The 140,004-nt window shown below is 45.1% G+C and overlaps 2 protein-coding genes across 2 annotated transcripts; both read left to right on the top strand.

Moving 5' to 3' along the window:
• Window positions 1-33,185: 33,185 nt before the first annotated feature.
• LOC122929093 lies at window positions 33,186-115,193 on the top strand. Its single transcript, XM_044282553.1, has 12 exons — window positions 33,186-33,242; window positions 99,134-99,189; window positions 100,379-100,432; window positions 100,884-101,092; window positions 101,786-101,839; window positions 102,246-102,299; window positions 102,779-103,018; window positions 104,760-104,804; window positions 105,455-105,712; window positions 106,983-107,063; window positions 107,312-107,391; window positions 111,623-115,193. Exons 2-12 carry the CDS (start codon window positions 99,149-99,151, stop codon window positions 111,623-111,625), a joined length of 1,119 nt encoding a protein of 372 aa, XP_044138488.1. The 5' UTR covers window positions 33,186-33,242; window positions 99,134-99,148; the 3' UTR covers window positions 111,626-115,193.
• On the top strand, window positions 39,958-66,568 carry LOC122929094. The gene is made up of 12 exons (XM_044282554.1): window positions 39,958-40,009; window positions 42,226-42,281; window positions 43,465-43,518; window positions 43,988-44,193; window positions 44,889-44,942; window positions 45,344-45,397; window positions 45,878-46,117; window positions 47,698-47,742; window positions 48,338-48,595; window positions 49,488-49,567; window positions 64,310-64,487; window positions 65,470-66,568. The coding sequence occupies exons 1-11, from the start codon at window positions 39,977-39,979 to the stop codon at window positions 64,316-64,318; spliced, it is 1,089 nt and encodes a 362-aa protein (XP_044138489.1). The 5' UTR covers window positions 39,958-39,976; the 3' UTR covers window positions 64,319-64,487; window positions 65,470-66,568.
• Window positions 115,194-140,004: the final 24,811 nt, after the last annotated feature.

The following is a 140,004-nucleotide window of genomic DNA, read 5'->3' as shown; positions in this document are numbered from 1 at the left end:
TGGAGCTCACGAGCGGACACCCGAACGCTAGTGTGAAAGTAGCCTAACCTGCTTATTCCCCCGTGTTAGAAATGGATCAGACCTCAAACATCAGATTGTCCTCCCATCCACCTTACCCAACATTTCTGACACTTGTCAAATGTGTATGGCCGGCTTTACTTTGGCCAAAGTGATCTCAAAATGATCCAGTGCATTCGAAACAAAAATTAAGAAACCTCTTTGGGAAAAAAAAGTGCATCATACACAACTTTACAGGGCGATCACAGAACTTGCGATTGTGGTTACATTCATCTGTACCCAGATCGAGCCTTCCGTCCAATTTGCTCATCTCTAGTGAAGGCCCGTTTTCTTCTGTACGTGTCTGACCCCGATCCTGTTGCACAATCGTCCTGTAAATCTTACTCTTGCACATGGCTGTATCACGGATCTGTGCTGCACTGACGCACAATGCGGTAGTTGTAGACGGCTGTGGGCCCATCCTCTACCTCCTCCACTCCAGTCTTAGGTTCTATATGGATACACATAAAGGATTTTTCTCACGGGATCCATGAGAAATATGGTAAACTCATGTAAGGCTACTTTCACACTTGCGTTGTTAATTCCGGTATCGAGACCCGGCAGAGGATACCGGAATTAAAGGGATCCGTTTTAATTTTGCACATCAGGATGCATCCGTTCTGTTAGGATTGGTTTGTGGAAAATCAAAATGGAAAAAAACGGATCCGTCACTAAATACATTAAAAGTCAATAGGCTCCTAAGAAAATGGATCAGTCACCCTTGACTAAGGGTCCATTCACACGTCCGTAGTGCGTTGTGGATCCGCAATACACCCGGCCGGCACCCCCATAGAAATGCCTATTCTTGTCCACATTTGCGGACAAGAATAGGACATGCTCTATTTTTTCCTGAGCTGTGGACCGGAAGATCGGGGAAATGCGGATGTGGAGAGCACATAGTGTGCTCGCCGCATTCCATTCAGTCCCCATAGAGAATGGATGCGGACCCATTCTACGGACGTGTGAATGGACCCATACATTGTTTTCACTGACGGATCCATTTTTATGACCGGACACAAAACAGCTGCAAGCGGTCACAAAATGAAATGCTGGCGGAACGGAAGACATCCGGAACAGATCCCTTTCCATTCAGAATGCACGAGGACTAATTGGAAAGATTCTTTCCCGGTATTGAGACCCTCTGCCGGATCTCAATCCCGGAAAACAACAACAACGCAAGTGTGAACGTAGCCTTACTGAAACCTCTAGAAACATATGGAAGCTTCACAAAGTCATAGAGAGTCTATACTATGTGTGCTGCCATACTGCTGTATACAGGAGCCCCGAAGGGAAGAAGAGACCCCAGATTCATTGATGGAGGTCTGTGGACTACCTATGGGGGGGGGGGGGGGGGGGGGATGGGGGTCTGTGGACAATCTAGCAGTCACTGGAGTCAGGCAGATATTTCTCAGACTACTGCCAGCTACAGGCTCTGTTCACACTTCTGGCAATCCACGTTAGGCTACTTTCACAGTGGCTTTTGGTTTCCGTTTGTGTGATCCGTTCATATCGCCACATCCCAAAAAGTGTGAGCTATTAAAATATAAAAAAATATTTCCGCTCGGTGAAGGCCGTAACAGAAAAAAAAAAAAAAACTCTAAACCACGCAATTCGCCATTTTTAGTCACCGTGTCCCCCAGAAGATGTCCCAGGATGTGAGAGCTATGTGGTTTTCTCCTATATGTAGTGCTGGCTCACTACTGTAACCTGCGTCTCATCTTCTCAAAGTCCTTTTTTTTTTAATTATATGCATTTTAAATTTGGCGACTAAAAAATGTAGTTTGGCTCCTAAATTTTTTAGTTTAGGAGCCAATGGCTCCTGGTCATTTTTTTTTGTCTGGAGCACTGGCACCTGAAGGATCCTATTGACGGGGTAGACGGGATTCAAAATCTCTGTCCTCTATGGTACGTTTTGATGCAGCTCTATTCTGTTCTTCATGTGCGACGGAATCTCCAGACAGCAGTGTGAACAGAGCCTAAGACGTCATGTGGAGTGGCGACTTTCCGAGAAAAGATATAGAAATTACACACATTTTTATTTTATTTTATTTAGATTCTAATCTGACCACGGGCCCCGACTATGTGTAGAGATTACACTGTGATTAGACTCAGGGACTAATGGGAGTGATTATAATCTGTGTACATCGCTGTGGCATAGGTTAGAGATATACCTGCCTGGGAAATAAATAATGCAGTCCGATTATAATAGTTTTTTTGTTGTTATTGGAAACTAATAAATGATAAAATCTAATAAATTATTGGACAGTCGTAGAAAAGTATAAAACCTGTACATCATGTAAGAACCTGCTCCTAATATCTGATTCTGTAACGCTCTAGTCTCACATTGATGAAGGTTCTGGACTATTAGATGCCGGATTAAATGGCATTTGATTTATTTGCAGACGTATTCACAGAAGTTCTATGTGCTGATCTTGGGCAGGGGTGGGGCCTGACATTGTATTGGCGCTCTCTGAATTCCTGCGGCATGCCCCGCCCCTGCAGAACCTGCACTGGATATAATACAAAGTATCAATTTCTCCTCAAAATTGAGGATTTCTGTGAATCTGCAGAACAAATGATTGAACAACTATGCGACACGCTGTGAATAACGCAGAGACGCTGATGTCAGAGCTCAGAGGCTCCGTATAATGTAGATTTTTTGTTGTTGGTATAAACGATCTAGTCTTTCCCGGTGGAGGGTCGGCAATGGTTTGCCGTCTTTATGGTAATCTCCTTACTACGATGCTGAGTGGTGTAATCCGGTGGAATTTATTATGTGTCATACATGAGCCGATTTGTTAAAAATGTGCTTTAAATAAAATTTACATAGAAAATCCTTGTGTTTCCCATACTTTCAATTGCCAAAACTCAGGCTATTTGTGCCCCATTCGGCAGTGTTCTTTTTACATAATTCGTCCCCCGCTCACCAGATGGGTTGGATCCTGTAATATTTTATTCAGCAGGTTGTTACGGACGCGGCTATACCTAATATGTCTTTTTTTTAAATATATGTTTGGTTTGAAACTATAAAAGCATTTTTGAAACAAATAAAATTATGTTTTAGTGTCTCCGTCTGTATTGGTAATATACAGGGTAATACACTGACAGTTTTCCTACGAGACTCAGCCTGGGAGCTGGGCCTCGTAGGCCTCTGGAGCTGCCTGGCCCCAAGGCCTTTGAAAGGCTTGGGGCTGCCATGGCAACCATTGGGTCCTGGTCACCGCAGTGCGGGGACCCGGTGCATGAAGAGCGGCAGCGTGAACCGTCCGTATGCCGCGGTCAGCGCTGACCGCGGCATATGAGGGGTTAATCCACCGGCATCTGTGTTATCACTGATGCTGGTGGATGCAGCATGTAACAGCAGGACGTAACAGCCGGGCTCATCACAACACCACGTCGGGCATTATAGTGAATGGGGCCAGAGCGGACTTCCGACAGCACAAGTGTATTGGCCCTAGTACGGATCCGACAGCCTGTTCCCCCATCGGAACAGCCTGCCAGACAATCCTAATGCTAATGTGAAAGAAGCCTAAAGCTGAGTTCACACGGGCGAGATTTCCGCGCGGGTGCAATGCGGGAGGTGAACGCATTGCACCCGCACTGAATCTGGACCCATTCATTTCTATGGGGCTGTGCACATGAGCGGTGATTTTCACGCATCACTTTTGCGTTACGTGAAAATTGTTCTATATTGTGCGTTTTTCACGCAACGCAGGCCCCATAGAAGTGAATGGGGCGGCGTTTAAAAAATCGCAAGCATCCGCAAGCAAGTACGGATGCGGTGCAATTTTTATGCACGGTTGCTAGGAGACGATCGGGATGGCGACCCTATCTTTATTATTTTCCCTTATAACATGGTTATAAGGGAAAATAATAGCATTCTGAATACATAATGCATAGTACAATAGGGCTGGAGGGGTTAAAAAATAAATAAAAATAATTAAACTCACTTTAATCCACTTGTTAGCGCAGCCGGCATCTCTTCTGTCTTCTTCTTTGAGGAATAGGACCTTTGATGACGTCACTACGCTCATCACATGGTCCATCACATGATCTTTTACCGTCGTGAAGGATCATGTGACAGACCATGTGATGAGCGTAGTGACGTCATCAAAGGTCCTATTCCTCAAAGAAGAAGACAGAAGAGATGCCGGCTGCGGGAACAAGTGGATTAAGGTGAGTTTAATTATTTGTATTTATTTTTTAACCCCTCCAGCCCTATTGTACTAAGCATTATGTATTCAGAATGCTATTATTTTCCCTTTTAACCATGTTATAAGGGGAAATAATACAATCTACACTACAACTAACCCAAACCTGAACTTCTGTGAAGAAGTTCGGGTCTGGGTACCAGATTCAGTTTTTTATCACGCGCGTGCAAAACACATTGCCGCGGGTTTGCTGCAACGCATCCAGACCTTATCCGGACACGCTTGTGTGAAAGAGGCCTAATAATTAGGCCCTGATCAGGTCCCGCAGCACCCCGATCATGGCAATATGGCCCCCAATGAATTTAATAAAGGGCAGGAGCCTCCCACCATTAAAAATAAATAAATGGCGCAGACATGCGCACTGGTCACTGTGCTGAAGATCTGCCTTCAGCACAGTAACCATCAGGGACCAATAATAATGGTCCCTGATCATAAACCTATCATGGAGATCGCATCCATTATATTTAAGTGTCGATCGTAAATATTCTAATGGCAAATTTTTATCTCAAATATTGTCACTTCGAGAATTTGCGATCATCTAGAATATAGTGCTATATCTTCGTAATCGCGAAATATTCTAGATTTTTTTCATCAGTACCCATGATTAGGGATGAGCGAACTCGAACTGTATAGTTCGGGTTCGTACCGAATTTTGGGGTGTCCGTGACACGGACCCGAACCCGGACATTTTCGTAAAAGTCCGGGTTCGGGTTCGGTGTTCGTCGCTTTCTTCGCGCTTTTGTGACGCTTTCTTGGCGCTTTTTGAAAGGCTGCAAAGCAGCCAATCAACAAGCGTCATACTACTTGCCCCAAGAGGCCATCACAGCCATGCCTACTATTGGCATGGCTGTGATTGGCCAGAGCACCATGTGACCCAGCCTCTATTTAAGCTGGAGTCACATAGCGCCGCCCGTCACTCTGCTCTGATTAGCGTAGGGAGAGGTTGCGGCTGCGACAGTAGGGCGAGATTAGGCAGATTAACTCCTCCAAAGGACTTGATTAACTGATCGATCTGCAGCTGTGGATCATTGAGCTGCTGATCCTCAATTGCTCACTGTTTTTAGGCTGCACAGACCGTTTGTCAGTCTCATTTTTCTGGGGTGATCGGCGGCCATTTTGTGTCTTGTGGTGCGCCAGCACAAGCTGCGACCAAGTGCATTTAACCCTCAATGGTGTGGTTGTTTTTTGGCTAAAGCCTACATCAGGGTGAAGCTGTCACACCAAGTGCATTTAACCAGCAATAGTCTGTTCATTTTTTGGCCATATACAAAATCAGGGGCAAGCTGCGCCTGTCACCAAGTGCATTTAACCCTCAATGGTGTGGTTGTTTTTTGGCTAAAGCCTACATCAGGGTGAAGCTGTCACACCAAGTGCATTTAACCAGCAATAGTCTGTTCATTTTTTGGCCATATACAAAATCAGGGGCAAGCTGCGCCTGTCACCAAGTGCATTTAACCCTCAATGGTGTGGTTGTTTTTTGGCTAAAGCCTACATCAGGGTGAAGCTGTCACACCAAGTGCATTTAACCAGCAATAGTCTGTTCATTTTTTGGCCATATACAAAATCAGGGGCAAGCTGCGCCTGTCACCAAGTGCATTTAACCCTCAATGGTGTGGTTGTTTTTTGGCTAAAGCCTACATCAGGGTGAAGCTGTCACACCAAGTGCATTTAACCAGCAATAGTCTGTTCATTTTTTGGCCATATCCCAGTCTAATTCTGTCACTAAATCCATACCGGTCACCCAGCGCCTAAATACTAGGCCTCAAATTTATATCCAGCTAAATCTGTCCCTAGTGCTGTAGCTGGGCGAGTTATTTAGTGTCCGTTCAAGCACATTTCTTGTTCTGGGTTGAAATACAATTCCCAATTTAGCAATTTCATAATTTAGTGGTTCCTGCTATATCAGAGCTATTTGAAATCTATCCCAAAAAGGGTATATAATATTGAAGGTGCACATTGGGTCATTCAGAATAACTTCACACACACCCGCTACTGTGTATTTCCAAGTCTAATTCTGTCACTAAACCCATACCTGTCACCCAGCGCCTAAATACTAGGCCTCAAATTTAAATCCCTCTAAATCTCTCGTTACCCACCGCTGTACTGTTGTTGCTGGGCAAGATATTTAGTGTCCGTCAAAGCACATTTTTTGTTCTGGGTTGAAGTACAATTCCCAATTTAGCAATTTCATAATTTAGTGGTTTCTGCTATATCAGAGCTATTTGAAATCTATCCCTAAAAGGGTATATAATATTGAAGGTGCACATAGGGTCATTCAGAATAACTTCACACACACCGCTTCTGTGCATTTCCAAGTCTAATTCTGTCACTAAATCCATACCGGTGACCCAGCGCCTAAATACTAGGCCTCAAATTTAAATCCCTCTAAATCTCTCGTTACCCACCACTGTACTGTTGTTGCTGGGCAAGATATTTAGTGTCCGTCAAAGCACATTTTTTGTTCTGGGTTGAAGTACAATTCCCAATTTAGCAATTTCATAATTTAGTGGTTTCTGCTATATCAGAGCTATTTGAAATCTATCCCTAAAAGGGTATATAATATTGAAGGTGCACATAGGGTCATTCAGAATAACTTCACACACACCGCTTCTGTGCATTTCCAAGTCTAATTCTGTCACTAAATCCATACCGGTGACCCAGCGCCTAAATACTAGGCCTCAAATTTAAATCCCTCTAAATCTCTCGTTACCCACCGCTGTACTGTTGTTGCTGGGCAAGATATTTAGTGTCCGTCAAAGCACATTTTTTGTTCTGGGTTGAAGTACAATTCCCAATTTAGCAATTTCATAATTTAGTGGTTTCTGCTATATCAGAGCTATTTGAAATCTATCCCTAAAAGGGTATATAATATTGAAGGTGCACATAGGGTCATTCAGAATAACTTCACACACACCGCTACTGTGTATTTCCAAGTCTAATTCTGTCACTAAATCCATACCGGTGACCCAGCGCCTAAATACTAGGCCTCAAATTTAAATCCCTCTAAATCTCTCGTTACCCACCGCTGTACTGTTGTTGCTGGGCAAGATATTTAGTGTCCGTCAAAGCACATTTTTTGTTCTGGGTTGAAGTACAATTCCCAATTTAGCAATTTCATAATTTAGTGGTTTCTGCTATATCAGAGCTATTTGAAATCTATCCCTAAAAGGGTATATAATATTGAAGGTGCACATAGGGTCATTCAGAATAACTTCACACACACCGCTTCTGTGCATTTCCAAGTCTAATTCTGTCACTAAATCCATACCGGTGACCCAGCGCCTAAATACTAGGCCTCAAATTTAAATCCCTCTAAATCTCTCGTTACCCACCGCTGTACTGTTGTTGCTGGGCAAGATATTTAGTGTCCGTCAAAGCACATTTTTTGTTCTGGGTTGAAGTACAATTCCCAATTTAGCAATTTCATAATTTAGTGGTTTCTGCTATATCAGAGCTATTTGAAATCTATCCCTAAAAGGGTATATAATATTGAAGGTGCACATAGGGTCATTCAGAATAACTTCACACACACGCTTCTGTGCATTTCCAAGTCTAATTCTGTCACTAAATCCATACCGGTGACCCAGCGCCTAAATACTAGGCCTCAAATTTAAATCCCTCTAAATCTCTCGTTACCCACCGCTGTACTGTTGTTGCTGGGCAAGATATTTAGTGTCCGTCAAAGCACATTTTTTGTTCTGGGTTGAAGTACAATTCCCAATTTAGCAATTTCATAATTTAGTGGTTTCTGCTATATCAGAGCTATTTGAAATCTATCCCTAAAAGGGTATATAATATTGAAGGTGCACATAGGGTCATTCAGAATAACTTCACACACACGCTTCTGTGCATTTCCAAGTCTAATTCTGTCACTAAATCCATACCGGTGACCCAGCGCCTAAATACTAGGCCTCAAATTTAAATCCCTCTAAATCTCTCGTTACCCACCGCTGTACTGTTGTTGCTGGGCAAGATATTTAGTGTCCGTCAAAGCACATTTTTTGTTCTGGGTTGAAGTACAATTCCCAATTTAGCAATTTCATAATTTAGTGGTTTCTGCTATATCAGAGCTATTTGAAATCTATCCCTAAAAGGGTATATAATATTGAAGGTGCACATAGGGTCATTCAGAATAACTTCACACACACGCTTCTGTGCATTTCCAAGTCTAATTCTGTCACTAAATCCATACCGGTGACCCAGCGCCTAAATACTAGGCCTCAAATTTAAATCCCTCTAAATCTCTCGTTACCCACCGCTGTACTGTTGTTGCTGGGCAAGATATTTAGTGTCCGTCAAAGCACATTTTTTGTTCTGGGTTGAAGTACAATTCCCAATTTAGCAATTTCATAATTTAGTGGTTTCTGCTATATCAGAGCTATTTGAAATCTATCCCTAAAAGGGTATATAATATTGAAGGTGCACATAGGGTCATTCAGAATAACTTCACACACACGCTTCTGTGCATTTCCAAGTCTAATTCTGTCACTAAATCCATACCGGTGACCCAGCGCCTAAATACTAGGCCTCAAATTTAAATCCCTCTAAATCTCTCGTTACCCACCGCTGTACTGTTGTTGCTGGGCAAGATATTTAGTGTCCGTCAAAGCACATTTTTTGTTCTGGGTTGAAGTACAATTCCCAATTTAGCAATTTCATAATTTAGTGGTTTCTGCTATATCAGAGCTATTTGAAATCTATCCCTAAAAGGGTATATAATATTGAAGGTGCACATAGGGTCATTCAGAATAACTTCACACACACCGCTTCTGTGCATTTCCAAGTCTAATTCTGTCACTAAATCCATACCGGTGACCCAGCGCCTAAATACTAGGCCTCAAATTTAAATCCCTCTAAATCTCTCGTTACCCACCGCTGTACTGTTGTTGCTGGGCAAGATATTTAGTGTCCGTCAAAGCACATTTTTTGTTCTGGGTTGAAGTACAATTCCCAATTTAGCAATTTCATAATTTAGTGGTTTCTGCTATATCAGAGCTATTTGAAATCTATCCCTAAAAGGGTATATAATATTGAAGGTGCACATAGGGTCATTCAGAATAACTTCACACACACGCTTCTGTGCATTTCCAAGTCTAATTCTGTCACTAAATCCATACCGGTGACCCAGCGCCTAAATACTAGGCCTCAAATTTAAATCCCTCTAAATCTCTCGTTACCCACCGCTGTACTGTTGTTGCTGGGCAAGATATTTAGTGTCCGTCAAAGCACATTTTTTGTTCTGGGTTGAAGTACAATTCCCAATTTAGCAATTTCATAATTTAGTGGTTCCTGCTATATCAGAGCTATTTGAAATCTATCCCAAAAAGGGTATATAATATTGAAGGTGCACATTGGGTCATTCAGAATAACTTCACACACACCCGCTACTGTGTATTTCCAAGTCTAATTCTGTCACTAAACCCATACCTGTCACCCAGCGCCTAAATACTAGGCCTCAAATTTAAATCCCTCTAAATCTCTCGTTACCGCTGTACTGTTGTAGCTGGGAAAGTTATTTAGTGCCCGTCAAAGCACATTTTTTGTTCTGGGTTGAAGTACAATTCCCAATTTAGCAATTTCATAATTTAGTGGTTCCTGCTATATCAGAGCTATTTGAAATCTATCCCAAAAAGGGTATATAATATTCAAGGTGCACATTGGGTCATTCAGAATAACTTCACACACACGCTTCTGTGCATTTCCAAGTCTAATTCTGTCACTAAATCCATACCGGTCACCCAGCGCCTAAATACTAGGCCTCAAATTTATATCCCGCTGAATTTGAATACAATACATTGGGCCAAATAATATATTTGTTGTTGTGGTGAACCATAACAATGAGAAAAACATCTAGTAAGGGACGCGGACGTGGACATGGTCGTGGTGGTGTTAGTGGACCCTCTGGTGCTGGGAGAGGACGTGGCCGTTCTGCCACATCCACACGTCCTAGTGTACCAACTACCTCAGGTCCCAGTAGCCGCCAGAATTTACAGCGATATATGGTGGGGCCCAATGCCGTTCTAAGGATGGTAAGGCCTGAGCAGGTACAGGCATTAGTCAATTGGGTGGCCGACAGTGGATCCAGCACGTTCACATTATCTCCCACCCAGTCTTCTGCAGAAAGCGCACAGATGGCGCCTGAAAACCAACCCCATCAGTCTGTCACATCACCCCCATGCATACCAGGGAAACTGTCTCAGCCTCAAGTTATGCAGCAGTCTCTTATGCTGTTTGAAGACTCCGCTGGCAGGGTTTCCCAAGGGCATCCACCTAGCCCTTCCCCAGCGGTGAAAGACATAGAATGCACTGACGCACAACCACTTATGTTTCCTGATGATGAGGACATGGGAATACCACCTCAGCATGTCTCTGATGATGACGAAACACAGGTGCCAACTGCTGCGTCTTTCTGCAGTGTGCAGACTGAACAGGAGGTCAGGGATCAAGACTGGGTGGAAGACGATGCAGGGGACGATGAGGTCCTAGACCCCACATGGAATGAAGGTCGTGCCACTGACTTTCACAGTTCGGAGGAAGAGGCAGTGGTGAGACCGAGCCAACAGCGTAGCAAAAGAGGGAGCAGTGGGCAAAAGCAGAACACCCGCCGCCAAGAGACTCCGCCTGCTACTGACCGCCGCCATCTGGGACCGAGCACCCCAAAGGCAGCTTCAAGGAGTTCCCTGGCATGGCACTTCTTCAAACAATGTGCTGACGACAAGACCCGAGTGGTTTGCACGCTGTGCCATCAGAGCCTGAAGCGAGGCATTAACGTTCTGAACCTGAGCACAACCTGCATGACCAGGCACCTGCATGCAAAGCATGAACTGCAGTGGAGTAAACACCTTAAAACCAAGGAAGTCACTCAGGCTCCCCCTGCTACCTCTTCTGCTGCTGCCGCCTCGGCCTATTCTGCTGCTGCCGCCTCGGCCTCTTCCTCCGCCTCTGGAGGAACGTTGGCACCTGCCGCCCAGCAAACAGGGGATGTACCACCAACACCACCACCACCACCTCCGTCACCAAGCGTCTCAACCATGTCACACGCCAGCGTTCAGCTCTCCATCTCACAAACATTTGATAGAAAGCGTAAATTCCCACCTAGCCACCCTCGATCCCTGGCCCTGAATGCCAGCATTTCTAAACTACTGGCCTATGAAATGCTGTCATTTAGGCTGGTGGACACAGACAGCTTCAAACAGCTCATGTCGCTTGCTGTCCCACAGTATGTTGTTCCCAGCCGGCACTACTTCTCCAAGAGAGCCGTGCCTTCCCTGCACAACCAAGTATCCGATAAAATCAAGTGTGCACTGCGCAACGCCATCTGTAGCAAGGTCCACCTAACCACAGATACGTGGACCAGTAAGCACGGCCAGGGACGCTATATCTCCCTAACTGCACACTGGGTAAATGTAGTGGCAGCTGGGCCCCAGGCGGAGAGCTGTTTGGCGCACGTCCTGCCGCCGCCAAGGATCGCAGGGCAACATTCTTTGCCTCCTGTTGCCACCTCCTCCTTCTCGGCTTCCTCCTCCTCTTCTTCCACCTGCTCATCCAGTCAGCCACACACCTTCACCACCAACTTCAGCACAGCCCGGGGTAAACGTCAGCAGGCCATTCTGAAACTCATATGTTTGGGGGACAGGCCCCACACCGCACAGGAGTTGTGGCGGGGTATTGAACAACAGACCGACGAGTGGTTGCTGCCGGTGAGCCTCAAGCCCGGCCTGGTGGTGTGTGATAATGGGCGAAATCTCGTTGCAGCTCTGGGACTAGCCAATTTGACGCACATCCCTTGCTTGGCGCATGTGCTGAATTTGGTGGTGCAGAAGTTCATTCACAACTACCCCGACATGTCAGAGCTGCTGCATAAAGTGCGGGCCGTCTGTTCGCGCTTCCGGCGTTCACATCCTGCCGCTGCTCGCCTGTCTGCGCTACAGCGTAACTTCGGCCTTCCCGCTCACCGCCTCATATGCGACGTGCCCACCAGGTGGAACTCCACCTTGCACATGCTGGACAGACTGTGCGAGCAGCAGCAGGCCATAGTGGAGTTTCAGCTGCAGCACGCACGGGTCAGTCGCACTACAGAACAGCACCACTTCACCACCAATGACTGGGCCTCCATGCGAGACCTGTGTGCCCTGTTGCGCTGTTTCGAGTACTCCACCAACATGGCCAGTGGCGATGACACCGTTATCAGCGTTACAATACCACTTCTATGTCTCCTTGAGAAAACACTTAGGGCGATGATGGAACAGGAGGTGGCCCAGGAGGAGGAGGAGGAGGATGAGGAAGAGGGGTCATTTTTAGCACTTTCAGGCCAGTCTCTTCGAAGTGACTCAGAGGGAGGTTTTTTGCAACAGCAGAGGCCAGGTACAAATGTGGCCAGCCAGGGCCCACTACTGGAGGACGAGGAGGACGAGGATGAGGAGGAGGTGGAGGAGGATGAGGATGAAGCATGGTCACAGCGGGGTGGCACCCAACGCAGCTCGGGTCCATCACTGGTGCGTGGCTGGGGGGAAAGGCAGGACGATGACGATACGCCTCCCACAGAGGACAGCTTGTCCTTACCCCTGGGCAGCCTGGCACACATGAGCGACTACATGCTGCAGTGCCTGCGCAACGACAGCAGAGTTGCCCACATTTTAACCTGTGCGGACTACTGGGTTGCCACCCTGCTGGATCCACGCTACAAAGACAATGTGCCCACCTTACTTCCTGCACTGGAGCGTGATAGGAAGATGCGCGAGTACAAGCGCACGTTGGTAGACGCGCTACTGAGAGCATTCCCAAATGTCACAGGGGAACAAGTGGAAGCCCAAGGCCAAGGCAGAGGAGGAGCAAGAGGTCGCCAAGGCAGCTGTGTCACGGCCAGCTCCTCTGAGGGCAGGGTTAGCATGGCAGAGATGTGGAAAACTTTTGTCAACACGCCACAGCTAACTGCACCACCACCTGATACGCAACGTGTTAGCAGGAGGCAACATTTCACTAACATGGTGGAACAGTACGTGTGCACACCCCTCCACGTACTGACTGATGGTTCGGCCCCATTCAACTTCTGGGTCTCTAAATTGTCCACGTGGCCAGAGCTAGCCTTTTATGCCTTGGAGGTGCTGGCCTGCCCGGCAGCCAGCGTTTTGTCTGAACGTGTATTCAGCACGGCAGGGGGCGTCATTACAGACAAACGCAGCCGCCTGTCTACAGCCAATGTGGACAAGCTGACGTTCATAAAAATGAACCAGGCATGGATCCCACAGGACCTGTCCGTCCCTTGTCCAGATTAGACATTAACTACCTCCCCATAACCATATATTATTGGACTCCAGGGCACTTCCTCATTCAATCCTATTTTTATTTTCATTTTACCATTATATTGCGATGCTACCCAAAGTTGAATGAACCTCTCCTCTGCCTGTGTGCTAGGCCTAAATATATGCCAATGGACTGTTGCAGTGGTGGCTGACATGAAGCCTGATTCTCTGCTATGACATGCAGACTAATTCTCTGCTGACATGAAGCCAGATTGTCTGTTACGGGACCTCTCTCCTCTGCCTGGGTGCTGGGCCTAAATTTATGACAATGGACTGTTGCAGTGGTGGCTGACGTGAAGCCTGATTCTCTGCTATGACATGCAGACTGATTCTCTGCTGACATGAAGCCAGATCGTCTGTTACGGGACCTCTCTGCTCTGCCTGTGTGCTAGGCCTAAATATATGCCAATGGACTGTTGCAGTGGTGGGTGACGTGAAGCCTCATTCTCTGCTATGACATGCAGACTGATTCTCTGCTGACATGAAGCCAGATTGTCTGTTACGGGACCTCTCTGCTCTGCCTGTGTGCTAGGCCTAAATATATGCCAATGGACTGTTGCAGTGGTGGGTGACGTGAAGCCTCATTCTCTGCTATGACATGCAGACTGATTCTCTGCTGTCATGAAGCCAGATTGTCTGTTACGGGACCTCTCTGCTCTGCCTGTGTGCTAGGCCTAAATATATGCCAATGGACTGTTGCAGTGGTGGGTGACGTGAAGCCTCATTCTCTGCTATGACATGCAGACTGATTCTCTGCTGACATGAAGCCAGATTGTCTGTTACGGGACCTCTCTGCTCTGCCTGTGTGCTAGGCCTAAATATATGCCAATGGACTGTTGCAGTGGTGGGTGACGTGAAGCCTCATTCTCTGCTATGACATGCAGACTGATTCTCTGCTGTCATGAAGCCAGATTGTCTGTTACGGGACCTCTCTGCTCTGCCTGTGTGCTAGGCCTAAATATATGCCAATGGACTGTTGCAGTGGTGGGTGACGTGAAGCCTCATTCTCTGCTATGACATGCAGACTAATTCTCTGCTGACATGAAGACAGATTCTCTGTTACGGGACCTCTCTCCTCTGCCTGTGTGTGTGCTGGGCCTAAATATATGCCAATGGACTGTTGCAGTGGTGGCTGACGTGAAGCCTCATTCTCTGCTATGACATGCAGACTGATTCTCTGCTGACATGAAGCCAGATTCTCTGTTACGGGACCTCTCTCCTCTGCCTGTGTGTGTGCTGGGCCTAAATATATGCCAATGGACTGTTGCAGTGGTGGCTGACGTGAAGCCTCATTCTCTGCTATGACATGCAGACTGATTCTCTGCTGACATGAAGCCAGATTCTCTGTTACGGGACCTCTCTCCTCTGCCTGTGTGCTAGGCCTAAATATATGCCAATGGACTGTTGCAGTGGTGGCTGACGTGAAGCCTCATTCTCTGCTATGACATGCAGACTAATTCTCTGCTGACATGAAGACAGATTCTCTGTTACGGGACCTCTCTCCTCTGCCTGGGTGCCGGGGCCTAAATATCTGAGAATGGACTGTTCCAGTGGTGGGTGACGGGAAGCCAGATTCTCTGCTATGGAACCTCTCTCCAATTGATTTTGGTTAATTTTTATTTATTTAATTTTTATTTTAATTAATTTCCCTATCCACATTTGTTTGCAGGGGATTTACCTACATGTTGCTGCCTTTTGCAGCCCTCTAGCCCTTTCCTGGGCTGTTTTACAGCCGTTTTAGTGCCGAAAAGTTCGGGTCCCCATTGACTTCAATGGGGTTCGGGTTCGGGACGAAGTTCGGATCGGGTTCGGATCCCGAACCCGAACATTTCCGGGATGTTCGGCCGAACTTCTCGAACCCGAACATCCAGGTGTTCGCTCAACTCTACCCATGATCCCTCCCTGCTTCATGCTTGTGGGCCAATGAGAAGCCTGCAATATCTTTGACTTTAGGAGTAGTGTTGATTGCAAATTTTCTTATTGCGAATTTTTAGTGCAAATTCCAATTTTTGCAATCAAGAATATAATGACGAGATCACGAATTCTCGAATTCGCAAATATATGACGAATATTCGCCCAAATATTTGCAAAATATTGCAAATTCGAATATTGCCCCTGCTGCTCATCACTGTCTGCTAACACAGCCAGGACCTGGGCCGTGCCCCTCTCTCCCCTCAGTGTAGAGGAGAGAGACCGACTGGTCGCGATTTGTGCCATACTGTGAAAAGAAAAACATCTAATTATAAACTGTCCGTCCGTAACTGGCGGTCAGCGGGTGTCCGTCATTAGACGTCTATAAGTGACGGTCAATTATTTTCATTAGGGACCCTGTGTCCGTCTGTTACTGGCGGTCAGTGGGTGTCCGTCATTAGGCGTCCGTCACTAGTCTATTAGGGGCGTCAGTTATTTTAATTTCTTTCTGAGCTTTTTATTTTAAAAAAACCCGTCTCAGAGCTTGTTCAGTGCGGAGCAGGCATATTAATCTGACACCGCTTCAGAGGCGGCAATATCTTCAGATAGCGGTGACGCTTCCATCCCCAGACCCCATAGCTCTAGTCGCCACCATAGTCGCCACCTCCTCTCATTCTCCACCCAGCGGTCTCGTCCCTTCTGCTACGTGGGTTTCTGCCACTTCATTCCCCCCCCCAAGTACCCCAATTTTTATCCACTCCCCAAACTAATGTGGAAGTCAACAATTTTACCCCTTATGCAAACACAGAAGGAGGAGGGACACCCGAATTTACTGCCCCAGTTGCCCATCACATCCAGGCCTCTGCAGTCACCCCGGTATTGAGACAAACCATACGGTTGCTAATTATAAATTTAATTTAATACCAAAAAGGGTCTTTTCAGTTTAGCTTGTGGGCTTTCCAGGGAGGGATCCTTCTCATTTTATTTCAGACATTGGAACAAATTTTACCTTTTCTGATTTGTTTCCTTAATTTTCCTAATTTCACTTTTTATGACAATGTCCTTGCGCACAACGCTGTTAGTTCCGTTCACATTACTGCATCATGATGTTTTTTTATTTGGAGGATCTCTAATGATTGAGTTGTTCCTCACCAGTTCACTAAGGGAAATCCTGACATTTTAGGAATTACTGATACATTACTGTTGCTACAGACGGTCCTGGACACTGTCCTTTTCTATATTCTGTAGGTGACGGGCTGATTGTGTGCATAGCGGTCTCTACCTTGCCGGGCAGGGGCCTGTTATGGCGCACCGCGTCACTTAGCACGTTCCTCTCTCATATAGGGATTGATGGGGCTAAAGAGACGTCGTCCGACCAGTCACTGTCCGTGAATGCCAGCTTGTCATTACAGCCCTAGCCGTGTTCTGGTATCTTGTGAACAAACTGGAATTTGCAACATAGTTGGAGACATTTTGCTCCGTTTTCTTGGACTCGTCGCCTTTCACTACAGTTCAGTTTTTTTCCCTTTTTTTTCAGTTTGGCGAGACGTAGTCACATGTACAGGCCTATGCCTTTTTAGAAACCTGCCTCCCTTATAAGAGCACAGCTTCGCTTCTCATCTGGACGCGCCACAAAGATAAGAATGTGGTGGATTTCTAAGACAGTAACAGGGTTAGGCCTCATGCACACGACCGGCAAAATGGGGTTCCGTTGTTCCTTGATCCGTGATCCGTTTTTGTTTCCGTGTGTCTTCCTTTATTTTTGGAGGATCTCCAGACATGAAGGAAAGTAAAAAAAAGTCTAAGTCAAGTTTACCATGCAAATGATAGGAAAAAAACGGACGCGGATGACAATCTTGTGTGCCTCCGCGTTTTTTTTTTACGGTCCCATTGACTTTAATGGGTCCGCAATATAATTTAATAGGAGAGGTTATATTTTTTTGACGGACTGGAACCACGGATCACGGACGCGGATGACAAACGGTGCATTAGCCGAGTTTTCAACTGACCCATTGAAAGTCAATGGGTCCGCAGAAAATCAAGAAAAACGGAACAACAGACACAGAATGAAACAACAGTCGTGTGCATGAGGCCTTACCCATCTAAATATAGTTTTTCTCCAATTTCCTGTGAAAATGTTATTAACAATTTGAATAAAACCATATAAACTCATTATTTCATCCTATAATATTTTGCGCTCGGCATGCTCGCACACCACTAGATGCTGCTTTAAGGGATCTAGTTTTTAAAATGGGGTCATTTATGGGGGTTTTCTATCATTTCGCAGCTCAACGCTATTACAAGTGTGCAATGGGGCCTGAACCATTTTCAGTTTACTATCTGAAAGCCCCTGGGTGCTCCTTTATGTTTGGGCCCTGCTGTTTGTCAAGACATAAGATTAGGGCCGCAATGGGGGTGTTTCAGAAGACAGGAGAAGTGGCGTGATACATTTTGGGGTGTACTTCTTCATTTCCATGTGCTCTGTGGAAAAAAAATCTGATATTTTTGTGTATAAAATGAAAAAAAAAAAAATAATTCCGCCTACTTAGCATTAATTTCTGCAAAAAACTAGGGGGTCTTAAAGCTCACTACACCCCTAGATGAATACCTTAGGGGGTCTCGTTTTCAAAATGGGGTCATTTATGGGGGGTTTCTATTGGTCTGGCAGCTCAACGCCATTACAAGTGTGCAATGGGGCCTAAAACATTTTCAAGCAAATTTTGTGTTCTGAAAGCCCCTGGGTGCTCCTTTATGTTTGGGCCCTGCCGTGTGTCAAGACATAGGATTAGGGCCACAATGGGGGTATTTCTGAAGACAGGAGAAACGGGGTGATGCATTTTGGGGTGTACTTCTTCATTTTCATGTGCTTTTGTAGAAAAAAAAAAGTTTAAATTTACACTTTTGTGTAAAAAATGAATTTTGTTTTAACCTTCTAAGCATTAATTTCTTAAAAAAAATATATGGAATATATGGAAATATATTTCTGATAAAAAATAGTAAATAGTATTTATGTATGTATGTGAAATATTGCAGTTGAAAATAGGAAAATATGGCAATTTTTACAAATTTTCATAGATTTTCATTTTTTTTTGTAAAGATACGCATATTTTATCGGTAACATTTTACCACCTAAGTAAAGTACAGTATGTGACGAGAAAACAATGTCCATATGTGTTTTGCGGACCGCACATCGCCGGCACTCTCTGCAATTGCGGACAGGAATAGGACATGTTCTATTTTTTTGCGAAACTGAAGTGCGGATCCGCAAATGCGGATGCGGACAGCACATTCCGGCTCCAATGAAAATGAATGGGTCCGCACCTGTTCCGCTAAATTGTGGAACGGATGTGGACCCATTTTGCGGACGTGTGAATGGACCTTAAATGCGTCGGCTAATGCGAAGCTACACCCCTTCCTCTAACCCCTCCCCCTTTTATCTGCACTTCTGAAAGGTGCTGAGAAGCTCAAAATGGCGTACATTATAGTGCTCACATGCCGCGTGCCAAAATGTGCGACTGTGGCGTATAGACCTTAATAAATGTCCCTCAGTGGCTTGTTTTTTGTTGCGTAAGTTGTATTTTTATATGACACCATTTTGGGGGACATCTATAACTTTATTCTTGGGGTCGGTGCGATTACGAAGATATCAGATTTATATTGTTTGCTTTTGGTGTTTCTTCTTTTGCGCTTTGTTTTTGTGTCGCTGCATTTAAAGACCCATAACGGTTTTTACTTTTTCATCCCCGGAGCTGCGCCATTTCGGGGTAGATCTGACTTTTTTCACCACTATTTTTATTTTACCATGTTTTCATATATATATTATTTTTTACAGCGTTTGGGGGGCAGGGTTGGATTCTCCTGGGAGGCCATACATTCTAACCACAGCTCTACCCTGGGACGTTAGGGGGGCCATACCATCTCTGCTAGGAGGGCAGCCGAATCCTCCTTCCCTCCGGATCCTCCTAAATAAACCATAGCAGACAGGCTGGGAGGCCGGACTGTCATCTCCTTCATTAGAACGGAGTGACAGGAGCGGTCTAATCCTCGCCTGTGACTGTAATCAGACTTTCTTCACCCCCCCTCCTCTGGGTGGAACAGTCCATCACACAGGAAGTGCTGTGTCACCGAGGCCTGAGCCATGCTGTTGCTATGCAACCAGTCGGATATATGAAGGCCGTAGTCAGATAAAAATGGCTTTTACAAACCGCATGATGCAATCAGAAAGCTCTGCCACATCCGATCACAGGTTGATCTGAGTATATATCATGAGCCGCCTAAAATCAGGGTCATTAATCTGACATTGCATCAATATCATTCCTTTACTAGCCGTATACAGCGTATAGTAGCCTTCTAAAGGTCGTGGAGCAAAACTGAGGCAGAAATGCAACAGATAAGATCTGCTGGACGTTGAAAAAAAGTGGAAGTCCGACTTTTTTCTGCAATCGGCGCCACCCCTGTTTACAGGTTGTGTGCGGTATTGCAGGTCAGCCGTATTCATTGCAATGGAACTGAGCTGCAATACCAGATACAACCCACGTAGAGGGGTGGCGCTGTTTCTGGAGGAAAGCCACCATGTTTTACTAATTCTTTAGAACCTGTCTGATTTATTTTTCTTACTGGTGAATTTAATGCAGTTTTTGATCACTTTGCCCTCTACTTAAAGGGATTCTCTGCTTATCCTCAGGATAGGCCATCAATATCAGATCGGCAGGGGCATAACTACCCGCACCCCCGACCATCAGCTTTATGAAGAACCCCTTTAATGTAATCAGCTCTCTCAATGAATTTGCGCTCATACACATCAGCCAATGTGAACAAACACAGTTGCAGTGTAAAGCATGGGGGATGGATAGAGCAGTGGATGGAGCCTCTGATGAGGCAGGAAGTGGATGTCAGACTACCTGATACTGCAGCAGACAGTACTGTAAAAGCTACAAGGAGTCTTTTCTGCAACTTTAGAAGGTGGATTTTGGATTACTTTAGACTGAAACGGTTAAATTGTGGATCTCGGCAGATCTGAAGACTTTTGTAATTGCAGGTCATTAAAAACTTAGCATAGCCATGAATTCTATCTGTACAGCGCCACCTGCTGTTTGCTCTTTTTCTTATTTTTTGGACCGTCTCACCGAGCTGGTTGAACGCGCATTCACGCAAATGTGGTTTGGTTCCGCATCCGAGCCACATTTTTTGCAGCTCGGATGCGGACCCATTCACTTCAACCTGTGCTGTCCGCATCCGTTGCTCCGTTCCGTGGCCCTGCAAAAAATTATAGGTCATGTCCTTCTTCATTTTGCGGACAAGAATAGGCATTTCTATAATGGGCCTCCCGTTCCTTTCCGCAATTTGCGGACCTCCAAACACAGCATGTTTGTGTGCATGAGCCCTAAATCTTTAACTCCCGCCATGGCGAGATCTCTGGACCCATGGGAGGTATTGTTACATTAATATTGGCAGAACCCCTTTAAGCACTTACCTCCATGGAAAGTAGAAGCCGAAGATGATGAAAGGGTTTATCCTAAGAGTTTTTTTTTTTTTTTCATAACAGCTACAAATTATGAGTAGTTTACTACTGTAACCCCCATCAGGATGCTGACGGCCATGGTGAAATGACGTCATATGCATGCAGTCACGTGATGCTGAATGTGACATCATCAGGACGGAGAGACATGTCATCAGCTCTTTATCAACAGCAGGGATGAGGACACGATCTCCATGGGAACGTATTGGTAAGGACTCATGCACAAAACCGTCGGATGTTTTGCGTTCTGCAGATTGCGGGTCCGCAAAACACGGATACCGGCCTCATGCATTCCACAGTTTGTGGAACAGAACTGCCGGCCCCTAATAGAACAGTCCTAGTCTTGTCGGTAATGCGCGTAATAATAGGACATACGGACATAAGGGATGCACATGAAGTCATTTCAGTTTTTTTGCAGCCCTATTGAAGTGAATGGGGCCAAAGAAAAGGGTACGGACACGGGGAAGAAAAACATTTGTGTGCTTGAGCCCTAAATCATATTTTTTATTATCTTTAGCTGCTTAAGATGAGTTTTTTTTTTTTTTGTAGGGAGTGGTTGTGTTTTGGAAAATTCCTTTAAGGTGGTCTCCACACATCGCAATTTCTTTTTTTTCCAAAGATCCAAGATGGCGGTGACAGGAGGTCTCTATATGTTGCAGGATGATTGGATTTAGAACTGGCATCTCCTGTGTGAGTGTTCGGCGTATTAAAGGGGTTGTCCTGTTTAGGAAGCCCTTTTTGTACACCCTATCAGGTAAGTCTGGGGGTTCATATAGGGGGGAGTCCTCTATTTAGATCCCCATCTCTTGACCAATGCACGTCTCTCGCTCTGGAGGACCTGTCCTGACCCGCACTGCACAGACAACCCACTGACGTGGACGGACACTGTGCAATGCTTCATTTCCCCTGTGGTGGCGCTGCAGGGAAATTAAACACTTACTGTACAGATCACAGATGATTGTGGGGGTCAGAGGGGGACATTTTGTAATCAAATTATTGTCAAGGGATCTTTCTAAAAAGTAGTAGTGTAGAAACCTCTTTGATAGCAGACGTATGTCCTCTGCTTGTCCACGGTACATCTCGCCACCACAGTTTACATCGGCCTGTTCATAAAAGACCCCTTGACCCGGCGCAGATCTACTACAACAGAAGGCCCTCCACTGGCTGAGGCCCATACAACGTGTGGATTGTGCTCCAGGATCATAGTTCAGGTGCTGGATTTACCGCACCATTGACTCTCTGAGTTCTCTATCATCTCCTGATCTGCACTTGTTGACACAGGCAATTAGGTTTATCACCGTAATTATTTACACAATAAATTCAAATTGGCCTTGTTGGCACGTCCAAGTAAAAGATTTAGCATTGCCAAAGCAAAAGAAATAATAGGTATTGTGGGGTTGATGTGGGAATTAAGGTGGGAGGATGTTGGGTTAAAGGGGCAGTATAGGGCATCATCAATCCCGAAGATTTACATCCTGAGCTACTCCAGACTGCAGCTCAATGTCAACCCTGCCAGCCTAAAGGCCTATTTACAAGGGCCAATGATCAGGGCAATCATCTGGAAGGAGCGCTCCTGGGAAGTTCATTCATCTGGTGAAGGCCACCACATCCCTGGGCGGTCATCTCGTCTCAATCATTACTTCTGGACAGCAGATTGTGCTGTTTAAACAGGGATCTGCAACCCAACAACGTCTGACGCAGAATGGGGGTCTGATAAAGATTAGGGCGTCTGATCTGCAGTCTGACGTCATATTTTTTTTAGATTTTCCTCCTCTAAAACCTAGGTGCGTCTTATAAAACGAAAAATTTTGTAATTTAGTTTTGCGGTTCAGAAATAGCTTTTTACCCTTTGCTGGAATAAAAAGCACCATAATTGCAGGTATAATGTTACAAAAAACACATTTTTTTTTTTTTTACCGCATCCAAAACATGACGTTCAGGTTTTTATGATGCAGTTTTGGAAGCTAAAACGAGGAGTGGATTGAAAAAATGTGGTGAAGATACATCTGCCCTTAATACTTTTAGGCTATGTTCACACCTGAGCGATTTACAGCGCGTACGAACGTGCTGTAAAACGCCCTACGCCCCAAGAAGTACAGGAGCTTCTTTGGGGCTTAATGTCGCGTGTAACACCTCTGTTTTTCATTGTACGCCTCTGTAGTCAATAGCAAGAACGAGCGTACGACGCGCGTTTCCAAAATACTAAAAACGCCCCAGAATACGCCTCAAAAACGCCCGATAAAAACGCCTGTAAACAGCGCTTATCGAATACGGTCAGGTGTGAACTTAGCCGTACTCTAGTTAAGCACACGTTGTCAATCTAAGCTACGGTCGCACAGCAACGATGCCGCCGCCAATGCCATAAACCAGACATAAGTAACTTGCAGATAAGCCATTTTACAGGGGTTTTCCAGTACTTAGATATTGATAGCCTATCCTCAGATAATTTCATCAATATCAGATCTGTAGGGGGTCCGACTCCCAGGGGTGCACCTAGCCTTTCTGCTGCCTAAGGCGAAAACTGAAACGGCGCTGCTCCTTCCCCGATGGCAATTTCTTAACCTAACCCCTTCCCTTCAGCCCATGGCCCTTTCGCTGCCCCCCCTCTTGCCCCCACCTGGTGCTGCCTGAGGAGATTGCCTCACCTGGCCTTATTGGTGGTGCGCCCCTGGTGGTTAACCAATGCTACAGCTGTATCTAGCTTCAACCGCTCATCTATCTTCACAGCACCATGGCTCTTTCTTTCTCATCAATGGAAGCCCTCACCATATTAATGGAGTACCGAAAGGAAAATCCAACATGGCTTGCTCCTGTTAACCCCTTTCAACACTGTAGCCTATTCTGCTCCATACAGATGCATATACTGTATACACACATACACTTACCACCATGTGCATGAACATACAGTATGTGCACACTGCGTTAAAGGGGTTGTCTATGTGTTTAACCTCCTCACGACCGCCGTACGCAGGATTGCGTCTTTGCGGCGGTCGTGCTGCTCTGGGTGGACGCGCCGGTGCATCCTCTCGCGAGACGCGAGATTTCCGGGTATGCCGGCCCGCGCATGCGCATCGCGGGCCGGCAAAATTCAAAGAAGAAGTTCGTCATCAACCTGCCGGCCACGATCATTGGCTGGCAGGTTGGTGATTTTCAAAAAATCCAATCAGCAGCCATTTAACCCCACATATTAGTAAATATGATGGGGTTATATGGCTGCTGTGCTCCTCTGCTCCTTCTTTTGGTCGGTTGGTTCCAGGAGAGGAGCAGAGGAGCACATCATCACTGTGAGTACCCACTACAGTACACTTAGCCCCCAGATCACCTCCCAGCACCCAATTAACCCTTTGATCACCCCTTCTTGCCCCTGTCAATCACTAGTGAAAAGGAAAAAAAGTGATCAGTGCAAACTGTCACTTTTTTTTTTTCCACTGGTATTGACCGTTAGGTTTTAGGATAGTTTAGGTCCCTTGGTTAGGTAGTTAGCGATCAGTTAGCGCCCAGCCCACCGCACCGCAGTCCGTTATTCGCTGATTAGCGTATCGCTAATCAGCATTTGTACTTTTATAGTATCTGAAAGTGATCAAAACTGATCACGGTCAGATCTATAATAGTACTAGTGTCACTTTAGTTCGCCCTCCACCCAAAACGCAGTGTTTGCCCGATTAGGCCTGATCGGTCGCCCACACGTGCGTTCGCCCACACCCGCCCCACCGCAGTGACAAAAAAAATTTTTTTTTTTGATCACTGCACATTCACTTTACACGCACTGCGGCGATAAAAAAATTAGTTTTGATATTTTTTATCAACCGCAGCGGCCTCCGGTACTTCGCTAGCCTCCCATTTGTAAGACAGGCTTGCTTTTTTTTTCTTGGGTAGTCTCAGGGAATACCCCTAAATTTTGTTGCCCACATGTCTAACAGGGGGTATTCTTCTGAAGAGGCCTACAGGCTTCTGACCCAGTCGGATGAGGAATGGGAACCCTCATCTGATGAATCTAGCGGGTCAGAATATGAACCTGTAGAAAGCAGTGGCAGTCTGACTCAAAGTTCGGACGAGGAGGCTGAGGTCCCTGATAGCACCAGGCGTACCCGGCCCCGTGTCGCTAGACCACAGGTTGCGCAGGATCCGCTTCAAGGGCAGCAGAGTGGGGCTGGCGCTGTCGGATTACGTGGTGAGGCATACACCAGCAGCGCAGCCCTCCCTGGACCTAGTACCAGCACTGCCGTACAACCTGGTGAAGTAGCGAGCACCAGAAGGGCAGTTGAAGCTGGTACGGTGGCACGTGCAGTAGTGACCCCGTCGCAGCCACCGCAGAGACGTGCCCGTAGAGCCCCTAGAATCCCAGAGGTGCTGGCAAACCCTGATTGGAAGTCCCCAACTTCCGCCGCACCCGTAGTTTTCCCTTTCACTGCCCAGTCTGGAGTTCGGGTTGAGACGGCTCAGATCGGTTCGGCCCTGGGATTTTTTGAGCTGTTCTTGACTGCGGAGCTTTTAGACTTAGTTGTGGCCGAAACAAACAGGTATGCCACACAATTTATAACCGCTAACCCGGGAAGCTCTTATGCCCAGTCTTTCCGGTGGAAACCAGTCCAAGTTTCCGAAATTTAAACTTTTCTGGGCCTCCTCCTCAACATGGGCCTGACAAAAAAGCATGAATTGCGGTCATATTGGTCCACGAACCCAATTCATCACATGCCCATGTTCTCTGCTGCTATGTCCAGGACACGATTTGAGACCATCCTGCGTTTCCTGCAGTTTAATGATAACACCGCTTCCCGTCCCAGAGGCCACCCTGCTTTTGACCGGCTCCACAAAATTCGGCCCCTCATAGACCATTTCAACCTGAAATTTGCAGATATTTATAAACATCTGCGTAGACGAGTCCCTGATACATTTTACCGGGCGCCTTGGCTTCAAACAATACATCCCAAGCAAGCGCGCCCGGTATGGGGTCAAATTGTATAAGCTCTGTGAAAGGGCCACAGGCTATACCCACAAATTTCGGATCTATGAGGGAAAAGATCAGACCCTGGAGCCGGTCGGTTGCCCTGACTACCTGGGGAGCAGTGGGAAGACAGTTTGGGACTTGGTGTCACCCTTATTCGGCAAGGGGTACCATCTTTATGTGGACAATTTTTACACAAGTGTGGCCCTCTTTAGGCATTTGTTTCTAGAACGGATTGGCGCCTGTGGTACCGCGCAAACTAGTCGCGCGGGCTTCCCCCAACGGCTCGTTAGCACCCGTCTTGCAAGGGGGCAGAGGGCCGCACTGTGTAACGAAGAACTGCTCGCGGTGAAATGGAGAGACAAGCGTGACGTTTACATGCTCTCCTCCATTCACGCAGACACGACAATCCAAATTGAGCGAGCAACCCGTGTCATTGAAAAGCCCCTCTCAGTCCACGACTATAACCTCCACATGGGAGGGGTCGACTTCAATGACCAGATGTTGTCTCCGTATTTAGTTTCCCGACGCACCAGACGCTGGTATAAGAAGGTGTCTGTATATTTAATTCAATTGGCTCTGTACAATAGTTTTGTTCTCTACAGTAAGGCTGGGAGAACTGGATCCTTCCTCAAATTTCAGGAAGAGATCATCGCGAACCTCCTGTATCCAGGAGGTTCCGTGGCCCCATCCACCAGTGTAGTTAGCCGTCTACACGAGCGACACTTCCCCAGTGTCGTTCCTGGTACCTCAAACCGACCGCCACCCCGAAAAAGATGTCGTGTCTGTAGCAGGAGTGGAATAAGGCGTGACACCCGCTATTTCTGTCCTGACTGTCCTGACCACCCTGCCCTATGCTTTGGAGAGTGTTTCCGGAAGTACCACTCACAGGTACACTATTAGCATAGGGATCATCTCACCAGGATAGGCACACAGGGCTATTAGGGCCCATTCACTCACAGCTGCTGCAAACGTCTCCTTTCACATGGGACAAAGTGCCTAACGCACTTCGCCACATCTTTGGGCGATTTGCGCTTTGCACATTGACCCATGGGGAAGGAGAGGTTTGATCTATAAAGGTAAAAAAACAAAAAAAAAAAAACACCAGTAAGCAAACACGTTAATGTTTAGTTCAAAAAGTTAAAGTTACATGTTCTGTTGCAAAGTTAATAAAATTATTGCGTTGCGGCCTGGTTTTTTCTTTTTTTTTTTTTTTCTTTTTTTACCTTCCAGGTGGACCAACCGATCGACTAGCTGCAGCACCGATGTGCATTCTGACAGAAGCATTGCGCTGCTGTCAGATTACACGCAAGTCGGTGTATGCGGCGCTGCAAGACGGGATTTTCTCCTCTGCAGTGACAGATACGTTTGCCGAGGCATACGAGCTGAGGAGGAGGCGGCGTTCCTATGCTTTGGCAAACACTTTGTATATATATTTAAAAAAATAAATAAAATCCCGGCAATGATTTATTCATCCACATCGATTGATGCGAATGGAGAAATCTGGTTTGCCAGGGCATACGAGCTAAGTGGGTATGGATGTAGGGCGGAGCTCCTATGTCCTGGCAGACGCCTTTCCCCTCCATTTTTTTTTTTTGGCAGAGATTTTTTCATCCACATTGATCGATGCGAATGAAGAAATCTGTGCCGTTCATTTTTTTCTTTCAGCCCAGAGGCTGAACGGAAAAAAATATCTCATTACCTGTATGCTCAATATAAGGAGAATAGCAGAAACTCCTAATGCTGGCCATACATGTAATGATTGTGGAGACCCTCAAATGCCAGGGCAGTACAAACACCCCACAAATGACCCCATTTTGGAAAGATGACACCCCAAGGTATTTGCTGAGGGGCATATTGAGTCCATGAAAGATTTAATTTTTTGTCCTAAGTTAGCGGAAAGTGAGACTTTGTGAGAAAAAACAAATAAAAATCAATTTCCGCTAACTTATGCGAATTTTTTTTTTTTTCTATGAACTTGCCAGGCCCCTCATTGGATACCTTGGGGTGTCTTCTTTCCAAAGTGGGGTCACATGTGGGGTAGTTATACTGCCCTGGCTTTTTAGGGGCCCTAAAGCGTGAGAAGAAGTCTGGGATCCAAATGTCTAAAAATGCCCTCCTAAAAGGAATTTGGGCACCTTTGCGCATCTAGGCTGCAAAAAAGTGTCACACATCTGGTATCGCCGTACTCAGGAGAAGTTGGGGAATGTGTTTTGGGGTGTCATTTTACATATACCCATGCTGGGTGAGAGAAATATCTTGGTCAAATGCCAACTTTGTGTAAAAAAAATGGGAAAAGTTGTCTTTTGCCAAGATATTTCTCTCACCCAGCATGGGTATATGTAAAATGACACCCCAAAACACATTCCCCAACTTCTCCTGAGTACGGCGATACCAGATGTGTGACACTTTTTTGATGCCAAGGTGGGCAAAGGGGCGCATATTCCAAAGTGCACCTTTCGGATTTCACCGGTTATTTTTTCCAGATTTTGATCGCAAAGTACTTCTCACACATATGGGCCCCTAAATTGCCAGGGCAGTATAACTACGCCACAAGTGACCCCATTTTGGAAAGAAGACACCCCAAGGTATTCCGTGAGGGGCATGGCGAGTTCCTAGAATTTTTTATTTTTTGTCGCAAGTTAGTGGAATATGAGACTTTGTAAGGAAAAAAGAGAAGAAAAAAAAAATCATAATTTTACGCTAACTTGTGACAAAAAAAAATAAATTCTAGGAACTCGCCATGCCCCTCACGGAATACCTTGGGGTGTCTTCTTTCCAAAATGGGGTCACTTGTGGCGTAGTTATGCTGCCCTGGCAATTTAGGGGCCCAAATGTGTGAGAAGTACTTTGCAATCAAAATGTGTAAAAAATGGCCTGCGAAACCCGAAAGGTGCACTTTGGAATATGTGCCCCTTTGACCACCTTGGCAGCAAAAAAGTGTGACACATCTGGTATCACCGTACTCAGGAGAAGTTGGGGAATGTGTTTTGGGGTGTCATTTTACATATACCCATGCTGGGTGAGATAAATATCTTGGTCAAATGCCAACTTTGTATAAAAAAATGGGAAAAGTTGTCTTTTGCCAAGATATTTCTCTCACCCAGCATGGGTATATGTAAAATGACACCCCAAAACACATTCCCCAACTTCTCCTGAGTACGGCGATACCAGATGTGTGACACTTTTTTGATGCCAAGGTGGGCAAAGGGGCACATATTCCAAAGTGCACCTTTCGGATTTCACCGGTCATTTTTTACACATTTTGATTGCAAAGTTCTTCTCACACATTTGGACCCCTAAATTGCCAGGGCAGTATAACTACCCCACAAGTTACCCCATTTTGGAAAGAAGACACCCCAAGGTATTCCGTGAGGGGCATGGCGAGTTCCTAGAATTTTTTATTTTTTGTCACAAGTTAGCGGAATATGAGACTTTGTAAGAAAAAAATAAAATAAAAAAATCATCATCATTTTCCGCTAACTTGTGACAAAAAATAAAAAGTTCTATGAACTCACTATGCCCATCAGCGAATACCTTAGGGTGTCTACTTTCCGAAATGGGGTCATTTGTGGGGTTTTTCTACTGTTTGGGCATTGTAGAACCTCAGGAATCATGACAGGTGCTCAGAAAGTCAGAGCTGCTTCAAAAAGCGGAAATTCACATTTTTGTACCATAGTTTGTAAACGCTATAACTTTTACCCAAACCATTTTTTTTTCCCCCAAACATTTTTTTTTTATCAAAGACATGTAGAACAATAAATTTGGCGAAAAATTTATATATGGATGTCGTTTTTTTTGCAAAATTTTACAGCTGAAAGTGAAAAATGTCATTTTTTTGCAAAAAAATCGTTACATTTTGATTAATAACAAAAAAAGTAAAAATGTCAGCAGCAATAAAATACCACCAAATGAAAGCTCCATTAGTGAGAAGAAAAGGAGGTAAAATTCATTTGGGTGGTAAGTTGCATGACCGAGCGATAAACGGTGAAAGGAGTGTAGTGCCGAAGTGTAAAAAGTGCTCTGGTCATGAAGGGGGTTTCACCTAGCGGGGCTGAAGTGGTTTATACCTGACCTATCCTCGGAATGGGTCATCAGTATCCGAATGATGGACGTCCAACTCCGGCCACCCCCGCTGATTAGCTGTTTGAAGAGACAGAGGCACTCTGTGAGCACCGTGGACACTTCCTAGAACAGTGCTGTCAAGTTCACGTGGCTTAGGCGCAGCTTAGACCCATTCAAGTGAGTGGAGCTGAGCTGCAATACCAAGCACAACCACTACACAATGGATGGCGCTGTGCTCAGTAAGCTGCAAGGAAGCTGCAATGCTCACTAGAGTGCCAGTGCCTTCTCAAGCAGCTGATCGCCAGGAGTCAGACCCCCACAGAATACCTATCCTGAGGATCTTCGGTATTTAACACTCAGAAACTCACTTTAATATAAAAATTACGGAATTCTACTCATGTTTCCCATCTCTAACCATATTTCTAATAATCTGATGTATTGCAGTTTTGACATCTCGTCGTGGAAAGGTTTGTTTCCGACAGGCTCATGAGAATCTGTAGTAACTTGAGGAACTTCAAGCCACTTAATGTCATCCTACAAAGCCCATGGCCAACCAGGCTGTACAATTGTCTACCTTTATATTCATGTGTACCTGTTACAGCACCAACCCTGAAGACCTCAGACCCAAAAGTCAAATAGGCAGAGAAGAAAGTCCTTAAACTCGTGTAGGTAAATGTTCCTAGAGGGCCTACAGATATGTAACTCCAAGTAGTGATCATGGGGGCATGGAACGTGGGGGCTTTTTGGAACAGTATACAGCAATGTGAAGGCACTGTAGCAAAAGTCAAAATGGCTCCCCTTGGTGGACCATGGTTCTGGCCAACCCTTTCAGTGACCATCAAGTCAACTGCCCAGCAACGTACTTCCTCTAGAGGGTTGTCATGCACAGGTTCACCACTCACTAGCAAAGGCGATGGGGCCAACAAGACCTTTTCTCTCCTCTCAACGATCCAATATATCGCCAAGAACTCTACAGTCAGTGAAACTGAGAGTTTAGTGTCTCGCTCATTGTCATTTTCATACAGAAATGTGAGATCCTAGAGGTGCGACTTTACTGGTGTCGAGCAGTCTTATTGCCACTGAGATTTCGCAGTCTTTATACAATCTTCTCACATGTGGTAAGTCAACCTACTGTACCGTGACCGATTCAGATTTATTTTCCATCTCTCAGTTGTACAGTGAAAACATTTGGTTTTGTATTTCGGTATCGCCCTCTACATATGAGAACTTGGCGCCACGTGTGAATGAAAATATTTTTTTTTCACTTTCTCATTATGATATGCTCCCAGTTATGATTTTACAGTTCAAGGTTTAAGATAAAAGTTGTGGTTTTGCTCTATTGACTTCAGTGGTGTTAGGATAATCCTACTACTCAGTAGGTGGTATGGCAAGTTAATGAAGACTATAGTATTGGGACCATCCTATATGGACCACGTCCAGCTCTACATGCTTGACATTTGATATTTGTGGTTGATCCTCTACACTAGGCCTTTGTTTTGCTCTAGATATCAGGTGTAAAGGAGAACACAATTTAGGCGACTTTCACACTGGCGTTTCTGGGTCCGCTTGTGAGATCCGTTTCAGGGCTCTCACAAGCGGACCAAAACGGATCAGTTCAGCCCCAATGCATTCTGAATGGATAAGGATCCGTTCAGAATGCATCAATTTGGCTGCGTTTGGTCTCCGTTGCATTTTTTAGACGGTCACTAAAACGCAGCTTGCAGCGGTTTGGTGACCGTCTAACTATGCGGAGCCTGACGGATCCGTCTAGACTTACAGTGTAAGTCAATGGGGACGGATCCGTTTTTCACTGACACAATATGGTGCAATTGAAAACATCCCCCATTGATTTTCAATGTAAGTCAAGACGGATCCGTTTTGACTTAGACTTTTTTTTTTAATGAATAATGCAAACGGATCCGTTATTAACGGATACAAGCGTTTGCATTATTCATGTGGATCCGTCTGTGCAGATACAAGACGGATCCGCACAAAATGCGAGTGTGAAAGTAGCCTTAGTGCAAAGGATACAACAACCTCAATAGTATTGATACATGAAATAGGAAGTTAAAATTAAAAAGTGCAGATGTTCCTGTATTTCATATTTTGGAAGTACTGTTGAAAAATGGTGAGGGGGTCTACTTTTTGTACTGCCCAGGGCTCCTGAAATCACCACTGTCCATTCTGAACTTATAGTTTTCTGGGGACTAAGACATTCTTTTAGACATTATTTGATTGTGGACCATACCACCGCTTCACCAGTCAACCCATAAATCCAACTATTAGGCCTTATGCACACGACCGTTGTTTTTGTCCGCATCTGAGCCGTAGTTTTTGCGGCTCGGATGCAGAACCATTCACTTCAATGGGGCTGCAAAAGATGCATCCGTTGCTCCGTTCCGTGGCCCCGCAAACAAAATATAACCTGTCCTATTCTTGTCCGTTTTGCGGACAAGAACAGGCAGTTATATTAATGGCTGTCCGTGCCGTTCCGCAAATTGCGGAATGCACACGGACGCCATCCGTGTTTTGCGGATCCGCAATTTGCGGACCGCAAAAATAGAACGGTCGCGTGCATGTAGCCTTAAAGTGACAATCCATAGAAAACCTTTCTCCATTTCTACGTCTTTAACATAAATTAATACTCACTACGTTTGCCAAGTCTTGTTACAAGCAGGCTTGAGGAGTCGCTTCTCGGTTTAGCCTAATGTCAAGTCCGGAGCTATCCAGGGGATTCACATTATCTCCACTACGGTTCGTGACAACGAGTTCCTGAACAAGTTAGCTATGATGGGACTGGACCACTGGAAAACCATTGAGATGCAAATTTGAGATGCATGTAAGGGTTTGCCTACAGGAGGTCTACTAGGCAAGTCTCATGGTCCATATAATCTAATAAATATACTGTCACAGCTCAAACCTGATTATTGCCTGATTACTCTGTGTAATGTATGTAATCATTCATACAGTGGCAACATGTTCCTCCAACTACTTAACGCGCCCTGAAAATTACTTTTGTGTGTGAAAATCTCAATGATTGCCTGAAGACAGGATTAGAGACATGTTTGATTTAATTACGGTAAAAATAGCTTGAAATGTCTTTTATATGGCTGCTGTTTCTTTAAAAAGAGGCGTGACAGGAACCAGGAAGAAAAATATGTATAAGAAAGGGGAAAACTACATTGTGCAGAGGAGACGGTGACAGTGGAGGTCGTAGAAGTCGGCTCCTGGGGGTAAGTCAACGACTCACCTGACATCTCGATTAATCTGTAAGACAAGGATGATTCTGACTTCTGCAGAAATTTAATACGAACGTAAAAGTCACTTTTGTGTTAAAGAGCTTAAAGGTGTTGTCATTGGTGAAATGGCACATAGTTGTATGGGCTTGTTGTATTGATGTTTTGTGGTGGAGGTTGCCTTCACACCCAGGCCATGGTAGACAATCTTGCACCTTTGACTCAAAAGTAAAATTGTAGTTGTCTGACCGTAGGATGGTGGAGTTCCTTTCTCCCCCAGGGTGGGACCGTTGCACCCTATGTGTTGTCTTATAGCCTTTGACTCTGTTTCTATGTCATGTTTCCTATATTGGATGTTGGGTTTCTAGACAAGGCCACCAGTTTGAGGACCATTTTTTTTACATATATCTGACTGTTTCCCGCAGAGCTGTTGCTATATTTGCTGTACATTATATTAGCTATCACATGGTGGTTTCCTCGGTTTTGGCTGTGTTTTGATTGCCCTCCTGTTCCATCTCAAAATGGCGATGATTAAAGATAGACCTTAGGCGCCATTACCGAGGGGAAGGGCCTCCTCTTCTCCTTATCAAAGATCTTTAGCTTTACTTGAGGTATAGGACACCACTCTCTGCTGCTCAATGAGACAAAGTGCAAGCGTGTTATGGTGTCAAGTGGTTGCTAGGCGTCACCCGTATGTGAAGAGCTCACCTGGTCACGTATGAAGGTACTGCTTCAGAGCACCAAAGAGAAAGTGCCAGGATTGGCTGTGCTAGGGGCCACAGCAGCTTAGTGGACCTGAAAGACAGAGGAAATGCCGTAAAAATGTGCAAGAAAGAGGCAATGGAGAGAGTGGCCCAAGCAAATGGACAGGATGACTTCTCCAGGCATTTTTAGAGTGACTTGAGGGAGAAGCCACCTCAGCCAGCTAGTGTATACAGTGGCTGCGAGTTGTGCTGATGAAGAACTTTGGCTTGGACCATTGGTGTTGCCGCACTGTAATTACAATACCTGTCCTGCGGGCTGCCGGCGTGCGGCGGCTAAGTTCACATAGGGGAACGGAGGCAGAGCCTTGCATGCAGGCGCACGCAGCCAGGAGAGGGAGTGATCAAAGTTGGAAGGAAGAGCCTGAAGCTACTGTGTGCCCAGCCCGCGCACCTGCTAGTGAGGTGAGGGTGGCGTGATAGTGTTCGTGCCCAGCTGCTCCCTTACAGGATACAAGAACACTGTCCTGGCTGAGACCCGTCTTTACCTCTGTATAATTAAGATAGATATATATATACACAGTATATAAGGCATATAAAGTATGTACCCTACCCTGCTACCTCTCCTCAGTTATATTACCCCCTGTATATAATGTACCCTCCCTGATACCCCTCAGTTATATAACTAAGGGGTATCAGGGTACATTATACAGGGGGTGATATAACTGAGGGGTATCAGGGTTATACAGTGAAGAAAAATCCCAGAAATAAGATAATAATGCACTTAGTAAAGTAGATGCAAGCATTATATATGGACAAAGTCCTCACTCTGATGTGATAAAATCTGAGACACTTAGCCAATATATCTTGTTCAAAACACATCTGTGCCCGCCTACCAAGCACCAAGGTGGTCTCAGGTCAGGCCGGTCCTACGCTGGACCTACCTAAGCCGTTGGGCTTCTATGTTCAGGAGTGCAGACCCCGCACATATGGTGTGCTGCTCCTAGACACCTCCATGTGCATCAATGGGAGGAGGAGCAGGCACACCTATATGTACCACCTAATCAAGGTGGTCTGTTTGGTAGGAAGGGCAAAAGTGCACAGGAATGCTACTCCCAAGATAAAATAGGAGCGCATTCACACTTGAAGGTGCAACAAAGATATAAACATCCTGCACGGAATGATAAATAAATGTGCGGATGTACCTGGCCACATTCATGAAGAAAAATCACAGAAATAAGGTAATAATGCACTTAATAATGTAGATGCAAGCATTATAGATGGACAAAGTGTTCACTCTGGTCTGCACTTCTGAACATAGAAGACCAATGGCTTAGTTAGGTCTAGCGTAGGACCTGTCTGACCTGAGACCACCTTGGCGCTTGGTAGGCGGGCACAGATGTGTTTTGATCAAAATATATTGGCTAAGTGTCTCAGATTTTATCACATCAGAGTGAGGACTTTGTCCTCATATACAGTTGTGTTCAAAATAATAGCAGTGTGTTTAAAAAAGTGAATAAAGCTTAAAATCCTTCTAATAGCTTTTATTTCCATCCACACAAATGCATTGGGAACACTACACATTCTATTCCAAATGAAAATATGAAGAAAACGTGATAAAAAAATATATCAAATTTAAGAAAAGTGAATATTAGACTGTTCAAACAAATAGCAGTGTTTGTATTCTTCTTTACAAACTCAAACATCCACTATATAAACTGAAAAATGTTTAAAGATTTTGCTTTCCTTTGAATCACTTCACTAATATTTAGTTGTATAACCACTGTTTCTGAGAACTGCTGGACGTCTGTGCTGCTCGGAGTCACCACCTTCTGCCCCTGTGAACAGGTATTCCAGCCTAGGATGATTGGACTACATTCCACAGTTCTTCTCTATTTCTTGGTTTTGCCTCAGAAACTGCATTTTTGATGTCGCCTCACAAGTTTTCTATTGGGTTAAGATCCAGGGATTGGGCTAGCCGCTTCATAGCGTCCATCTTGTTGGTCTGGAACCAAGATGTTGCACGTTTACTGGTGTGTTTGGGGTCATTGTCTTGTTGGAACACCCATTTCAAGGGCATTTCCTCTTCAGCATAAGGCAGCATGACCTCTTCCAGTATTCTGATGTATTCAAACTGATCCATGATCCCTGGTTTGCGATAAATAGGCCCCACACCGTAGTATGAGAAACATCCTCATATAATGATGCTTGTCCACCATGCTTTACTGTCTTCACAGTGTACTGTGGCTTGATTTCAGCGTATGACAAACTGTCTCCGGCCACTAGACCCAAAAAGAACAATCTTACTTTCATCAGTCCACAAAATGTCTCTTTAGGCCGTCAATGTGCTCTTTGGCAAATTGTAACCTCTCCAGCACATTTTTCTTGTCTTTTTTTCAGCAGTGGGACTTTGCGGGGGCTTCTTGCAGATAGCCTGGTTTCACATAGGCGTCTTCTAATTGTAACAGTACTCACAGGTAACTTTAGACCTTCTGTGATCTTCCTGGAGCTGATTGTTGGCTGAGTCCTTGCCATTTTGGCTATTCTTCTATCCATTCGAATGGTAGTTTTTCGCTTTCTTCCATGTCTTTCAGGTTTTGGTTGCCATTTCAAAGGATTGGCAATCATTTTAGCTGAGCAGCCTATCGTTTTCTGTACTTCTTTATATGTTTTCCCCTCTCCAATCAACTTTTAATCAAGGTACGCTGTTCTTCTGAACAATGTCTGGAACGACCCATTTTCATCAGAATTTCAGAGAGAAATGCACTGTAACCAGCATGTACAACATTTGCTGCCTTCCTTCCTTAAATAAAGGGAAATAATTGCCACCTGTTTTTCAAAGAATGAATTACCTCACTCATTGAACTCCACACTGCTATTATTTTGAACATGCCCCTTTCAATAACTGATTGGATTACAGAGAATCAGCAGCATGCATGTCATGACTGTTTGGCCTGTTGGATTTCTATTACTCTACTACACCTGCTAGTAAATTATTTGCCAGGTAGAAATATCATTTCTACCAAAAACAGTGATTGATCAGGTTAGTGATGTCTGACTGCTATTATTTTGAACACAATTTCAATGCTTGCATCTATTTTTATTAAGGGCATTATTAACTTATTTCTGTGATTTTTGTTCATGAATATGGCCAGGGACATCCGCACATTTATTTATCAAACAGTGCAGGATGTATTTATCTTAGTTTTTTCAGTGTTTTTTTTTTGGTTCATACATTATACAGTGGTAATATAACTGAGGAGGGCTATCATGGGACATTATACAGTGGTATACAGTGGAACCCTGATAGCACTCCTCAGTTATATTACCCCTGCATAATATACCCTGATACTCCTTAGTTATATTACCCCTGTATAATGTACCCTGATAGCACTCCTCAGTTATATTACCCCTGTATAATGTACCCTGATAGCACTCCTCAGTTATATTACCCCTGTATAATGTACCCTGATACTCCTTAGTTATAGACAGAGCATTTCTTCTGCTCACACTGTCACTGACAGCCTGACGGGGACATCGCTCTCTTTGTGCCTCGGGTGCCTGCGTGTGTGTGAGCGCCTGCAGCAGGGTGCTGTGTTGTCTCTGCGGTAAGGTGTGGGGGCCCTGTGTTGTCTCTGCGGTAAGGTGTGGGGGTCCTGTGTTGTCTCTGCGGTAAGGTGTTGGGGTCCTGTGTTGTCTCTGCGGTATGGTGTGGGGGTCCTGTGTTGTCTCTGCGGTAAGGTGTGGGGGTCCTGTGTTGTCTCTGTGGTAAGGTGTGGGGGTCCTGTGTTGTCTCTGCGGTAAGGTGTGGGGGTCCTGTGTTGTCTCTGCGGTGCGGGGGGAGGGCTGCGATCTGTCTCCTCAGCGCAGAGTGTGATCAGACTGGCCCTGAGCCGCCCGACCCCCAGGAAGACCTGCAGAAGACCAGTGTGTGTAACTGATCAGATCTGAGGGCCCCAATGAAAGCAAATCATTTACTGCCCCGTGTGGTCAAAGACCATTACCAGGGACTCTGTATACACAAAGGCGCACCGCCATCTCTATAGAAGACCGTACCAGTACTTCAGACAGTCTATTAGATTACGGTATATGTGTTAGAGCTGTAAGATAGGGTAAATAAAATAGTCTGTTCTATAAGCACCACATTATTTTCTGTCCCCCGCCACAAAACAATCTGGAAGTGCCCCTCCCGAGACCAGGCTGTGGATCCACCACTGGCTTGGACAATATGAAGGTCCTGACAGGTCTCCTTTAACACCATGGCCTCTCTCTACTGGAGACATTGGGAGGGAATTTACCATCTCCCTCTGCCTGGTTATTGGCGTTACAAAGCTGCGAAGCCCAGTTTTACATCTTTTTAAACACCATTGCCACTAAATCTGGCATTTTTACTCTACTCTTGCCAGTTTCCGGAAAGGGGGCACGGTAAGGTCCATGTATTGGTGGATGGTCCCGGCCCATTTGTAATCTTTTATGCCAGAAACCACCGTAAACGATGACTAAAGTCTACACCAGCTACGAGATTTCAGTCTGGAGGAGGAATTTATTTTATGAAAATCACAAATTTGATGCCTCCTCCGGCAACGCAGGGCCCATCAAGACCAGTGTAGCACAAGCTAGATTTTGATAAATGAGGGAGTGACTCTATCTGACCTTGTTGTGTTTTCCACCATCTACTAACTGACCTAAACCTGACATTTCCATATCCTGAAGACAGGACTGAGCATGCTCCACAGCTCCACGTGTCTTTATATAACACGGAGCATAATAACGGATGGAGTGCAATATCCCAAGTGAATAAATATATACATTAATGAAAATATAAATTTATAGGATGATGTGTGCAAGAATGAATTATTTACCATAAATGTGATCCTGGGTGCAAGGGACTAGGAGTCATGAAATACTAAGGTGCAATGCTGCATACTGCTGGATGAAAAGCGTTACTACAACCTATAACCCTCATCATTAGCCTTAAGTAAAGGGGTTCTGCCGTTCTTTTTTACTGATGATCTATCCTTTGGATAGATCATCAGCATCTGATCGGCAGGGGTCCGACACCGGGACCCTTGCAATCAGCTATTTGAGAAGGCAGCGGCACTCTATTAACTTAAATGGAGTTTAGCCGCGCCCAGGCCAGTGATACTAGTCGTGACGTGACTGGGCCTGCAGTAAACAGCAAGAAGTCCGCAGCATTCCTGGAGCACCGTTGCCTTCTCAAACAGCTGATCGGTGGGGTCCTGGACCCCGCCGATCAGATGCTGGTGAATGATGTATCCAGTAAAAAAAGAACGGCAGAACCCCTTTAACTAAATAACCACCCATATGTATACCTACATAAAATCTGCATTAAAACAACACAAAAAATGCACCTAAATCCACATTTATTGTGGTTTTGGTGTGTGTTTTTATGCATCTTTATGTTGTGGTGCATTTTTTTGGTGCAGATGCCCGCGCAAACAATTAACATGGTGGGGATTTTAAAATCCACACCTTCCGCACCTATGAAAAAAGCAAAGTGTGCATGAGATTTATCTATTATCTATCTGGTTAGAAGGAAAACTAAGAAGGAACACATATGGAACTAGAAAAGCTACAATTTCTGGGGAAATTGTGTGAAGTGTTCTTGCCTCCACCAGTAGTCTACAACTGGAGTGGGCGGAGTAACTGGGTGGAGTGGCTTGAGTACCTGTTGTGTAGTTGGAGTGGCTGGAGTAACTGTGGAAAGGTTGGACTGGGCAGAGTAACTTTATGAAGTGGGCAGAGTAACTGTTTGGAGTGAGTACAGATAGTAAACATTACACTAACCAATTGATTGATCAAATTTAAAAAGTGCACATGGCATTGTCACCGCCAGTTCTGTGAGAAGATCTGGCAGACGTTTTTCTCTACCTCTTGTATGATGTTCTTTGTTTTGTTTTTACTTTCTCATCTCCTTTCCTTCTGCCAGGTGTCACTTATTTCGACTAATCGTCTTCCTTTATAATCCCTCCCATACTGCCTCACTTTGCGGTTTATACTACTTCCTGGATGAGGTGTTCACTGCTGGAGGCTGCTTCTGCTGTTTGTACAGATAAGTCTTTTACTTTATTGTGTTTCCTTGCTGGCTTGATTCTAGGTGACCCTGACTCTGTCCGTATTAAGTGCAGGGAGCCGGTGGTCATGTCCCCTGACTATTATAGGGTTTTCAGGTGTCACACAGTATTAGGTACGCGGGCATGCAATAGTCTACCATACAGACCCTTGCATGTGCATAGCAGTCAGGGAGAGCTCTTAGGGTTTTATAGGGCTCACCTATAAGCTCCTTAGTTTGGGATCAAGCCAGTCGCTCGTTTATTTATATGTTTCAGCTATCTGCTAACTTCATCCGTGACAGGCATACTTGATAGAGTGAGAAATGCATTTCAACTTTTATTTATTTATATAGCACATTTAATTGCAATATTGTTGCCCAAAGTGCTTCACAGTTACATTAAAACATACTTTTATACAAACATTAGCAGCCAATTTGTGTAGGTGGGCTTGAAAATGAGGGAGTGGTGGCAGTTTAGAAACCATGTCCTGATTTTTCAGCTTACACTCTAGCTTTTGTCACTCTGCTGGCTGCTCACTTCACTGGCGGTTGCCATCTTAAAACGGTTGTAGTTTAAAAATGATAAATCCTATAGCAAAGAGCTTTATATTGTTAGAATCACAAGACCCAGACCTACATTTCTATGCATAGTATGTCTCTAAAATATAAAAAATGAAGGCACAGTTGCAGTTTAGAAATTGCCCTTCAAATTTGAGGTGTCTAGAGTGGAGTTTCAATGAATGTCAACGGGCAGTTACAAACAAATGTTCATATTGTGAAAACTATCAGGTCTATGGCTTAGCCGTGGACAATTTTAGTGGTAGCAGGGATAGCTGAACGTTTTGATATAAGATTTGTGTAGGTGGGCTTGAAAATAAGGGAGTGGTGGCAGTTTAAAAATCATGTCCTTATTTTTCAGCTCCCACTCTAGTTTTGAACATTCCGCCATTCATTCCTATGGGACCAATTTTGCCACAAAAACACTGATATTTCATGAACCATTTGGCGAAACGTTCCACAAAGTAATAGCACACCAATCGGGAACAATTCGGTATATTACTGTGTATGTCTATCTGTGGGAGGAGTTAGGGTGGTAAATTTGGCTATAATAATAATAATATATATGTGAGATAACAGTAAGTGGTCTTGCCATGCAAGAACACTTAATTAAAGGGCTTGGCACATCTGGGACTTCGATGACACATCACTAGAATATGGCATCAAAGTCAGATAAGGAAAGTGCACCGCGCATGCACAGCGTGCTCTCAGTTAATTTCTATGGGGGTTCAGAAAATACCTGCAGTGAGTGCGCTCGGGTATTTTCGATAGGCTCATAGTAATGAATAAAGAGCATGCTGCGCAAGCACGACCACTGCTCCATCAACTTCTATGGGAATGCTGGAGATAGCTGAGAGCTATTTTCGGCAGTCCCATAGAAATGAATGGAGGGAGGCCTGGCTGCTCTCCTCTCATATCAGGGGTCCTGTTCTGGAGGGGCAGGACCCTCACCTTTTGAACATTGGTAGCATTTTCTATCAATTCACCACCAATGTCTCAGATGAGACAAACCCTCAGCTTCATGAGGTAGTCACCTGGAATGTTTTTTTTAATTAACAGGTATGTCGAGAGTTAATTTGTAGAACTTCTTGCCTTCATGTGTCTGAGACAATCAGTTGTGTTGTACAGAGGTAGGATTGGCCGTAACTACCATAGCGTCAGACCATGCGACTGCTATGGGGCCCAGGGCTTAAGGGGGCCCAATTGGGATAATCCCCTCTTCTACTGGGGGTGAAAACTTGGTCAGGACTCTACCCTCTAAAGGAACAACTTTTAGCAAATGAGGCGGTGGAAAAAATGGCCCATGGGTCAACTAAAGGGGTTTAGGCAGAAACCCTTCTGTCCTGTGTGGGGGGCCTGGTTTGATCCTTGCTATGGGGCCCTTATTTCTCTACTTACGCCACTAACAGTTCCATACAGTATTAAGCCCTATTCTACTGGGAGATCAATATTCTACTCCTGGACAACCCCTTTAATGGCCTGTCCTAAGCATAGGGCATCAATACGCCGACCCCCTGCTTGATGCACTGCACTCTACTGCAGCCCATGGCAGGGAGTAGGTGAGGGACGTAGGTAATTGGGCAGTTCTAGGCCTCAGATTATGATAGATTTGGTATTAATATATTTTTATTTCTCTGTTTATCTCTAGAGTTATCCTGTAGACATGGCAGTGATCTCAGATGATTCTCCTGCCCATGAGAAAATGTAAGTGATCATAAAGGTGCGAGAAAAACTACTTGTGGACCGTGGAGATCACTATGGGACTGGAATGTACATAGACATCATAGAAAATTTTCATATAACCCCTTTCCCCCACCAACAGATGCTGCTCATTAAAAGGGGTTGTTCCATAAATGTCCACCTCTGGCATGCGCTCCTATCTGAAAAACAGGCTACCACCACACCACACATGTGCACCTTACTGTGCATTCACTTAAGGCCCTATTTTTTTTACATAGAAGCAGATCCCAGGGGCTCGGCTAATTTTTGCTGTGCCATAGAAGTGAATAGACAGTGGCAGTTTCCTCTCTATTCACTTCAGGGCTCCATTCTCCAGAAGTGGGACCTGTCCTTCACCTATGGGACACTTATGGTATATTCTATCAATTTGCCATAAATGTTCCAATTGGTAAAATCCTTTTAAAAGTGGTTGTCCAACCAACAAAGCAGTTTAACATGTGCTTCCCAATGTGCTTAGCATAAATAAAAAAAAGCCACTTATCTGTTCACCGATGCTCTATTCCAGTGCCGAGGGTCCAATCTCCAATGCTTCTGGTCCCCTGTGGACTAGAGGTTTACACCCTTACGTCATCATGTGCACTGCTGCGTCCATTCACTGGCCTCAGAAGTTTTGTGCCTCTTGAAGACACGTCACCGCTAAGGTCAGTGAATGGCTGCAGAGGTGATGATGGATGAGATGCTACACCTCTGGTCTTTAGGTCACCAGAAGCAGCAAAGAGAGGACCTTAAGTGCTATAATGGAGCACTGGTGAACAGGTAAGTGACTTTTTTGTCTTGAAGCTAAGCACTTTCGAGGGCAGAAGAAAAACAGCTTTAAGGGTCGGAAACCACTTTGATATTCTACTTTGAGGATGATGGTAGATGGGGTTCAGGTTATTGTCACAATGGCTATTGCTGTATATGGAGTCATTCCACCATGTACATACAGATGTGTCATTCATTACTTTTCCTCTTGGTCTAAGATATCCAGAAATTAGATGTCCAGAAATTTTTTCTGCTACTCCAAACGCCCCCAACAGAGTAATGCTAAAGTTGTATTTTTCAAGCTGGAGAATTCAAGCCATTCGTCTTCAGAAGATCTCAAGCCAACAGAAACTGTAAGGAAGGACACATCTGTATACTTACATCTATTGATTTTTCTCAACAGAACTCCTGTAGACAGCAATTTGATTGCCTATGGCACATCTATCGAGGAGGAGGGGTAAGTGAGTGAAAAGTCAGAGACTACCTAAACATATGAAGTTAACTATAATGTTCTAAGAGCTGTCTACACCTTGAACACATGCTGCTAGGTTGCCTAACTTCCCCAGAATCAGTTTATCATCTAGGGACCCATCCAGCCAAAATAAGTTTCTATGAGAAAGTAAGTTGTTGACTGAACCTAGGTGAGCTGTGAGTATCATATCATCATGATCTTGGTTGGAACATAACATAAGAAACTGGGACTAAGACAATACATGTGCAGGAGAAAAAAACTAGGGGTAGACTTATTGGAACATATACAAATTGGGTCACCATGGTAGTGAGTAGCATCGGGGTCAGTATTAAATACTTGGCTTAATCGTTCACACTGATAAAATCCAATAAGGGGGGGGGGGGGGGGGGTGACCTCTTCCAAAAGCATAATGTAGACAACAATAAATCTGTTTTGAATGTGTTATTTTTTTCAGATTTTCCATAAACAAAACAAGCAAAAAGTTCAATCAACCTTGCAAGATTGACCAGGATTCGGAAGAGAAGTCTCCACCTCCAGAAACTGCCACAGAATCACCCATTCCTCTACCGGCTCAAAAAATGAAGAAGAGGAGGCAGAGGAAACGGAAAAGAAAGAAGATAAAGGCAGTGGTAGTCATCAAGGGGCGACGTACTAAACCTGGCAAGTTTATGATGCCAAATTAATGTTTAAAAAAATGTGTAGAAGTCAATGTAGATAAAACTTGGATGAAGTTGAAGACATTCTTGAGAGGGTTAACACCTTTATCCATAAATGTCTATGGATGCCCATGTAAAGCCTCCAGCCCCCAACCCATCAACCACCATATACCACAATTCTAGAATCCAGTGCCCATCTCTCTATAGCATCATATAGCGCCCAATAATAACAAATGGTATATGATGTCCAACTTATCTATGGTTGAAGTTACCCCACATTCTCCTCCATCACTTCAGAGTTGTCCTCCTCTCTATCTGCTCAACAGTATGTCCCTATTAGAGTTAAATATGGGCCAGGAGAGGGTTTGGGGTGATAGAGGTGCAGTTCATTGGATTTGTTCCCTTGTAGTTATAGGAACCCCTGACTCTAGATGCCTGTGGATCCCTCTTATGGTAAAATTGGGACAATGGAGACAACTAAACAGTTGGAGCTCTGAGACAATTGCCCTTATTTGCCTCTTGGACAGTTAGACCCTGTATTTGGCGAACTTATGGCATGAGCTATGGATCGCTTCCTGATACCCCATTCAAAAGGTACCCCAACACTGTAAATCATATGCATGTATGAGTCTTTTACCACTACCTCTCTTCTTACACAGAATTGTGCTTGTTCACCTAATTGATATTTCTTTACTTTAGGTATTTTGTCTGGAAAATACCGCCTGAAGTTGCCTAAAACATTTACTGGAAATTGTAAGTCATCTGAAAAAATTCAGCTTTTTGATCCAAGTTCTATATGCCCCCATTTTTTTTTATTGCTTATCTAAATTTGTAGCTAGGTTTTTCGTCACCCAAGGAAACTATTTCATTCAGTGTCCTAGTCCTGTAGTTAAATGCCCTGGTCAAGACAGAATGACTTCATGTCACACCCCCCCCCTTGTCATCTAACACCTGGGCACATTACTGCTGACCATTATAACCAGGTCAATAAGCTTCTGTCTTCAGTAGCCATCGGTAGTGTTAAGGTAGATTTTACTATGCATTGATATGTACAGTGGCTAGAGTCAAGGTCATGTTTAATGAGTGACCTCAGTTCTAGATGAAGACCTAATCGGTTACAGCCATGGTTACTAAAGAGTATCCTTTATTTACAGGCCTTCCCCTTATTGCCCTCTGCTTGTTTTGCCAGTGCCATCTGGTTCACTCTGGTAGGTGTATGTGTGCCAGTAGAATACTACCTGATGTTCTAGTGTGGTCATCTTCACAATGACTGTGCTAGATCCACTATCTAGATCTTCTCCAATAGAACATATTTGGGTGGCTATTCCTCTTCGCTTTGCTTGTCTTGGGTACTGTCAATCTATACATGCTCTATAGGTGATATACTAAATAACATCCCTTTATTTTAAGACACCTTTCATATGTACTTTAAAATTTGAACTGGTACAGGTTAATTTCAACCACTATATCTCTCAAGCATTAGATTGGACTGATACCACAAGTATGACTACAATCTCAGCAGCTTCTTCTCTCCTAACAGCTCCTCCTCCACAAACAACTTCTCTCCCCTACTCTTCCCTTCTCTAAAAGCACTGGCCGAGAGTTTTATTTTTTTTGGGCTTTTATCAAACTGGTTGTTCCAATTTAGTAAATCACAATTGTATTTCTGTTCATATTCCCTCTATCAGGATTCCAGTGTGCAAATTCTTTTCAAGTATCAGATTTTCCGGTAACCCTCAGCAATAATGATCAGAACTTTTTCTTTGAAGAGTCCACATTCTGTCCAGAAAGAGTTTTAATTTTTAGGTCCTGCTTGGCTTGTTTTAGAGGGTTATCTCTGGAAATGAATTGCACCAATGCTATGGATATTCAGGTCAAATATGGGAAAGGAAATTTGGATGGCCCCCTCGTCCCAATTATTTGTAAAGGTAAAACTTTAATTTTGTGGGTATGATAGAAAGTAAAATACTGTAAGAGAACCATTAAATACATTGTGTGAAATCTGTGAAAATTAGGTGCCAGTCAACATGGCCACTAGTTTGTCTAGGTCTAAACCTAGGAAATTTGGATGGCCCCCTCGTCCCAATTATTTGTAAAGGTAAAACTTTCATTTCGTGGGTATGATAGAAAGTAAAATACTGTGAGAGAACCATTAAATACATTGTTTTGAAATCTGTGAAAATCAGGTGTCAGTCAACATGGCCACTAGTTTGTCTAGGTCTAAACCTAGGAAATTTGGTTGACAACCCCTGTTGTCTGCAATGGTGGTCATTCTGGTTACCACCAAGCTTCCAAATATACTTTAGTGATGATTCATTGTCTCCACTGTGAGATTCCTTGAAGGGGGTTTTCAGGGAGTTTTACATGACCTATCCTTTGGGGGTATCAGTATCTGATCGTTGGGGGCTAACATCTTTATATTATATAGATTCTAGTGTATTATACTGTGCCCGGTATTTCCCAGTAGAAAATGATCCTTGGGAAATACAGTCCTCATCCCTGACCACCAGGACCAGTTAGCACTCTGTCAGTACATGGCGGCCTCCCCTCTCCGCCATGTTGTGGCACTATTTTAGTACTTCTAGTAAGTTTTTGCTGGCTGCAAATATGAGCTGAAGGTTTTTCAGGTTCTCCTGCCAGTAAAGTGAATGGGGCCCACCGCAAACTTGCGGTTCGCGAACATTTGATCGCGTTCGCGCAATTGCGTTCGCGAACCGTCCCGGGTGATGTTCGTCCATCACTATCCAAGATTACAACACCATGGCTGCTTTCTTCTAGAAACTGCTCAAACACAAGTTGTGCAGAATTAGAAACCCATAAGTGCGGTCCATGGGTCATGTGTTCATAGGTGTTCTGATATTACAGTTTGGTGCAGTTGAAGTGATTGGTGTAAGCTGCAATGCCACACCCAAACTGTGGGGCTGTTTTTGAAAGAAACCCATCTTGTTTTTCTAAAAGTAAAGCCTACCATAGAAAGGGTATGGCCACATGGTCAGGTTTTTGGATGCAGTTTTAGAAGTCAAAACCAGAAGTTAATTCAGAGAGACTTTGTATTTATCCTGTATAGGTTCTATCTTTTTAAGATCCACTCCTGATTTTGGTTTCCAAAACTGCATACAGAATCCTGAACATGTGGTTGTACCCTACGTGATCCTATCACTAGGACATGCCATCACCACAAGTTGTACAATCTCCACAGGTTGAATGGAGTTCTCTTGCAATTCCCTGCCCAGTGGGTGCTCAGAGGACCAATGTGCTGGAGAACTGTTGGAATGGCCTTGGTTTCTTCATTATCAGGACTGCCCAGGGTGTCAGAGGTCAGACCCAAACTGATCATTATGTGATGGCATGTCCTAGTCAGTTGCTGTAACATTGCACATGGAACATCCCTTTAAGATTGTGAACGTAAGCACACACTTATTTTCACTATTCACCCTGCTCTAGAACTGTTTATGGGGCTTGATGCTTCTTATCTAATGCAATATTTTATATTTCATCCATTGACCAGTGAGTAAAACATCCGTGGAGGATGAAGATGAAGATGTTGATGTCGGTAAGGAGGGTCTGATGTTTCTAAATAGCTGCATAACCTAATATCTATCTATCTATCTATCTATTATCCATGTATCTAGCAATCAAATATCTATATATAATGTTGTGCTGCAAACACAGGAAGAATGGTTGCTTTAGTCCACATCCTGCCGAGTACGCCAAAACATCTGTCTCTATTGAACAACAATCTAATTGACACATAATAATGCAAAATCTTTAGATCAGTACTGAAGACACAAACATAGTGGTAGGGATTTTTCTGTTCTTCTTTTCACTTTCCTCATTGAAGAACTCTATAATTGGCTTCTCCAGAGGTCAACTTTTCAGATAACAGTGGTCAATAGATTAATCTTCATATTCATATGCAAAGATAGATAAGACTTTAGGCTAAGTGGTATTTTCACCATGGCAATCTATAGGAAAATAGCTATGTATATGTCACAACTGTCTAGGGCCAGAATACCAATTTTAGGTCTGCCTCATAATTAGAATGCTATGAGAATGTTTGAATAACAACATAAATGTTTTATATATACGGTATATATATATTTATATATATAATTTTAGCCTCCACTCTTCTGCTTTTCTCCTGACAGAGATCTCTGGCAGTGTTCCAGTAACAGATTTTCCAATCGTTATCAAACAATTTGACCAGAACAAAACTTTTCAGGAAAATGAAGTCATATTTTGCCCAAATAGAGTGGTCATACTCAAGAGCTGCTCTGCTTGCTTCACGAACAAGTCATTGCTGGAAATTTCCTGCAGAAAAAACGGGGGTGTAGAAAATAGACAATTGTTTGTTGAGCATGGGAAAGGACAAGGCATCACTGACTATGTGGAACTGAATTCTAAAGGTATGAGGTAGACATAGATGGGGTCATATAACAATGGTGTCCTTCACTATGCATCAGGGAGAGAAATTCATGGCCCCATAGATTTATTAAGGAACAGACACAGGGGAGGCAAAAAAAGAAGGGAGCTAATACTCAGTTCAGGACAGAAATACTCTTCCCTCTCACGATGTGGTGATTCCTGGCTAGTCATTCTAAAACTGTTATTAGGGCTCCAGGCCTCAGTACAAAAATTTGGATTTCATGCAATGTGCCATAGATCTTACTGGAGATTGAGTGGAGACTCTTGGTTGCAATGGATTTGATTTACAGCTAAACCTTTGATCAGAATGTAAGGCATTTCCAGATGTTCACCCTTTAATCACTGAACATGGATCTGGACTGCAAGGAAGCCCCAGGACCCAACCTTTTGGCCACAACTGACCTAAAACTGATCTAATGACCCCAAGACACATTACCACGTCAGCAGGCAGAAGTCATAATCAGGCATAATGTAGGGTCAGCAGTCAATGACATGCAGAGCTCCGTGAAGGTTGAGTACTCAGTGAGTACTTTCAGTTCGGTAACAAGGCAGAGGTCAGGGCAGGCAAAACCCATGGTTAAAAATAAGCCACTTTAATATCATATCCATAAGAACAACAGAATGCTTTGCACAATACAAGAACCTAAGAGGATATTGCTCAGGTTCAGGTCCATGGGGTAGGATCACATATGAAGCCCAGGGCAGCATGAAGGCACTAGAGTTTGGCAATACCAACTTAGCAGAGTTGAGAATGCCGAGGGGTCTAGAGTGCTCAGGGTCTAGAGAGTTTCTAGGAATCATTAATGCCCCTGCTGCCAAGAAGTCTCAAGAATATGTTCCAAATCTGGAATGAGAATTATTTTGTCATTGCAGAGTATAAAAAAACAAGACTGGTGGGAGGGAAAGACAAAGTGACTGGTCCAATGGTAAGACTTCTGCAGAAAAAAGTGAAGGTAAGGACATGACTAGATGGGATAGCTTGATGGGTTTACAGACTTGGCACAGCGGCGTTCTCCATTTTACCGATTATTTCGCATTGTTGTTCCATCAATGAAATACCAACGTGTACAGCCATCCATAAAAATTAATGGTCAACCGAAGATAGAGATAAGCTGCTGCCAGATGCTTGATTTATATACAACATGTTTAGAATTTGTCCATTGAATGTATTGTGACAGTCAGTTATTTAGCTCGCCCTTCCAGCGGTGAAAAGGTAGGGGGATTAGTCAGATTATTTCGCTGAAGGTGACCTCAGGAGACAGAAGTGCATTTCCACTGGCGTCCTGCCAGCTTTATTTCACAGGTTGCATTTAAAACACAAAACATAAACGGAACACCTAGCCTTATCCAGGCTCTAACTAAACAATAGGTCCCTCTCTAGGACGTGGATGAGCTATCCTCAGTCCACGCAAAATAAGCACGCTGTCTGTACAGCAACCTGTGATACTTGCAGTTTGCAGGCTCTGGACCTTCAGGGTCCCTCAGTGAGATGTGGCTTCTCTCACTCCCAGGGAGTTCTGAGCAAGTGTGTTGACAGCCCAGTTTTCTAGCGACTCCCCAGGTGCAGCTCATCAGGACCCAGGCTTAGGTTTTTCTTAACCCTTTCCTAAACAACTTTCTTCAGCATATGCTAAGAACCTGGGAGACACGTATATACCCTCAATTACTTCACCCTGTGAGACACCACATTTCCCCCCCTTTTGCACTAACCTATGGGTTGGGGCACCCTGGCTTGACAAACAGTAAGTACGAGACAAACCATCTACATTCCCCTGGAGGCTGCCTGCTCGGTGCTGTACTGTGAACCTAAAAGGCTGGAGGGACAGAAACCACCTGGTAACCTTACTATTCTTTTCCTTGTTATTCTGCATCCACTTTAGGGGAGCATGGTCTGTGATGAGGGTGAATTCTCTGCCCAGTAGGTAGTATTTGAGAGCGTCCAAGGCCCATTTAATGGCCAAAGCCTCTTTCTCTACAGTGAAATGCCTCTTTTCATGGTCATCCAGTTTCCGACTTATGTATAAGACAGGGTGTTCTTCCCCATCAATTATTTGTGATAACACTGCTCCTAACCCAGCCTCCGAAGCATCGGTTTGCAGGGAGAAGGGTTTATGAAAATCCGGACATACCAGTACCGGCTGGGAGCACAGGGCTTGTTTCAAGGATTGGAACGCCCTCTCGGCCTCTGGGGTCCATTTTATCATCACTGAATTTTTCCCTTTTGTAAGATCGGTTAAAGGGGTTGTCCGGGTTCAGAGCTGAACCCGGACATACCCTTATTTTCACCCCGGCAGCCCTCCTGAGCCTGGCATCGGAGCATCTCATGCTCCGATGCGCTCCCGTGCCCTGCGCTAGATCGCGCAGGGCACAGGCTCTTGTGTTTACAATAACACACTGCCGGGCGGTAACTTCCGCCCAGCAGTGTGTTCGGTGACGTCACCGGCTCTGAGGGGCGGGCTTTAGCTCTGCCCTAGCCGTTTTACTGGCTAGGGCAGAGCCAAATCCCGCCCATCAGTGCCGGTGACGTCACCGGGGTTCCTGTCAGCCCCATAGAGAGCCCCGGTACGTCACCGGAACTCAGAAAAATGCCTTTGCCCTGCGCGATTTAGCGCAGGGCAAAGGAGAGCATCGGAGCATGAACTGCTCCGATGCTCATGTCAGGGGAGCTGCCGGGGTGAAAATGGAGGGATGTCCAGGTTCAGCTCTGAACCTGGACAACCCCTTTAAGGGAACCGCCATAGATGCAAAATTAGGGATAAACCTTCTGTAATACCCTGCAATTCCCAAAAACGATCTCACTTGCTTCTTGTTTAGGGGTCTAGGCCAGTTTTGTATTGAGTCTATTTTGTTTAGCTGGGGTTTGATCAGACCTCGCCCAATGGTGTTTCCCAAATACTTGGCTTCTTCCAAGCCGATGGCACACTTTTTAGGGTTTGCGGTGAGACCCGCCTGTCTTAGTGAATCCACGACCGCCTGCACTTTTGGTAGGTGAGACTCCCAGTCGCTACTGTAAATTATTACATCATCCAGATATTCTGATGTATAACCAATATGTGGCCTTAGGATCCTATCCATCATACGCTGAAAAGTCGCCGGGGCCCCATGGAGGCCAAATGGCAACCTAGTGTATTGGAAATGACCACTGGGTGCAGAAAAAGCCGTCTTTTCCTTGGCCCTTTCAGTTAACGCCGCCCTCCACTGATCCCCCATATAACAGCGCCCTCCACAGATCCCCCATATAACAGCTCCCTCCACAGATCCCCCATATAACGGCGCCCTCCACAGATCCCCCATATAACGGCGCCCTCCACAGATCCCCCATATAACGGCGCCCTCCACAGATCCCCCATATAACGGCACCCTCCACAGATCCCCCATATAACGGCGCCCTCCACAGATCCCCCATATAACGGCGCCCTCCACAGATCTCCCATATAACGGCGCCCTCCACAGATCCCCCATATAACGGCGCCCTCCACTGATCCCCCATATAACAGCGCCCTCCACTGATCCCCCATATAACAGCGCCCTCCACTGATCCCCCATATAACAGCGCCCTCCACTGATCCCCCATATAACAGCGCCCCTCCACTGATCCCCCATATAATAGCGCCCTCCACTGATCCCCCATATAACAGCGCCCTCCACTGATCCCCCATATAACAGCGCCCTCCACTGATCCCCCATATAACAGCGCCCTCCACTGATCCCCATATAACAGCGCCCTCCCACTGATCCCCCATATAACAGCGCCCTCCACTGATCCCCCATATAACAGCGCCCTCCACTGATCCCCCATATAACAGCGCCCTCCACTGATCGCCCATATAACAGCGCCCTCCACTGATCGCCCATATAACAGCGCCCTCCACTGATCGCCCCATATAACAGCGCCCTCCACTGATCCCCCATATAACAGCGCCCTCCACTGATCCCCCATATAACAGCGCCCTCCACTGATCCCCTATATAACAGCGCCCTCCACTGATCCCCCATATAACAGCGCCCTCCACTAATCCCCCATATAACAGCGCCCTCCACTGATCCCCCATATAACAGCGTCCTCCACTAATCCCCCATATAACAGTGCCCTCCACTGATCCCCCATATAACAGCGCCCTCCACTGATCCCCCATATAACAGCGTCCTCCACTGATCCCCCATATAACAGCGTCCTCCACTGATCCCCCATATAACAGCGTCCTCCACTGATCCCCCATATAACAGCGTCCTCCACTGATCCCCCATATAACAGCGTCCTCCACAGATCCCCCATATAACAGCGTCCTCCACAGATCCCCCATATAACAGTGTCCTCCACAGATCCCCCATATAACAGCGTCCTCCACAGATCCCCCACAACACAGCGTCATCCACAGATCCCCCATATAACAGCGTCCTCCACTGATCCCCCATATAACAGCGTCCTCCACAGATCCCCCATATAACAGCACCCTCCACAGATCCCCCATATAACAGCGTCCTCCACTGATCCCCCATATAACAGCGTCCTCCACAGATCCCCCATATAACAACGTCCTCCACAGATCCCCCATATAACAGTGTCCTCCACAGATCCCCCATATAACAGCGTCCTCCACAGATCCCCCACAACACAGCGTCATCCACAGATCCCCCATATAACAGCGTCCTCCACTGATCCCCCATATAACAGCGTCCTCCACAGATCCCCATATAACAGCACCCTCCACAGATCCCCCATATAACAGCGTCCTCCACTGATCCCCCATATAATAGCACCCTCCACTGATCCCCCATATAACAGCGCCCTCCACTGATCCCCCATATAACAGCGCCCTCCACTGATCCCCCATATAACAGCGCCCTCCACTGATCCCCATATAACAGCGCCCTCCACTGATCCCCCATATAACAGCGCCCTCCACTGATCCCCCATATAACAGCGCCCTCCACTGATCGCCCATATAACAGCGCCCTCCACTGATCGCCCATATAACAGCGCCCTCCACTGATCCCCCATATAACAGCGCCCTCCACTGATCCCCCATATAACAGCGCCCTCCACTGATCCCCCATATAACAGCGCCCTCCACTGATCCCCCATATAACAGCGCCCTCCACTAATCCCCCATATAACAGCGCCCTCCACTGATCCCCCATATAACAGCGTCCTCCACTAATCCCCCATATAACAGTGCCCTCCACTGATCCCCCATATAACAGCGCCCTCCACTGATCCCCCATATAACAGCGTCCTCCACTGATCCCCCATATAACAGCGTCCTCCACTGATCCCCCATATAACAGCGTCCTCCACTGATCCCCCATATAACAGCGTCCTCCACTGATCCCCCATATAACAGCGTCCTCCACAGATCCCCCATATAACAGCGTCCTCCACAGATCCCCCATATAACAGTGTCCTCCACAGATCCCCCATATAACAGCGTCCTCCACAGATCCCCCACAACACAGCGTCATCCACAGATCCCCCATATAACAGCGTCCTCCACTGATCCCCCATATAACAGCGTCCTCCACAGATCCCCCATATAACAGCACCCTCCACAGATCCCCCATATAACAGCGTCCTCCACTGATCCCCCATATAACAGCGTCCTCCACAGATCCCCCATATAACAACGTCCTCCACAGATCCCCCATATAACAGTGTCCTCCACAGATCCCCCATATAACAGCGTCCTCCACAGATCCCCCACAACACAGCGTCATCCACAGATCCCCCATATAACAGCGTCCTCCACTGATCCCCCATATAACAGCGTCCTCCACAGATCCCCCATATAACAGCACCCTCCACAGATCCCCCATATAACAGCGTCCTCCACAGAACCCCCATATAACAGCGTCCTCCACAGATCCCCCATATAACAGCGTCCTCCACAGATCCCCCACAACACAGCGTCATCCACAGATCCCCCATATAACAGCGCCCTCCACAGATCCCCCATATAACAGCTTCCTCCACAGATCCCCCATATAACAGCATCCTCCACAGATCCCCCATATAACAGCGTCCTCCACAGATCCCCCACAACACAGCGTCATCCACAGATCCCCCATATAACAGCGCCCTCCACAGATCCCCCATATAACAGTATCCTCCACAGATCCCCCATATAACAGCGTCCTCCACAGATCCCCCATATAACAGAGTCCTCCACAGATCCCCCATATAACAGCGTCCTCCACAGATCCCCCATATAACAGCACCCTCCACAGATCCCCCATATAAAAGCGTCCTCCACAGATCCCCCATATAACAGCACCCTCCACAGATCCCCCATATAACAGCGTCCTCCACAGATCCCCCATATAACAGCATCCTCCACAGATCCCCATATAACAGCGTCCTCCACAGATCCCCCATATAACAGCATCCTCCACAGATCCCCCATATAACAGCATCCTCCACAGATCCCCCATATAACAGCGTCCTCCACAGATCCCCCATATAACAGCGTCCTCCACAGATCCCCCACAACACAGCGTCATCCACAGATCCCCCATATAACAGCATCATCCACAGATCCCCCATATAACAGCGCCCTCCACTGATCCCCCATATACAGTGGAGGAAATAATTATTTGACCCCTCACTGATTTTGTAAGTTTGTCCAATGACAAAGAAATGAAAAGTCTCAGAACAGTATCATTTCAATGGTAGGTTTATTGTAACAGTGGCAGATAGCACATCAAAAGGAAAATCGAAAAAATAACTTTAAATAAAAGATAGCAACTGATTTGCATTTCATTGAGTGAAATAAGTATTTGAACCCCTACCAACCATTAAGAGTTCTGGCTCCCACAGAGTGGTTAGACACTTCTACTCAATTAGTCACCCTCATTAAGGACACCTGTCTTAACTAGTCACCTGTATAAAAGACACCTGTCCACAGAATCAATCAATCAAGCAGACTCCAAACTCTCCAACATGGGAAAGACCAAAGAGCTGTCCAAGGATGTCAGAGACAAAATTGTAGACCTGCACAAGGCTGGAATGGGCTACAAAACCATTAGCAAGAAGCTGGGAGAGAAGGTGACAACTGTTGGTGCGATTGTTCGAAAATGGAAGGAGCACAAAATGACCATCAATCGACCTCGCTCTGGGGCTCCACGCAAGATCTCACCTCGTGGGGTGTCAATGGTTCTGAGAAAGGTGAAAAAGCATCCTAGAACTACACGGGAGGAGTTAGTTAATGACCTCAAATTAGCAGGGACCACAGTCACCAAGAAAACCATTGGAAACACATTACACCGCAATGGATTAAAATCCTGCAGGGCTCGCAAGGTCCCCCTGCTCAGGAAGGCACATGTGCAGGCCCGTCTGAAGTTTGCCAATGAACACCTGAATGATTCAGAGAGTGACTGGGAGAAGGTGCTGTGGTCTGATGAGACCAAAATAGAGCTCTTTGGCATTAACTCAACTCGCTGTGTTTGGAGGAAGAAAAATGCTGCCTATAACCCCCAAAACACCATCCCCACCGTCAAGCATGGGGGTGGAAACATTTTGCTTTGGGGGTGTTTTTCTGCTAAGGGCACAGGACAACTTATTCGCATAAACGGGAAAATGGACGGAGCCATGTATCGTGAAATCCTGAGCGACAACCTCCTTCCCTCTGCCAGGAAACTGAAAATGGGTCGTGGATGGGTGTTCCAGCACGACAATGACCCAAAACATACAGCAAAGGCAACAAAGGAGTGGCTCAAGAAGAAGCACATTAAGGTCATGGAGTGGCCTAGTCAGTCTCCGGACCTTAATCCAATCGAAAACCTATGGAGGGAGCTCAAGCTCAGAGTTGCACAGAGACAGCCTCGAAACCTTAGGGATTTAGAGATGATCTGCAAAGAGGAGTGGACCAACATTCCTCCTAAAATGTGCGCAAACTTGGTCATCAATTACAAGAAACGTTTGACCTCTGTGCTTGCAAACAAGGGTTTTTCCACCAAGTATTAAGTCTTTTTTTGTTAGAGGGTTCAAATACTTATTTCACTCAATGAAATGCAAATCAGTTGCTATCTTTTATTTAAAGTTATTTTTTCGATTTTCCTTTTGATGTGCTATCTGCCACTGTTACAATAAACCTACCATTGAAATGATACTGTTCTGAGACTTTTCATTTCTTTGTCATTGGACAAACTTACAAAATCAGTGAGGGGTCAAATAATTATTTCCTCCACTGTAACAGCGCCCTCCACTGATCCCACATATAACAGCGCCCTCCACTGATCCCCCATATAACAGCGCCCTCCACTGATCCCCCATATAACAGCGCCCTCCACTGATCCCCCATATAACAGCGCCCTCCACTGATCCCCCATATAACAGCGCCCTCCACTGATCCCCCATATAACAGCGCCCTCCACTGATCCCCCATATAACAGCGCCCTCCACTGATCCCCCATATAACAGCGCCCTCCACTGATCCCCCACATAACAGCACCCTCCACTGATCCCCCATATAACAACGTCCTCCACTGATCCCCCATATAACAGCGTCCTCCACTGATCCCCCATATAACAGCGTCCTCCACTGATCCCCCATATAACAGCGTCCTCCACTGATCCCCCATGTAACAGCGTCCTCCACTGATCCCCCATATAACAGCGTCCTCCACTGATCCCCCATATAACAGCGTCCTCCACTGATCCCCCATATAACAGCGTCCTCCACTGATCCCCCATATAACAGCGTCCTCCATTGATCCCCCATATAACAGCGTCCTCCACTGATCCCCCATATAACAGCATCCTCCACTGATCCCCCATATAACAGCGTCCTCCACAGATCCCCCATATAACAGCGTCCTCCACAGATCCCCCATATAACAGCACACTCCACAGATCCCCCATATAACAGCTTCCTCCACAGATCCCCCATATAACAGCATCCTCCACAGATCCCCCATATAACAGCGTCCTCCACAGTTCCCCCATATAACAGCGTCCTCCACAGATCCCCCACAACACAGCGTCCTCCACAGATCCCCCATATAACAGCGTCCTCCACAGATCCCCCATATAACAGCGCCCTCCACAGATCCCCCACATAACAGCGTCATCCACAGATCCCCCCATATAACAGCGCCCTCCACTGATCCCCCATATAACAGCGCCCTCCACTGATCCCCCATATAAAAGCGTCCTCCACTGATCCCCCATATAACAGCACCCTCCACAGATCCCCCATATAACAGCGTCCTCCACTGATCCCCCATATAACAGCACCCTCCACTGATCCCCCATATAACAGCGTCCTCCACTGATCCCCCATATAACAGCACCCTCCACAGATCCCCCATATAACAGCGTCCTCCACAGATCCCCCATATAACAGCGTCCTCCACAGATCCCCCATATAACAGCACCCTCCACAGATCCCCCATATAACAGCGTCCTCCACAGATCCCCCATATAACAGCACACTCCACAGATCCCCCATATAACAGAGTCCTCCACTGATCCCCCATATAACAGAACCCTCCACAGATCCCCCATATAACAGCGTCCTCCACAGATCCCCCATATAACAGCGCCCTCCACAGATCCCCCATATAACAGCGTCCTCCACAGATCCCCCATATAACAGCGTCCTCCACAGATCCCCCATATAACAGCATCCTCCACAGATGCCCCATATAACAGCGTCATCCACAGATCCCCCATATAACAGCATCATCCACAGATCCCCCATATAACAGCGCCCTCCACTGATCCCCCATATAACAGCGCCCTCCACTGATCCCCCATATAACAGCGCCCTCCACTGATCCCCCATATAACAGCGCCCTCCACTGATCCCCCATATAACAGCGCCCTCCACTGATCCCCCATATAACAGCGCCCTCCACTGATCCCCCACATAACAGCACCCTCCACTGATCCCCCACATAACAGCGTCCTCCACTGATCCCCCATATAACAGCGTCCTCCACTGATCCCCCATATAACAGCGTCCTCCACTGATCCCCCATATAACAGCGTCCTCCACTGATCCCCCATGTAACAGCGTCCTCCACTGATCCCCCATATAACAGCGTCCTCCACTGATCCCCCATATAACAGCGTCCTCCACTGATCCCCCATATAACAGCGTCCTCCACTGATCCCCCATATAACAGCGTCCTCCACTGATCCCCCATATAACAGCGTCCTCCACAGATCCCCCATATAACAGCGTCCTCCACAGATCCCCCATATAACAGCACACTCCACAGATCCCCCATATAACAGAGTCCTCCACTGATCCCCCATATAACAGAAACCTCCACAGATCCCCCATATAACAGCTTCCTCCACAGATCCCCCATATAACAGCATCCTCCAGAGATCCCCCATATAACAGCGTCCTCCACAGATCCCCCATATAACAGCGTCCTCCACAGATCCCCCACAACACAGCGTCCTCCACAGATCCCCCATATAACAGCGCCCTCCACAGATCCCCCATATAACAGCGTCCTCCACTGATCCCCCATATAACAGCGTCCTCCACAGATCCCCCATATAACAGCACACTCCACAGATCCCCCATATAACAGAGTCCTCCACTGATCCCCCATATAACAGAACCCTCCACAGATCCCCCATATAACAGCTTCCTCCACAGATCCCCCATATAACAGCATCCTCCACAGATCCCCCATATAACAGCGTCCTCCACAGATCCCCCATATAACAGCGTCCTCCACAGATCCCCCATATAACAGCATCCTCCACAGATCCCCCATATAACAGCGTCATCCACAGATCCCCCATATAACAGCGTCCTCCACAGATCCCCCATATAACAGCGCCCTCCACAGATCCCCCACATAACAGCGTCATCCACAGATCCCCCATATAACAGCGTCCTCCACAGATCCCCCATATAACAGCGTCCTCCACAGATCCCGCATATAACAGCACACTCCACAGATCCCCCATATAACAGAGTCCTCCACTGATCCCCCATATAACAGAACCCTCCACAGATCCCCCATATAACAGCGTCCTCCACAGATCCCCCATATAACAGCGCCCTCCACTGATCCCCCATATAACAGCGTCCTCCACAGATCCCCCATATAACAGCGTCCTCCACAGATCCCCCATATAACAGCATCCTCCACAGATCCCCCATATAACAGCGTCCTCCACAGATCCTCCACAACACAGCATCATCCACAGATCCCACATATAACAGCGTCCTCCACTGATCTCCCACATAACAGCGTCATCCACAGATCCCCCATATAACAGCGTCCTCCACAGATCCCCCACAACACAGCGTCATCCACAGATCCCCCATATAACAGCGTCCTCCACAGATCCCCCATATAACAGCGCCCTCCACAGATCCCCCATATAACAGCGCCCTCCACAGATCCCCCATATAACAGCGTCCTCCACAGATCCCCCATATAACAGCGTCCTCCACAGATCCCCCATATAACAGCGCCCTCCACAAATCCCCCATATAACAGCGCCCTCCACAGATCCCCCTTATAACAGCGTCCTCCACTGATCCCCCACATAACAGCGTCCTCCACAGATCCCCCATATAACAGCGTCCTCCACTGATCCCCCATATAACAGCGCCCTCCACAGATCCCCCATATAACAGCGCCCTCCACAGATCCCCCATATAACAGCGCCCTCCACAGACCCCCCATATAACAGCGTCCTCCACAGATCCCCCATATAACAGCGCCCTCCACAGATCCCCCATATAACAGCGCCCTCCACAGATCCCCCATATAACAGCGCCCTCCACAGATCCCCCATATAACAGCGTCCTCCACAGATCCCCCATATAACAGCGTCCTCCACAGATCCCCCATATAACAGCATCCTCCACAGATGCCCCATATAACAGCGTCCTCCACAGATCCCCCACAACACAGCGTCATCCACAGATCCCCCATATAACAGCGTCCTCCACTGATCCCCCATATAACAGCGCCCTCCACAGATCCCCCACATAACAGCGTCATCCACAGATCCCCCATATAACAGCGTCCTCCACTGATCCCCCATATAACAGCGCCCTCCACTGATCCCTCATATAACAGCGTCCTCCACTGATCCCCCATATAACAGCCACCTCCACAGATCCCCCATATAACAGCGTCCTCCACTGATCCCCCATATAACAGCACCCTCCACTGATCCCCCATATAACAGCGTCCTCCACTGATCCCCCCATATAACAGCACCCTCCACAGATCCCCCATATAACAGCGTCCTCCACTGATCCCCCATATAACAGCGCCCTCCACAGATCCCCCACAACACAGCGTCCTCCACAGATCCCCCACAACACAGCGTCATCCACAGATCCCCCATATAACAGCGTCCTCCACTGATCCCCCATATAACAGCGCCCTCCACTGATCCCCCATATAACAGCGTCCTCCACTGATCCCCCATATAACAGCGCCCTCCACTGATCCCCCATATAACAGCATCCTCCACTAATCCCCCATATAACAGCATCCTCCACAGATCCCCCATATAACAGCGTCCTCCACTGATCCCCCATATAACAGCGTCCTCCACTGATCCCCCATATAACAGCGTCCTCCATTGATCCCCCATATAACAGCGTCCTCCACTGATCCCCCATATAACAGCGTCCTCCACAGATCCCCCATATAACAGCACACTCCACAGATCCCCCATATAACAGAGTCCTCCACTGATCCCCCATATAACAGAACCCTCCACAGATCCCCCATATAACAGCTTCCTCCACAGATCCCCCATATAACAGCATCCTCCACAGATCCCCCATATAACAGCGTCCTTCACAGATCCCCCATATAACAGCGTCCTCCACAGATCCCCCATATAACAGCATCCTCCACAGATCCCCCATATAACAGCGTCATCCACAGATCCCCCATATAACAGCGTCCTCCACAGATCCCCCATATAACAGCGCCCTCCACAGATCCCCCACATAACAGCGTCATCCACAGATCCCCCATATAACAGCGTCCTCCACAGATCCCCCATATAACAGCGTCCTCCACAGATCCCCCATATAACAGCGTCCTCCACAGATCCCCCATATAACAGCACACTCCACAGATCCCCCATATAACAGAGTCCTCCACTGATCCCCCATATAACAGAACCCTCCACAGATCCCCCATATAACAGCGTCCTCCACAGATCCCCCATATAACAGCGTCCTCCACAGATCCCCCATATAACAGCGTCCTCCACAGATCCCCCATATAACAGCGTCCTCCACAGATCCCCCATATAACAGCATCCTCCACAGATCCCCCATATAACAGCGTCCTCCACAGATCCTCCACAACACAGCGTCATCCACAGATCCCACATATAACAGCGTCCTCCACTGATCCCCCACATAACAGCGTCATCCACAGATCCCCCATATAACAGCGTCCTCCACAGATCCCCCACAACACAGCGTCATCCACAGATCCCCCATATAACAGCGTCCTCCACAGATCCCCCATATAACAGCGCCCTCCACAGATCCCCCATATAACAGCGCCCTCCACAGATCCCCCATATAACAGCGTCCTCCACAGATCCCCCATATAACAGCGTCCTCCACAGATCCCCCATATAACAGCGCCCTCCACAAATCCCCCATATAACAGCGCCCTCCACAGATCCCCCATATAACAGCGTCCTCCACTGATCCCCCACATAACAGCGTCCTCCACAGATCCCCCATATAACAGCGTCCTCCACAGATCCCCCATATAACAGCGTCCTCCACAGATCCCCCATATAACAGCGTCCTCCACAGATCCCCCATATAACAGCGTCCTCCACAGATCCCCCATATAACAGCGCCCTCCACAGATCCCCCATATAACAGCGCCCTCCACAGATCCCCCATATAACAGCACACTCCACAGATCCCCCATATAACAGAGTCCTCCACTGATCCCCCATATAACAGCGCCCTCCACAGATCCCCCATATAACAGCGTCCTCCACAGATCCCCCATATAACAGCACACTCCACAGATCCCCCATATAACAGAGTCCTCCACTGATCCCCCATATAACAGAACCCTCCACAGATCCCCCATATAACAGCGTCCTCCACAGATCCCCCATATAACAGCGTCCTCCACAGATCCCCCATATAACAGCGTCCTCCACAGATCCCCCATATAACAGCGTCCTCCACAGATCCCCCATATAACAGCATCCTCCACAGATCCCCCATATAACAGCGTCCTCCACAGATCCTCCACAACACAGCGTCATCCACAGATCCCACATATAACAGCGTCCTCCACTGATCCCCCACATAACAGCGTCATCCACAGATCCCCCATATAACAGCGTCCTCCACAGATCCCCCACAACACAGCGTCATCCACAGATCCCCCATATAACAGCGTCCTCCACAGATCCCCCATATAACAGCGCCCTCCACAGATCCCCCATATAACAGCGCCCTCCACAGATCCCCCATATAACAGCGTCCTCCACAGATCCCCCATATAACAGCGTCCTCCACAGATCCCCCATATAACAGCGCCCTCCACAAATCCCCCATATAACAGCGCCCTCCACAGATCCCCCATATAACAGCGTCCTCCACAGATCCCCCATATAACAGCGTCCTCCACAGATCCCCCATATAACAGCGTCCTCCACAGATCCCCCATATAACAGCGTCCTCCACAGATCCCCCATATAACAGCGCCCTCCACAGATCCCCCATATAACAGCGCCCTCCACAGATCCCCCATATAACAGCGCCCTCCACAGATCCCCCATATAACAGCGCCCTCCACAGATCCCCCATATAACAGCGCCCTCCACAGATCCCCCATATAACAGCGCCCTCCACAGATCCCCCATATAACAGCACCCTCCACAGATCCCCCACAACACAGCGTCATCCACTGATCCCCCATAACTATGTCATACCCAGCCGCGTCAGCGGCTCATATGGGAAAATCCAAGCAAATAGACCTCTAGCACAATTCCTTTAAAATATCGCATCGCATATCGTTATCGCAATTTTTAGGGCCCTAATCTCAATCGCACAAAATTCCCATATCGTGCAGCCCTAATACCCAGTATGGGGGCTGGGCCTCACAGGCTTCCGTACATAGCAGACCCTGAGGCCTTTGCGTGGTTGCTATCACATTCATCTGCCCCCTGTCACTGAAGCAAGGGGGGGGGGGGGGGCGATGAAGAGGCAGAGGGAGCCCCCTCCCTCTGCCAACATCGTGTATTTGTTCCGGCATATAAAGGGTTAATCCGCCGGCATCGCCATTTACAGCAATGCTGGCGGATACAGCAGGGTCCCGGCTGTCAGTCACTGCTGGGCCCCTGCATTGACCGGCGTCTGCCCAATTATTCATGACGTACTACTATGTCCCGCTGAGACATAGCAGTATGCCAAATGTCAGGAAGGGGGTTAAACTCACAGAGTATTTGATGTGAATTAATAACAAGTGGAAGTTCACAGCAGCACAGAGCATCTCAGGAGAGGAGTGGGCTAATCTTGTGAGAGGTCACAGACTGAGGGTTACATAGTGGAAACAGCAGCACAGAGGATTTTATGAGACGTATGTGCTGATCCTTTGGGGGGAGAATGACCTGTCACCGGGGACGTGACTTCTCAAGTCTCTTGTAAATTTACTGTAATTTGCGGTCACTGTTATCACGAGATAAAATTCTAGTTTTATTTTTTCAGAAACGCTGAGTGAAAAATCAGTGCTGGAGAAAATCACTGAATACACAAAACCTGCTGACAGCTCTGCACAGGGGCGGTCTGCCGAAGACATCGTGAAGATTACGGCAGCCGTTGGAGTTCCTCTTCTTCTTATTATTACACTATCATTACTGTACGGACTCTGCCAAAAATTTAGGAGGTAACGTCTTCAATTTACATTTCATGACCTTTAGAGAGTAACTAAACCTTTGTTACGATGTCCCTAATAAACTATTTGTAATAGACTTTATTATTCCATTTTCTATTTTTTTTTTACACTTTTACATCCCTAAAGTGCACCATTCCCTGTGACAGCTCGGCGGTGTACGGAGTACATTTTATGAATGGGGCAGGGGCGCACATTGCTGCTCCTCGGACAATTACTTACTCCTGGCATAGCACATGAGTACCCTGTTACCCTGTACTATGCCAGGATTAGCTGAGCGGCGCGAGTTCCTGCTCCTGCCTGATCCGATAAGCCACGTGTTGACATGCAGTTCGCTTAGCGGAGCAGGCAGAAGCAGGAGCTCGCGCTGCTCAGCTAATCCTGGCATAGTACAGGGTAAGAGGGTACTCATGTGCTATGCCAGAAGTAAGTAGTTGTCCGAGGAGCACGGGCAGGAGCTGCAATGCGCGCTGCTGCTACCCATACATAAAATGTGCACTCCATACACCGCTCAGCGGATCCGTCATGGCTATTTTAGAGATAACGGATGCAGACGGTTGTATTATAATTACAGAAGCGTTTTTGACGGATCCAGCAAAAACAGAGATGTAAAAGTAGCCTTAGTTATCTGCTTATTTTTCTTAAATCTTCATTTTCTCTCATCTTGGATGACATTTTGGGGCTTTGGAACACATTATTCAAGTTACAATGATTTCAACATACAATGGTCGTCCTGGAAGCAATTATTATTGTAATGTGAGGGACTGCTGTACGCAGTACACCAATTCTTCCCTAGCACAGCGTGATGGTGTTCCTCTATCTAAGATGTATAAGATAAGGGGGTAACCCAACGGGGATGAGCATGGGACTCTGTATATGGTATAGTACATCACGGTCAGGACCAGAGTCACTTTTTCATTATATGTTTCTAACTTGGAACCATTTGACCGTATAAACTTTTTCATTACTTTCACAGCTGGGTCAATGAAGTTGTATGTCGTTGTGGAAGACGTCATACCAACAATGTCCCTCAAACTGGTGCTAACCTGGAATCCAACCCAAATGACATACCATTACTTCTGAAGACTTCTACAAATGGGACCACCAATGGAGGCCTTCAAAATGGGGAAAGTAAATCAGAAACCTTATCTGTCGGGCTGCTCGACACAGATCAAATGGAAACAGATACCACAACCCAAGCTGAAGACTCTGTGTAGTCTTCTCCTCGATGAATTCTAGAACTCCCTCCTTTATTACCGTCTTGAATTAATCATGTTTTATTGAGGCAAGAGCCCATCTTCTTTTAGTAAGCAGAGCTGTGTTAGGTGAAGTTCTTGTGAACTTTGATTTCAAGGGATGCCCAATGATGCCATGTGAAGATGAGAAAACCCCCATGAAGTCTTTGGACTGGTCATTGGCCATCAACCATTCGGCATTGGTCATTTTGCTTCTTTTCCACCTTGCGTAACTATGTATTGATTAGCAACATTAGCACCCGTTACGTTCCCAAGAGGAACCTACTATAGTACACAGTATTTTAGCAGATCATATAGCATTAACTAACTTTTTGTATTGCTCCTAAACTCGAAGTTAACACAAAGGGAAAATTGATTCCAACAGGACAACCCCTGTTCTCTAGAGCTTCTGACATTCAGTGGTCTCTTGGGTTCATCCACAATCCCTCCCAGTAAATGCAGAAATGAGTTGGTACTTGGGTCCAGCTGAGGGATTCATCCAACTAATAAATGACAAGTGGACCTGGCGAAAACTGATTTGGGGCCCAATCTGGCTAATAACATGGTCCAGGCAATATGAACAGGAGTTGTCTGGGGAAGATGAGCCGGCCATACACATCAAGCTGTTGGATGATACCTACCTCTCCGAGCACTTACAGTACATAACCACTCACATTCGGCTGACCGTGCACATTTATCACACAGGGAGAGGTTGGATAAGGCTACTTTCACACTAGCGTTCGATCGGATCCGTTCTGAACGGATCCGATCATATTAATGCAGACGGAGGCTCCGTTCAGAACGGATCCGTCTGCATTAAAATGGCAAAAAAAAGCTAAGTGTGAAAATAGCCTCGGATGGATCCGTCCAGACTTTCAATGTAAAGTCAATGGGGGACGGATCCGCTTGAAGATTGAGCCATATTGTGGCATCTTCAAACGGATCCGTCCCCATTGACTTACATTGTAAGTCTGGACGGATCCGCACGGCCAGGCGGACACCCGAACGCTGCAAGCAGCGTTCAGCTGTCCGCCTGTCCGTGCGGAGGCGAGCGGAGCGGAGGCTGAACGCCGCCAGACTGATGCAGTCTGAGCGGATCCGCTCCATTCAGACTGCATCAGGGCTGGACGGCTGCGTTCGGGTCCGCTCGTGAGCTCCTTCAAATGGAGCTCACGAGCGGACACCCGAACGCTAGTGTGAAAGTAGCCTAACCTGCTTATTCCCCCGTGTTAGAAATGGATCAGACCTCAAACATCAGATTGTCCTCCCATCCACCTTACCCAACATTTCTGACACTTGTCAAATGTGTATGGCCGGCTTTACTTTGGCCAAAGTGATCTCAAAATGATCCAGTGCATTCGAAACAAAAAATTAAGAAACCTCTTTGGGAAAAAAAAGTGCATCATACACAACTTTACAGGGCGATCACAGAACTTGCGATTGTGGTTACATTCATCTGTACCCAGATCGAGCCTTCCGTCCAATTTGCTCATCTCTAGTGAAGGCCCGTTTTCTTCTGTACGTGTCTGACCCCGATCCTGTTGCACAATCGTCCTGTAAATCTTACTCTTGCACATGGCTGTATCACGGATCTGTGCTGCACTGACGCACAATGCGGTAGTTGTAGACGGCTGTGGGCCCATCCTCTACCTCCTCCACTCCAGTCTTAGGTTCTATATGGATACACATAAAGGATTTTTCTCACGGGATCCATGAGAAATATGGTAAACTCATGTAAGGCTACTTTCACACTTGCGTTGTTAATTCCGGTATCGAGACCCGGCAGAGGATACCGGAATTAAAGGGATCCGTTTTAATTTTGCACATCAGGATGCATCCGTTCTGTTAGGATTGGTTTGTGGAAAATCAAAATGGAAAAAAACGGATCCGTCACTAAATACATTAAAAGTCAATAGGCTCCTAAGAAAATGGATCAGTCACCCTTGACTAAGGGTCCATTCACACGTCCGTAGTGCGTTGTGGATCCGCAATACACCCGGCCGGCACCCCCATAGAAATGCCTATTCTTGTCCACATTTGCGGACAAGAATAGGACATGCTCTATTTTTTCCTGAGCTGTGGACCGGAAGATCGGGGAAATGCGGATGTGGAGAGCACATAGTGTGCTCGCCGCATTCCATTCAGTCCCCATAGAGAATGGATGCGGACCCATTCTACGGACGTGTGAATGGACCCATACATTGTTTTCACTGACGGATCCATTTTTATGACCGGACACAAAACAGCTGCAAGCGGTCACAAAATGAAATGCTGGCGGAACGGAAGACATCCGGAACAGATCCCTTTCCATTCAGAATGCACGAGGACTAATTGGAAAGATTCTTTCCCGGTATTGAGACCCTCTGCCGGATCTCAATCCCGGAAAACAACAACAACGCAAGTGTGAACGTAGCCTTACTGAAACCTCTAGAAACATATGGAAGCTTCACAAAGTCATAGAGAGTCTATACTATGTGTGCTGCCATACTGCTGTATACAGGAGCCCCGAAGGGAAGAAGAGACCCCAGATTCATTGATGGAGGTCTGTGGACTACCTATGGGGGGGGGGGGGGGGGGGGGATGGGGGTCTGTGGACAATCTAGCAGTCACTGGAGTCAGGCAGATATTTCTCAGACTACTGCCAGCTACAGGCTCTGTTCACACTTCTGGCAATCCACGTTAGGCTACTTTCACAGTGGCTTTTGGTTTCCGTTTGTGTGATCCGTTCATATCGCCACATCCCAAAAAGTGTGAGCTATTAAAATATAAAAAAATATTTCCGCTCGGTGAAGGCCGTAACAGAAAAAAAAAAAAAAACTCTAAACCACGCAATTCGCCATTTTTAGTCACCGTGTCCCCCAGAAGATGTCCCAGGATGTGAGAGCTATGTGGTTTTCTCCTATATGTAGTGCTGGCTCACTACTGTAACCTGCGTCTCATCTTCTCAAAGTCCTTTTTTTTTTAATTATATGCATTTTAAATTTGGCGACTAAAAAATGTAGTTTGGCTCCTAAATTTTTTAGTTTAGGAGCCAATGGCTCCTGGTCATTTTTTTTTGTCTGGAGCACTGGCACCTGAAGGATCCTATTGACGGGGTAGACGGGATTCAAAATCTCTGTCCTCTATGGTACGTTTTGATGCAGCTCTATTCTGTTCTTCATGTGCGACGGAATCTCCAGACAGCAGTGTGAACAGAGCCTAAGACGTCATGTGGAGTGGCGACTTTCCGAGAAAAGATATAGAAATTACACACATTTTTATTTTATTTTATTTAGATTCTAATCTGACCACGGGCCCCGACTATGTGTAGAGATTACACTGTGATTAGACTCAGGGACTAATGGGAGTGATTATAATCTGTGTACATCGCTGTGGCATAGGTTAGAGATATACCTGCCTGGGAAATAAATAATGCAGTCCGATTATAATAGTTTTTTTGTTGTTATTGGAAACTAATAAATGATAAAATCTAATAAATTATTGGACAGTCGTAGAAAAGTATAAAACCTGTACATCATGTAAGAACCTGCTCCTAATATCTGATTCTGTAACGCTCTAGTCTCACATTGATGAAGGTTCTGGACTATTAGATGCCGGATTAAATGGCATTTGATTTATTTGCAGACGTATTCACAGAAGTTCTATGTGCTGATCTTGGGCAGGGGTGGGGCCTGACATTGTATTGGCGCTCTCTGAATTCCTGCGGCATGCCCCGCCCCTGCAGAACCTGCACTGGATATAATACAAAGTATCAATTTCTCCTCAAAATTGAGGATTTCTGTGAATCTGCAGAACAAATGATTGAACAACTATGCGACACGCTGTGAATAACGCAGAGACGCTGATGTCAGAGCTCAGAGGCTCCGTATAATGTAGATTTTTTGTTGTTGGTATAAACGATCTAGTCTTTCCCGGTGGAGGGTCGGCAATGGTTTGCCGTCTTTATGGTAATCTCCTTACTACGATGCTGAGTGGTGTAATCCGGTGGAATTTATTATGTGTCATACATGAGCCGATTTGTTAAAAATGTGCTTTAAATAAAATTTACATAGAAAATCCTTGTGTTTCCCATACTTTCAATTGCCAAAACTCAGGCTATTTGTGCCCCATTCGGCAGTGTTCTTTTTACATAATTCGTCCCCCGCTCACCAGATGGGTTGGATCCTGTAATATTTTATACAGCAGGTTGTTACGGACGCGGCTATACCTAATATGTCTTTTTTTTAAATATATGTTTGGTTTGAAACTATAAAAGCATTTTTGAAACAAATAAAATTATGTTTTAGTGTCTCCGTCTGTATTGGTAATATACAGGGTAATACACTGACAGTTTTCCTACGAGACTCAGCCTGGGAGCTGGGCCTCGTAGGCCTCTGGAGCTGCCTGGCCCCAAGGCCTTTGAAAGGCTTGGGGCTGCCATGGCAACCATTGGGTCCTGGTCACCGCAGTGCGGGGACCCGGTGCATGAAGAGCGGCAGCGTGAACCGTCCGTATGCCGCGGTCAGCGCTGACCGCGGCATATGAGGGGTTAATCCACCGGCATCTGTGTTATCACTGATGCTGGTGGATGCAGCATGTAACAGCAGGACGTAACAGCCGGGCTCATCACAACACCACGTCGGGCATTATAGTGAATGGGGCCAGAGCGGACTTCCGACAGCACAAGTGTATTGGCCCTAGTACGGATCCGACAGCCTGTTCCCCCATCGGAACAGCCTGCCAGACAATCCTAATGCTAATGTGAAAGAAGCCTAAAGCTGAGTTCACACGGGCGAGATTTCCGCGCGGGTGCAATGCGGGAGGTGAACGCATTGCACCCGCACTGAATCTGGACCCATTCATTTCTATGGGGCTGTGCACATGAGCGGTGATTTTCACGCATCACTTTTGCGTTACGTGAAAATTGTTCTATATTGTGCGTTTTTCACGCAACGCAGGCCCCATAGAAGTGAATGGGGCGGCGTTTAAAAAATCGCAAGCATCCGCAAGCAAGTACGGATGCGGTGCAATTTTTATGCACGGTTGCTAGGAGACGATCGGGATGGCGACCCTATCTTTATTATTTTCCCTTATAACATGGTTATAAGGGAAAATAATAGCATTCTGAATACATAATGCATAGTACAATAGGGCTGGAGGGGTTAAAAAATAAATAAAAATAATTAAACTCACTTTAATCCACTTGTTAGCGCAGCCGGCATCTCTTCTGTCTTCTTCTTTGAGGAATAGGACCTTTGATGACGTCACTACGCTCATCACATGGTCCATCACATGATCTTTTACCGTCGTGAAGGATCATGTGACAGACCATGTGATGAGCGTAGTGACGTCATCAAAGGTCCTATTCCTCAAAGAAGAAGACAGAAGAGATGCCGGCTGCGGGAACAAGTGGATTAAGGTGAGTTTAATTATTTGTATTTATTTTTTAACCCCTCCAGCCCTATTGTACTAAGCATTATGTATTCAGAATGCTATTATTTTCCCTTTTAACCATGTTATAAGGGGAAATAATACAATCTACACTACAACTAACCCAAACCTGAACTTCTGTGAAGAAGTTCGGGTCTGGGTACCAGATTCAGTTTTTTATCACGCGCGTGCAAAACACATTGCCGCGGGTTTGCCGCAACGCATCCAGACCTTATCCGGACACGCTTGTGTGAAAGAGGCCTAATAATTAGGCCCTGATCAGGTCCCGCAGCACCCCGATCATGGCAATATGGCCCCCAATGAATTTAATAAAGGGCAGGAGCCTCCCACCATTAAAAATAAATAAATGGCGCAGACATGCGCACTGGTCACTGTGCTGAAGATCTGCCTTCAGCACAGTAACCATCAGGGACCAATAATAATGGTCCCTGATCATAAACCTATCATGGAGATCGCATCCATTATATTTAAGTGTCGATCGTAAATATTCTAATGGCAAATTTTTATCTCAAATATTGTCACTTCGAGAATTTGCGATCATCTAGAATATAGTGCTATATCTTCGTAATCGCGAAATATTCTAGATTTTTTTCATCAGTACCCATGATCCCTCCCTGCTTCATGCTTGTGGGCCAATGAGAAGCCTGCAATATCTTTGACTTTAGGAGTAGTGTTGATTGCAAATTTTCTTATTGCGAATTTTTAGTGCAAATTCCAATTTTTGCAATCAAGAATATAATGACGAGATCACGAATTCTCGAATTCGCAAATATATGACGAATATTCGCCCAAATATTTGCAAAATATTGCAAATTCGAATATTGCCCCTGCTGCTCATCACTGTCTGCTAACACAGCCAGGACCTGGGCCGTGCCCCTCTCTCCCCTCAGTGTAGAGGAGAGAGACCGACTGGTCGCGATTTGTGCCATACTGTGAAAAGAAAAACATCTAATTATAAACTGTCCGTCCGTAACTGGCGGTCAGCGGGTGTCCGTCATTAGACGTCTATAAGTGACGGTCAATTATTTTCATTAGGGACCCTGTGTCCGTCTGTTACTGGCGGTCAGTGGGTGTCCGTCATTAGGCGTCCGTCACTAGTCTATTAGGGGCGTCAGTTATTTTAATTTCTTTCTGAGCTTTTTATTTTAAAAAAACCCGTCTCAGAGCTTGTTCAGTGCGGAGCAGGCATATTAATCTGACACCGCTTCAGAGGCGGCAATATCTTCAGATAGCGGTGACGCTTCCATCCCCAGACCCCATAGCTCTAGTCGCCACCATAGTCGCCACCTCCTCTCATTCTCCACCCAGCGGTCTCGTCCCTTCTGCTACGTGGGTTTCTGCCACTTCATTCCCCCCCCCAAGTACCCCAATTTTTATCCACTCCCCAAACTAATGTGGAAGTCAACAATTTTACCCCTTATGCAAACACAGAAGGAGGAGGGACACCCGAATTTACTGCCCCAGTTGCCCATCACATCCAGGCCTCTGCAGTCACCCCGGTATTGAGACGTACCATACGGTTGCTAATTATAAATTTAATTTAATACCAAAAAGGGTCTTTTCAGTTTAGCTTGTGGGCTTTCCAGGGAGGGATCCTTCTCATTTTATTTCAGACATTGGAACAAATTTTACCTTTTCTGATTTGTTTCCTTAATTTTCCTAATTTCACTTTTTATGACAATGTCCTTGCGCACAACGCTGTTAGTTCCGTTCACATTACTGCATCATGATGTTTTTTTATTTGGAGGATCTCTAATGATTGAGTTGTTCCTCACCAGTTCACTAAGGGAAATCCTGACATTTTAGGAATTACTGATACATTACTGTTGCTACAGACGGTCCTGGACACTGTCCTTTTCTATATTGTGTAGGTGACGGGCTGATTGTGTGCATAGCGGTCTCTACCTTGCCGGGCAGGGGCCTGTTATGGCGCACCGCGTCACTTAGCACGTTCCTCTCTCATATAGGGATTGATGGGGCTAAAGAGACGTTGTCCGACCAGTCACTGTCCGTGAATGCCAGCTTGTCATTACAGCCCTAGCCGTGTTCTGGTATCTTGTGAACAAACTGGAATTTGCAACATAGTTGGAGACATTTTGCTCCGTTTTCTTGGACTCGTCGCCTTTCACTACAGTTCAGTTTTTTTCCCTTTTTTTTCAGTTTGGCGAGACGTAGTCACATGTACAGGCCAATGCCTTTTTAGAAACCTGCCTCCCTTATAAGAGCACAGCTTCGCTTCTCATCTGGACGCGCCACAAAGATAAGAATGTGGTGGATTTCTAAGACAGTAACAGGGTTAGGCCTCATGCACACGACCGGCAAAATGGGGTTCCGTTGTTCCTTGATCCGTGATCCGTTTTTGTTTCCGTGTGTCTTCCTTTATTTTTGGAGGATCTCCAGACATGAAGGAAAGTAAAAAAAAGTCTAAGTCAAGTTTACCATGCAAATGATAGGAAAAAAACGGACGCGGATGACAATCTTGTGTGCCTCCGCGTTTTTTTTTTACGGTCCCATTGACTTTAATGGGTCCGCAATATAATTTAATAGGAGAGGTTATATTTTTTTGACGGACTGGAACCACGGATCACGGACGCGGATGACAAACGGTGCATTAGCCGAGTTTTCAACTGACCCATTGAAAGTCAATGGGTCTGCAGAAAAGAAAAAAAAAAACGGAACAACGGACACGGAATGAAACAACGGTCGTGTGCATGAGGCCTTACCCATCTAAATATAGTTTTTCTCCAATTTCCTGTGAAAATGTTATTAACAATTTGAATAAAACCATATAAACTCATTATTTCATCCTATAATATTTTGCGCTCGGCATGCTCGCACACCACTAGATGCTGCTTTAAGGGATCTAGTTTTTAAAATGGGGTCATTTATGGGGGTTTTCTATCATTTCGCAGCTCAACGCTATTACAAGTGTGCAATGGGGCCCCTGGGTGCTCCTTTATGTTTGGGCCCTGCTGTTTGTCAAGACATAAGATTAGGGCCGCAATGGGGGTGTTTCAGAAGACAGGAGAAGTGGCGTGATACATTTTGGGGTGTACTTCTTCATTTCCATGTGCTCTGTGGAAAAAAAATCAGATATTTTTGTGTATAAAATGAAAAAAAAAAAAATAATTCCGCCTACTTAGCATTAATTTCTGCAAAAAACGAGGGGGTCTTAAAGCTCACTACACCCCTAGATGAATACCTTAGGGGGTCTCGTTTTCAAAATGGGGTCATTTATGAGGGTTTTCTATTGGTATGGCAGCTCAACGCCATTACAAGCCCCTGGGTGCTCCTTTATGTTTGGGCCCTGCCATGTGTCAAGACATAGGATTAGGGCCACAATGGGGGTATTTCTGAAGACAGGAGAAACGGGGTGATGCATTTTGGGGTGTACTTCTTCATTTCCATGTGCTTTTGTAGAAAAAAAAGAGTTTAAATTGACACTTTTGTGTAAAAAATGATTTTTTTTTTAACCTTCTTAGCATTAATTTCTTTAAAAAAATATATGGAATATATGGAAATATATTTCTGATAAAAAATATTAAATAGTATTCATGTATGTGAAATATTGCAGTTGAAAATAGGAAAATATGGCAATTTTTTCAAATTTTCATAGATTTTAATTTTTTAAAATAAAGATACGCATATTTTATCGGTAACATTTTACCACCTAAGTAAAGTACAGTATGTGACGAGAAAACAATGTCCATATGTGTTTTGCGGACCGCACATCGCCGGCACTCTCTGCAACTGCGGACAGGAATAGGACATGTTCTATTTTTTTGCGAAACTGAAGTGCGGATCCGCAAATGCGGATGCGGACAGCACATTTCGGCCAGAATGAAAATGAATGGGTCCACACCTGTTCCGCTAAATTGTGGAACGGATGTGGACCCATTTTGCGGACGCGTGAATGGACCTTAAATGCGTCGGCTGATGCAAAGCCACGCCCCTTCCTCTAACCCCTCCCCCTTTATATGCACTTCTGAAAAATGCTGAGAAGCTCAAAATGGCGTAGAATATGGTGCACACATGCCGCGCGCCAAAATGTGCCACTGTGGCGTATAGAAATGTCCCTCAGTGGCTTGTTTTTTGTGGCATGAGTTGTATTTTTATATGACACCATTTTGGGGGACATCTATAACTTTATTCTTGGGGTCGGTGCGATTACGAAGACATCAGATTTATATTGTTTGCTTTAGGTGTTTCTTCTTTTGCGCTTTGTTTTTGTGTCGCCGCATTCAAAGACCCATAACGGTTTTTACTTTTTCATCCCCGGAGCTGCGCCATTTCGGGGTAGATCCGACTTTTTGGACCACTATTTTTATTTTACCATGTTTTCATATATATATTTTTTTTACAGCGCTCAGCGTATGAGGTGAACAATGTGATTATTTTACTGTATGAAAAGAACGGTCTTTATACGTGGAAAAAATATGATTTTCACTTTTTTTATTTTACAATACACATCAAATCATGATTTCTGAGGATGGTTTGGGGGGCAGGGCTGGATTCTCCTGGGAGGCCATACATTCTAACCACAGCTCTACCCTGGGACGTTAGGGGGGCCATACCATCTCTGCTAGGAGGGCAGCCGAATCCTCCTTCCCTCCGGATCCTCCTAAATAAACCATAGTAGACAGGCTGGGAGGCCGGACTGTCATCTCCTTCATTAGAACGGAGTGACAGGAGCGGTCTAATCCTCAGCTGTGACTGTAATCAGACTTTCTTCACCCCCCTCCTCTGTGTGGAACAGTCCATCACACAGGAAGTGCTGTGTCACCGAGGCCTGAGCCATGCTGTTGCTATGCAACCAGTCGGATATATGAAGGCCGTAGTCAGATAAAAATGGCTTTTACAAACCGCATGATGCAATCAGAAAGCTCTGCCACATCCGATCACAGGTTGATCTGATACATATCACGAGCCGCCTAAAATCAGGGTCATTAATCTGACATTGTAGCAATATAATTCCTTTACTAGCCGTATACAGCGTATAGTAGCCTTCTAAAGGTCGGTGGAGCAAAACTGAGGCAGAAATGCAACAGATAAGATCTGCTGGACGTTGAAATAAAACTTGAAAGTCCGAATTTTTTCTGCAATCGGCGCCACACCTGTTTACAGGTTGTGTGAGGTATTGCAGGTCAGCCGTATTCATTGCAATGGAACTGAGCTGCAATACCAGATACAACCCATGTAGAGGGGTGGCGCTGTTTCTGGAGGAAAGCTGCCATGTTTTACTAATTCTTTAGAACCTGTCTGATTTATTTTTCTTACTGGTGACTTTAATGCAGTTTTTGATCACTTTGCCCTCTACTTAAAGGGATTCTCTGCTTATCCTCAGGATAGGCCATCAATATCAGATCGGCAGGGGCATAACTACCCGCACCCCCGACCATCAGCTTTATGAAGAACCCCTTTAATGTAATCAGCTCTCTCAATGAATTTGCGCTCATACACATCAGCCAGTGTGAACAACCACAGTTGCAGTGTAAAGCATGGGGGATGACTAGAGCAGTGGATGGAGCCTCTGATGAGGCAGGAAGTGGATGTCAGACTACCTGATACTGCAGCAGACGGTACTGTAAAAGCTAGAAGGAGTCTTTTCTGCAACTTTAGAAGGTGGATTTTGGATTACTTTAGAGTGAAACGGTTAAATTGTGGATCTCGGCAGATCTGAAGACTTTTGTAATTGCAGGTCATTAAAAACTTAGCATAGCCATGAATTCTATCTGTACAGCGCCACCTGCTGTTTGCTCTTTTTCTAATTTTTTGGTCCGTCTCACCGAGCTGGTTGAACGCGCATTCACGCAAATGTGGTTTGGTTCCACATCCGAGCCACATTTTTTGCAGCTCGGATGCGGACCCATTCACTTCAACCTGTGCTGTCCGCATCCGTTGCTCCGTTCCGTGGCCCTGCATAAAATTATAGGTCATGTCCTTCTCCGTTTTGCGGAAAAGAATAGGCATTTCTATAATGGGCCTCCCGTTCCGTTCCGCAATTTGCGGACCTCCAAACACAGCACGTTTGTGTGCATGAGCCCTAAACCTTTAACTCCCGCCATGGCGAGATCTCTGGACCCATGGGAGGTATTGTTACATTAATATTGGCAGAACCCCTTTAAGCACTTACCTCCATGGAAAGTAGAGGCCGAAGATGATGAAAGAGTTTATCCTAAGAGAGTTTTTTTTTTCATAACAGCTACAAATTATGAGTAGTTTACTACTATAACCCCCATCAGGATGCTGACGGCCATGATGAAATGACATCATATGCATGCAGTCACGTGATGCTGAATGTGACATCATCAGGACGGAGAGACATGTCATTAGGTCTTTATCAACAGCAGGGATGAGGACACGATCTCCATGGGAACGTATTGGTAAGGACTCATGCACAAGACCGTCGGATGTTTTGCGTTCTGCAGATTGCGGGTCCGCAAAACACGGATACCGGCCTTGTGCATTCCACATTTTAACTGCCGGCCCCTAATAGAACAGTCCTAGTCTTGTCGGTAATGCGCGTAATAATAGGACATACGGACATAAGGGATGCACATGAAGTCATTTCAGTTTTTTTGCAGCCCTATTGAAATGAATGGGGCCAAAAAAAAGGGTACGGACACGGGGGAAAAAAAACATTTGTGTGCTTGAGCCCTAAATCATATTTTTTATTATCTTTAGCTGCTTAAGATTAGTTTTTTGTTTTTTTTGTAGGGAGTGGTCGTGTTTTGGAAAATTCCTTTAAGGTGGTCTCCACACATCGCAATTTCTTTTTTTTCCAAAGATCCAAGATGGCGGTGACAGGAGGTCTCTATATGTTGCAGGATGATTGGATTTAGAACTGGCATCTCCTGTGTGAGTGTTCGGCGTATTAAAGGGGTTGTCCTGTTTAGGAAGCCCTTTTTATACACCCTATCAGGTAAGTCTGGGGGTTCATATAGGGGGGAGTCCTCTATTTAGGATCCCCATCTCTTGACCAATGCACGTCTCTCGCTCTGGAGGACCTGTCCTGACCCGCACTGCACAGACAACCCACTGACGTGGACGGACACTGTGCAATGCTTCATTTCCCCTGTGGTGGCGCTGCAGGGAAATTAAACACTTACTGTACAGATCACAGATGATTGTAGAGGTCAGAGGGGGACATTTTGTAATCAACTTATTGTCAAGGGATCTTTCTAAAAAGTAGTAGTGTAAAAACCTCTTTAATAGCAGACGTATGTCCTCTGCTTGTCCACGGTACATCTCGCCACCACAGTTTGCATCGGCCTGTTCATAAAAGGCCCCTTGACCCAGCGCAGATCTACTACAACAGAAGGCCCTCCACTGGCTGAGGCCCATACAACGTGTGGATTGTGCTCCAGGATCATAGTTCAGGTGCTGGATTTACCGCACCATTGACTCTCTGAGTTCTCTATCATCTCCTGATCTGCACTTGTTGACACAGGCAATTAGGTTTATCATCGTAATTATTTACACATTCAATTCAAATACGCTTTGTTGGCACGTCCAAGTAAAAGATTTAGCATTGCCAAAGCAAAAGAAATAATAGGTATTGTGGGGTTGGTGTGGGAATTAAGGGGGGAGGATGTTGGGTTAAAGGGGCAGTATAGGGCATCATCAATCCCGAAGATTTACATCCTGAGCTACTCCAGACTGCGGCTCAATGTCAACCCTGCCAGCCTAAAGGCCTATTTACAAGGGCCAATGATCAGGGCAATCATCTGGAAGGAGCGCTCCTGGGAAGTTCATTCATCTGATGAAGGCCACCACATCCCTGGGCGGTCATCTCATCTCAATCATTACTTCTGGACAGCAGATTGTGCTGTTTAAACAGGGATCTGCTACCCAACAACGTCTGACGCAGAATGGGGGGTCTGATAAAGATTAGGGGGTCTGATCTGCAGTCTGACGTCATATTTTTTCCAGATTTTCCTCCTCTAAAACCTAGGTGCGTCTTATAGAACGAAAAATTTGGTAATTTAGTTTTGCGGTGCAGGAATTGCTTTTTACCCTTTGCTGGAATAAAAAGCACCATAATTGCAGGTATAATGTTACAAAAACCACATATGTTTTTATGCGTTTTTTTTTTTTTTTACCGCATCCAAAATATGAAGTTCAGTTTTTTTGTATGCAGTTTTGAAAGCTAAAACCAGGAGTGGATTGAAAAAATGTGGTGAAGATACATCTGCCCTTAATATTTTCATTCCTGTTATGATCCAGGAAAACGCTCAACAGGCAAAAACCAATGTTTCCCTCTGGGCATGGTTCTCACCTGAGCGTTTTACAGCGCGTACTAACGTGCTGTAAAACACCCTACGCCCCAAGAAGTACAGGAGCTTCTTTGGGGTGTAATGTCGCGTGTAACACTTGTTTTTCATTGTACGCCTCTGTGGTCAATAGCAAGAACGAGCGTACGACGCGCGTTTCCAAAATACAAAAACGCCCCAAAATACGCCTCAAAAACGCCCGATAAAAACACCTGTAAACAGCGCTTATCGAATACGCTCAGGTGTGAACCCAGCCTTACTCTAATTAAGCACACGTTGTCAATCTAAGCTACGGCCGCACAGCAACGATGCCGCCGCCAATGCCATAAACCAGACATAAGTAACTTGCAGATAAGCCATTTTACAGGGGTTTTCCAGTACTTAGATATTGATAGCCTATCCTCAGATAATTTCATCAATATCAGATCTGTAGGGGGTCCGACTCCCAGGGGTGCACCTAGCCTTTCTGCTGCCTGAGGCGAAAACTGAAACGGCGCCGCTCCTTCCCCGATGGCAATTGCTTAACCTAACCCCTTCCCTTCAGCCCATGGCCCTTTTGCTGCCCCCCTCTTGCCCCCACCTGATGCCGCCTGAGGCGATTGCCTCACCTGGCCTTATTGGTGGTGCGCCCCTGGTGGTTAACCAATGCTACAGCTGTATCTAGCTCCAACCGCTCATCTATCTTCACAGCACCATGGCTCTTTCTTTCTCATCAATGGAAGCCCTCACCACATTAATGGAGTACCGAAAGGAAAATCCAACATGGCTTGCTCCTGTTAACCCCTTTCAACACTGTAGCCTATTCTGCTCCATACAGATGCATATACTGTATACACACATACACTTACCACCATGTGCATGAACATACAGTATGTACACACTGCGTTAAAGGGGTTGTCTATGTGTTTAATACCTGACCTATCCTCGGAATAGGTCATCAGTATCCGAATGATGGACGTCCAACTCCGGCCACCCCCGCTGATTAGCTGTTTGAAGAGACAGAGGCACTCTGTGAGCACCGTGGACACTTCCTAGAACAGTGCTGTCAAGTTCACGTGGCTTAGGCGCAGCTTAGACCCATTCAAGTGAATGGAGCTGAGATGCAATACCAAGCACAACCACTACACAATGGATGGCGCTGTGCTCAGTAAGCTGCAAGGAAGCTGCAATGCTCACTAGAGTGCCAGTGCCTTCTCAAGCAGCTGATCGCCGGGAGTCAGACCCCCACAGAATGCCTATCCTGAGGATCTTCGGTATTTAACACTCAGAAACTCACTTTAATATAAAAAATTACTGAATTCTACTCATGTTTCCCATCTCTAACCATATTTCTAATAATCTGGAAAGGTTTGTTTCCGACAGGCTCATGAGAATCTGTAGTAACTTGAGGAACTTCAAGCCACTTAATGTCATCCTACAAAGCCCATGGCCAACCAGGCTGTACAATTGTCTACCTTTATATTCATGTGTACCTGTTACAGCACCAACCCTGAAGACCTCAGACCCAAAAGTCAAATAGGCAGAGAAGAAAGTCCTTAAACTCGTGTAGGTAAATGTTCCTAGAGGGCCTACAGATATGTAACTCCAAGTAGTGATCATGGGGGCATGGAACGTGGGGGCTTTTTGGAACAGTATACAGCAATGTGAAGGCACTGTAGCAAAAGTCAAAATGGCTCCCCTTGGTGGACCATGGTTCTGGCCAACCCTTTCAGTGACCATCAAGTCAACTGCCCAGCAACGTACTTCCTCTAGAGGGTTGTCATGCACAGGTTCACCACTCACTAGCAAAGGCGATGGGGCCAACAAGGCCATTTCTCTCCTCTCAACGATCCAATATATCGCCAAGAACTCTACAGTCAGTGAAACTGAGAGTTTAGTGTCTCGCTCATTGTCATTTTCATACAGAAATGTGAGATCCTAGAGGTGCGACTTTACTGGTGTCGAGCAGTCTTATTGCCACTGAGATTTCGCAGTCTTTATACAATCTTCTCACATGTGGTAAGTCAACCTACTGTACCGTGACCGATTCAGATTTATTTTCCATCTCTCAGTTGTACAGTGAAAACATTTGGTTTTGTATTTCGGTATCGCCCTCTACATATGAGAACTTGGCGCCACGTGTGAATGAAAATATTTTTTTTTCACTTTCTCATTATGATATGCTCCCAGTTATGATTTTACAGTTCAAGGTTTAAGATAAAAGTTGTGGTTTTGCTCTATTGACTTCAGTGGTGTTAGGATAATCCTACTACTCAGTAGGTGGTATGGCAAGTTAATGAAGACTATAGTATTGGGATCATCCTATATGGACCACGTCCAGCTCTACATTCTTGACATTTGATATTTGTGGTTGATCCTCTACATTAGGCCTTTGTTTTGCTCTAGATATCAGGTGTAAAGGAGAACACAATTTAGGCGACTTTCACACTGGCGTTTCTGGGTCCGCTTGTGAGATCCGTTTCAGGGCTCTCACAAGCGGACCAAAACGGATCAGTTCAGCCCCAATGCATTCTGAATGGATAAGGATCCGTTCAGAATGCATCAATTTGGCTGCGTTTGGTCTCCGTTGCATTTTTTAGACGGTCACTAAAACGCAGCTTGCAGCGGTTTGGTGACCGTCTAACTATGCGGAGCCTGACTGATCCGTCTAGACTTACAGTGTAAGTCAATGGGGACGGATCCGTTTTTCACTGACACAATATGGTGCAATTGAAAACATCCCCCATTGATTTTCAATGTAAGTCAAGACGGATCCGTTTTGACTTAGACTTTTTTTTTTAATGAATAATGCAAACGGATCCGTTATTAACGGATACAAGCGTTTGCATTATTCATGTGGATCCGTCTGTGCAGATACAAGACGGATCCGCACAAAATGCGAGTGTGAAAGTAGCCTTAGTGCAAAGGATACAACAACCTCAATAGTATTGATACATGAAATAGGAAGTTAAAATTAAAAAGTGCAGATGTTCCTGTATTTCATATTTTGGAAGTACTGTTGAAAAATGGTGAGGGGGTCTACTTTTTGTACTGCCCAGGGCTCCTGAAATCACCACTGTCCATTCTGAACTTATAGTTTTCTGGGGACTAAGACATTCTTTTAGACATTATTTGATTGTGGACCATACCACCGCTTCACCAGTCAACCCATAAATCCAACTATTAGGCCTTATGCACACGACCGTTGTTTTTGTCCGCATCTGAGCCGTAGTTTTTGCGGCTCGGATGCAGAACCATTCATTTCAATGGGGCTGCAAAAGATGCATCCGTTGCTCTGTTCCGTGGCCCCGCAAACAAAATATAACCTGTCCTATTCTTCTCCATTTTGCGGACAAGAACAGGCAGTTATATTAATTGCTGTCCGTGCCGTTCCGCAAATTGCGGAATGCACACGGACGCCATCCGTGTTTTGCGGACCGCAAAAATAGAACGGTCGCGTGCATGTAGCCTTAAAGTGACAATCCATAGAAAACCTTTCTCCATTTCTACGTCTTTAACATAAATTAATACTCACTACTTATTACAAGCAGGCTTGAGGAGTCGCTTCTCGGTTTAGCCTAATGTCAAGTCCGGAGCTATCCAGGGGATTCACATTATCTCCACTACGGTTCGTGACAACGAGTTCCTGAACAAGTTAGCTATGATGGGACTGGACCACCGGAAAACCATTGAGATGCAAATTTGAGATGCATGTAAGGGTTTGCCTACAGGAGGTCTACTAGGCAAGTCTCATGGTCCATATAATCTAATAAATATACTGTCACAGCTCAAACCTGATTATTGCCTGATTACTCTGTGTAATGTATGTAATCATTCATACCGTGGCAACATGTTCCTCCAACTACTTAACGCGCCCTGAAAATTACTTTTGTGTGTGAAAATCTCAATGAATTCCTGAAGACAGGATTAGAGACATGTTTGATTTAATTACGGTATAAATAGCTTGAAATGTCTTTTATATGGCTGCTGTTTCTTTAAAAAGAGGCGTGACAAGAACCAGGAAGAAAAATATGTATAAGAAAGGGGAAGACCATATTGTGCAGAGGAGACGGTGACAGTGGAGGTCGTAGAAGTCGGCTCCTGGGGGTAAGTCAACTACTCACCTGACATCTCGATTAATCTGTAAGACAAGGATGATTCTGACTTCTGCAGAAATTTAATACGAACGTAAAAGTCACTTCTGTGTTAGAGCTTAAAGGTGTTGTCAGTGGTGAAATGGCACATAGTTGTATGGGCTTGTTGTATTGATGTTTTGTGGTGGAGGTTGCCTTCACACCCAGGCCATGGTAGACAATCTTGCACCTTTGACTCAAAAGTAAAATTGTAGTTGTCTGACGGTAGGATGGTGGAGTTCCTTTCTCCCCCAGGGTGGGACCGTTGCACCCTATGTGTTGTCTTATAGCCTTTGACTCTGTTTCTATGTCATGTTTCCTATGTTGCATGTTGGGTTTCTAGACAAGGCCACCAGTTTGAGGACCATTTTATTACATATATCTGACTGTTTCCCGCAGAGCTGTTGCTATATTTGCTGTACATTATGTTAGCTATCACACGGTAGTTTCCTCGGTTTTGGCTGTGTTTTGATTGCCCTCCTGTTCCATCTCAAAATGGCGATGATTAAAGATAGACCTCAGGCGCCATTACGGAGGGGAAGGCGCCTCCTCTTCTCCTTATCAAAGATCTTTAGCTTTACTTGAGGTATAGGACACCACTCTCTGCTGCTCAATGAGACAAAGTGCAAGCGTGTTATGGTGCCAAGTGGTTGCTAGGCGTCACCCGTATGTGAAGAGCTCACCTGGTCACGTATGAAGGTACTGCTTCAGAGCACCAAAGAGAAAATGCCAGGATTGGCTGTGCTAGGGGCCACAGCAGCTTAGTGGACCTGAAAGACAGAGGAAATGCCGTAAAAATGTGCAAGAAAGAGGCAATGGAGAGAGTGGCCCAAGCAAAGGGACAGAATGACTTCTCCAGGCATTTTTGGAGTGACTTGAGGGAGAAGCCACCTCAGCCAGCTAGTGTATACAGTGGCTGCGAGTTGTGCTGATGAAGAACTTTGGCTTGGACCATTGGTGAGGGGGGGGGGGGGGGAATGGGGCAATTGCCGCACTGTAATTACAATACCTGTCCTGCGGGCTGCCGGCGTGCGTCAGCTAAGTTCACATAGGGGAACGGAGGCAGAGCCTTGCATGCAGGCGCACGCAGCCAGGAGAGGGAGTGATCAAAGTTGGAAGGAAGAGCCTGAAGCTACTGTGTGCCCAGCCCGCGCACCTGCTAGTGAGGTGAGGGTGGCGTGATAGTGTTCGTGCCCAGCTGCTCCCTTACAGGATACAAGAACACTGTCCTGGCTGAGACCCGTCTTTACCTCTGTATAATTAAGATATATATATATATATACACAGTATATAAGGCATATAAAGTATGTACCCTACCCTGCTACCTCTCCTCAGTTATATTACCCCCTGTATATAATGTACCCTCCCTGATACCCCTCAGTTATATAACTAAGGGGTATCAGGGTACATTATACAGGGGGTGATATAACTGAGGGGTATCAGGGTTATACAGTGAAGAAAAATCACAGAAATAAGATGATAATGCACTTAGTAAAGTAGATGCAAGCATTATATATGGACAAAGTCCTCACTCTGATGTGATAAAATCTGAGACACTTAGCCAATATATCTTGTTCAAAACACATCTGTGCCCGCCTACCAAGCGCCAAGATGGTCTCAGGTCAGGCCGGTCCTACGCTAGACCTACCTAAGCGTTGGGCTTCTATGTTCAGGAGTGCAGACCCCGCACATATGGTGTGCTGCTCCTAGTCACCTCCATGTGCATCAATGGGAGGAGGAGCAGGCACACCTATATGTACCACCTAATCAAGGTGGTCTGTTTGGTAGGAAGGGCAAAAGTGCAGAGGAATGCTACTCCCAAGATAAAATAGGAGCGCATTCACACTTATAAACATCCTGCACAGAATGATAAATAAATGTGCGGATGTACCTGGCCACATTCATGAAGAAAAATCACAGAAATAAGGTAATAATGCACTTAATAATGTAGATGCAGGCATTATAGATGGACAAAGTCCTCACTCTGGTCTGCACTTCTGAACATAGAAGCCCAATGGCTTAGGTAGGTCTAGCGTAGGACCCGTCTGACCTGAGACCACCTTGGCGCTTGGTAGGCGGGCACAGATGTGTTTTGATCAAAATATATTGACTAAGTGTTTAAGATTTTATCACATCAGAGTGAGGACTTTGTCCTCATATACAGTTGTGTTCAAAATAATAGCAGTGTGTTTAAAAAAATGAATAAAGCTTAAAACCCTTTTAATAGCTTTTATTTCCATCCACACAAATGCATTGGAACACTACACATTCTATTCCAAATGAAAACATGAAGAAAACGTAAAGAAAAATATATCAAATTTGTGTTGTTCCTCTAAAAAAAATTAAGAAAAGTGAATATTAGACTGTTCAAAAAATTTGCAGTGTTTGTATTCTTCTTTACAAACTCAAACATTCACTATATAAACTGAAAAATGTTTGAAGATTTTGCTTTCCTTTGAATCACTTCACTAATATCTAGTTGTATAGCCGCTGTCTCTGAGAACTGCTGGACGTCTGTGCTGCTCGGAGTCACCACCTTCTGCCCCTGTGAACAGGTATTCCAGCCCAGGATGATTGGACTACATTCCACAGTTCTTCTCTATTTATTGGTTTTGCCTCAGAAACTGCATTTTTGATGTCACCCCACAAGTTTTCTATTGGGTTAAGATCCGGGGATTGGGCCGGCCGCTCCATAACGTCCATCTTGTTGGTCTGGAACCAAGATGTTGCACGTTTACTGGTGTGTTTGGGGTCATTGTCTTGTTGGAACACCCATTTCAAGGGCATTTCCTCTCCAGCATAAGACAGCATGACCTCTTCCAGTATTCTGATGTATTCACACTGATCCATGATCCCTGGTATGTAATAAATAGGCCCAACACCGTAGTATGAGAAGCATCCCCATATCAGGATGCTTTTCCACCATGCTTTACTGTCTTCACAGTGTACTGTGGCTTGATTTCAGTGTATGACAAACTGTCTCCGGCCACTAGACCCAAAAAGAACAATCTTACTTTCATCAGTCCACAGAATGTCTCTTTAGGCCGTCAATGTGCTCTTTGGCAAATTGTAACCTCTTCAGCACATGTCTATTTTTCAGCACTGGGACTTTGCGGGGGCTTCTTGCAGATCGCTCGGCTTCACATAGGCGTCTTCTAATTGTAACAGGACTCACAGGAAACTTTAGACCTTCTTTGATCTTCCTGGAGCTGATTGTTGGCTGAGTCCTTGCCATTTTGGCTATTCTTCTATCCATTTGAATGGTAGTTTTTCGCTTTCTTCCACGTCTTTTAGGTTTTGGTTGCCATTTCAAAGGATTGGCAATCATTTTAGCTGAGCAGCCTATCGTTTTCTGCACTTCTTTATATGTTTTCCCCTCTCCAATCAACTTTTAATCAAGGTACGCTGTTCTTCTGAACAATGTCTGGAACGACCCATTTTCCTCAGAATTTCAGATAGAAATGCACTGTAACCAGCATGTACAACATTTGCTGCCTTCCTTCCTTAAATAAAGGGAAATAATTGCCACCTGTTTTTCAAAGAATGAATGACCACACTCATTGAACTCCACACTGCTATTATTTTGAACATGCCCCTTTCAATAACTGATTGGATTACATAGAATCAGCAGCATGCATGTCATGACTGTTGGGTCTGTTGGATTTCTATTACTCTACTACACCTGCTAGTAAATTATTTGCCATGTAGAAATATAATTTCTACCAAAAACAGTGATTGATCAGATTAGTGATGTCTGACTGCTATTATTTTGAACACAACTTTAATGCTTGCATCTATTTTTATTAAGTGCATTATTAACTTATTTCTGTGATTTTTCTTCATGAATATGGCCAGGGACATCCGCACATTTATTTATCAAACCGTGCAGGATGTTTTTATCTTAGTTTTTTCAGTGATTTTTTTTAGTTTTTTTGTTTATACATTATACAGTGGTAATGTAACTGAGGAGGGCTATCATGGGACATTATACAGTGGTAATAAAACTCATGTTTAATGAACCCTGATAGCACTCCGCAGTTATATTACCCCTGCATAATATACCCTGATAGCCCTCCTCAGTTATATTACCCCTGCATAATATACCCTGATACACCTTAGTTATATTACCCCTGCATAATATACCCTGATACACCTTAGTTATATTACCCCTGTATAATATACCCTGATAGCACTCCGCAGTTATATTACCCCTGTATAATATACCCTGATAGCACTCCTCAGTTATATTACCCCTGCATAATATACCCTGATACACCTTAGTTATATTACCCCTGTATAATATACCCTGATAGCCCTCCTCAGTTATATTACCCCTGTATAATATACCCTGATAGCACTCCTCAGTTATATTACCCCTGTATAATATACCCTGATACTCCTTAGTTATAGACAGAGCATTTCTTCTGCTCACACTGTCACTGACAGCCTGACAGGGACATCGCTGCCTGTCTCTCTCTTTATGCCACGGGAGTCTACCTGTGTTGTCTCTGCGGTAAGGTGTTGGGGTCCTGTGTTGTCTCTGCGGTAAGGTGTGGGGGTCCTGTGTTGTCTCTGCGGTAAGGTGTGGGGGTCCTGTGTTGTCTCTGCGGTAAGGTGTGGGGGTCCTGTGTTGTCTCTGCAGTAAGGTGTGGGGGTCCTGTGTTGTCTCTGCGGTAAGGTGTGGGGGTCCTCTGTTGTCTCTGCGGTAAGGTGTTGGGGTCCTGTGTTGTCTCTGCGGTAAGGTGTCGGGGTCCTGTGTTGTCTCTGCAGTAAGGTGTGGGGGTCCTGTGTTGTCTCTGTGGTAAGGTGTGGGGGTCCTGTGTTGTCTCTGCAGTAAGGTGTTGGGGTCCTGTGTTATCTCTGCGGTAAGGTGTTGGGGTCATGTGTTGTCTCTGCGGTAAGGTGTTGGGGTCCTGTGTTGTCTCTGCGGTAAGGTGTGGGGGTCCTGTGTTGTCTCTGCGGTAAGGTGTGGGGGTCCTGTGTTGTCTCTGCGGTAAGGTGTGGGGGTCCTGTGTTGTCTCTTCGGTAAGGTGTGGGGGTCCTGTGTTGTCTCTGCGGTAAGGTGTGGGGGTCCTGTGTTGTCTCTGCGGTAAGGTGTGGGGGTCCTGTGTTGTCTCTGCGGTAAGGTGTGGGGGTCCTGTGTTGTCTCTGCGGTAAGGTGTGGGGCCCCTGTGTTGTCTCTGCGGTAAGGTGTGGGGGTCCTGTGTTGTCTCTGCGGTAAGGTGTGGGGCCCCTGTGTTGTCTCTGCGGTAAGGTGTGGGGGTCCTGTGTTGTCTCTGCGGTAAGGTGTGCGGGTCCTGTGTTGTCTCTGCGGTAAGGTGTGGGGGTCCTGTGTTGTCTCTGCGGTAAGGTGTGGAGGTCCTGTGTTGTCTCTGCGGTAAGGTGTGGGGGTCCTGTGTTGTCTCTGCGGTAAGGTGTGGGGGTCCTGTGTTGTCTCTGCGGTAAGGTGTGGGGGTCCTGTGTTGTCTCTGCGGTAAGGTGTGGGGGTCCTGTGTTGTCTCTGCGGTAAGGTGTGGAGGTCCTGTGTTGTCTCTGCGGTAAGGTGTGGGGGTCCTGTGTTGTCTCTGCGGTAAGGTGTGGGGGTCCTGTGTTGTCTCTGCGGTAAGGTGTGGGGGTCCTGTGTTGTCTCTGCGGTAAGGTGTGGGGGTCCTGTGTTGTCTCTGCGGTGCGGGGGGAGGGTTGCGATCTGTCTCCTCAGTGCAGAGTGTGATCAGACTGGCCCTGAGACGCCCGACCCCCAGGAAGACCTGCAGAAGAGCAGTGTGTGTAACTGATCAGATCTGAGGGCCCCAATGAAAGCAAATCATTTACTGCCCCGTGTGGTCAAAGACTATTACCAGGGACTCTGTATCCACAAGGGTGCACCGCCATCTCTATAGAAGACCGTACCAGTACTTCAGACAGTCTATTAGATTACGGTATATGTGTTAGAGCTGTAAGATAGGTTAAATAAAATAGTTTGTTCTATAAGCACCACATTATTTTCTGTCCGCCGCCACAAAACAATCTGGAAGTGCCCCTCCCGAGACCAGGCTGTGGATCCACCACTGGCTTGGACAATATGAAGGTCCTGACAGGTTTCCTTTAACACCATGGCCTCTCTCTACTGGAGACATTGGGAGGGAAATTACCATCTCCCTATGCCTGGTTATTGGCGTTACAAAGCTGCGAAGCCCAGTTTTACATCTTTTTAAACACCATTGCCACTAAATCTGGCATTTTTACTCCACTCTTGCCAGTTTCCGGAAAGGGGGCATGGTAAGGTCCATGCATTGGTGGATGGTCCCGGCCCATTTGTAATCTTTTATGCCAGAAACCACCGTAAACGATGACTAAAGTCTACACCAGCTACGAGATTTCAGTCTGGAGGAGGCATTTATTTTATTTTATGAAAATCACAAATTTGATGCCTCCTCCGGCAACGCAGGGCCCATCAAGACCAGTGTAGCACAAGCTAGATTTTGATAAATGAGGGAGTGAATCTATCTGACCTTGTTGTGTTTTCCACCATCTACTAACTGACCTAAACCTGACATTTCCATTTCCTGAAGACAGGACTGAGCATGCTCCACAGCTCCACGTGTCTTTATATAACACGGAGCATAATAACGGATGGAGTGCAATAGCCCAAGTGAATAAATATATACATTCATGAAAATATAAATTTATAGGATGATGTGTGCAAGAATGAATTATTTACCATAAATGTGATCCTGGGTGCAAGGGACTAGGAGTCATGAAATACTAAGGTGCAATGCTGCATACTGCTGGATGAAAAGCGTTACTACAACCTATAACCCTCATCATTAGCCTAAAGTAAAGGGGTTCTGCCGTTCTTTTTTACTGATGATCTATCCTTTGGATAGATCATCAGCATCTGATCGGCAGGGGTCCGACACCGGGACCCCTGCAATCAGCTATTTGAGAAGGCAGCGGCACTCCATTCACTTAAATGGAGTTTAGCCGCGCCCAGGCCAGTGATACTAGTCGTGACGTCACTGGGCCTGCGGTAAACAGCAAGAAGTCCGCAGCATTCCTGGAGCACCGTTACCTTCTCAAACAGCTGATCGGTGGGGTCCTGGTTGTCGGACCCCGCTGATCAGCTGCTGATGAATGATGTATCCAGTAAAAAAAGAACGGCAGAACCCCTTTAACTAAATAACCACCCATATGTATACCTACATAAAATCTGCATTAAAACAACACCAAAAAATGCACCTAAATCCACATTTATTGTGGTTTGGTGTGCGTTTTTATGCATCTTTATGTTGTGGTGCATTTTTTGGTGCAGATGCCCGCACAAACAATTAACATGGTGGGGATTTTTAAAGCCACACCTTCCGCACCTATGAAAAAAGCTAAGTGTGCATGAGATTTATCTATTATCTATCTGGTTAGAAGGAAAACTAAGAAGGAACACATATGGAACTAGAAAAGCTACAATTTCTGGGGAAATTGTGTGAAGTGTTCTTGACTCCACCAGTAGTCTACAACCGGAGTGGGCTGAGTAACTGGGTGGAGTGGCTGGAGTGGTTGGAGTGGCTGGAGTAACTGTGGAGAGGTTGGACTGGCATCCAGGTGTGGAGGACGTGCTGACGTGAGTGGAAACGTTGCGCTCTCCCTCCTCCCTCAACGCCGGCGCATCTCGGAATCATGTACCGCACTGAATTCTCTGCTGGATCGCGGTTTTGAAGTAGCGCTAACCCCTTTACTAGACGCCGAGCTACATCGGGGATACATCGGGGATAGAGGTTTCCATTTCCGCTTTGGGGACTGAACGCTCAGTCCAGGGTGCTGTTCCCCCGTTTTGTTTCCTGTGGCGTCTCCTGCTATGTGTTGTCCGGCCTGACTGGGCTGGCTTGATCCCTGGCTGGCTGGCTGTCGTCCGGTTGTCTCCCTGCTGCTGTGTTGTCCAGCTGTCTCCCTGCCGTTGTGTGGACCCTGTCTGAATTCCTGGTTTCCTGTCCCCCTGGGTGTTTCTTCTTGTGGTCTCGAGGCTCTACTTCTATGGCTGCCCTGCATTGATGGTTTGGACTTAAGCTGTGGAGCCAGAACGTGAAGATCCTGGTCTGGTGAGATCCATCCTTGTCCTCCCCCCTTGTTTGGACATTTTATTTTCCCTTTTTTGCTCCTTGTTGTCGGTGCTCTTTTCCTTTTTTGCTCCCTCACCTAACCCCAGAATTAATCCTCATCCCCTATACTCTGCTAACTAACCATTAACCCCTTACCGTTTCTGATTGGGAGTGGGAAAAAAAGGGGATAATAATAAAAAGTATACCGTGATCAGAAAAAATAAAACTATACTGATAAGGAACTAAAGAAATACATAGGAGAAAAGAGAAGAAAAAGAAGAGAAAGGAGGGCGGAAAGAGGAAGAAATGGTGAGGAGAAAGATCAGAGACTAATCCTAAAATACAGGGAAAATAGAGGAAAAGAAAGGGAAAAGAAAAAAAAAGGGGATAATCTGATCGGAAAAGAGGAGGAAGGAAAAGAGGAGGAAAAAGAGAGAAAAAAAAAAAAAGGAATCTATAAGATGGTCCCCAAACAGAATAGACGATCAACGGATTTGACTTTGCGCAAAGCAGGACAGAAACCAATAGAGTCTGCTAAAATTGACCAATTTTTGAGATCACCCAATTTAAGTACCAGGTCTGGACACAAAGGGAGGCACGATATTAATATAAGAAAACAACATTTCTGAATCTAGAGCGGAAGAACCATCTGAGGGGGATCCTCATAATGGAGACGAGGAGACGCAAGGGGAAAATTCCTCTCCACTAGAAGAGATTTTATCGATTGTTAAGAATAATGGAAAAGCAATACAAGATATTGCTGTTCAATTGGGGTCAGTCCAGTCAGACGTACTTACTATAAAGGGCGATCTGATAAAGATTTACGGCAGGATTAAGGAACTAGAAAACACAGTGAACAATCTGGAGCAAGAAATAAAAGTATTAAAAGCTGAGAATAGTACAGTAAAAAAGGACTATAACTATCTGAAAAAAAAAAAACGGTGGACCTAGAGGATAGGTCAAGAAGATGTAATGTACGAATTATTGGCTTCAGGGGCGTACATAGAAATCATTGGGCCCCATAGCAAGAATCTGAATTGGGCCCCCTAACTCCGCCCACTAGCCAACCCTTGGCCCATCCCTGTGCCCCACGTTAAGCACGCAGGCCACAGTGGGTACAAGCTTACTTACACACAGCCCCAGAGAATAAAGAGTTAAAGCAGTGACGTCACCTCCTTCTGCAAAACAAGAACGTTTCTGAAAACTGGATTCACAGGAAGGGGGAAGACGACAACATCGCCCCCCTGACGGCCACAAGCAGAACAGCATTTCCCCGGATGATAAAAGTCAGCAGTCAGACGCCCCTGTGAAAAATAGAGGTTGAGGAGACACAGGGTGAAGAACTGCAGGCAGATGGGGGCGCAATAGAACAGCCAGTGCGGGAAAGGCTGCAGTGCATTGGCCTGGGCAATACTTATACCAGCTGTACATATATAATTATATACAGGAGGAGATACCCAGGTTATACCAGCATGCTCCATATCACTATATACAAGAAGATTTATATGGTATTGCATCTTCTTGTATATAGTGATATGGAGCATGCTGGTATAACCTGGGCATCTCCTGTATATAATTATATATGTACAGCTGGTATAAGTTATACGTCTTCTTGTATATAGTGATATGGACCATGCTGGTATAACCTGGGCATCTCCTGTATATAATTATATATGTACAGCTGGTATAAGTTATACATCTTCTGCTATATAATATACCAAAAGATCTGTAACTTATACCATATACGTTACAATATGTACATATATAATTATATACAGCAGATCCCCATGTTATACCTCAATGCTCCATATCACTATATACAAGATGTTATACCGTATACATATTATTGTATATAGTGATATGGGCCATTCTTGTGTAACCTGGGCATCTCCTGTATATGATTATATATGTACAGCTATTACCATCTGTACATATATATGAGCCTCCCCCCCTGAGTCCTCTATAAGCCCCCCAAAAATGCCCAGGGGATGGGGAAGTAGGAGGAAAGCACACTGTCCTTTATGAGAACCCCCCCCTCCCCCCTTCTTGCTCCCTATGAGTCCTTGATGCATACTACATGATGAACCAACCATATAAACCGGCCCCAGGTCCGGTCAGGAGCGGTCCTTTAGTCCGGGAAGGGAGGGGGGGTGTCTGCCACTGCACTGACAGTGCTGATAACTTCAGGCGGGCAGCACATGTGAGCAACGCGCAGGGACTCCAGAGGATCATGCGCCGCATCGCCTCACTGGACTGTATGTATGGCCAATCAGCAGCAGCCTCTTTGCGCTGATTGGCCAGTGTGAAATGCAGCCCGGAGTCTCGCTTCTTCAGGTCAGTGATTGGCTAGTGGCTCCGACGGGGGGGAGGGGGTTCGGAAGAACACACAAGTGCCGCTGCGCCGCATATTACCTAATTAACTAAGTGTGGGCGGGGCCTTCCGTGCGCTCCGGGCCCCCCTGTGCCACGGGCCCCATAGCAACGGCGTGGTCTGCCTATATTGGCGGTACGCCACTGATTGGCTTAATAGAAACCCCTGATGAAAAAAATCTAGCAGGAACGATACAATCTATAATCTTTGAAAATTTTGGGAAGGAACATTTTTCAGCACTGTTTCTAATCGAAAGAGCCCATCGAATCCCTGGGGGCAAATTGATTCCGGGCAGGCCGCCAAAGACTGTAATCATTAAGATGTTAGCTGCTTGTAATAGAGATATGATCCTGAGGAGTGCACGGAATGCACCTCCGATGTTTTATAATAGGTGTAAACTTTATTTTTTCCCCGATTTTTCAAAAGAAGTTCAAGATAAAAGACGTACTTTTTTAGATGTTAAAAAACGTCTTCAGGGCAAGGACATTAAGTACTCTTTTTTGTATCCAGCTAAGTTAAGGGTTGTATTTAATGAAACTCTTTTTTTGACAGAGTGTCCTCTCAGAGGCTGCGATTGACTCATACTTGGACTCTATCTCCCTTCCGGTTCTTACAGATGGGCAAAAAGAACGTTTGGAGACTGACTTGTGTCCCCAAGAGATAGAGGATGCAATGAAGGCCGGTTCAGGTAATTTTTCCCCCGGATTGGATGGACTCCCGTATGAGTTTTATCGTAAATAAAAAATCTGTGGAGAACACTCTCTGATTCAATAAAGGAGGGGGTCCTCCCAGGAACAATGACAGAGGCCGTCATAACAGTAATATTAAAGAAGGGTGAAGACCCTAATGAGTTGGGATCTTATAGACCTATTTCTCTCCTTAATACAGATGTTAAACTCTATTCTAAAATTTTAGCTATGAGGCTATCTAGTGTTATGACATCAATTATACATCCAGACCAAAACAGCTTTTTTTCCTAATAAGGGGACTCATAATTTATATTGCCTTTTTTCTAATATACAGACGTCTAGAGCAGGCATTCTCAAACTGCGGCCCTCCAGCTGTTGTAAAACTACAACTCCCACAATGCCCTGCTGTAGGCTGATACCTGTAAGCTGTTCAGGCATGCTGGGAGTTGTAGTTTTGCAACAGCTGGAGGGCCGCAGTTTGAGGATGCCTGGTCTAGAGGGTCTTCACGATCAATTTTGTCTATAGATGAGTCTAAGGCTTTTGATACAGTTGAGTGGGGATTTCTATGGAGAGTGCTTTATAGGATGGGCTTTGGCCCTAGGTTTAATATGGTTAAACTTCTTTATAGATCCCTCACCGCAAGACTCAATATAAATGGTCATCTTACAAGAAGTTTCCCTATGACTAGAGGCACTCGCCAGGGATGTCCACTTTCTCCTCTTCTATTTGATATCTATATTTAACCCCTGGCTGCCAGGGTCAGACAAGATCCTAGGATTCTAGGGTTTGGGGTATTGGGAACAGAAGATTGCATTTCTTTATATGCAGATGATATTTTATTTTATGTCCAACAGACAAAATCTACTTTGTTAACTATCATGCAAACGATAAACTCTTTTGGAGAAGTCTCAGGTCTGGATGTAAATTGGGCTAAAACCATGCTTATGCCACTAGTACAACTATGCCCTTAGATAAATTTACATTCCCCAATGAGAGCCCTTTGAACACCCTGAAAATCGCTGAGTCCTTTGAGTATCTTGTTATTACAGTCTCCCCTAGGGTGGAAGATTTTATTCTGCTTAACTTTACACCATTGATAAATAAGTTAAGGTAAAAAATAACACCGTGGCTTCGCCTACCTTTATCAAAGGCTCATAGAATATCTCTAGTTAAGATGGTGATTCTCCATCAGTTACTCTATCTCTTTAGGAATTCTCCAGTTTGGATTCCGGATAGGTTCTTCAAAGTAATCGAAAGGATTATTAACAATTTACTTTGGGGGAGGAAACGTGTAAGACTTAAGTTAGAGCATTGGTATAAGCCTTTGGAGAGGGGAGGGGTTAATCTCCCCTGTTTCAGGGGCTATTTCTTAGCTGCACAGTTTTGTTTTCTCCGTGAATGGAATGATAGCCCACTTTGTAGGGATTTAGTGAATAGATCTCCGTGTGATAATTTTTTCACTCTATTGGAGTCTGATCAATTGATCAACCCAGGTAGGAAATTTAGATCTGCCAGAAATCTTTTTATGAAGTCATGGTACTCTATTAGACTATGGTGTGGAGTGAAAGGCTCACTGGGATGCACTTATTTGTGGTATAATCAGCACTTACAAACTTTAGATGAATTAGCTAAGGATCAATATTGGCAAAAAAGTAACAGGCAGGCACAGGTAGTAAGTAATGGAGATATTATTTCATTTACAGATTTATCACAGAGAGAAAAAGCACAGAAATTATTATGGTTTCGGTATTTACAGCTAACGGCACTTTTGAGTATAAAGAAAATAATTAGGCTTCTAATACACACTTCAATACAATTTAATGAGTGGATAGGAAACCTGGATCAGAAGATGAATATTTCCCAACTTTATAAAAATTTACTTATAGCACGATTTGGAGGTGTCTCTTCGTCTGGCCAGAGGACTTGGCAAAATGAATGTCCAATGATCCATCTGAATGACCAGGAGAATGTAACTTTGAATTTATATATGTCACACCTCTTTGGCTTAGTAGATGTGGGATTAGGAATGATTCCAACTGTTCTAGGTGCGATGTTCCTGAAGCGGATTATTTGCATATGTTCTGGTCCTGTGTAGAGTTGAAACAATACTAGGGGGCTATTCATAAATATATTGAGGGAAAATTAAAGGGGCAGATCCCTTTTTCCACTGAATGTTGGGTATTGGGTGAGCTTGCCAAGGTGAGCTGTCAGCAATATAAAAAAAATCTTTTATTTAAGATAATGTTTTTGGCAAGACTTTTGATAGCATGTTCTTGGTTTTCATGAAACAGTCCCACTGTGAATACATGGTTAAATCTGGTGAATATTACTAAGAGATATGAATATATTTTGTATAAGCAGATAAATACTGTGAAAAAATGGATTGAAATCTGGGGAGACTGGAATTCATAGAGCTTCCTCCGCTCTTCCACCCTCCACCACTACCCCTCGGTCTTGGGACGGAGGAGTGGTGGTGAAGGGTGAAGGATTTGGTGGGGGGGGGGGGGTATAATTTTTTTAAAATTAATTATATGCTTTATATAATTGTTATTTTAGAAATTTAATAAAGTTTGGTTAAAAAAAAAAAAAAGGTTGGACTGGGCAGAGTAACTTTATGGAGTGGGCAGAGTAACTGTGTAGAGTGTTTGGAGTGAGTAAAGATAGTAAACATTACACTAACCAATTGATTGATCAAATTTAAAAAGTGCACATGGCAAGCTTGATAGAGTGAGAAATGTATTTCAACTTTTATTTATTTATATAGCACATTTAATTGCAATGTTGTTGCCCAAAGTGCTTCACAGTTACATTAAAACATACTTTTATAAAAACATTAGCAGCCGATTTGTGTAGGTGGGCTTGAAAATGAGGGAGTGGTGGCAGTTTAGAAATCATGTCCTGATTTTGCAGCTCACACTCTAGCTTTTGTCACTCTGCTGGCTGCTCACACACCTGGGTTCCTATGGCAACTTACTCTACAGCAAAGGCAGAGAAGAGCTGTTAAAAACAAACTGCTCCAACTTGCTTACTTCACTGGCGGTTGCCTTCTTCAAACGGTCATAGTTAAAAAACTATAACTCCTACACTGAAGAGCTTTATATTGTGAGAATCACAAGACCCAGACCTACATTTTAAGCTCACACTCTAGTTTTGAACATTCCGCCATTCATTCCCATGGGACCAATTTCGCCACAAAAACACTGATATTTCATAAACAATTCGGCGAAACGTTCCACAAAGAAATAGCACACCAATCGGGAACAATCGTTTCGGTATATTACTGTCTATGTCTATCTGTGGGAGGAGTTAGGGTGGTAAATTTGGCTATAATAATAAGAATATATATGTGAGATAACAGTAAGTGGTCTTGCCATGCAAGAACACTTAATTAAAGGGCTTGGCACATCTGGGACTTCGATGAAACACCACTAGTCCCACCTCTGGAATCCCCACCTATTTCCAGAACGGCCCCCGAAAGTGAAGGAAAGTGCACCGCGCATGCACAGCTTGCTCTCAGTAAATTTCTATGGGAGTTCAGAAAATACCTGGAGTTAGTGCGCTCGGCTATATTCAGTAGTCTCATAGTAATGAATAAAGAGCACGCTGCGCAAGCACAGCCACTGCTCCATCAACTTCTATGGGAATGCTAGAGGTAGCTGAGAGCTATTTTCGGCAGTCCCATAGAAATGAATGGAGAGCGGCCTGGCTGCTCTCCTCTCACTTCAGGGGTCCTGTTCTGGAGATAGCTGTGGGTCCCAGGGGCAGGACCCTCACCTTTTGAACATTGGTAGCATTTTCTATCAATTCACCACCAATATCTCAGAGAAGACAAACCCTCAGCTTCATGAGGTAGTCACCTGGAATGTTTTTTTAATTAACAGGTATGTCGAGAGTTAATTTGTAGAACTTCTTGCCTTCATGTGTCTGAGACGATCAATTGTGTTGTGCAGAGGTAAGATTGGTCGTAACTACCATAGCGGCAGACCATGCGACTGCTATGGGGCCCAGGGCTAGAGGGATAATCCCCTCTTCTACTGGAGTCAAAACTTGGTCAGGACTCTACCGTCTAAAGGAACAACTTTTAGCAAATGAGGCGGTGGAAAAAATGGCCCAAGGGTCAACTAAAGGTTTTTAGGCGGAAACCCTTCTGTCCTGTGTGGGGGGCCTGGTTTGATCCTTGCTATGGGGCCCTTACTTCTCTACTTACGCCACTAACAGTTCCATACAGTGTTCAGCCCTATTCTACTGGGACATCAATATTTTACTCCTGGACAACCCGTTTAATGGCCTGTCCTAAGCATAGGGCATCAATACGCCGACCCCCTGCTTGATGTAGTGCACTCTACTGCAGCCCAAGGCAGGTGGTAGGTGAGGGACGTAGGTGATTGGGCAGTTCTAGGCCTTAGATTCTGATAGATTTGGTATTTATATATTTTTATTTCTCTGTTTATCTCTAGAGTTATCCTGTAGACATGGCAGTGATCACAGATGATTCTCCTGCCCACGAGAAAACGTAAGTGATCATAAAGGTGTGAGAAAAACTACTCATGGACCGTGATCACTATCGGACTGGAATGTACATAGAAATCATAGAAAAATGTCATATAACACCTTTCCCCCACCTTCACCCACAGATGCTGCTCATTAAAAGGGGTTGTTCCATAAATGTCCACCTCTGGCACGCGCTCCTATCTTAAAAACAGGCTACCACCACACTACACATGTGCACCTTACTGTGCATTCACTTAAGGCCCTATTTTTTACATAGAAGCAGATCCCAGGGGCTCAGCTAATTTTTGCTGTGCCATAGAAGCGAATGGACAGTGGCAGTTTCCTCTCCATTCGCTTCAGGGCTCCATTCTCCAGAAGTGGGACCTGTCCTGCACCTATGGGACACTTATGGTATATTCTATCAATTTGCCATAAATGTTCCAATAGGTAATATCCTTTTAAAAGTGGTTGTCTAACCAACAAAGCAGTTTAACACATGCTCCCCAATGTGCTTAGCATAACAAAACAAAGCCACTTATCTGTTCACCGATGCTCTATTCCAGCGGCGAGGGTCCAATCTCTAATGCTTCTAGTCCCCTGTGGACTAGAGGTTTACACCCTGAGGTCATCATGTGCACTGCTGCGTCTATTCACTGGCCTCAGAGGTTTTGTGTCTCTTAAAGACACTTCACTGCTAAGGTCAGTGAATGGCTGCAGAGGTGATGATGGATGGGATGCTACACTTCTGGTCTTTAGGTCACCAGAAGCAGCAAATAGAGGACCTTCAGTGCTATAATGGAGCACTGGTGAACAGGTAAGTGACTTTTTTTATCTTGAAGCTAAGCACTTTCGAGGGCAGAAGAAAAACAGCTTTGAGGGTCGGAAACCACTTTGATATTCTGCTTTGAGGGTGATGGTAGGTGGTGTTCAGGTTATTGTCACAATGCCTATTGCTGTATATGGAGCCATCCCACCATGTACATACAGATGTGTCATTCATTACTTTTCCTCTTGGTCCAAGATATCCAGAAATTAGATGTCCAGAATTTTTTTCTGCTACTCTAAACGCCCCCAACAGAGTAATGCTAAAGTTGTATTTTTCAAGCTGGAGAATTCAAGCCATTCGTTTTGAGAAGCTCTCAAGCCAACAAAAACTGTAAGGAAGGACACATCTGTATACAGTACTTACATCTATTGATTTTTCTCAACAGAACTCTTGTAGACAGCAATTTGATTGACTATGGCACACCTATCGAGGAGGAGGGGTAAGTGAGTGAAAACCTAAACATATGAAGTCCACTATAACGTTCTAAGGGCTGTCTACACCTTGAACACATGCTGCTAGGTTGCCTAACTTCAGTTGATCACAGGGATTCCCCAGAATCAGTTTTTTTTTCATCTAGGGACCCATCCATCAAAAATAAGTTTCTATGAGAAAGTAAGCTGTTGACTGAACCTATGTGAGCTGTAAGTATCATATCATCTTGATCTTGGTTGAAACATAGCATAAGAAACTGGGACTAAGACAATACATGTGCAGGAGAAAAAAACGAGGTGTAGAATTAATGGAACATATACAGATTGGATCATCACTAGTAGTGAGTAGCACGGGGTCAGTATTAAATACTTGGCTTAATCGTTCACTCTGATGAAACTGACCTCTTCCAAAAACATAATGTAGGCAACAATAAATCAGTTTAGAATTTTTTTTTCCAGATTTTCCATAGACAAAACAAGCAAAAAGTTCCATCAACCTTGCAAGATTGACCAGGATGCGGAAGAGAAGTCTCCACCTCCAGAAACTGTCACAGAATCACCCATTCCTCTACCGGTTCAAAAAATGGAGAAGAAGAAAAGGCAGAGGAAACGTAAAAGAAAGAAGATAAAGGCAGTGGTAGTCATCAAGGGGCGACGTACTAAACCTGGCAAGTTTATGATGCCAAATTAATGTTAAAAAAATGTGTAGAAGTCTATGTAGATAAAACCTGGATGAAGTTGAAGACATTCTTTAGGGGGTTAACACCTTTATCCATAAATGTCTATGGATGCCCATGTAAAGCCTCCAGCCCCCAACCCATCAACCACCATATACCACAATTCTAGATTCCAGTGCCCATCTCTATAGCATCATGTAGTGCCAAATAATAACAAATGGCATATAATGTCCAACTTATCTATGGTTGAAGTTACCCCACATTCTCCTCCATCACTTCAGAGTTGTCCTCCTCTCTATCTGCTCAACAGTATGTCCCTATTAGAGTTAAATATGGGCCAGGAGAGGGTTTGGGGTGATAGAGGTGCAGTTCATTGGATTTGTTCCTTTGCAGTTATAGGAACCCCTGAATCTAGATGTCTGTGGATCCCTCTTATGGTAAAATTGGGACAATGGAGACAACTAAACAGTTGGAGCTCTGAGACAATTGCCCTTTTTTTGCCTCTTGGACAGTTAGAATCTGTATTTGGCGAACTTATGGCATGAGCTATGGATCGCTTCCTGATACCCCATTCAAAAGGTACCCCAACACTGTAAATCATATGCATGTATGAGTCTTTTACCACTACCTCTCTTCTTACACCGAATTTTGCTTGTTCACCTAATTGATATTTCTTTACGTTAGGTACTTTGTCTGGAAAATACCGCCTAAAGTTGCCTAAAACATTTACTGGAAATTGTAAGTCATCTGAAAAATTCAGCTTTTTGATCCAAGTTCTATATGCCCCCATTTTGTTTTATTGCTTACCTAAATTTGTAGCTAGGTTTTTCGTCACCCAAGGAAACTATTTCATTCAGTGTCCTAGTCCTGTAGTTAAATGCCCTGGTCAAGACAGAATGACTTCATGTAACCCCCCCCCCCCCCTTGTCATCTAACACCTGGGCACATTACTGCTGACCATTATAACCAGGTCAATAAGCTTCTGTCTTCAGTAGCCATCGGTAGTGTTAAGGTGGAGGATTTTACTATGCATTGATATGTACAGTGGCTAGAGTCAAGGTCATGTTTAATGAGTGACCTCAGTTCTAGATGAAGACCTAATCGGTTACAGCCATGGTTACTAAAGACTATCCTTTATTTACAGGCCTTCCCCTTATTGCCCTCTGCTTGTTTTGCCAGTGCCATCTGGTTCACTCTGGTAGGTGTATGTGTACCAGTAGAATACTACCTGATGTTCTAGTGTGGTCATCTCTACAATGACTGTGCTAGATCCACTATCTAGGTCTTCTCCAATAGAACATATTTGGGTGGCTATTCCTCTTCGCTTTGCTTGTCTTGGGTACTGTCAATCTATACATGCTCTATAGGTGATATACTAAATAACATCCCTTTATTTTAAGACACCTTTCATATGTACTTTAAAATATGAACTGGTACAGGTTAATTTCAACCACTATATCTCTCAAGCATTAGATTGGACTGATACCACAAGTATGACTACAATCTCAGCAGCTTCTTCTCTCCTAGCAGCTCCTCCTCCACAAACAATTTCTCTCCCCTTCTCTTCCCTTCTCTAAAAGCACTGGCCGAGTGTTTTTTTTTTAGGCTTTTATCAAACTGGTTGTTCCAATTTAGTAAATCACAATTTTATTTCTGTTCATATATTCCCTCTTTTAGGATTCCAGTGTGCAAATTATTTTCGAGTATCAGATTTTCCGGTAACCCTCAGCAATAATGATCAGAGCTTTTTCTTTGAAGAGCCCACATTCTGTCCAGAAAGAGTTTTTATTTTTGGGTCCTGCTTGGCTTGTATTAGAGGTTCATCTCTGGAAATTAATTGCACCAATGCTATGGATATTCAGGTCAAATATGGGAAAGGAAATTTGGATGGCCCCCTCGTCCCAATTATTTGTAAAGGTAAAACTTTCATTTTGTGGGTATGATAGAAAGTAAAATACTGTAAGAGAACCATTAAATACATTGTGTGAAATCTGTGAAAATTAGGTGCCAGTCAACATGGCCACTAGTTTGTCTAGGTCTAAACCTAGGACATTTGGTTGACAATCCCTGTTGTCTGCAATGGTGGTCATTCTGCTTACCACCAAGCTTCCAAATATACTTTAGTGATGATTCATTGTCTCCACTGTGAGATTCCTTGAAGGGGGTTTTCAGGGAGTTTTACATGACCTATCCTTTGGGGGTATCAGTATCTGATCGTTGGGGGCTAACATCTTTATATTATATAGATTCTAGTGTATTATACTGTGCCCGTTATTTCCCAGTAGAAAATGATCCTTGGGAAACACAGTCCTCATCCCAGACCACCAAGACCAGTTAGCACTCTGTCAGTACATGGCGGCCTCCCCTCTCCGCCATGTTGTGGGACTATTTGTGTACTTCTAGTAAGTGTTTGCTGGCTGCAAATATGAGCTGAAGGTTTTTCAGGTTCTCCTGCCAGTAGAGTGAATGGGGCCCACCGCAAACTTGCGGTTCGCGAACATTTGATCGCGATCGCGTTCGCGAACCGTCCCGGGTGATGTTCGTCCATCACTATCCAAGATTACAACATCATGGCTGCTTTCTTCTAGAAACTGCTCAAACACAAGTTGTGCAGAATTAGAAACCCATGAGAGTGGTCGATGGGTCATGTGTTCATAGGTGTTCTGATATTACAGTTTGGTGCCATTGAAGTGATTGGGGTAAGCTGCAATGCCACACCCAAACTTTGGACATCTGTGGGGCTGTTTTTGAAAGAAACCCATCTTGTTTTTCTAAAAGTAAAGCCTACCATAGAAAGGGTATGGCCACATGGTCAGGTTTTTGGATGCAGTTTTAGAAGTCAAAATCAGAAGTTAATTCAGAGAGACTTTGTATTTATCCTGTATAGGTTCTATCTTTTTAAGATCCACTCCTGATTTTGGTTTCCAAAACTGCATGCAAAATCCTGAACATGTGGTTGTACCCTACGTGATCCTATCACTAGGACATGCCATCACCACAAGTTGCACAATCTCCACAGGTTGAATGGAGTTCTCTTGCAATTCCCTGCTCAGTGGGTGCTCAGAGGACCAATGTGCTGGAGAACTGTTGGAATGGCCTTGGTTTCTTCATTATCAGGACTGCCCAGGGTGTCAGCGGTCAGACCCAAACTGATCATTATGTGATGGCATATCCTAGTGCAGTGATGGCGAACCTATGGCACGAGTGCCAGAGGCGGCACTCAGAGCCCTCTCTGTGGGCACCCGCGCCTTGGAAAAAGTCTATGGTGTACCAGTATGCTTTAGAATTTTCCTACCATTCATCAGCACAGGACGCACTATGAACAGCACAGGTAGCGCACTGAATGTAGGCTATTAAGCTATTATAGCTAAATGATGAAGTACATGGAAGATATACTATATTGGTATTCAGGTTAAATTGCCGTGTGGGCACTTTGCGATAAATAAGTGGGTATTTGGTTGCAGTTTGGGCACTCGGTTTCTAAAAGGTTCACCATCACTGTCCTAGTGAGTTGCTGTAACATTGCACATGGAACATCCCTTTAAGATTGTGAACGTAAGCACACACTTATTTTCACTATTCACCCTGCTCGAGAACTGTTTATGGGGCTTGATGCTTCTTATCTAATGCAATATTTTATATTTCATCCATTGACCAGTGAGTAAAACATCCGTGGAGGATGAAGATGAAGATGTTGATGTCGGTAAGGAGGGTCTAATGTTTCTAAATAGCTGCATAACCTAATATCTATCTATCTATCTATCTATCTATCTATCTATCTATCTATCTAATAATCTATCTATCTATTATCCATGTATCTAGCAATCAAATATCTATATATAATGTTGTGCTGCAAACACAGGAAGAATGGTTGCTTTAGTCCACATCCTGCCGAGTACGCCAAAACATCTGTCTCTATTGAACAACAATCTAATTGACACATAATAATGCAAAATCTTTAGATCAGTACTGAAGACACAAACATAGTGGTAGGGATTTTTCTGTTCTTCTTTTCACTCTCCTCATTGAAGAACTCTATAATTGGCTTCTCCAGAGGTCAACTTTTCAGATAACAGTGGTCAATAGATTAATCTTCATATTCATATGCAAAGATAGATAAGACTTTAGGCTAAGTGGTATTTTCACCATGGCAATCTATAGGAAAATAGCTATGTATATGTCACAACTGTCTAGGGCCAGAATCCCTATTTTAGGTCTGCCTCATAATTAGAATGCTATGAGAATGTTTGAATAACAACATAAATGTTATATATAATGTTATATATATATATATATATATATATATATATGTAATGTTAGCCTCTACTCTTCTCTACACTTTTCTCCTGACAGAGATCTCTGGCAGTGTTCCAGTAACAGATTTTCCAATTGTTATTAAACAAGATGACCAGATCAAAACTTTTCAGGAACATGAAGCTATATTTTGCCCACAGAGAGTGGGCATACTGAAGAGCTGCTCTGCTTGCTTCAAGAACAAGTCATTGCTGGAAATTTCCTGCAGAAAAAAGGGGGATGAAGAAAATAGACAATTGTTTGTTGAGCATGGGAAAGGACAAGGCATCACTGACTATGTGGAACTGAATACTAAAGGTATGAGGTAGACATAGATCATATAGGGTCATATAACAATGGTGTCCTTCAATATGCATCAGGGAGAGAAATTCATGGCCCCATAGATTTATTAAGGAACAGACACAGGGGGAAGGCAAAAAGAGAAAGGAATGCCCAGTTCAGGACAGAAATACTCTTCCCTCCCATGATGTGGTGATTCCAGGCTAGTCATTCTAAAACAGTTGTTAGGGCACCAGGCCTCCTGGATTGCCCCAACAGTTCCCAGTTTCAGGACACAGTCAATAACCAAGTGGTACAAAAGTCTATTCCTGCGTGCAGTTCATGTTATATGGTATGTAACAAGCCCTGAGCAAGTGGGCACTGCCAGAAGAGGTTGTAGGGACGTGACAAACCTCAGAGAAAAGTCCTCTGCAATATCCATCCAAGATCCTTGTACCAATTAACCAGACAAAAGCCCCATTGGTACAATGGCCTCACTGTGAGGATCCAGCAAAAAGTAGTGAGACTCAGGCAACGCAACCTAAGGATTATTTACAAAAGAGCTCTCCTCCATAAGGAAGGGTGCCAACCATCTAGACGGCTACCCTGTAAATCAATAAAAAAAAAAGAAGTGAATGATAAACCTTCTCTTTCAGTACAAAAATTTGGATTTCATCCAATGTGCCATAGACCTTACTAGAGATTGAGTGGAGCCTCTTGGTTGCAATGGATTTGATTTACAGCTAAACCTTTGAACAGAATGTAAGCCCTGGTGTTCACCCTTTAATCCCTGAACATGGATCTGGACTGCAAAGAAGCCCCAGGTCCCAACCTTTAGCCACAACTGACCTAAAACTGATCCGATGACCCCAAGACACATTACCACGTCAGCAGGCAGAAGTCATTATCAGGCATAATGTAGGGTCAGCAGTCAATGACTTGCAGAGCTCCGTGAAGGTTGAGTACTTTCAGTTCGGTAACAAGGCAGAGGTCAGGGCAGGCAAAACCCATGGTTAAAAATAAGCCATCTTAATATCCTACCCATAAAAACAGCAGAATGTCTTGCACAATACAAGAACCTAAGAGGATATTGCTCAGGTCCAGGTCCATGGGGTAGGATCACATATAAAGCCCAGGGCGGCATGAAGGCACTAGAGTTTGGCAATACCAACTTAGCAGAGTTGAGAATGCTGAGGGGTCTAGAGTCCTCAGGGTCTAGAGAGTTTCTAGGAATCATTAATGCCCCTGCTGCCAAGAAGTCTCAAGAATACGTTCCAAATCTGGAATGAGAATTATTTTGTCATTGCAGAGTGTCAAAAAAACAAGACTGGTGTGAGGGAAAGACAAAGTGACCGTTCCGATGGTAAGACTTCTGCAGAAAAAAGTGCAGGTAAGGACACGACTGGATGGGATAGCTTGATGGGTTTACAGACTTGGCACAGTGGCGTTCTCCATTTTACTGATTATTTTGCATTGTTGTTCCATCAATGAAATACCAAAGTGTACAGCCACCCATAAAAATTCATGGTCAACCGAAGATGCAGATAAGCTGCTGCCAGATGCTTGATTTATACACAACATGTTTAGCATTTTTCCATCTAATTGAATGTATGTACTAACATCAAAATGTATTTTCAGCTAGTGAAGGAATATCACGGATAGACGGGGGTCTACTTGTAATATGTATAATGGCTCTTCCTGCCATTTTGGGATTTTTGGTAAGTAATACTTCTTTTCTGCTACTAATCAGATGCATTCTGACTGAACTTCTGGAACTTAATAGAAGTCATTGTAAAGTCTGTAGGGATCAGTCCCAGAAATAACAGAGCTCACACGTTAGCCCTCCTTCTGTTAGGAGCCTATACATGGCTCAGTGTCATGGCCGAATAGGATAATAAGACCAAGATCAGCACCATGAAGAATGAGCGAGAACAGGAATATCATTAGATGTGCACCAGGAATTTGTTGCTTTGCATATGTGGAGTTTATACAGAAAAGTGACTGCAAGTAATAACATAATACACAAAAAAAGACATCCATCCAGTTCAGTCTCTTGTTCTGTAAATACCTTCATGACTTGGAAGACAATTTTACTCATCTTAGAAAAAATAATTCCTTCCCAACTCCAATCAGGCAATCAGAATAACTCCCTGGATCAGCGACCCCTCTCTAGTAGCTATAGCCTGTAATATTATTACACTCCAGAAATACATCCAGGCCCCTCTTGAATTCCTTTATTGTACTCCCCATCACCACCTCCTCAGGCAGAGAGCTCCATAGTCTCACTGCTCTTACCGTAAAGAATTCTCTTCTATGTTTGTGTAGAAACCTTTTCCTCTAAACCAGGGATGCTCAACCTGCGGCCCTCCAGCTTTTGTAAAACTACAACTCCCACCATACCCTTATGTAGGCTGAAATTATAGGAGTTGTTGTTTTGCAACAGCTGGTCACAGTCCTGGGGATAAATAGATGATGGGATAGATCTCTGTACTGTCCCCTGATATATTTATACATAGTTATTAGATCTCCGCTCAGTCGTCTATTTTCTAAAGTGAATAACCCTAATTTTGATAATCTTTCATGGTACTGTAGTCCCCCCATTCCAGTTATTACTTTAGTTGCCCTCCTCTGAACCCTCTCCAGCTCTGCTATGTCTGCCTATATATGTTTACAGGAGCCCAGAACTGTACACAGTACTCCATGTGTGGTCTGACCAGTGATTTGTAAAGTGGTAGGACTATGTTCTCATCACGGGCATCTATGCCCCTTTTGATGCACCCATTATCTTATTGGCCTTGGCAGCAGCTGCCTGACACTGGTTTCTACAGCTTCGTTTGCTGTTCACAAAAATTCCTAGATCCTTTTCCATGTCAGTGTTACCGAGTGTTTTACCATTTAGTATGTACGGGTGACTTGCATTATTCCTTCCCATGTGCATAACCTTACATTTGTCATTGTTAAACCTCATCTGCCACTTATCTGCCCAAGACTGCAATCTATATGTTATATACCATCTCTTTTTTGTTAATTACTTTGCAAAGTTTAGTATCATTTAGTATCATCAGTAATGATTGTATTGTGCACCCACATTATAAATATATTAAAGAGAATAAGGCTTAATATTCACCCCTGATGTGCCCCACTGCTAATGATGGCCCCAATTTTACTGACCCCTTTGGTACTCTGCTAGTAATAGTGACCCCAGCGTCAGACTGAAGTCCCTTGGTTCCACCAGAGGAAATGATTGTGGGCCCAACCTCTGTGACAAATAGGACCTTAAGGGCCTTGTTGTATGAGGGGTCCAGTATTGTAAGTGCTTGGGCCTACTGGAGGATCCTCTGGTATTCTGGTGGGCCAGTTCAATGCTAGGTGACCCCCTCTAATAATTCCCCTTGTAATAAACAACTTTGACCTCTATAATAGTGACCCTGTGAGACCCCAACTGGTAATGGTGACCTAATCAGAGTATGTACCGATAATAACCACCCTCTGTTTTTTTATCACTGAGCCAGTTACTTATATTTATTTTCTCCAGGCAAACCATTCTCATTTTATGTACTAACCTTTCATGTGTCACAGTATCAAATGCTTAAGAAAAATTTAAATATCTGATATCCAGCTACACGGCCTGGTCCAGTCATAGAAACTGATCAGATCACTTTGACAGGACCGAGCCCTCATAAAACCTTGCTGATACGGAGTTAAACATTATATACTCCATGATAGAATATATATTTTTTACACCTCGTACAATTCAACAAAGTAAACATCAGGACATATCTTATTCCTAGCAGAAGGTGTGACAACTCTCTTGTGACTAAGTTAAGCAGTGCAACATATATCCCCAAACCCCATTAACAGGCAAGTAGGCTTATCATCTTCTGTAGATCGGTAAAGACCCAAAAGTGTGAAAGTGCACACTTTTGGGGACCCTAGTGCTGCAGACCTGGTTACTAATATCAAAGATCCATGACCACCAATCCGAGATCATGGGGCATTGCCACCAGATATGGAGGAAGGTGCCTTTATCCTTCAAAATGGATAGTTAAGGCCTCTAACACACACAGCCATAGTTCATGTACAGAAGGACAAAGTAATCTATTGTGCCTAGAAGATAGCGATGTAAGCAAATGGGGAAAATAGTGTACTTAGCCTCCCAGAGGCAGTACCAAAGCTCCATTGTTAGTCTGGAGGTCTGGAGAGTGAGTAGCCATGCCAATGAAGTTCAAGCAGAGACCTGTGATCTACTGGAACAAAATCAAAAACAAAACAGACATTAACAACATTGAAATAAACAGATAGAACAACAAGTGTCTGGGTGGCACCATCCAAACAAAATGCGGTGGTCACCCAATAAGCTGAAGGAAGGAGGGTAAGGTTCATGATCTGACATGACCCATCCTCTGCCCATAATCCAGCTTTGAAGGGTCTGGAAAGTCTGAACAGATAACCTACTGAGCACTTAATGTAAAATTAAATGAAATAAGGACCCTAACAAAAGTACTACGTAGGTATATGGTGAAAGTGAGGCTATGAACTCTGCTTGGTCCCATGGGACAGCTATCCAATCTTTAGTGGATTAGATAGAATTGGGCCTAAATAAGGGTAGCAAAGAAAAGCCCCAAGGAGTTATTTAAAATACAGTAATATAAAACAGCAAATCCCTTGTGGATCCTGAAAATAAGGCAAACTTAAGAAGCAAAAAAGTTCACAAAGAATATAGAGATATGTTGATATGCTCTATAATCTTCAAGGTGCAACAATGGCCCGGCGCCTGGGACTCAGAGAGGTCGATTTCTTCTTGGACCTTTGGTCCTTTGGGGAAGGCTGGACTTCAAAAGGAGTAACTTTGGGTATTACTGGCAAGGTGGATAGGCGCTGAACAGTATTCCAGTTTTCAATCTAAAGAGGGCAAATGTTCAGGTGTTTGAATACCGCATTCAGGTCTGTATAAAACTAGACAGTAAAGTCAGAGTATAAAATAGGGTACAGATGTAGTAGAGTTAACACACATACTTTCTGAGATGTGTTATCTAAACTAAATGCATTGCACAAACACCTTCAATTTCTTTTCAATGGCTTTTGTTTCAAGATAACACGATGAGTTAAGAAATTTGAGTTAAGAGTTTGTGTGTTAACCCTGCTACATCTGTATGTGGAGGAGTACCAATACCGTCAGAATCACAAATTAGCAGGATACCATAAAAGTAGAGACAGAAAATAATGGGCCATAAAAAAAGGAACCATTAAGAAACGTAGCCAAATATAGGATCTAATATGGTTAAAATACTAGAAATAGTTAGAAATTAAGCAAAATAAAAATTATTGTTCATAATGAAAATTAGAATTAAAATTAAGGCAGAGAAGGTAACTTACTTCACCAGGGAAGGGAGTTCAAGATAAACTCAATACACTTGTACTCTCTCCTCCCTCGCCGAGGACGCCTGGAATGTATGGTGTAACTTAAATATCTCAAAGATGGTACCAGGGACCTCAGGAAAAAGTTTCAGAAGTTTTTTTATTTAAAAAAGCTTGCCGCGTTTCGGTGATAACAGCAAGTCCCCTTCCTCAGGAGCATAAAAAGCTTTTTGTGCGCCTGAGGAAGGGGACTTGCTGTTGTGCCAGAAACGAGTCAAGCTTTTTAAAAAAAAAACTTCTGAAGCTTTTTCCTGAAGTCCCTGGCACCATCTTTGGGATATTGAAGTTACACCATACATTCAATGCGACCTGGCAACTAATTGAATTTCCTGATGAACTTCGTTGAATCATCCGAATCAATTATTTCCACATATTTGTAAAATGTAAGAAGACTCCACTGTTACCATCATGTTGTAGAGTCTCCAAAATGGCCGACTTATGAACATAAATGGTAAGTCCTCCTGAATATTGCATGCTGCATCTTGTACTAAAGAACAAAAACTTATTTTAATTTATGTTTTTATTTTGTAGTGACCCATGTGGAGGATTCTCAACATATTTTGAAGGGATCTTTACCAGATCCACATTTTGGCTTTGGAGAGCTCTACAATGTTCTTACTGTACTAAATTGTCCCTATGCAAATCTTATATTTTGTTTGAAACCTAAATTTCTTTTAACTCTCCTCGTTTAGATTTTGCAAACTATTCTACTGTATTGTATGTTCATGTTCTCTATTTAACCCCTTTCTGACATCTGCCATATATCTTAAAGTTTTTAAAGATGGCGCCCACTCTGGAGTGGAGTGAGCGCCATAGCTGCGTACACCCAGAGCTAATGTCTGCAATTGGCGGTAAAGCCATTCGTGGACATTTACCTGCTCAAGGTAAAGGTAAAAAAAAAAAAAGAACCATGCAATTTCGGGGCAGGAACGCCTTCCCCTGGCTGAGATTGGGTAAGGCGTTCCATCATCTCCCCCCCCCCCCCATTTCACCCTACTTGGAATTTCCTTTAGCTTCCCACAATATCATATCTATTATTAAATGGTGGCATTAGAGAGTACAACTTTTCCTGCAAAAAACAAGCCCCCCTAAGGTGAATGGCTTTGGGAACCACATAAATGTAAATTCACCATGTCTGGAAGGGGTTAAAGAGATATTCGCTCTGCTGCAGAAGAACATTGCCTCTGCATGCTGAAAAACTGGTTTTAGGTTCTTTCTTTTGAACTGTAGGAATAATGAAATTGCTGTCTTCCATATGTACAAATGTCCAAAAACAGGGGTAAAAGATGTAGGAATAAGTCAAGTTGTATAGTTGTCGACAGAAATGAAGGAAGTTGTTTGAATAAAGTTGGAAATTGAAGAATAAGAGAAGGGCTTGGGTATTCTGGTTACAAGCAAGCTAGGCAACAGTACTCAATGTCACACAGCAGTTGCAAAGCAAATAAGATTACAGAGTAAAAAGAGAGATACAAATGTGTGATCCCAACATAAGCACAGGGGGGCCTAGTAGAAAAGAAGGGCTTGGTCTTAGGAGGCCAGAGGCTGTCACCCAGGGCAGATGGTCCTGGTATATGTTTAGGAGCTCATGCTCTCTTGATGAGCCTTGGGTTATCTCTGCAACTTTCCTGGAGAGAGGATGTTCTGGCCACACAATAGTAAAGGGAATGAGACCAGCCAGGAAAAGGCCCCTCTTTTCAAGGGCCCAATAAAAACTGCATGAGCTGCTTTCATGGTAGGTAGGACTTTACTCATTATCGGTTAACACTTTCAGTTTGGTCAAAAAGGAGCGATATATCTATGGAGCAAGTGGTATCAGAAGTGAAAAACTACCGGTACCTCTGCTCATCTTGGGGGAAACAAAATGTCTGATCCTGGCTACCCCTGACAAGATCCATTTAGGACATTCAAGTAGACACTAGATTATTGGCAGATCCCATGAAAGTAGATTAGACTTACACCATAAAAATACAGACCTAGACAACTCTGAGGTTTTCGTTGACCTTTTTCATGTGGTTTGTGGAAAGCCACATGTGGGACTGTAAATATTAACAAATCTGCTATTATATATTAGGACTAATACACAATCAGCTTCATGTACTATCATTATCAGAAGAGTATCTCTGTCTCACTGGAGGACCGAGGAGAGCATTGATTTCAATAGAAACTGTGTAATACCTAGTTCCCCCTGCAGTGGTGCTGCAGGGAAATGTAACACTTGCTGCCCAGTTCCTCCACAGATTACAGTCAATCACTGGGGTCTCAGAAGTAGGGCAACCTGTGATTATCTTATTTTTTCCAGTGATCCTTCTAACTAAAAACTTTTATGGAAATAATTAAAGGGGTTTTCTGAGACTTTAATACGGATGACAGATCCTCTGGATAGGTCATCAGTATCTGGTCAGTGGTGGTCCAACCCCAAGACCCCTGCCGATCAGCTTTTTAAGAAGGCACCGGAGCTTAGATGCAATAGTTCCGTTTCCTTCTCTTTTCCTAGGCCATGTTAACTTATCACATTCATCGGTCACGTGGCCTAGGCGCAGCTCAGCCCCATAGAAGTCAATAAGACTGAGCTGCAATACCAAGTATGGCCACTATACAATGTACAGTGCTTTGCTTGGTGGGCAGAGAGAAGGCTGTAGCGCTCACAGGAACTCTGGTGCCTTCTCAAGCAGCTGATCAGATAAAGTTTTAAAAAACTCTTTTAATTCTTGCACATGTTTTATGAATACATTCAAAGACACGTGTAGAACCTGGTATAAGGCCAATTGTACACTGGTAGATAGCCTGGCTCTGATTAACATGTTTTGGCTGCTGCACGAATTGTATGTGTATTTAAGTTCTCTCGTTGTTTTAATTAATCTGTATTTAAGTCATTAAGATTTGGAAGGCCAAGGATTAGTCTAGTCAATCTACAAGAAAGTAACAATCGGGGTATTTGGACAGTTCCATTTACATTTTCTTATGTTGTGGTATCTCAGATTAGTTGGATGGACCTCTTCGGCCCCTTGGGACAACAAGCATTGATCAAAATACTGTAATACAACATTTGTTGGAATCTAGGGAAGAGAAAGGGAGTTCTTTTCCTCCAATACAGATGATCCATAAAATGTGTCAGGTGTTCAGAATATGCTCAAGTCAGAAAGATTTTGCAGTTTGGAGGAATCAATTACTGGGAGAGTGTTCTAAGTTGATGGGATCCGATAAGTGGGAAAAACTAGGTTTGAAGACGTTATACTGAGAAACAATTCAAGTTCTTTGACCAGTTAAATAATAAAAAAATTTTTTTTTCCAGCATTTACAGTTAACATTGACAAGTTCCAACCAAGGGCTTACTTTAAAACCAGCTTTTATAGAGGTGGTAGTAATCTTAAAGGGGTTACCCATAAGCAATGTTAGAAAACAAAATCAAGACATCATAAAGCTAACAAAGCTAGAACTAGCCCTGTGCCTCACATGGATCTAGACATCCTGATGGTGGTAGTTGGAGGACAGAACTGAGCATGTGTGTCCACCTCAGTGATGTTACTGAGGTGGACGGAGAAATAAGGAAAATAAGTAACAGTAGGTAGGGCCAAACAGATACATTTTATGAAATACATTTTTAATATGTTCATACAAAGGTATTCATATCCAGGTGCTGGTTTGAAAAGTCCAGTAGATTTTTTTTATAGGACAGCACCTTCCAACCAATCCAAGTTCAATCCAACCAAATTGATTATAAAAAAAAAAAAATAATGTGTTCAAAGTTTTGCAATCATGAAGATACAACATTAGACAATCTTTTTATTCTATTTTCTCTTCTTCTGCCATCTGGGGAATCAGGTTGGGGTGTGGATGGGGAGAGCTTATTAAGTAATCATGTATAATATAGTGTGTTTTGTTTTACAATATAATTTGAAAATGAATAAAAGACAATAAGAAAACATTGCAACAAACTGCAGCCTTGTGAGGCACAATTGACTTTTTAGCTTTTGATTTTAAACATTGCTTTCGTTCACTGACAGCAAGCTGAGCTTTCATTTATCTGATAAAAGTTAGCATTTTATATGTATGATGATTTAGTATATACCAAAATATTGATTAAAATTGGATTTCTATATGAGAATGTCTGCTATGCGTGATTTTTTTTCCGTCCTCCGTCATGGACACCTAGAAGTATGTGCCACAGGTTAATACCCCACACTAACTCCACCCCTTATCATCTTAGGCACACCTCCAAAATAAACCCGAGTCACAATCTCAAGACAATCCTGTAATCTCAGACTGGGAGTCTAGTGGTCAGGGCCGGAGTGTGAGTGATACCCACAGGCCCATATACACGTAGACTAGGTCTAGTCTATTGTCCTGTGCTGCTCTCTGATCCTTCAGAGCTGCAATATTGCAGATGAGGTTGTTCTGTTTAGGAAATGAGACCTGAAGCTTGATTGCTTGCCAAAGGTTACAAGGAAAACTACATCCCCAACAGTTTGGGCTCATAAGGTCCATTGGTGGCCATCTTCTGATCCACAACGACTTGCAATGACTGGCATGGAGCCCTAATATGATTGTCCTCATAATTTTTCTCCAGTTTCCTTTCAAAATTGCACAATCTGAACCAGGTTTCAAAATGGTCTACACTGCTAGACCCACCTTGGGTAGTCATCCGGCAGGCTTGAAAGAACTATTGTGCTAAAGGAAACGCAGTGATTGGAGAAATGAAGTCATGTGCGGCTATTTGGTGTCACAGAGCACAGATCGGATGCATGTCAGGCCACTAAAACTAGGAATATATGACTTTTGTCTCCAAAGAGCTAATAATTAAAAGCAGGAGATATTTAAAGTATTAAAGGGGTTATCCAAGACTATTAAATTCCTCCCATATGCCCGGGCTCCTCACAATGAATTTACTTACCTCGCTCTCCGCTCCCTGTGCTGCTTCTCCCCGTGCGCGGCTGAAAATATCCGGTGTCGGAGGGGAGCAGCCAATGGCAGGCAGGGACGGGGACCAGCCTCCCTACCATCCCTGTCTCCGTCTGCCATTGGTTGCTCCCCTCCGACACTGGATGTTTTCATCAGCGGCAGTGGGGGAACCAGGAGCAGTGCAGGAAGCGAGGTAAGAATATTCAATGTGAGGGGCCCAGGCATATGGGGGACATTTAATAGTTTTGGATAACCCCTTGAAAGAGGCAACTGAGAACATGTATACCATGCAGAATACTGCGGGACACCCTGTTCTTTTAAAGAGGGCACAATTTACCTCAAAGGTAAGTCATCATAGCTTGTTAGGGGGCGATTCTTATATTGTATGCCCCACATTTATTTATTTTTGACCTTGCTGGCACTTCTATACATTGCCATATTTTGACAGTATTGAAGGAGGAGGTGCCGTGTCTACACAAGAAAAACTATACAAATGTGTTATTGCTATAATCGTACTGACGCAGAGAAAGAAGTGAACACTGTAAAAAACAAAAAACTGTAGCAAAATTGCTTTTTGTTTCCAGATTACTGCTACATTTTATGCAATATTACATGGTGGAATAAGAAAGTACAACTGGTCCTTCAACAAACAAGCCCTCATACAGCTATGTGAACATAGGAACTAAAAAGTCATAGCTCTAGGAAAGCAGGAAGTAAAAAGTGGAAACGCAAAAATGGAAAATTGCCATGTCAGGAAGGGGTTAAAGGTGGCTCATGATAAGATAGATAACATTAATCAAGAACATTTAAACCCTCAATTGCTGCCGCCATGCTGATTCTAGCCCGCCTAAAAAAAGGTGGTGGCCTAGCATAAAGGCCATTAATGACAGCCTTAAAATAGCATATCGGTGGTCAATAAAGGGTTAACATCCGAGACTAAACTATAAAATATAGTTATATAACTTATATAACTATAAGTCAGTGAAAGTATGAAGTAAAAGCAGAAATGTTTTATTTGCTCTGAAGAATATTGGTCAGATAGTCTAGAATGATGGTAAATCCAGTGATACTGCCGTCTTGGCCAAGAAGACGTATAAATGCAAAAGGACAGCAGCACTGGAGGGTCCGCCTCATGAGCAGGCACTGCAGATGTCTATTCTGGTGGAGAATGTCCTGCTGATGGTAACAGGACATTTTTGGCGGCTCCTTAGATGGTTCTAGTCTGGGACTCTGAATTTAAAATACAACATATGAAACACATCAATAATCAGTAAAGTGAGTGAGAAAACATCAGACAGATGAAGATGCTAGAGAGGACTTCTTACCATAGGTTGTAGATGGAACGGGGAGCAGGGTCTTCCTTGATGGTTTCAGGTCAGTGGTGGTAAACTGAAGGGAGACAAATATGGAAATAAATCTTCAGTGGGTTAAAAGTGAAGCAAAACATGAAATAATTACTAGAAAGACTGATTTTATGACTACTATAAATGTGTTGTACGTATGGACCTCCTACCTGAGCCGCAATCCAAGCTACTTGATGTTATCCTTGTTGTTTTATCTGAAGCAATGGCTTCTACATAAGGGGCATCTCGGGTTGCAACTGAGCCAAAGGGATATGCAGTCACGATGGTATAGATGGGAGCAGGGAAGCGGTGTTACTGGCTCTCTGATGGTAAGTTCCTCCATGCAGATGGTACAAGATGTTATATCATCGTCCTGGATAAAGAGGCGAGACTGGAGGTCTGCTATTCTGCGTACCCTGCTTTGCACCCTTGTTTGTGGTGGTGGTTGGTGCTGTGGCACTGGCTGACTAGGGCCAGGCCCAGGAGCAGCTGGCACAGGAACAGAAGCTCTTCCTATCAATGTATTGGTTGTGGTCTGGGAGGCTACACCAACCGTAGGCCTGCTGCTTGGCCCGGCAAGGTGATCGCGATAATGGCGACCGACTCCGATGCCTGGTTTCCTCCACTCTGCCACGTTGTGGAGGATCTTGGCGTCTGCGTCGTCCTCTTCTTCCCTGGAGAGGCACTCGGGCGTCTTCATTCTGCCCTCTTTGGTGCCATCTTCCTCTTTCTATAGTCCTGGACCTTAATCTCAGAGGAATAAGGTAATCGTCTAAAAGAAAATCATTGATGCAGTAATTACTAATAGTTAAAGAAAGAAACCTTTAACTAAACACAAAACTGTTCCTAAATGTGATTTTCTGCTGTAGATCCCATTACTGTCATCGACAAGCGGCAAAGTGCAGGATGATGAAACCCCCAGTTATTAGATTCACCTCATGGAAACACATCCCACTTTGTAGAACCTTACCTTGATTTAGTAGATGACTCATGATCCACTGTCAACTAGAAAGAGGTGGACGCAAATGGGACAATAAGAAGCCCCCAAATAAAAAAGGATTCCAAGCACAGGTGGTAAAGTGCCTGAGGACTGAAAGCTGATCAAAAATCTGAAAATGTAGATCCGAGAATAAGAAAATGTATCAGAGCCAATGAAAGTGTCAGCAGACGCGTCAACTCAAAATGGCAACGATATCAGCCTGAGCAGGGCATAAACACCTTCAGAATGATGATGTCACAATGAAGGACCAGAACACAGCATCATTGTGACATCACTGTATTCTAGAGGCCATGTGACTGGCACATGTTCGTGCCATGTGCTGCTCCTCTGACTGTGACATCACTGTATTCTAGAGGCCATGTGACCGGCACATGTATGTTCCATGTGCTGCTCCTCATCTTGTGACATCACTGTATTCTATAGGCCATGTTGGCTGCATAATCTGTGATATCTGTACATTATTGCTGCCATGTTGTTTCCTGCACAGAAACTGATAATTCTCACTATATGGCACCATATATGTGGAACATACACGGGCGGTATCAGTGTTTTTTCTTTCTGCAATTTGTGGACCGCAAAACAATTACAGACGGTTGAATATACTGATAGCTTCCAAGTGCCTGCAGCTTAAAAGCTTGTTGATTGGCTGCAGCATGTCAACAAGCTTAATTTAGCATCTGAGCATAGTGCATGTTTGGGTTCAGGTGCCCGGACTCCACGATGTTCGGTATGAAACCGAACATTCCAGTTAAGGTTTGATCATCCCTACTAGAGAACTTAGAATCTGCATTGCCGAGCCTTGGTGTCAATAAGGTAACCTCCTGCCAAAATCTGCTAAGACTTTACTGCAGTGAGGCACACTGCTCACCCTTGGACACATCCTGGTCAGACATGCCTTCACAACCCTGTTTCCCACAGTGGACCCTACAGCCACCATTACAAGTACTATTGCCTGCTCTATCCTTCTCTCACTCTGCTGTACTGACAAGCTGACTTAGTAACTTGGCTTCTTCTTTATGCTGCACTTCACACATTAGTCGGACTTATCTTCAGCCGAGGAACTAATCTCCTGGCTCCTGAGGCTTCTATGTTTCAGCCTCACTGGCCAGAGGAGCTTAAGGCGCTCTGGCTGGCGTGGGCATGTCGAGCAGAGATGTGCACCTGCACACCCTTCCTCTTGCAAGGGGTAAATTAAATTGGAACTAACTGGTCCCCACCCTTCCTGCAGGAAGTAGGACTAGCTCACTTCTCTCCAGAGGTGGGTTAGAATAGAATGGTAAGTTCCATTCTATCTAAGATAGCTCTGCCGTGTTTGCTGCCACCTTCTGGTGAACCAGGCATACTACATGAACATAACAGTTGCATAAATATATTAGGAATACACATTGTGGAGGACCCAGGCATATGGGGGACATTTAATAGTCTTGGATAACCCCTTGAAGGAGGCAACTGAGAACATGTATACCATGAAGAATACTGAGTAAATACTGGACTCCCTCTTCTTATAAAGAGGGCACAATAACCTCAAAGGTAAGTCATCATAGCTTGTTAGGGGGAGATTCTTATATTATATGCCCCACATTTATTGTTCACCTTGCTGGCACTTCTATACATTGCCATATTTTGACAGTATTGAAGTAGGAGGTGCCGTGTCTACTATATGGACATCTTGTAGAAAAGCCGTGGGTCCTTTTAAAAGGGCGCCCCAGTTCCTACTTCCCTCCACCACAGTTCATGGATTGTCAGTGAAGGTTAGTTGTGGGAGCCAAGCTGATGGACACTGCCACAGAGTACAAGGTGCATGTGCAGTACCCCAGAGCAAGGAAGTATCTGTAAATTTCTTTAATGTAATGTTATATCATACTATGTATTGCATCCAGTATATATAACTATGGATGGATGGCACAGCCAGAGTTGACAATCTTGGCTCAGCCCCCTTGTAGGAGGTTGGGTGTGGACTGGTTCCACCTCTAGTTCTAGTCTATTATATGAAGAATTTCGAAGAGACAAGAAGCTGTGACTTGTGTTCCCTGTTCTTTGGCCCAAAATGCTGCAGAGACTCACCAATCCTTGCAACATCTACAGAAGGAGAGAATGAGAGAGACAAAGGAGAGTACTAGAGAACACAGAATCTGCGTGGCCGAGCATTGGAGTCAGTAAGGTAACCTGCTACTAAAAGCTGTTAAGACTTTACTGCAGTGAGGGCCACTGTTCACCCTTGGACTCATCCTGGCCAGACATACCTTCAAAACTCTGTTTCCAGCAGGGGACACTACAGCCAATATTACAAGAGTACTATTTGCCTGCCATAGATTCTACTGGAAGAATGATTGCTTGTTTGGGGCCACTTAGGAGCCTAAGAAAAGTAAAAAAATAAGTTTTAAAATATATCCCAAAAATATTTTAATCACCCACCTTTCCCCAAAATTATAATAAAAATAAATGAACAATAACAAATAAACATTATAGGCTATTAAAATTAACCCAATGGTGTAACGGAAATAACAAATTAATCAAAATTGCCGATTCAATTTCATTGCTTCAATCTCCGAACAAAAATTAAATAAAAAGTGATCGAAAAGTCCGAAACATACAAAAATGGTGTAAAACCCCCCCACACAAATCGTCCTGCACGATATGAGTCCTCACACAGCTCTCTAGACATAACTACAAAATGTTATGGGGGTCAGAGTGGAGGATTCGCTCTGGTAGGCAGGGTGAGCGGACGCAGTACAGCAGAACAAAAACATTTCTTAACCAGAATATTGTGTCTTATTCACACAAGACAGCTAGGCGTCCGCAAAGCCCGGACCAGTATGTGAGATCCGGTCTGGAGTTTGACCTAATCTAGCTGTCAATCAGTCCAGCAGCACATGCTGAGAGGAATATATCTCTCATTTATCAAGCAACCTTTCACTGTGTCAAACGGCGAAAAGTAAAATAATTTTTTTTTCCAAAGTTTTTCTTCCCCATTATTAAAACACAAGAAAAACAATACACATGTGTTATTGCTATAATCGTACTGAAACCAGAGAAAGAAGGTAAAAGATCAGTTTTAACACATAGTGAACACTGTAAAAACAAACACTTTTTTCCCCAATTCCAACACATTTGAAAATGTTATGCAATATTACATGGTGGAATAAGAAAGTGCAACTTGTCCTGCAATAAACAAGCCCTCATACAGCTATGCGAACATAGAACCTAAAAGGTCATGGCTCTGGGAAAGCAGGAAGTAAAAAGTGGAAACGCAAAAATGGAAAATTGACATGTCAGGAAGGAGCTAAAGATGGCTCATGATTAGAGTTGAGCGAACACCTGGATGTTCGGGTTCGAGAAGTTCGGCCGAACTTCCCGGAAATGTTCGGGTTCGGGATCCGAACCCGATCCGAACTTCGTCCCGAACCCGAACCCCATTGAAGTCAATGGGGACCCGAACTTTTCGGCACTAAAACGGCTGTAAAACAGCCCAGGAAAGGGCTAGAGGGCTGCAAAAGGCAGCAACATGTAGGTAAATCCCCTGCAAACAAATGTGGATAGGGAAATTAATTAAAATAAAAATTAAATAAATAAAAATTAACCAAAATCAATTGGAGAGAGGTCCCATAGCAGAGAATCTGGCTTCCCGTCACCCACCACTGGAACAGTCCATTCTCAGATATTTAGGCCCAGCACCCAGGCAGAGGAGAGAGGTCCCGTAACAGAGAATCTGTCTTCATGTCAGCAGAGAATCAGTCTGCATGTCATAGCAGAGAATGAGGCTTCACGTCAGCCACCACTGCAACAGTCCATTCTCAGATATTTAGGCCCAGCACCCAGGCAGAGGAGAGAGGTCCCGTAACAGAGAATCTGTCTTCATGTCAGCAGAGAATCAGTCTGCATGTCATAGCAGAGAATGAGGCTTCACGTCAGCCACCACTGCAACAGTCCATTGGCATATATTTAGGCCCAGCACACAGGCAGAGGAGAGAGGTCCCGTAACAGACAATCTGGCTTCATGTCAGCAGAGAATCAGTCTGCATGTCATAGCAGAGAATCAGGCTTCACGTCAGCCACCACTGCAACAGTCCATTGGCATATATTTAGGCCCAGCACCCAGGCAGAGGAGAGAGGTCCCGTAACAGACAATCTGGCTTCATGTCAGCAGAGAATCAGTCTGCATGTCATAGCAGAGAATCAGGCTTCACGTCAGCCACCACTGCAACAGTCCATTGGCATATATTTAGGCCCAGCACACAGGCAGAGGAGAGAGGTCCCGTAACAGACAATCTGGCTTCATGTCAGCAGAGAATTAGTCTGCATGTCATAGCAGAGAATGAGGCATCACGTCAGCCACCACGTCAACAGTCCATTGGCATATATTTAGGCCCAGCACACAGGCAGAGGAGAGAGGTCCCGTAACAGACAATCTGGCTTCATGTCAGCAGAGAATTAGTCTGCATGTCATAGCAGAGAATGAGGCATCACGTCAGCCACCACGTCAACAGTCCATTGGCATATATTTAGGCCCAGCACACAGGCAGAGGAGAGAGGTCCCGTAACAGACAATCTGGCTTCATGTCAGTAGAGAATCAGTCTGCATGTCATAGCAGAGAATGAGGCTTCACGTCAGCCACCACTGCAACAGTCCATTGTCAGATATTTAGGCCCAGGCACCCAGGCAGAGGAGAGAGGTCCCGTAACAGAGAATCTGGCTTCATGTCAGCAGAGAATCAGTCTGCATGTCATAGCAGAGAATCATGCTTCACGTCACCCAACATTGGAACAGTCCATTGGCATATATTTAGGCCCCGGCACCCAGACAGAGGAGAGGTTCATTCAACTTTGGGTAGCCTCGCAATATAATGGTAAAATGAAAATAAAAATAGGATTGAATGAGGAAGTGCCCTGGAGTCCAATAATATATGGTTAAGGGGAGGTAGTTAATGTCTAATCTGGACAAGGGACGGACAGGTCCTGTGGGATCCATGCCTGGTTCATTTTTATGAACGTCAGCTTGTCCACATTGGCTGTAGACAGGCGGCTGCGTTTGTCTGTAATGACGCCCCCTGCCGTGCTGAATACACGTTCAGACAAAACGCTGGCCGCCGGGCAGGCCAGCACCTCCAAGGCATAAAAGGCTAGCTCTGGCCACGTGGACAATTTAGAGACCCAGAAGTTGAATGGGGCCGAACCATCAGTCAATACGTGGAGGGGTGTGCACATGTACTGTTCCACCATGTTAGTGAAATGTTGCCTCCTGCTAACACGTTGCGTATCAGGTGGTGGTGCAGTTAGCTGTGGCGTGTTGACAAAAGTTTTCCACATCTCTGCCATGCTAACCCTGCCCTCAAAGGAGCTGGCATTGACACAGCTGCCTTGGCGACCTCTTGCTCCTCCTCTGCCTTGGCCTTGGGCTTCCACTTGTTCCCCTGTGACATTTGGGAATGCTCTCAGTAGCGCGTCTACCAACGTGCGCTTGTACTCGCGCATCTTCCTATCACGCTCCAGTGCAGGAAGTAAGGTGGGCACATTGTCTTTGTAGCGTGGATCCAGCAGGGTGGCAACCCAGTAGTCCGCACAGGTTAAAATGTGGGCAACTCTGCTGTCGTTGCGCAGGCACTGCAGCATGTAGTCGCTCATGTGTGCCAGGCTGCCCAGGGGTAAGGACAAGCTGTCCTCTGTGGGAGGCGTATCGTCATCGTCCTGCCTTTCCCCCCAGCCACGCACCAGTGATGGACCCGAGCTGCGTTGGGTGCCACCCCGCTGTGACCATGCTTCATCCTCATCCTCCTCCACCTCATCCTCGTCCTCCTCGTCCTCCAGTAGTGGGCCCTGTCTGGCCACATTTGTACCTGGCCTCTGCTGTTGCCAAAAACCTCCCTCTGAGTCACTTCGAAGAGACTGGCCTGAAAGTGCTAAAAAATGACCCCTCTTCCTCCTCCTCCTCCTCCTCCTCCTCCTGGGCCACCTCCTCTTGCATCATTGCCCTAAGTGTTTTCTCAAGGAGACATAGAAGTGGTATTGTAACGCTGATAACGGCGTCATCGCCACTGGCCATGTTGGTGGAGTACTCGAAACAGCGCAACAGGGCACACAGGTCTCGCATGGAGGCCCAGTCATTGGTGGTGAAGTGGTGCTGTCCTGTAGTGCGACTGACCCGTGCGTGCTGCAGCTGAAACTCCACTATGGCCTGCTGCTGCTCGCACAGTCTGTCCAGCATGTGCAAGGTGGAGTTCCACCTGGTGGGCACGTCGCATATGAGGCGGTGAGCGGGAAGGCCGAAGTTACGCTGTAGCGCAGACAGGCGAGCAGCAGCAGGATGTGAACGCCGGAAGCGCGAACAGACGGCCCGCACTTTATGCAGCAGCTCTGACATGTCGGGGTAGTTGTGAATGAACTTCTGCACCACCAAATTCAGCACATGCGCCAAGCAAGGGATGTGCGTCAAATTGGCTAGTCCCAGAGCTGCAACGAGATTTCACCCATTATCACACACCACCAGGCCGGGCTTGAGGCTCACCGGCAGCAACCACTCGTCGGTCTGTTGTTCTATACCCCGCCACAACTCCTGTGCGGTGTGGGGCCTGTCCCCCAAACATATGAGTTTCAGAATGGCCTGCTGACGTTTACCCCGGGCTGTGCTGAAGTTGGTGGTGAAGGTGTGTGTCTGACTGGATGAGCAGGTGGAAGAAGAGGAGGAGGAAGTCGAGAAGGAGGAGGTGGCAACAGGAGGCAAAGAATGTTGCCCTGCGATCCTTGGCGGCGGAAGGACGTGCGCCAAACAGCTCTCCGCCTGGGGCCCAGCTGCCACTACATTTACCCAGTGTGCAGTTAGGGAGATATAGCGTCCCTGGCCGTGCTTACTGGTCCACGTATCTGTGGTTAGGTGGACCTTGCCACAGATGGCGTTGCGCAGTGCACACTTGATTTTATCCGATACTTGGTTGTGCAGGGAAGGCACGGCTCTCTTGGAGAAGTAGTGGCGGCTGGGAACAACATACTGTGGGACAGCAAGCGACATGAGCTGTTTGAAGCTGTCTGTGTCCACCAGCCTAAATGACAGCATTTCATAGGCCAGTAGTTTAGAAATGCTGGCATTCAGGGCCAGGGATCGAGGGTGGCTAGGTGGGAATTTACGCTTTCTCTCAAATGTTTGTGAGATGGAGAGCTGAACGCTGGCGTGTGACATGGTTGAGACGCTTGGTGACGGAGGTGGTGGTGGTGGTGTTGGTGGTACATCCCCTGTTTGCTGGGCGGCAGGTGCCAACGTTCCTCCAGAGGCGGAGGAAGAGGCCGAGGCGGCAGCAGCAGAAGAGGTAGCAGGGGGAGCCTGAGTGACTTCCTTGGTTTTAAGGTGTTTACTCCACTGCAGTTCATGCTTTGCATGCAGGTGCCTGGTCATGCAGGTTGTGCTCAGGTTCAGAACGTTAATGCCTCGCTTCAGGCTCTGATGGCACAGTGTGCAAACCACTCGGGTCTTGTCGTCAGCACATTGTTTGAGGAAGTGCCATGCCAGGGAACTCCTTGAAGCTGCCTTTGGGGTGCTCGGTCCCAGATGGCGGCGGTCAGTAGCTGGCGGAGTCTCTTGGCGGCGGGTGTTCTGCTTTTGCCCACTGCTCCCTCTTTTGCTACGCTGTTGGCTCGGTCTCACCACTGCCTCTTCCTCCGAACTGTGAAAGTCAGTGGCACGACTTTCATTCCATGTGGGGTCTAGGACCTCATCGTCCCCTGCATCGTCTTCCACCCAGTCTTGATCCCTGACCTCCTGTTCAGTCTGCACACTGCAGAAAGACGCAGCAGTTGGCACCTGTGTTTCGTCATCATCAGAGACATGCTGAGGTGGTATTCCCATGTCCTCATCATCAGGAAACATAAGTGGTTGTGCGTCAGTGCCTTCTATGTCTTTCACCGCTGGGGAAGGGCTAGGTGGATGCCCTTGGGAAACCCTGCCAGCGGAGTCTTCAAACAGCATAAGAGACTGCTGCATAACTTGAGGCTCAGACAGTTTCCCTGGTATGCATGGGGGTGATGTGACAGACTGATGGGGTTGGTTTTCAGGCGCCATCTGTGCGCTTTCTGCAGAAGACTGGGTGGGAGATAATGTGAACGTGCTGGATCCACTGTCGGCCACCCAATTGACTAATGCCTGTACCTGCTCAGGCCTTACCATCCTTAGAACGGCATTGGGCCCCACCATATATCGCTGTAAATTCTGGCGGCTACTGGGACCTGAGGTAGTTGGTACACTAGGACGTGTGGATGTGGCAGAACGTCCACGTCCTCTCCCAGCACCAGAGGGTCCACTAACACCACCACGACCATGTCCGCGTCCCTTACTAGATGTTTTCCTCATTGTTATCGTTCACCACAACAACAAAAATATTATTTGGCCCAATGTATTGTATTCAAATTCAGCTGGATATAAATTTGAGGCCTAGTATTTAGGCGCTGGGTGACCGGTATGGATTTAGTGACAGAATTAGACTTGGAAATGCACAGTAGCGTGTGTGTGAAGTTATTCTGAATGACCCTATGTGCACCTTGAATGTTATATACCCTTTTAGGGATAGATTTCAAATAGCTCTGATATAGCAGAAACCACAAAATTATGAAATTGCTAAATTGGGAATTGTATTTCAACCCAGAACAAAAAATGTGCTTTGACGGACACTAAATAACTTGCCCAGCCACAACAGGACAGCGGTAACGAGAGATTTAGCGGGATATAAATTTGAGGCCTAGTATTTAGGCGCTGGGTGACCGGTATGGATTTAGTGACAGAATTAGACTGGGATATGGCCAAAAAATAACCACACTATTGCTGGTTAAATGCACTTGGTGACGGGCGCAGCTTGCCCCTGATGTAGTATATGGCCAAAAAATGAACAGACTATTGCTGGTTAAATGCACTTGGTGTCACAGCTTGACGAACCACGCTACTGAGGGTTAAATGCACTTGGTGACGGGCGCAGCTTGCCCCTGATGTAGTATATGGCCAAAAAATGAACAGACTATTGCTGGTTAAATGCACTTGGTGTCACAGCTTGACCAACCACACTACTGAGGGTTAAATGCACTTGGTGACAGGCGCAGCTTGCCCCTGATGTAGTATATGGCCAAAAAATGAACAGACTATTGCTGGTTAAATGCACTTGGTGTGATAGCTTGACCAACCACACTACTGAGGGTTAAATGCACTTGGTGACGGGCGCAGCTTGCCCCTGATGTAGTATATGGCCAAAAAATGAACAGACTATTGCTGGTTAAATGCACTTGGTGTCACAGCTTGACCAACCACACTACTGAGGGTTAAATGCACTTGGTGACGGGCGCAGCTTGCCCCTGATGTAGTATATGGCCAAAAAATAAACAGACTATTGCTGGTTAAATGCACTTGGTGTGACAGCTTCACCCTGATGTAGGCTTTAGCCAAAAAACAAACGCACCATTGAGGGTTAAATGCACTTGGTGACAGGCGCAGCTTGCCCCTGATGTAGTATATGGCCAAAAAATAAACAGACTATTGCTGGTTAAATGCACTTGGTGTGACAGCTTCACCCTGATGTAGGCTTTAGCCAAAAAACAACCACACCATTGAGGGTTAAATGCACTTGGTCGCAGCTTGTGCTGGCGCACCACAAGACACAAAATGGCCGCCGATCACCCCAGAAAAATGTGACTGACAAACGGTCTGGGCAGCCTAAAAACAGGGAGCAATTGAGTATCAGCAGCTCAATGACCCACAGCTGCAGATCGCTCAATAATCAAGTCCTTTGGAGGAGTTAATCTGCCTAATCTCGCCCTACTGTCGCAGCCGCAACCTCTCCCTACGCTAATCAGAGCAGAGTGACGGGCGGCGCTATGTGACTCCAGCTTAAATAGAGGCTGGGTCACATGGTGCTCTGGCTAATCACAGCCATGCCAATAGTAGGCATGGCTGTGATGGCCTCTTGGGGCAAGTAGTATGACGCTTGTTGATTGGCTGCTTTGCAGCCTTTCAAAAAGCGCCAAGAAAGCGTCACAAAAGCGCCAAGAAAGCGACGAACACCGAACCCGAACTTTTACGAAAATGTCCGGGTTCGGGTCCGTGTCACGGACACCCCAAAATTCGGTACGAACCCGAACTATACAGTTCGAGTTCGCTCATCCCTACTCATGATAAGATAGATAACAATGATCAAGAACGTTTAAACCCTCAATTGCTGCCGCCATGCTGATTCTAGGCCGCCTAAAAAAGAAAGTGGTGGCCTAGCATAAAGGCCATTAATGACAGCCTTAAAATAACATATTGTTGGTCAATAAGGGGTTAACATTGCATTTTGAATACAGTTTTCCGCAACTAAACTATAAAATAAAAACTATTAGTAAAAGGATGAAGTAAAAGCAGAAATGTTTTATTTGCTCTGAAGAATATTGGTAGGATAGTCTGGAACGATGGTAAATCCAGTGATACTGCCGTCTTGGCCAAGAAGACGTATAAATGCAAAAGGATGGCAGCACTGGAGGGTCCGCCTCATGAGCAGGCACTGCAGATGTCTATTCTGGTGGAGAATGTCCTGCTGATGGTAACAGGACATTTTTGGCGGCTCCTTAGATGGTTCTAAGCTGGGACCCTGAATTTAAAATACAACATATAAAACAATAATCAGTAAAGTGAGTGAGAAAACATCAGACAGATGAAGATGCTAGAGAGGACTTCTTACCATAGGTTGTAGATGGAACGGGGAGCAGGGTCTACCTTGATGGTGTCAGATCAGTGGTGGTAAACTGAAGGGAGACAAATATAGAAATAAATCTTCAGTGGGTTAAAAGTGAAGCAAAACATGAAATAATTACTAGAAAGACTGATTTTATGACTACTATAAATGTGTTGTACGTATGGACCTCCTACTTGGGCCGCAATCCAAGCTACTTGATGTTATCCTTGTTGTTTCATCTGAAGCAATAGCTTCTACACAAGGGGCATCTAGGGTTGCAACTGAGCCAAAGGGATATGCAGTTGCGAGGGTATAGATGGGAGCAGGGAAGCGGTGTTACTGGCTCTCCGATGGTAAATTCCTCCATGCAGATGGTACAAGATGTTATATCATCGTCCTGGATAAAGAGGCGAGACTGGAGGTCTGCTATTCTGCGTACCCTGCTCTGCGCCCTATTTTGTGGTGGTGGTTGATGCTGTGGCACTGGCTGACTAGGGTCAGGTTCAGGAGAAAATGGCACAGGAACAGAAGCTCTCCTTTCCAATGGATTGGTTGTGGTCTGGGATGCTACACCAACCGTAAGCCTGCTATTGGCCCAGCAATGGCCGCTCCTGATGGTCTGGAGGGTCCAGCCGGTGATTGCGATAATGGCGATCGACTCCGCTGCCTGGTTTCCTCCACTCTGCCATGCTGTAGAGGATCTTGGCGTTGTCCTCTTCTTCCCTGGAGAGTCACTCGGGCTTCTTCATTCTGCCCTCATTGGTGCCGTCTTCCTCTTTCTATAGTCCGAGAGCTTAATTTCAGATGAATAAGGTAATCGTCTAAAAGAAAATCATTGATGCAGTAATTACTAAGAGTTAAAGAAAGAAACCTTCAACTAAAACCCAAACTGTTCCTAAATGTGATTTTCTACTGTAGATCCCATTACTGTCACCGACAAGTGGCAAAGTGCAGGATGTTGAAACCCCCAGTTATTAGATTTTCCCCAAGGGAAGCGCATCCCACTTTGTAGAACCTTACCTTGATTTTGTAGGTGACTCATGGTCCACTGTCAACTAGAAAGAGGTGGAGGCAAATGGGACATCAAGAAGCCCCCAAATAAAAAAGGATTCCAAATACAGGTGGTAAAGTGCCTGAGGACTGAAAGCTGATAGAAAATCAGAAAATTTAGATCCGAGAATCCGAAAATGTATCAGAGCCAATGAAAGTGTCAGCAGACGCGTCAACTCAAAATGGCAACGATACCAGCGTGAGCAGGGCAGAAACACCTTCAGAATGATGATGTCACAATGAAGGACCGGAACACTGCATCACTGTGACATCACTGTATTCTAGAGGCCTTGTGACCGGCAAATGTATGTGCCATGTGCTGCTCCTTAGATTGTGACATCACTGTATTCTAGAGGCCATGTTGGCTGCATAATCTGTGATATCTGTACATTATGGATGCCATGTTGTTTCCTGGAGCACAGAAAGTGAATGGTCCTGATAATTCGCACCATATATGCGGAACGCACACGGCCGCTATCCGTGTTTTGCAGGTCTGCAATTTTTGCACCTCAAACACTTGCAGACGTCTGAATAGACTGATAGCTTTCAAGTGCCTGCAGCTTAAAAGCTTGTTGATTGGCTGTGCTGCAGCATGTCAACAAGCTTTATTTAGCATCCGAGCACGGACTTCCGCAGCAAAGTCTGAGTTTGGGTTCAGGAGCCCGGACCCCGAGATGTTCGGTACAAACCCGAACATTCCAGCTCATGTTCGCTTATCCTTACTACAGAACTTAGAATCTGCATTGCCGAGCATTGGTGTCAGTAAGGTAACCTCCTGCCAAAATCTGCTAAGACTTTACTGCAGTGAGGGACACTGCTCACCCTTGGACACATCCTGGCCAGACATGCCTTCAAAACCCTGTTTTCCACAGTGAACACTACAGCCACCATTAAAAGAGTACTATTACCTGCCATAGATTCTACTGGAAGAGATTTCAGACAGATTGATACAGAGGGAAGAAGACCATAACTGCCATCCTTGCTTATCTGTTACGCTGCAATAGATGCACCTTAATCCATGTCTTATTTGTTCTGAAGAATATTGGTCAGATAGTCTGGAACAATGGTAAATCCAGTGATACTGCTGTCTTGGCCAAGAAGACCGATAAATGCAAAAGGACGGCAGCACTGGAGATTGATCCTCATGAGCAGGCACTGCAGATGTCTATTCTGGTGGAGAATGTCCTGCTGATGGTAACAGGACATTTTTTGGCGGCTCCTTAGATGGTTCTAGTCTTGGACCCTGAATTTAAAATACAACATATAAAACAAATCAATAATCAGTAAAGTGAGTGAGAAAACATCAGACAGATGAAGATGCTAGAGAGAACTTCTTACCATTGGTTGTAGATGAAACGGGGAGCAGGGTCTTCCTTGATGGTGTCAGGTCAGTGGTGGTAAACTGAAGGGAGACAAATATAGAAATAAATCTTCAGTGGGTTAAAAGTGAAGCAAAACATGAAATAATTACTAGAAAGACTGATTTTATGACTACTATAAATGTGTTGTACGTATGGACCTCCTACCTGGGCCGCAATCCAAGCTACTTGATGTTATTCTTGTTGTTTCATCTAAAAGGAATGGCTCCTACACAAGGGGCATCTAGGGTTGCAACTGAGCCAAAGGAATATGCAGTCACAATGGTATAGATGGGAGCAGGGAAGCGGTGTTACTGGCTCTCTGATGGTAAATTCCTCCATGCAGATGGTACAAGATGTTATATCATCGTCCTGGATAAAAGTGCGAGGTCTGCTATTCTGTGTACCCTGCTCTGCACCCTTGTTTGTGGTGGTGGTTGGTGCTGTGGCACTGGCTGACTAGGGCCGGGCTCAGGAGCAGCTGGCACAGGAACAGAAGCTCTCCTTTCCAATGGATTGCTTGTGGTCTGGGAGGCTACACCAACCGTAGGCCTGCTGCTTGGCCCGGCAATGGCCACTCCTGATGGTCTGGAGGGTCCAGCCGGTGATCGTGATAATGGCGATCGACTACGCTGCCTGGTTTCCTCCACTCTGCCACGCCGTGGAGGATCTTGGCGTCGGCGTCGTCCTCTTCTTTTCTGGAGAGGCACTCGGGCTTCTTCATTCTGCCCTCTTTCGTGCTGTCTTCCTCTTTCTATAGTGCGAGACCTTAATCTCAGAGGAATAAGGTAATCGTCTAAAAGGAAATCATTGATGCAGTAATTACAAAGAGTTAAAGAAAGAAACCTTTAACTAAACCCAAAACTGTTCCTAAATGTGATTTTCTCCTGTAGGTCCCATTACTGTCATCGACAAGCGATAAAGTGCAGGACGATGAAACCCCCAGTTATTAGATTCACCTCATGGAAACGCATCCCACTTTGTAGAACCTTACCTTGATTTAGTAGATGACTCATGATCCACTGTCAGCTAGAAAGAAGTGGACACAAATGGGACAATAAGAAGCCTCCAAATAAAAAAGGAGTCCAAGCACAGGTGGTAAAGTGCCTGAGGACTGAAAGTTGATAGAAAATCAGAAAATGTAGATTCGAGAATCCGAAAATGTATCGGAGCCAATGAAAGTGTCAGCAGACGCATCACCTCAAAATGGCAACGATATCAGCCTGAGCAGGGCATAAACACCTTCAGAATGATGATGTCACAATAAAGGACCGGAACACAGCATCATTGTGACATCACTGTATTCTAGAGGCCATGTGACCGGCACATGTATTTTCCATGTGCTGCTCGTCAGATTGTGACATCACTGTATTCTAGAGGCCATGTTGGCTGCATAATCTGTGATATTTGTACATTATGGCTGCCATGTTGTTTTCTGGAGCACAGAAAGTGAATGGTCCTTATAATTCTCATTATATGGCACAACATATGCAAAACTCACACGGCGGGTATCCGTGTTTTGCAGGTCCGTAATTTGTGCCCCGCAAAACTCTTACAGCTTGTTAATTAGCTGTGCTGCAGCATGTCAACAAGCTTTATTTAGCATCTGAGCACGGACTTCAGCGTCAAAGTCCGTGTTTGGGTTCAGGTGCCCGGACCCCGAGATGTTCGGTACAAACCCGAACATTCCAGTTCAGGTTCGCTCATCCCTACTATAGAACTTATAATCTGCATTGCCGAGCATTGGTGTCAGTAAGGTAACCTCCTGCCAAAATCTGCTAAGACTTTACTGCAGTGAGGAACACTGCTCACCCTCGGACACATCCTGGCCAGACATGCCTTCAAAACCCTGTTTCGCACAGTGGACACTACAGCCACCATTACAAGTACTATTACCTGCCATAGATTCTACTGGAAGAGACTTCAGACAGATTGATACAGAGGGAAGACGACCATAACTGCCATCCTTGCTTACCGTATTTTTCGCCGTATAAGACGCACCCAATTTTAAAGGAGGAAAATCTAGAAAAAAAAGATTCTGAACCAAATACTGTAGTAAAATATTTTATATCAACTGTATAAAGTTAACAGCAGTTTAAGAACAATTTTATGTCAACCATGTAACATATTAAGAACTATCTTTACTCTCATTAACAGTCAGTAAAGTTAGTAAACAGTGAAAGTAACAAAAATAAGGCTTTAATGTTTTTATTCGAACACCAAGAATTCCTCTTCTTCGCTGCTATCAGAAATGTGGAAGGACAGATCCACGCAGTCATTGTCATCACTTTTTTCCTCACTGATGTCAAATAAGACGTCGTCTTCTATTCCATCCAAGTTATTACTAATGCCACACTTCTTGAAGGATTTTACAACAATGTCCTCCTTCACGGAGTCCCATGACCTTTTAACCCATTCACACACTTGTGTGATAGTGGGCCTCTTCATCCGCCCAGTAGGCGTCAGATCATGGTTCCCAGCTGACATCCAGGTATTCCACTCCTCTCGCATCAGAACTTTGGACGGTTTGTTAATGGAAACGTCCAGAGGTTGCAGCTGGCTGGTAAGACCACCAGGAATCACAGCTATTTGGGTCTTAACTTCCTTAAAGTTCTTTTTAGTAGTTTCTGTAATGTGCGCTCTGAACTGGTCAAGCATCAACAAGGAAGATTTCTTCATAAGCCCGCCAGGACGTTTGGACCACACTTTGTCAATCCACAGCCTCATGCCATTTTCGTCCATCCACCCTTTATCATGAACGTGCACGACAACTCCCCGTGGAATTTCTTTTGGTAATGTTTTCCTTTTAAAGATCAACATCGGAGGCAGTTTGGTACCATCTGCACAGCAGGACAGCACAACTGTGTAGTGGGTTTTCTCATGCCCTGAGGTTGTTATGGTTTTGGCTCCTTTGTTATCTACGGTTCTGTTAGATGGCACATCAAACGTTAGCGGGACTTCATCCATGTTCCTAATCTGGCTGATTTTAAAGTTATTCTTCTTCCTTGCATCAATAACAAACTTATGAAAAGACAGAATCTTTGATTCATATTCCTTTGGCATTTTTTGTGCAATCCTGGTTTTGGTGCGCATAGAAAGGCCAGATCTCTTCATAAATCTAAAGCACCACGATGGTGATCCGGTGAAATCCTGAATGCCTTTCTCCACAGCAATGCGTTTGGCCTCATAGATTATCATTTTTTGTTGAGACAGAAAGTCCATTTTGCTGGTGACGTGTGATCCACTCCTTCACTTCTACCTCTAACTCTGGCCACTTTGCAGTTGGTCCACGTAAGGTGTGCTTGCTTTTATCCAACTTTTGGAGCTGATCCTCCTGTTTCCTCCACTCTCTTATCATTTTCTCAGTTGGAGGTGGCCCGAAGTGTCTCTCCGCTGCTCTGTTTCCATGCTCCTTAGCAAATTTGATTACTTCCAGCTTGAAAGCAACTTTATATGCCAGTCTCTTCTGCTTAGACATCTTGAAAAGGATAACGGTACCGTAATTTTCTACAAGAAATCCAGAAATTACCAATATGTTCTTCATTTCCCCTCCCCCCTTATATTTCATCTGGTGCTTTCTTATCCAGCCATATTTCATCTGGTGCTCTCTAACCCCCCCCCCCATATTTCATCTGGTGCTCTCTAACCCCCCATATTTCATCTGGTGCTCTCTAACCACCCATATTTCATCTGGTGCTCTCTAACCCCCATATTTCATCTGGTGCTCTCTAACCCCCATATTTCATCTGGTGCTCTCTAACCCCCATATTTCATCTGGTGCTCTCTAACCCCCCATATTTCGTCTGGTGCTCTCTAACCCCCCATATTTCATCTGGTGCTCTCATACCCCCTCCTATCTCTTTTGGTGCTCTCTAACCCCCATATTTCATCTGGTGCTCTCTAACCCCCCATATTTCGTCTGGTGCTCTCTAACCCCCCATATTTCATCTGGTGCTCTCTAACCACCCATATTTCATCTGGTGCTCTCTAACCACCCATATTTCATCTGGTGCTCTCTAACCCCCATATTTCATCTGGTGCTCTCTAACCCCCATATTTCATCTGGTGCTCTCTAACCCCCATATTTCATCTGGTGCTCTCTAACCCCCCATATTTCGTCTGGTGCTCTCTAACCCCCCCATATTTCATCTGGTGCTCTCTAACCCCCCATATTTCATCTGGTGCTCTCTAACCACCCATATTTCATCTGGTGCTCTCTAACCCCCATATTTCATCTGGTGCTCTCTAACCCCCATATTTCATCTGGTGCTCTCTAACCCCCATATTTCATCTGGTGCTCTCTAACCCCCCATATTTCGTCTGGTGCTCTCTAACCCCCCATATTTCATCTGGTGCTCTCATACCCCCTCATATCTCATCTGGTGCTCTCTAACCCCCCATATTTCATCTGGTGCTCTCTAACCCCCCATATTTCATCTGGTGGTCTTGTACCCCCTCATATTTCATCTGGTGCTCTCTAACCCCCCATATTGCATCTGGTGGTCTCATACCCCCTCATATGCCATCTACGGTAGTTTGAGTGAATGCTGCTGGAGAGAATGTTGTGGGATAGTCTGCAGCCTTGGTTTACAGACTGTTACACTGACCATGCAGGAGTCATGGGAACAGCTATTCATCACACTGACAACATATGGGGAGACGGCCAATGGCAAATTTATCATCATATGGGGGCACAGGAACAGCCATACTGCAACTTTTGTCATCAGTAAAATCAGCCAATACTTGGCTTTAAATGTTCATTATGCTCTAAGCTCTCTTAGACCCTAGGTGTGTGTGGGTGTGTATGCACATTTTACATTTCATTTACCCTGTAGTTGGTCCGCCTGAACACTTTCTCACACACACACCATACACGCTGCCTGTGATCTTTCCTGAAGCAACAGTATGACGTAGGGAGGGGGGTGTGTCTTCTCCCTGTGATTCGGGGGCGGAGCTTGTGGAGCCATTCTTCTTCCCATCAATCATGGGCATCCAATAGAGTAGTAGGCGAAGTGGGGGCGGAGCAGGAGCAGCAGTATGAGGTAGGGAGAGCGGTGTCTTCTCCCCGGGATTCGGGGGGGCGAAGCTTTGGCGGACCAATTCTTCTGCCCATCAATCAAGTAGGAGCAGAGCACGGACAGCACACAGTAAACCTTGGCCGGAGGAGGTGGAACGTATGGAGCAAGAGGGGCAGACGTGCAGACATTTCAGGGCAGCGGGAGATATGCCCAATGCCCGGGAGATATGCCCAGAAGCGGATTGTGCCCACACTGCCCAGCAAGGAGTGAGACTGCCCGGGGAGACATGAGGAGGCACAGCCCGCACTGATGGAGGGAAAGGTATTGGTAAGCTCAGCAGAGCGTTGACATTGTGCCCGGGCAGCACGTGGTTAGACTGTCGGGAGGGGGGGACAAGGCGCGCTAAAGGAGGAAGAGGGAAGCCCGAACACACACAGCCTGGCCGTGCAGGGAGGGTCAGAGAAGTCTCCACAGCCCGCAGTACATGCCACAAATCCAGCCTGCAGCACACACAGCATAAAAAGAGGACTGCGAGCAAGCACCACACAAAGTTAGGGGCAGTTTTAATGCAGGCAAAATGTGTATTCGTCGTATAAGACGCACCAACTCCCCCCCCCCCCAGTTTTGGGGAAGAAAAAGTGCGTCTTATACGGCGAAAAATACTGTATCTGTTACACTGCAATAGATGCACCCTAATCCATGGGCGACGGAACTGAATTGTAATATAACCATCTTTCTGTAAGAAGATGGATACAATTCTATTACTTTACACAAATAGTAATCTAATGATTGTATGTTGGGGTCCACTTGGGGCCTAAAGAAAGTTTTAAAAAAGTTTTTACAAATATGTATATAAATATTAAAATAAACATTCAAATTATTTCAAATCACCACCTTTCCACAGAATTAAAATAAACAATAAAAAAATAAAAATTATAGGCTATTAAAATATGAAAACATTATCCCATATGATGAACGATGTAAAAGAAAAAAAAAGAAAAAAGTTTTTTCATGATATCAAAATTTTTTATAAAATTGATTTGAAAAAAATCATAGACACCCCAAAATAGTATCAATAAAAAATGTAAAAAAAGAGCCCTCATAACTATAGACATAACTATAAAAAAAATTACGGTGGTCAGAATATAGCAATGAAAAAAATATGTTTTTTCCCAGGTTTTTTTTTTTTTCACTATCAAAATACAAGAAAGACTATACAAATGTGTCATTGCTAGGGTTGAGCAAATCCGAACTGTAAAGTTTGGTTTCGTACCGAACTTTAGGATTCCAAACCGGAATATTTCTGTAAAAGTTTGGGTTCGGTGTTCGGGGATTTCTTGGCGCTTTTTGAAAGTCTGCAGAGCCAATCAACAAGCGTTTAACTGTGTGACCTTAGAAGCCATCACAGCCATGACTACTAATAGCATGGCTGTGATTGGCCAGTGCAGCATGTGACCCAGCCTCTATATAAGCTGGAGTCACGTAGCGCTGCACGTCACTCTGCTGTGCTTAGTGTAGGGAGAGGTTGCTGCTGCTGTGAGGGAGAGAATAGGACAGAATCTGTTATCAGAACTCCAATTGAACCCAGCGATCTACATAGATTTAGTTGTGTGGGTGCAGTGCACAATCTTTTTACCCTGCCCTGAGCCCAGTGACACAGAAAAATAACTTTGATCCGTCTGTTAGGTGGGCGGCGGCGGCCATTTTATGCAAGCTCAGTGCACCAGCACTGCATCTGTGCTTTAGTGACATTCAAATCCAAGCTTGAAATACTGCAATAATAATCTGGCTTTGAAAAAACACCCATTTTTGGCAATATCCAACATCTGGTGCCTTTGCAGGATTAGCCAGTGTGCAATTTAAGCTAGAAATACAGCTATAATTTTCTGGGTTTTTAAAAACACCCTTTTTGGGCAAAATACACTATTTTACAGCCCTTGCTGCATCAGCACGTGTGAAATTCAAGGGTTATATACTGCTGTCATATTAAACAAACACCTATTGTGGGAAAACAAATTTTATTGCGGCCTAGTCTGGATCTGTACGTGTGAGATACACACTTTAGATACTGTGGTTATATTCTTCTATTAATAAAACACCCTTTTTGGGCAAAATACACAATTTGCCCTTGCTGCTTCAGCACGTGTGAAATTCAAGGGTTATATACTGCTGTCATATTCTGTTATTAAACAAACACCCATTTTGGGCAAAAAACTTTAATTGCGGCCTAGTCTGCATCTGTACGTGTGAGATACAACCTTTACATACTGTCGTTCTATTCTGCTATTAATGAAACACTCATTTAGGGCAAGATCCTAAATTTGAGAAATATGAGGAGAGCGTCAAATAAGGGACGTGGCCCCGGTCGTGGTGCTGCTGGTGGAGCTCCTGTTGCAGGGAGAGGACGTGGTCGATCTGTGCCAGCTACACGCACAAGTGAAACCCCTTCCTAAGGTGCAAGTAGGCGACAGAACCTGCAGCGGTATTTGGTCGGGCCTAATGCGGCTCTACGAATGGTGAGGCCAGAACAAGTACAGGTGATAGTAGATTGGGTTGCTGACAGTGCCTCCAGTTCCTTCACATTGTCTCCCACCCAGTCTCCTGCTGAAAGATCAGAGTTGGCACCTGCAGCCGATGGCCATCAGTCTTTCACCTCACCACCTTGCAAATCAGCCAAGCAGTCTGAGCCCCAAGTCATGCAGCATTCTCTTCTGCTTTTTGATGACTCTGTAAGCAGGGTTTACCAGGTCCATCAACCTATCCCTGCCCCAGAAGTGGAAGAGATTGAGTGCACCGATGCCCAACCACTTATGTTTCAAGATGATTACATGGGAGGACCATCGCAGCACATCTCGGATGATGACGAAACACAGGTGCCAACTGCTGGGGCTTTTGAAAGTGTGTAGACTGACAAGGAGGGCAGGGGTGAAGACTGGGTGGAAGATGATGTGGAGGACGATGAGGTCCTTGACCCCACATGAAAATCAAGGTCATGCGAGTGACTTGTGTAGTTCAGAGGAAGAGGCGGTGGTCGCACAGAGCCACCAGCACAGCAGAAGAGGGAGCAGGGTGCAAAAGCAGAGAGGCAGTCCCCTAGACAGTACGCCTGCTACTGCCCACCGCAGCAAGGGACCGAGCACACCAAAGCCAGCTCCAAGGAGTTCCCTGGCGTGGCAGTTCTTCAGACAATGTGCTGACGACAAGACACGAGTGGTTTGCACGCTGTCTAATCAGAGCCTGAAGCGAGGCATAAACGTTCTCAACCTGAGCACAACCTGCATGACCAGGCATCTAAGTGCAAAGCACGAGCTGCAGTGGAGTAGACACCTCAAAAACCAAGATAGGTCTCTGGCTCTTCCTGCTTCCTCTTCTGCTGCAGTCTCGGCCTCTTCATCCACCTCTGGAGTGACAGTGCCACCTGCCACCCTGCAAACAGAGGATCTGCCAGCAACACCACCACCTGGGTCACCAAGCATCTCCAAAATGTCCCACGGAAGCGTTCAGCTCTCCATCTCCCAAACACTGAAGCGGAAGAGGAAGTACCCCCCTACCCATCAGCGATCCCT

The sequence above is a fragment of the Bufo gargarizans genome, chromosome 2 (genome assembly GCF_014858855.1).
Source record: "Bufo gargarizans isolate SCDJY-AF-19 chromosome 2, ASM1485885v1, whole genome shotgun sequence".
NCBI classification, from domain to species: Eukaryota; Metazoa; Chordata; class Amphibia; order Anura; family Bufonidae; genus Bufo; species Bufo gargarizans.
Note: the sequence above shows the minus strand (reverse complement) of the source record. Positions and strands in the feature narration are given on the sequence as shown.

What these genes read in the sequence shown, in the direction of transcription:
- LOC122929093 (XM_044282553.1), top strand. Translation starts at nt 99,149, where the DNA reads ATGGCAGTGATCACAGATGATTCTCCTGCCCACGAGAAAAC. An exon ending in GGGGCGACGTACTAAACCTG is followed by an intron (nt 101,093 to 101,785) that starts GCAAGTTTATGA and finishes TCTTTACGTTAG; the next exon opens with GTACTTTGTCTGGAAAATAC. An exon ending in CGTCCCAATTATTTGTAAAG is followed by an intron (nt 103,019 to 104,759) that starts GTAAAACTTTCA and finishes TCCATTGACCAG; the next exon opens with TGAGTAAAACATCCGTGGAG.
- LOC122929094 (XM_044282554.1), top strand. Translation starts at nt 39,977, where the DNA reads ATGAGGTGTTCACTGCTGGAGGCTGCTTCTGCT. An exon ending in GGGGCGACGTACTAAACCTG is followed by an intron (nt 44,194 to 44,888) that starts GCAAGTTTATGA and finishes TCTTTACTTTAG; the next exon opens with GTATTTTGTCTGGAAAATAC. An exon ending in TGTGGAACTGAATTCTAAAG is followed by an intron (nt 48,596 to 49,487) that starts GTATGAGGTAGA and finishes TTGTCATTGCAG; the next exon opens with AGTATAAAAAAACAAGACTG.